Below are 122108 nucleotides of genomic sequence, written 5' to 3'. Positions count from 1 at the left end.
TTTAAGAAGCCCTCCTGTTCTCCACTCATTACCTGTATTAACTGCACCTGTTTGAACTCGTTACCTGTATAAAAGACACCTGTCCACACACTCAATCAAACAAACTCCAACCTCTCCACAATGGCCAAGACCAGAGAACTGTGTAAGAACATCAGGGATAAAATTGTAGACCTGCACAAGCCTGGGATGGGCTACAGGACAATAGGCAAGCAGCTTGGTGAGAGGCAACAACTGTTGGTGCAATTATTAGAAAGTGTAAGAAGTTCATGATGACGGTCAATCACCTTCGGTCTGGGACTCCATGCAAGTTCTCACCTCGTGGGGCATCAATGATTATCAGGAAGGTGAGGGATCAGTCCAGAACTACACGGCAGGACCTGGTCAATGACCTGAAGAGAGCTGGGACCACAGTCTCAAAGAAAACCATTAGTAACACACTACACCGTCATGGATTAAAATCCTGCAGCGCACGCAAGGTCCCCCTGTTCAAGCCAGTGCATGTCCATGCCCGTCTGAAGTTTGCCAATGACCATCTGGATGATCCAGAGGAGGAATGGGAGAAAGTCATGTGGTCTGATGAGACAAAAATAGAGCTTTTTGGTCTAAACTCCACTCACCGTGTTTGGAGGAAGAAGAAGGATGAGTACAACCCCAAGAACACCATCCCAACCATGTAGCATGGAGGTGGAAGCATCATTCTTTGGGGATGCTTTTCTGCAAAGGGGTCAGGACGACTGCACCGTACTGAGGGGAGGATGGATGGGGCCATGTATCGCGAGATCTTGACCAACAACCTCCTTCCCTCAGTAAGAGTATTGAAGATGGGTCGTGGCTGGGTCTTCCAGCATGACAATGACCCGAAACACACAGCCAGGGCAACTAAGGAGTGGCTCTGTAAGAAGCATCTCAAGATCCTGGAGTGGCCTAGCCAGTCTCCAGACCTGAACCCAATAGAATATCTTTGGAGGGACCTGAAAGTCCGTATTGCCCAGCGACAGCCCCAAAACCTGAAGGATCTGGAGAAGGTCTGTATGGAGGAGTGGGCCAAAATCCCTGTTGCAGTGTGTGCAAACCTGGTTAAGAACTACAGGAAATGTATGTTCTCTGTAATTGCAAACAAAGGTTTCTGTACCAAATATTAAGTTCTGCTTTTCTGATGTATCACATACTTATGTCATGCAATAAAATGCAAATTAATTACTTAAAAATCATACAATGTGATTTTCTGGATTTTTGTTTTAGATTCCGTCTCTCACAGTTGAAATGTACCTATGATAAAAATTACAGACCTCTACATGCTTTGTAAGTAGGAAAACCTGCAACATCTGCCAGTGTATCAAATACTTGTTCTCCCCACTGTATATGTAAACAACAGCTGGTGCATGATATCTAAGGAAGTGTCAAGGTTTTGCTTGCCTGAGGTAGTGTATCTCATGATAAGCTGTAGACCACACTATCTACCAAGAGAGTTTTCATCTGTATTTTTCGTTGCTGTCTACAAACCACCACAGACCAATGCTGGCACTAAAACCGAACTCAATGAGCTGTTTACCGCCATAAGCAAACAGGAAAACGCTCATCCAGAGGCGGCACTCCTAGTGGCCGGGGAACTTAATGCAGGGGAACAAATCAGGTTTACCTCATTTCGATCAGCATGTTAAATGTGCAAAAAATTCTAGACCACCTTTAATCCACAAACAGAGATGAGTACAAAGCTGTCCCTCACCTTCCATTTGGCAAATCTGACCATAATTCTATCCCCCTGATTCCTGCTTACAAGCTAAATTTAAAGCAGGAAGCACCTGTGACTGTCTTTTAAAAAATGGTTAGATGAAGCAGATGCAAAGCTACAGGACTGTTTTGCTAGCACAGACTGGAATATGTTCTGGGATTCTTTCGATGGCATTGAGGACTACACCACATCAGTCACTGGATTTAAAAAGTGCAACGAGGAGGTTGTCCCCACAGTGATCGTACATACATACTCCAACCAGAAGCAATGAATTACAGGCAACATACGTACTGAGCTAAAGGTAGAGCTGCTGCTTTCAAGGAGCGGGACTCTAACCCGGAAGCTAATAGGAAATCCTGCAATGCCCTCCGACAAACCATCAAACAGGCAAAGCATCAATACAAGACTAAGATCGAATCGTACTACACCATCTCCAACGCTCGTCAGACGTGGCAGGACTTGCAAACTATTACAGACTACAAAGGGAAGCACAGCCGAGAGCTGACCAGTGACACAAGCCTACCAGACGAGCTAAATAACTTCTATGCTCGCTTCGAGGCAAGTAACACTGAAACATGTATGAGAGCATCAGCTGTTCCGGATGACTGTGTGATCACGCTCTCCGCAGCCGATGTGAGTAAGACCTTTAAACAGGTCAACATTCACAAGGCCGGAGGGCCAGATGGATTACCAGGACGTGTACTCAGAGCATGCGATGACCAACTGGTAAGTGTCTTCACTGACATTTTCAACCTTTCCCTGTCTGAGTCTGTAAAACCAACATGTTTCAAGCAGACCACCATAGTCCCTGTGCCCAAGAATACTAAGGTAACCTGCCTAAATGGCTACCGACTCGTAGCACTCATGTCTGTAGCCATGAAACGCTTTGAAAGGCTGGTCATGACTCACATCAACACCATTATCCCAAAAACCCTAGACCCACTCCAATTTGCATTCCGCACCAACAGATCCACAGATATAGCAATCGCTATTGCACTCCACACAGCCCTTTCACACCTGGAAAAAAGAAACACCTATGTCAATGCTATTCATTGACTACAGCTCAACATTCAACACCATAGTGCCCTCAAAACTCATCATTACGTTTTGGGAAAGGCGTGCCGCTAGCGGGACACCTCGACAACATCTGGGGAAATTGCAGTGCCCGAAATTCAAACTACAGTATTATACATATTTAACTTTCATAAAATCACAAGTGTAATACATCAAAAATAAAGCTTAACTTCTTGTTAATCAAGCCACTGTGTCAGATTTCAAAAAGGCTTTACGGCGAAAGCAAACCATGGCTAATTTTTTCCAAAAACCAGCCTGAAACTCTTTCTAAAGACTGTTGACATCTAGTGGAAGCCCTAGGAATTGCAATCTAGGAGGACTTCGCCTTATAATAAAAGTGATAGCCATTGAAAATAGTGGTAAGCTGAATTATTATTTTTTTGGTATGGTTTTTCCTTGGGGTTTCGCCCCGTATCGCCCCTCTGTTATACTCACAGACATAATTGTAACAGTTTTAGAAACGTTAGTGTTTTCTATCCAAATCTACCAAGTATATGCATATCCTAGCTTCTGGGCCTGAGTAACAGGCAGTTTACTTTGGGCACGCTTTTCAGCCGGACGTGAAAATACTGTCCCCTATCCCAAACAAGTTAAGGACCCTGGGACTAAACACCTCCCTCTGCAACTTCCTGACTGGCCACCCCCAGGTGGTAAGGGTAGGGTAACAACACATCTGCTACGCTGATCCTCAACACGGGGGCCCCTCAGGAGTGCGTGCTCAGTCCCCTCCTGTACTCTCTGTTCACTCCTGACTGCACGGCCAGGCACGACTCCAACACCATCATTAAGTTTGCTGATGACACAACAGTGGTAGAGTATTTGATCACTGAAAACAACGAGAACGCCTATAGGGAGGAGGTCAGAGACCTGACCATGTGATGCAAGGACAAGAACCTTTCCCTCAATGTGATTAAGACAAAGGAGATGATCGGGGACTACAGGAAACGGAGGAAAGAGCACCTTTCTCATCAACTGGGCTGTAGTGGAGCAGGTTGAGAGTTCCTTGGCGTCCACCTCACAAACAAACTAACATGGTCCAAGCACACCAAGACAGTCATAAAGAGGGCATGACAAACCATATTCCCCCTCAGGAGACTGGAAAGATTTTGCATGGGTCCTCAGATCCTCAAAAGGTTTTACAGCTGCACCATCGAGATCATCTTGACAGGTTGCATCACTGCCTGGTATGGCAACTGCTCGACCTCCGACCGCAAGGCACTACAGAGGGTAGTGCGTACAGCTCAGTACATCCCTGGGGTCAAGCTTCCTGCCATCCAGGACCTCTATACCAAGCAGTGTCAGAGGAAGGCCCTAAAAATTGTCAGACTCCAGCCGCACTAGTCAAAGACTGTTCACCCTGCTACCGCATGGCAAGTGGTACCAGAGTGCCAAGTCTAGGTCCTAGAGGTTTCTAAACAGCTTCTACCCCCAAGCCATAAGACTCCTGAACAGCAAATCAAATGGCAACCTGGACTACTTGCATCCCCCCCACCCTCTTCTACGCTGCTGCTACACTCTACCTACATGTACATTTACCTCAATTACCTCGACACCGGTTCCCCCTCACATTGACTCTGTACTGGTACCCCCTGTATATAGCCCCGCTATTGTTATTTACTGCTGCTCTTTAATTATTTGTCATTCTTTTCTCTTAGTTTTTAACATTTTATTTAGGTATTTTCTTAAAACTGCATTGTTAACGGCTTGTAAGTAAGCATTTCACTGTAAGGTCTACACCTGTTGTATTCAGCGCATGTGACAAATCAAATTTTATTTAGTTTCATCAGACCAGAGAATCTTGTTTCTCATGGTCTGAGAGTCCTTTAGGTGGCTTTTGGCAAACTCCAAACTGGCTGTCATGTGCCTTTAACTGAGGAATGGCTTCTGTCTGGTCACTCCACCATAAAGGCCTGATTGGTGGTGTGCTGCAGAGATGGTTCCAATCTCAACAGAGGAACTGGAGCTCTGTCAGAGTGACCATTGGGATATTGGTCACCTCCCTGAACAAGGCCATTCTTCCCCAAATGCTAAGTTTGGCCTGGTGGCCAGCTCTAGGAAGAGTCTTGGTGGTTCCAAACTTCTTCCTTTAAAAATGATGGAGGCCACTGTGTACTTGGTGTCAATTAATGCTGCAGAAATGTTTTGGTAGCCTTCCCCAGATCTGTGACTCGACACAATCCTGTCTCGGAACTGTATGGACAATTCCTTCAACCTCATGGCTTGGTTTTTGCTCTGACATGCACTGCCAACTGTGGGACCTTATATAGACAGGATTGTGCATTTCCGAATCATGTCCAATCAATTGAATTTACCACAGGCGGACTCCAATCAAGTTGTAGAAACATCTCAAGGATGATCAATGGATGCAGGATACACCTGATCTCAATTTCGAGTATCATAGCAAAGGGTTTGAATACATATTTAATATGGTATTTCTGTTTTTTCTGTTTAATAGATTTGCCAAAATGTCTAAAAACCTGTTTTCACTTTGTCATTATGGGATATTGTGTGTAGATTGATGAGGTAAAAAATTCATTTATTCCATTTTAGAATTAGGCTCTAATGTAACAAAATGTGGGAAAAGACAAGGGGTCTGACTACTTTCAAATGCACTGTATACTGTCCCTAAGAAAGTAATACTTTCATTGTGTAGTAAGCTGTTAGAAGTTAGTGGTGCACATGTAGCCTATAGCCTGTTTTAGAGAAATGTAATCATTGAATATTGTAAGAGATTTCATTGTCTGCCTATATGCTCCCTTTATTTATCCTACAGTTATGACTTGGTGTACAGGGAGAATACTGTAAAAATGGCCCATGGTCTGAATTCTGTTGCTGTCCATTTCAAAAGTGCTGAACAAATAGCTATATTGACTACTTCCGTCCTAGCTCCCTCATTAATGTTTCAATCAAATTTTTGGATGGCCTCTTATCCATCCGCTCATCGTCCAATTATGCCATAGTTTGTATATCTCAATTGTCAGTAGAAACTACATTTGTTTAAGCAAGTCAGCCGTCTCAGCTATGTTTTTTTTAAAGGCAGAAATTGAGGCTGAATTAACTGTTTTGCTGCAAGACAAGGCTCCGCTGATAGCCAGGTGTAGCAGTGGTAAGGATTCACTCCTTGCTGAAAAGAAGGCAAGGCTCTGATGTTGGGACAGCTTTATGTCAGCCCTAACAGTTTGTGGGCACTGTTATAGTGCAATTTTTATTTTACCTTTATTTAACCAGGCAAGCCATCATGATTGGAAGATGCAAGTGTAACCGATGTGAAATGGCTAGCTAATTAGCGGGGTGCGCGCTTAATAGCGTTTCAATATGTGACGTCACTCGCTCTGAGACCTTGAAGTAGTTGTTCCCCGCGGCTTTTGTGGCGCGATGTGTAACGATGTCTATGTGTGCAAAGGGTCCCTGGTTCGAGCCCAGGTGGGGGAAAAGAGGAGAGGGCTGGAAGCTATACTGTTACGGAGGAAGAAGAAATATAAAACCACTAGATCTTTACAGAATTGAGACCAGGAATAAAACAAATGCGTGTTAAACTACACGGTCAAAGAGTAAAACCGAGGGACTCATGACCGAAAAATGAGGTTTTCGTGTGGTTTTATGGTAAGCAAAGTAGTAGAATACAACCAATCACAAGAAGGTTCACATCAACGGTAACTAAATGTGCCCAATGGTGTTTGCAGTATGTAGCTCTCAGACAAACTAGAACGGCACTCCTTGTTTGACAGCTGGAGGACCAATGGAAATATCCATCGACCCAGCTGCACTATGGTGCAGCCAATGAAAAATAGAATGTTACGGGTCCAATTATTTTGGCTGTTGTAGCAGGCGACCAGCGCTAAACTTCACCAAATAATAGCTGTTTGTATTTTGGCTGCTGCAGTAGCCATTTTAGGTAAGTAGGTATTTTAACTGTTTTTAATCTGTGTTGCATTGCAGGGTCCTGTGTTGTGGTGCGGTGGTTGGTGAGTCTCAAACTTGTGCATCCCTCATGAATGAACTCATCTGCTCGTGTGCTTTATGAGGATTAAGAAATTGCACGGAGGCCCCCTCCCCATCTCACACCCCGTCTAATTTTTTTTAATGCATTTTTCTAAACTGTCATGGCGTTTTTGTGTCCTTGGAAATAAATGCAGGGAGAAAGCCCAGTGTTCGGCAACTGATGCTCTGACCCGTGAGTGTTGCCCAGGTAGGTGAAGTCATATTGAGGGGTAGCGACGATGTCTCTGCGATGATTTTAAGGGGGTGTTCACACGTGTAAGGACTGGAATATATAACATCATTGCAGTGACATTAGTTAGCAGGCTGGCTAGCTCGATACCTTGCTAATATAAATAGGACACGGCGCCGCCGACGTAACGGTTAGTGTTGTTTTTGGTAGATGAATTGATAACGCTTTCTTAATCATATAAGTTAGCTAAGAACTTCAATTTGCCAGGAAACTTGTAGCAGTTAAGTTCTACAGTCTACTAGCTACTTCATGATAGCCAGCTCAAGTCTTTGCCATGAAACTAAGACACGTTCCCGCAGGTAGGTCGATTATTCCTGTGGAATTTTGGTGGAGCCAATATGCCGCACAACTACACCAGGTCTAACAGAAAACAAAGCCCCTGGTCGCACAGGTAAAGTAGGCAGCTCCCCTAGCCACCTGCAGTTTATTTGGATCCATATTAGCTGTTGCATAAGTCACAGCTATTCTTCCTGGGGTCCGAAAAAATAAAAGCACAAATGATATACTACAAAATAAACATAAACAATTACATGTCACACATTATACAAAACTAAAACCACTTGAGGTTCGTTTGTAAACAACATATGTGTCCCAAATGACGTTTGCTATGAAAGAACACCGTTGTGTCTGATTTTGTTGGCTAAACAATGGTGCATTCGGGGGTGAGTTTAGTCTGTATCCAGTAGACACAGGAAGGAGTAGGCTAGTTTGGCTCATCACTTTCAAGGTAACTTGCAAATGTCAAACTTTTAGTGGCACATTTTTTTTTTCTCACATGTAACTGAGACTAGTTGTCACCTGACAATCATAAGTGCTGTAGCTACATTGGAATTGCTCATGGTGCCTAATCATGTAGGCCTAGATGGAATGTGTCGTAAAAGAGCCTTGGTTTATTGTAACAATTCTATCAATGGAGAAGGGTGACTAACCAATTATCTCCTGTTTTTTAATTTTTTAACTATGAACTCTTTCCGCCCTTTCAAATAATTTGACCAGGTCCTGCTGAGGTTAGTGTATTTTTTTTATTTTTCTTACTTCAATAAAGATATTTATTTCTGTGTCATAGATGCAGTGAAGGTGAAGAGAAATATGAAAATACAAAAGAAGGACAAACAGGTTTGTATCTTTTTGACTTGCATGCTTGTCTACGTGTACATGCACTACTGTTTAAAAGTTTGGGGTCACTTAGAAATGTCCTTGTTTTTGAAAGAAAACACTTTTTTTTGTACATTTAAAATGACATCAAATTGATCAGAAATACAGTGTAGCCATTGTTAACCTGTTGCTTCTACTCGGGACGCTTGCGTCCCAACTAGAGCTCTGGAAATGCAAATGCGCTACGCTAAATGCTAATAGTATTAGTTAAAACTCAAAAGTTCATTAAAATACACATGCAGGGTATCGAATTAAAGCTACACTCGTTGTGAATCCAGGCAACAAGTCAGATTTTTAAAATGCTTTGCGGCGAAAGCATGAGAAGCTATTATCTGATAGCATGCAACACCCCCAAAGACCCACAGGGGACGTAAACAAAATAATTAGCATTTCTGCGTTACACAAACCGCACAATAAAATAGAAAACATTCATTACCTTTCACCATCTTCTTTGTTGGCACTCCTAGATGTCCCATAAACACTATTTGGGTCTTTATTTCGATTAAATCGGTCCATATAAAGCCTAGATATCGTTATATGTAGACTGTGTGATAAACGAAAAAAACATCGTTTCAAAACGTAACGTCATTTTTTAAAATTCAAAAAGTCGACGATAAACTTTCACAAAACACTTCGAAATACGTTTGTAATGCAACTTTAGGTATTAGTAAACGTTAATAAGCAATAAAATTCATCAGGAGGCGATGTAAAGATCATTAGCTGTCCGTCTGGAAAAATGTCCGGCTAGAAACTCAACGAAAATATCCGGTCCTAGACCGGAGGAGATACGGTGTCCTGCATGTGTTTGACCAAGAAAAAACTCGAAGGGAAATGACAAGACTCTAGACACCGTGTGGAAGCTGTAGGTACTGCAACCTCAGTCAATTAATTGTGGTTCACGTTTATCAATGGGTTCAAGTAGCGCATGGATATATTTTCCCATTTTCAGTGATCAGTTTTTCCTGTGCTTTTCGATGTAAATGCCGTTCTGGTAAAGCCACAGCAGTGATTTAACCAGTTTTTTAAACGTCTGAGTGTTTTCTATCCATACAGACTAAGCAAATGCATATACTATATTCCTAGCATGAGTAGCAGGGCGCTGAAATGTTGCGCGATTTTTAACAGAATGTTCAAAAAAGTAGAGGGTCGACTTAAGAGGTTAATGTTGTAATGACTTGTAGCTGGAAACAGCTTTTTTAAAAACCGAATATCTACATAGGTGTACAGAGGCCCATTATCAACAACCATCACTTGTGTTCCAATGGCATGTTGTGTTAGCTAATCCAAGTTAACCATTTTAAAAGGCTAATTGGTCATTAGAAAACCCTTTTGCAATTATGTTAGCACAGATGAAAATGGTTGATTAGTGCTGATTTAAAGAAGCAATAAAACTGGCATTCTTTAGACTAGTTGAGTATCTGGAGCATCAGCATTTGTGGGTTCGATTAGAGGCTGCGAGAAATTGCCAAGAAACTGAAGTTCTCGTACAACGCTGTGTACTACTCCCTTCACAGAACAGTGCAAACTGGCTCTAACCAAAATAGAAAGAGGAGTGGGAGGCCCCGGTGCACAAGAGAACAAGTACATTAGTGTCTAGTTTGAGAAACAGACGCCTCACAAGTCATCACCTGGCAGTTTCATTAAATAGTACCTGCAAAACACCAGTCTCAACGTCAACAGTGAAGAGGTGACTCCGGGATGCTGGCCTTCTAGGTCAGTTTCATTGCTTCTTTAATCAAACAGTTTTCAGCTGTGCTAACATTTGCAAAGGGTTTTCTAATGATCAATTAGTATTTTATAATGATCATCTTTGATTAGCTAACACAATGTGCCATTGGAACACAGGAGTGATGTTTGCTGATAATGGGCCTCTGTACGCCTATGTAGATATTCCATAAATCAGCCGTTTCCAGCTACAATAGTCATTTACAACATTAACAATGTCTACACTATATTTCTGACCAATTTATTTTAATGGACAAAAAACAAGGGAATTTAAGTGACCCCAAACTTTTGAACGGTTATATACATACATACATACATACATACATACATACATACATACATATTAGAACATAATACATTGTTGACAAATGTCTTCAGCAACCTTGAAATATAAAAGTAGATATGTAAATCAAGAGTAACACTGTCACTCAGCCTTGAGTTGCCGAAGTGGCTTGTTATTTATGATCCTAAGTTCCATCGCAAATGGAATTGAATGATGAGTCAGACCTACGATTCTGTCTCATCACACGTTACCCATACAATAAGAGCACAGTCTCTCTGCTCATCTTTTGTTGAGTTGATGTTGAACGCAGGCCATACACATCACTCTGTTCGTTAGTCTTGGAGTCCTCTTGGAGTGCTCGTTCGTGAGATTCTTGTTAATGGCAGTATTTCATTCTAAACCACTGATAGGCTTAATTTTGAAGGCTCATTCTGTAATGACTAAAATAATTTGTTTAAAAGACATTGTTTGCAGGATTTACTGTTCAATGGTCATTGTAATTAATGATATACACACCGTTTCTTAACTCTTACTCCTACCCAAAAATGTTGCATTCAGTTACAAACCTGATTGCGCTCCTTTTTTTTGGTAATTTGAGCCTTTCTAAACCAACTTTGAATATCTTTAATTTATGCTTAAAGGAAAGTTATTCAATGTTTGTTTAGACTCAAAGGACAAAAAAAAACAAGCAATGGAGTGCAATCAGGTTAGAGAAGGCTTTAGAGCTCTTTGGCCACACACACACACCAGTGGTGGTTTTGGTGTAGATTAAAAACATACACAAGTTTAATTTTCTAATTTTGTGCACAAATTGTTTCCATTGCTTAATGAGCATTTTTCCTTTGCCAAAATATGCCACACCTGTTAGATGGCTGGATTATCAAGAAGCGGATTTAAACTGGATGATCATTACATGGGTGCACCTTGTGTTGGGGACAATGAAGGCCTCTCTAAAATGTGCAGTTTTGTCACAAATGTCAAGTTTTGAAGAGGTGTGCAATTGGCGTGCCGACATCAGGAATGTCCACCAGAGCTGTTGGTGGAGAAATTAACATTCAATTTTCAGGCAATGTCGTTTTATGTCAACTGGCCTCGCAACTGCAGACCACGTGTAACCACGCTAGCCCAGGACCTCCATATCCGGCTTCTTCCCCTGTGGGATCATCTGATACCAGCCACCTGGACAGCTGAAACTGTGTTTGCACAACCAAAGACCTTATGCACAAACTGTCAGAAACACTGGAGAAGTGTGCTCTTCACAGATTAATCCCGGTTTCAACTGTACTGGGAAGATTGCAGACAGTGTGTGTGGGCGAGTGGTTTGCTGTTGTGAAGACTGAACCGTGGGGTTATGGTATGGACAACTAACATAAATGCATTTTATCGTTGGCAATTTGAATGCACAGCAATACCGTGATGAGATCCTGAGTCCCATTGTTGTGGCATTCATACACTTCCACATCATGTTTCAACATGATAATGCACGGCACAAGGATCTGTACTCGATTGCATGGCCTGCATACTCACCAGACATGTTACCCATTGAGCATGTTTGGGATGATCTAGATCGCCGTGTACAACAGCGTGTTCCAGTTCCCGCCAATATCCAGAAACTTCGCGCAGCCATTGAAGAGTGGGACAACATTCCACAGGCCCCAATCAACAGCCCGATCAAGGAAATATTGAAGGCGATGTCGCACTGTATGAGGCAGATTGTGGTTTCCAGATACTGACTGGTTTTCTGGATGTCATTTTTATTTTCATAAGGTATCTGTGACTGTGTGTGTAAAGTCTTTGAATTTGTTGCATGTTTCCTTTTTTAAATATTTTTGTTCAGTGTAGCATAAAATATAATTTCCCAACATTTGAGCATGCAGTACAGCTCAGTATTTTAATTATACATTTTTGCTAATCTCTTTCAAGGGTGTCAATTTTAGTACGTGCTGTATGTGTACTTATACTTTTTGTAATATTAGCTGGATATATTGGCTATTGGCTGGAGTGTATTTCCACTATTGTAAAAATCCTTGCCAGAAAGACCCAATCCCAAATGGGCTTGTAAACCATACGCCATATGCGCTTGTGGAGATCTGAGAGGATTTGATAGGTGTAAGCAATAGTGGTAATGGTAATAGTGCCACCCTGCCCACTCAGGCTAGGTGGAAGTTTCTCCATATTGCTTATACCTGTCAAATCCTCTCAGATCTCCGCAAGGGTAGGGTTTCCTAAACTCTGTCCTCGGGACCCCAAGGGGTGCCTGTTTTGGTTTTTGCCCTAGCATTGCACAGCTGATTCAAATAATCAACTAATTGTCTAGCTTTGAAAACTTGACTCAGCCGTGTAGTGTTAGGACAAAAACAAAAATGTGCACACCTTGTGGTCCCGAGGATCAGTTTGGATAACCCTTGCTTAGTGCTCAATTTGGGATTGGGCAGAAGTCTGCAAGTACACACTTTTAGTGAAGTGTGGAGAATTGGGACTTATCCTTAGATACCCCAAACCCTCCAAGGTGTATTTTAGGGCCTCATTCATACAGAAAATGTGTATGACAACATTATAAATACCAAAAGCTAGGGGTGCATGATATATTGGAATCAGCCGATATTAGCTAAAAACGGCAACATCGGTATCGGCCCAATGTCTAGTTTAACACAGATGTGAAAAACCGATGTCATAGCTGAAGTGCATACCTAATATGACACCACGTAACATTTTGCGCTATATGATCAACACAGCATTCCTAACCTAGCCCACAATGTCTGCTGTGTGGATCGAGCAGTCATTTGAAAGCGTAAGAACATTTCAGCGGGACAACTCAAAAGGCAAAATCCATTAACGGCAATATAATGGAATTCATTGCCCTTGACAATCAACCGTTCTCTGTCGTGGGTGATGTTGGCTTTTGCGACTGGTCGTGCACCGGCACACACTAACGTAACCAAATGCACCATTCAGATGTTGCCCTATGTTGCACAGTAATAGCTTCACGACATACTATGGAATGCCTTTTGGGTCTTTGCGTGTCAAAGATGCACGTCAAATAACACTATTTGACACGTTAAATAAGCTTTTATTTTGACACGTCAAATAACACTGTTTTATTATAGAATGTTGTGTGTTCTGAATTTGCACGTGCAAGCCAAGCTCCACCTACTATCAGTAGCACTGTCAAAGCTGTACAAAAGAATTTGCAAACACCAGCCACGAACGATGCGTTTACAATTCCGCGTTGGTAATAAAGCATTTTGTTCAACTGCATCTTCTGGGGTAGCTAGCTAGCTTTAGCTTGGTGCCAAGATACCACCAATACGACCAGTAGAAACTGCAGTCATTTTCACTATTAGTAATGATTTAGGAATCCTTGTGAGTAAGTATTAGTTAGTTAGCCACTTGTTGTTCGCCTATTGAAATTGAACATCAGTTCATGAAAATAAATAGCTAGCCAGCTACTTAATCCTGTTGCCCAAAGCTAATGTTTATAAGCAGCCAGCTAGCTTCATCTGGCTAGTGAGGCTCAACCTGACCGGGTTATGTGTTGTGTAGCTAACCACAATAAGTATTAGGCACAATAGTGGAATTTGCGGTTTTCCTTCAAAATAAAAGTACCACTTTGAAAGTGATGCAGAAGGTTACAATTGGTGGAATCATGCCATATTTAGACTAGATAATGTTAAACAAGGTTGGAATGTGAAGCAATGAAATGGGGCATCAGTCTACTCGGTGACACCCACAGAACACAACTGTGAAGAGTTTACGCTAATATTAGCGTTGTAGCTCTTATCGCGGGACTGACTGTGAAATCACCTCCCCAGTCAGCGTATTGACATTCATATTGCACTTTACAGCTTTACCTAAGGATTGGGAATCAATGAAATGGGGTAACGGTCTACTCATTACCAGTATTTTTTTTCCCAACGTCCTCAGACTTATCAAACTACAAAACATCCACAGAGTATTTTTTTTTCTTCCTATGGAATAGTGTTTAATTCAGTTGTTTGAGTCCTGCAATACGAGCTACGATGCTAATGTTCTCTGGGTGTCACTGAGTAGACTGCTGCCCCATGTCATTGATCCACAAGCCATAGGTAAGGCTGTACAGTGAAATAAGTATGTCCCCAATGTAATTCTAAAGTATAATACATCCAGTATGATTTCAACAGATTTTTGTCAAATTAACAATGTCTTTTGTTGATAAAAAAAAAAAATCTAAATCAAATTTTATTTGTCACATACATTGTTAGCAGATGTTAATGCGAGTGTAGCGAAATGCTTGTGTTTCTAGTTCCGTTCATGCAGTAATATCTAACAAGTAATATAACCTAACAATTTCACAACTACCTTGTACACACAAGTGAAAAGGAATGAATAAGAATATGTACATAAAAATATATGAATGAGTGATTGCCGAACGGCATAGGCAAGATGTAGTAGATGGTATAGAGTACATTATATACAGTGGGGAGAACAAGTATTTGATACACTGCCGATTTTGCAGGTTTTCCTACTTACAAAGCATGTAGAGGCCTGTAATTTTTGTCAAAGGTACACTTCAACTGTGAGACGGAAATGAAAACAAAAATCCAGAAAATCACTGCATGATTTAAGTAATTAATATGCATTTTATTGCATGACATAAGTATTTGATCACCTACCAACCAGTAAGAATTCCGTCTCTCACAGACCTGTTAGTTTTTCTTTAAGAAGCCCTCCTGTTCTCCACTCATTACCTGTATTAACTGCACCTGTTTGAACTCGTTACCTGTATAGAAGACCCCTGTCCACACACTCAATCAAACAGACTACAACCTCTCCACAATGGCCAAGACCAGAGAACTGTGTAAGGACATCAGGGATAAAATTGTAGACCTGCACAAGGCTGGGATGGGTTACAGGACAATAGGCAAGCAGCTTGGTGAGAAGGCAACAATTGTTGGCACAATTATTAGAAAATGGAAGAAGTTCAAGATGACTGTCAATCACCTTCGGTCTGGGACTCCATGCAAGATCTCACCTCGTGGGGCATCAATGATCATGAGGAAGGTGAGGGATCAGCCCAGAACTACACGGCAGGACCTGGTCAATGACCTGAAGAGAGCTGGGACCACAGTCTCAAAGAAAACCATTAGTAACACACTACACCGTCATGGATTACAATCCTGCAGCGCACGCAAGGTCCCCCTGCTCAAGCCAATGCATATCCAGGGCCGTCTGAAGTTTGCCAATGACCATCTGGATGATCCAGAGGAGGAATGGGAGAAGGTCATGTGGTCTGATGAGACAAAAATAGAGCTTTTTGGTCTAAACTCCACTCGCTGTGTTTGGAGGAAGAAGAAGGATGAGTACAACCCCTAAGAACACCATCCCAACCGTGAAGCATGGAGGTGGAAACATAATTCTTTGGGGATGCTTTTCTGCAAAGGGGAGAGGACTACTGCACCGTATTGAGGGGAGGATGGATGGGGCCATGTATCGCAAGATCTTGGCCAACAACCTCCTTCCCTAAGTAAGAGCATTGAAGATGTGTCGTGGCTGGGTCTTCCAGCATGACAACGACCCGAAACACACAGCCAGGACAACTGAGTGTCTCCGTAAGAAGCATCTCAAGGTCCTGGAGTGGCCTAGCTAGTCTCCAGACCTGAACCCAATAGAACATCTTTGGAGGGAGCTGAAAGTCCGTATTGCCCAGCGACAGCCCCGAAAACTGAAGGATCTGGAGAAGTTTTGTATGCAGGAGTGGGCCAAAATCCCTGCTGCAGTGTGTGCAAACCTGACCAAGTACTACAGGAAACGTATGATCTCTGTAATTGCAAACAAAGGTTTCTGTACCAAATATTAAGTTCTGCTTTTCTGATGTATCAAAAACTTATGTCATGCAATAAAATGCAAATTAATTACTTAAAAGTCATACAATGTGATTTTCTGGATTTTTGTTTTAGATTCCGTCTCTCACAGTTGAAGTGTACCTATGATAAAAATTACAGACCTCTACATGCTTTGTAAGTAGGAAAATCGTTAGTGTATCAAATACCTGTTCTCCCCACTGTACATATGAGATGAGTAATGTAGGTTATGTAAACATTATATAAAGTGGCATTGTTTTAATGTGACTAGTGATACATTTATTACATCCATTTTTCAATTATTAAGTGGCTAGAGTTGAGTCAGTATGTTGGCAGCAGCCTCTGTGTTAGTGATTGCTGTTTAACAGTCTGATGGCCTTGAGATAGAAGCTGTTTTTCAGTCTCTCGGTCCCAGCTTTGATGCACCTGTACTGACCTCGCCTTCTGAATGATAGCGGGGTGAACAGGCAGTGGCTCGGGTGGTTGTTGTCCTTGATGATCTTTTTGGCCTTCCTGTGTCATTGGGTGGTGTAGGTGTCCTGGAGGGCAGGTAGTTTGCCCCCTGTGATGCGTTGTGCAGACCTCACTACCTTATGGAGAGCCTTACGGTTGTGGGCGGAGCAGTCGCCGTACCAGGTGGTGATACAGCCCGACAGGATGCTCTCGATTGTGCATCTGTAAAAGTTTGTTTTTGGTTACAAGCCGAATTTCTTCAGCCTCCGGAGATTGAAGAGGCACTGCTGCTCCTTCTTCATCATGCTGTCTGTGTGGGTGGACCATTTCAGTTTGTCTGTGATGTTTATGCAGAGGAACTTAACTTTCCACCTTCTCCACTACTGTCCCGTCGACGTGGATAGGGGGCTGCTCCCTCTGCTGTTTCGTGAAGTCATTGAGTGTAAGGTTATTTTCCTGACACCACACTCCGAGGGCCCTCACCTCCTCCCTGTAGGCCGTCTCCTCGTTTTTGGTAATCAAGCCTACCACTGTAGTCTCATCTGCAAACTTGATGATTGAGTTGGAGGCGTGCATAGCCACGCAGTCATGGGTGAACAGTGAGTACAGGAGAGGGCTGAGAATGCACCCTTGTGGGGCCCCAGTGTTGAGGATCAGCGGGGTGGAGATGTTGTTTCCTACCTTCACCACCTGGGGGCGGCCCGTCAAAGTCTTGGACCCAGTTGCACAGGGCGGGGCCGAGACCCAGGGTCTGGAGCTTAATGACGAGGGTACTATGGTGTTAAATGCTGATCTGTAGTCGATGAACAGCATTCTTACATAAGTTTTCCTCTTGTCTAGATGGGTTAGGGCAGTGTGATTGCGATTGCGTCGTCTGTGGACCTATTGGGGCGGTAAGCAAATTGGAGTGGGTCTAGGGTGTTACCTCCCTCTGAAGTGTATCAGATGCATTGGAGGTGATATGGTCCTTGACTAGTCTCTCAAAAGCACCTCATGATGACGGAAGTGAGTGCTACGGGGCGTTAGTCTTTTAGCTCAGTTACCTTAGCTTTCTTGGGAACAGGAACAATGGTGGCCCTCTTGAAGCATGTGGGAACAGCAGACTGGGATATGTCCGTAAACATATATAACGTTCCAACCTCGTTTAGCATGATCTATTAGATTATTTCTATTCATTTGCTTCATTGTCAATGACATACTTTTTATTTTGAAGGCTAACTGCAAAGTCTGCTATTGTGGCTAATCCTTGTGGCTTGCTTCACATAGATTGGTCCTCCCACCATTAATCAAAGAAGAACTGTCTTATAATTTAGGGTTATTTTAGATGACACCTAGCTTTATAGTTAGCTAGCTAATGGTCGTTTTGCTATGATTTTGGGGAAGAACATTGTTTGCATCCATGAGCTAGCACTGTTGGTGCATGAGACAATTTTACCAGCATCATAGCATATGTATTGCTAAAATCATTGTGACATATGAAATACGAGTGACCGTCTAATCAATGTATAATAACTATGTAAATTAATGAACGTGTAAAATTGTGACGTGCATTCATATTCAGGTCCTGATTGGTCAACAAGCTTATTTGACACGTCTCCATAGAAATCCTAGTTGAGAATGAAACGACTGAACAACGAAACATTACAGTAAGTGAAAGAAATACGTTTTGACTGTTTTACTGGTAATGGGGACATGCATAGATACACACACACCAACAAAATAACTTTTTGGTTTGTAACCTTAATTTAGCAAGTCAATTAAGAACAAATTCTTATTCACGTTAACCGCCTACATGCACGACACTGGGCCAGTTGTGCGCCGCCCTATGGGACTGACGTGTCGGTATCGTTTTTATTTTTTGCAAGAAAAATATCGTTATCGGCCAAGAATGTCATTGGTGCTTCACTACCTGAAGCGAAATATATCCAAAAACTGTCAGTAAGTGACTACAGCCAAGTTTAAGTGCAAAAATCATGTCAAGTTGTATCCCTTTTTTAATACACATAAGCTTTACCTCGGGGCCAAAGGCGGTCCCCTAAATGGACAAATGACCTCCCTCTGAAGTGTATCAGATGCATTGGTATTGTTAGCCTGTGTATGAACCATACAGGCAACACTCAAGCTTTGTGTACATGGAACAACTGCAGTTTCAACTGTTTCACTTGTCCATCTCACTTAGTCTCTTTTGTTTCTCATTTATTTCTTGCTCAGAAACTGCCTCAACCCATGCCCACCACTTTATGCCCTCCCCTTTCACATGGGAAGAAAGATGTTGCTCTCCCATGAGCTTGCATTCCTTCTGGCACTCCTCTCTGGATTTCCCTACCCAAACCACCCTGCAGCCCCATGCTTCTCCTGAGAGGTTACATTTGAATGATGCCCAGTCCTCAAGCGTCCTGTGGCAGCAGCCTTACCATTTCTGCTGGATAGGTGTCAGTGTTTTTAGGGAGAAGGCACAGGGAAGCATTGACTTTACTGCATCTGTGGTGTTCAGCAGCTCGGAAGACTGTATTGATTCATAGGGAATTTGATTGCAGGCAGCTTGTTTGTGGTTGACCGAGTTGGCTGGTAAGCGTGTACACTGCAGCACGTCACTGGGCGCTGTGCGTGCAGTCGCAAATTAAGGTGCATGGGAAATGTAGAGCCATGAAGCCTCAGGACAATGTGCCAGCAGCTCTGTGGTTCTGGAGATGGGAACCTGGATGAGGGTTACACTGTGGACTACTACACTAGGATTTGACAGGGATCGTGACAGACAGAAGGCATGAAAGGAGGCGGTATGGAGCAAGGTGAGAAGGAATGTTCCTGTGATTTTGGAGTAAGACATGTCCATGGCTTTTCTGTCTTATTCAATCTTTGCGCTACCAGTTTGTCTGTTTGCAGCCTTGTCCTGTCCATTGTTTGCAAGCTCGTGAACGTTGTATGAGTGTTAGGTCGGTTCACTTGGAGAGGTGTCATTTACATCATGGTCTGTTTTTATGTTCTCTTCATGTAAAAAAAGAAGCATTCTTTCTAATAGGCAAGATGAATGCAGAACTTGTTTTCAATGTCACAAAACTCATTAAGAGCTCTATTTCTGAGAGACTGACTCATATTTTGTGGATGACTTTCTCCCTTTTGATTGTTCAGCCTGAAGACTGGGGAAAGCAGCTGTTAACCAAAGCAGGGGGGCAGGCTATAGGTAGTATCTGTCGAAGTGCAAAATGGATGAAATGTCAAATAGTCCTGTCAGCTGGCAACAAAAGGGTTACCATAGAGACGGCATGTTTACGTTGCTGCTTGATACAGAGCCTGTTTCCAGGGCGACGGCCCTGATTCCCGGCACTGGGAGTCTGATTCATTGACATTATTATCCTCCTGTGCATGAGTTGTCCCATATGCCCCTCCACATGTCCTCAACCTTGGTTTATAAATAACATGTTGCTCAAAATGGGACTGCACCAATATAGCCCTTATCACATGAAGTGTTCCATATCTGCTTTTACACAAACTTCTCTACTGGGATGTGATATGCTGCTAATTCTCATGAATACAATTAGTGTTGCTATATTAAATCAATGATTTTTCTCGAACAGTAGGTGTTTAAAAAAAATATATATAAAAAAATAATGCTTTCTGGGACTAATTTTGTATTTGTTACTGTGTACATCTTAGCATTACTCTTGATTATAGTTACATGATGTGCTTAACTTTTTGTAGCACAATATGAACACAAAAGCATAGAGGAACAGATTGGGTCAGACTAAGACATCCTGGTGATGAATGCCGAGCTTTTCTGTGTATGACCTTCACTAATGGCTTGATTTAGCTCTTGTTTATACTTGTGTAAAAATGTCATGGCTCAAATAATGTTCCACCCATCAGAATTAAAATATTAATCTGGCCCCCCCCCCAAAAAAACTGGGGACATCGGGTACCCCAAACCTTTACCACAATACATACCTTGACAGTTTTCAACAAACCTGGTCCTTGTCACGGACTATAAGTATCTGCGAGCACAAGTTCTACTACTACACATTAATTCATGCCGGTCAATTTGATAATCCAGACATTCAAATGATTAGCCGACACAACTCATTACAGTATAATTCCAGTATAGTTGCCAATTGAGTTTAGCCAGCATTCCCTCAATATCAAGTCTATAGTCCAGTGGTTCCCAAACTTTTTATAGTCCCATACCCCTTCAAACATTTAACCTCCAGCTGCGTACCACCTCTAGCACCAGGGTCAGCGCACACTCAAAGTTATTTTTGCTATTGTAAGCCTGCCACACACACTATACAATACATTTCTTAGTTTGTCACAACAGGGCACAAATAATAATCACAAATTTTACTCTTTATTTAGCCATCTTAAATATAAATCTTTATTTGTTCATTGAAAATTGTGAATAACTCACCACAAAGAAGGGTGTGCTTGAAAGGATGCACATAACTCTGCAATGTTGTATTTTTCATTTCCCACACAGTCTGTGCCTGTATTTAGTTTTCATGCTAGTGAGAGCCGAGAATCCACTCTCACATAGGTACGTGGTTGCAAAGGGCATCAGTGTCTTAACAGCGCGATTTGCCAAGGCAAGAAACTGAGCGCAGCCCAATCCAGAAATCTTGCCGTGTCTTCTGATATATAAATACATTTTTCCCAGAACCGCTTATTGCAATTTCGATGAGTCTCTCTTGTTCAGATATCGATAAGTGAATTGAATTGAATTATTTTAGTCAATAAGATTCCTGCTACGTAAGCTTAACTTTCTGAACATTCGAGACGTGTAGTCCATTTGTCATTCCAATCTCCTTTGCATTAGCGTAGCCTCTTCTGTAGCCTGTCAACTATGTGTCTGTCTATCCCTGTTCTCTCCTCTCTGCACAGACCATACAAACGCTCCACACCGCGTGGCCGCGGCCACTCTAATCTGGTGGTCCCAGCGCGCACGACCCACGTGGAGTTCCAGGTCTCCGGTAGCCTCTGGAACTGCCGATCTGCGGCCAACAAGGCAGAGTTCATCTCAGCCTATGCCTCCCTCCAGTCCCTCGACTTCTTGGCACTGACGGAAACATGGATCACCACAGATAACACTGCTACTCCTACTGCTCTCTCTTCGTCCGCCCACGTGTTCTCGCACACCCCGAGAGCTTCTGGTCAGCGGGGTGGTGGCACCGGGATCCTCATCTCTCCCAAGTGGTCATTCTCTCTTTCTCCCCTTACCCATCTGTCTATCGCCTCCTTTGAATTCCATGCTGTCACAGTTACCAGCCCTTTCAAGCTTAACATCCTTATCATTTATCGCCCTCCAGGTTCCCTCGGAGAGTTCATCAATGAGCTTGATGCCTTGATAAGCTCCTTTCCTGAGGATGGCTCACCTCTCACAGTTCTGGGCGATTTTAATAACCTCCCCACGTCTACCTTTGACTCATTCTTCTCTGCCTCCTTCTTTCCACTCCTCTCCTCTTTTGACCTCACCCTCTCACCTTCCCCCTCTACTCACAAGGCAGGCAATACGCTCGACCTCATCTTTACTAGATGCTGTTCTTCCACTAACCTCACTGCAACTCCCCTCCAAGTCTCCGACCACTACCTTGTATCCTTTTCCCTCTTGCTCTCATCCAACACTTCCCACACTGCCCCTACTCGGATGGTATCGCGCCGTCCCAATCTTCGCTCTCTCTCCCCCGCTACTCTCTCCTCTTCCATCCTATCATCTCTTCCCTCTGCTCAAACCTTCTCCAACCTATCTCCTGATTCTGCCTCCTCAACCCTCCTCTCCTCCCTTTCTGCATCCCTTGATTCTCTATGTCCCCTATCCTCCAGGCCGGCTCGGTCCTCCCCTCCTGCTCCGTGGCTCGACGACTCATTGCGAGCTCACAGAACAGGGCTCTGGGCAGCCGAGCGGAAATGGAGGAAAACTCGCCTCCCTGCGGACCTGGCATCCTTTCACTCCCTCCTCTCTACATTTTCCTCTTCTGTCTCTGCTGCTAAAGCCACTTTCTACCACTCTAAAGTCCAAGCATCTGCCTCTAACCCTAGGAAGCTCTTTGCCACCTTCTCCTCCCTCCTGAATCCTCCCCCCTCCTCCCTCTCTGCAGATGACTTCGTCAACCATTTTGAAAAGAAGGTCGACGACATCCGATCCTCGTTTGCTAAGTCAAACGACACCGCTGGTTCTGCTCACACTGCCCTACCCTGTGCTCTGACCTCTTTCTCTCTCTCTCTCCAGATGAAATCTCGCGTCTTGTGACGGCCGGCCGCCCAACAACCTGCCCGCTTGACCCTATTCCCTCCTCTCTTCTCCAGACCATTTCCGGAGACCTTCTCCCTTACCTCACCTCGCTCATCAACTCATCCCTGACCGCTGGCTACGTCCCTTCTGTCTTCAAGAGAGCGAGAGTTGCACCCCTTCTGAAAAAACCTACACTCGATCCCTCCGATGTCAACAACTACAGACCAGTATCCCTTCTTTCTTTTCTCTCCAAAACTCTTGAACGTGCCGTCCTTGGCCAGCTCTCCCGCTATCTCTCTCAGAATGACCTTCTTGATCCAAATCAGTCAGGTTTCAAGACTAGTCATTCAACTGAGACTGCTCTTCTCTGTATCACGGAGGCCCTCCGCACTGCTAAAGCTAACTCTCTCTCCTCTGCTCTCATCCTTCTAGACCTATCGGCTGCCTTCGATACTGTGAACCATCAGATCCTCCTCTCCACCCTCTCCGAGTTGGGCATCTCCGGCGCGGCCCACGCTTGGATTGCGTCCTACCTGACAGGTCGCTCCTACCAGGTGGCGTGGCGAGAATCTGTCTCCTCACCACGTGCTCTCACCACTGGTGTCCCCCAGGGCTCTGTTCTAGGCCCTCTCCTATTCTCGCTATACACCAAGTCACTTGGCTCTGTCATAACCTCACATGGTCTCTCCTATCATTGCTATGCAGACGACACACAATTAATCTTCTCCTTTCCCCTTCTGATGACCAGGTGGCGAATCGCATCTCTGCATGTCTGGCAGACATATCAGTGTGGATGACGGATCACCACCTCAAGCTGAACCTCGGCAAGACGGAGCTGCTCTTCCTCCCGGGAAGGACTGCCCGTTCCATGATCTCGCCATCACGGTTGACAACTCCATTGTGTCCTCCTCCCAGAGCGCTAAGAACCTTGGCGTGATCCTGGACAACACCCTGTCGTTCTCAACTAACATCAAGGCGGTGGCCCGTTCTTGTAGGTTCATGCTCTACAACATCCGCAGAGTACGACCCTGCCTCACACAGGAAGCAGCGCAGGTCCTAATCCAGGCACTTGTCATCTCCCGTCTGGATTACTGCAACTCGCTGTTGGCTGGGCTCCCTGCCTGTGCCATTAAACCCCTACAACTCATCCAGAACGCCGCAGCCCATCTGGTGTTCAACCTTCCCAAGTTCTCTCACGTCACCCCGCTCCTCCGCTCTCTCCACTGGCTTCCAGTTGAAGCTCGCATCCGCTACAAGACCATGGTGCTTGCCTACGGAGCTGTGAGGGGAACGGCACCTCAGTACCTCCAGGCTCTGATCAGGCCCTACACCCAAACAAGGGCACTGCGTTCATCCACCTCTGGCCTGCTCGCCTCCCTACCACTGAGGAAGTACAGTTCCCGCGCAGCCCAGTCAAAACTGTTCGCTGCTCTCGCCCCCCAATGGTGGAACAAACTCCCTCACGACGCCAGGACAGCGGAGTCAATCACCACCTTCCGGAGACACCTGAAACCCCACCTCTTTCAGGAATACCTAGGATAGGATAAAGTAATCCTTCTCACCCCCCCCCCCCCCTTAAAAGATTTAGATGCACTATTGTAAAGTGGCTGTTCCACTGGATGTCTTAAGGTGAACGCATCAATTTGTAAGTCGCTCTGGATAAGAGCGTCTGCTAAATGACTTAAATGTAAATGTAAATGTAAGTGGATTGGAGGCAGGGCATGAAAAGGATAACGATTCCAGTTGTTTGTGTCATCCGTTTTGGAAAGTAACTGCGTAATTCACCACCACAACTCACTCAGGTGCTTCGCTTTATCACGTTTGACATTGTCCGTAAGCTAGAGTTAATTTGCAAACAAAAAAATCATACAATGATGGAAAGACCTGTGTTGTCCTTGTTAATGCAGACAGAGAAGAGCTCCAACTTAATCAATTTTGTCCTGCACATTGAATGTAGTTGCGGAGAGTCCCTGTAATCCTAGATTCATTGATTTAATATGGGTAAAAAGTATAGAAAATGTCCTGAACTTTCATATTGCTCAGATATAGGACTGAGACTTCCTTATGATACATCTTTAAAAAAAAAAACACTCTTTTTCCATGAATGAATCAGTTTATTCAATGCATTTCTATGGGCTAATAGCAGTAAGGACAAATTCAATGTTTCATCAAATATATATATATTTTTTTACCTAAAAGGGATCTTAAAATTCTAAATCAAAAAGCTAAATGATCCTTTGTATGACTCTTAAACAATTCCATATGTTAGCTTAGTAGAGCCCCCAGCCCTTTTTCTACTTTACTCATGGATACCATTTTTACGTCTGCATGCGGTTTGAAGTGCAATTGCTTACTGCCGTTAGCGCAATGACTGGAAGTCTATGGGAACAGCTAGCAAGTCTATTGGAACAGCTACATGGCCTTTTTCCAGTTTATTTTGCATTGTTGGAGTCTTGTTCCTCAAGTGATCACATGAAAGAATAATGCAGTAGACCAATTAGACACTTTCAAATGTCTCTGCCAACTTGTTTTCAGCTTAGAGATCTCTCATTTTGCACTGATTTGATGTAACATGCTCCACAGTGTGGATCGGGAATTACTATTCCATTGTAACTATTGGGCTGGTCCCCTCCCCCGCTCTGCATCTTAGGCCACTCCCAGATAGTCCTGGCAAAATGCTTGCTTGAGAAATTGGAGGGGCGGGCAATTGTTTTTTGGTACTTTGTTTTTACCATTTGGCTCTATTTATTTTTATTTATCGTTACCCAGAAATGATTTATGGATTTCAAAACAGCTCTACGGGGCCTTTTATTTCATATTTCTTCACTCTAATCTTCATTCATACCCAGTTTGCAATGCCATGCTAATAAAATTGGTTTCACAGACTTTCATCCTCCACCTAACTGCGTCTTTTTTTTAAAACCAAACTGCACTCACTTGATTACAAAATATATCCGATGGAGACTTTCTGTTCAAATGATGCATCCTCACCTAAATCTATAATTTTGTGGTCACTGTTGGGAGAGGTCTATACCTATTGCACTGCTCTCATCAGGTGTAGAGAGAGTACACTTGTCCAAAGGTTCTGGGGTCCTATGAATCTGCGTTGGCTTATTAGTATTGTGCACAACTTTGCTGTATCGGTAAACCAGCACATGCGCTCTGACTGCTTGTATTTCAAGGAGTAGTCATAATGCGTCATGGGGAAGTTTTCTTGTGGAGTTTGTTTATCCATAGAATTTAACTGCATTATGACAGCCCAGATGTGTGTTTTGAGGAAGGGATCGAGGAACATGGAGACCCTTAATGGAATTCTGAGCATGCCGTTAAATATCGGGGGATTTGCAGACTTTGGGTTTACCCTCTAATTTAACACGGAAAGATTTGTCACTATATTAGGGTCTCTGAATATGTGGAGAATTTGATTGAGACTTTACTCAAAGAAAGCCCAAGTTTTGTTGATTTTTGTTGCCATTGTGTAATGTGATTCTGAACACTGGCAAACATTGTTTACATTTGCAGATGTACGCCCTGTGACGACCATTCACTCTCATTATGACTGCAAGATAGAGGCATGACCTGCATTTTTTTCCTAGCCCTTTATCTTTCTGTATCTTCATTGCACCATTCTTGTTCTTTTCCAGATGTCCACCACCCACTTACAAAAGTACACTCCAGCTACAGCAGCCTCTAATGCAACTGCCCAAAATGCACAAACTCCATTTCCCAGGGGTACCTTGGGCTCTAAGGACCAGATCAGGGACCTTGGTGGTGGTCAGACCAATCACTGCATGGCCAACTCCAAGCACCCCAGGATGGGCGAGGCGAGCACTAGCTCGGTCAGCCCCTGCGCCCCCTCGTCACCCCTCAACAGCGAGGAGGACTATGGAGGGGGCGGGCGGTGGGCGAAGAAGAAACAAAAGAAAAAAGACAAGTGGGGCGAGCCTGGCAGTGCCTGGCAGCACAAGGGCTTGGAGAGAGACATGAAACCAAATAAAAAGAGGGAGCAGAAAGAAGGGAAGGAGCTGCTGCTGCTGCGCAATTTCAAGGAGCCCAGGAAGGTGAAGGCACCAAAAGAGGTGAAGAGAGGGAGAAAACCCAAGGTGCAGGCCCTGCCCCATCCTCCTTCAGAATGCAAGAGCGCCCCCTCTCCTCCCAGACAGAGGGGCCGCAAACCCAGGTGAGGGGCTTTTGATCACTAGTGCATTCACTGTTTTTCCAATGGTGTGTCGCAACCAGGTTCTCTTGGGTGGTTAGCCGGTAAAATCTTGGTTGTATTTAGAGACATGGTTGTGTTTGTCCAGTGCGGAATAATCCCATTAAAATAATTTAGGTGGGTTACAAGTCAGAACCCCTGCTTTTACTCTGCTTTAACTCTAACTCCTAACAAAGTTGACTTGACTGTTTAATGGCTCCCCGCTTCACATTTCTCCCCAACATTTCTAATAAAAAATACATAATCGATGATTCATATGAAACTATTTTTGACAAAATTGCCGATTTCATTGTAGTAGTTGGAATTTGGTTCAATCATGATGAATAGAATCATGTGGCTCAAAAAAATCATTTGTAAATCTCAAATTTAAAGTTAGATTTTTTTCTGTACCTTTTTGGATTATGTAGCTGCAAAACTTGTTTTGTAGATATTTCAAGTTGATTTCGGTTTTGAATTTGTGGGACATTGCAACTCCATATGACTAAAACTAGGAACAGTACATTTCCTGAAGAAAATGTGTATGCTTGCTTAATCTGTCTAAAAATATTTTTATTTAACTAGGCAAGTCAGTTAAGAACAAATTCTTATTTACAATGGCGGCCAAACCCGGACGACGCTGGGCCAATTGTGCGCCGCCCTATGGGACTCCCAATCACGGCCGGATGTGATGCAGTCTGGATTCGAACCAGGTACTGCAGTGACTCCTCTTGCACTGAGATGCAGTGTCTTAGACCACTGTGCCACTTTACCAACAAAACAGATGCGTGCGCAACTATGGGGAAAAACAGACTGTTTGTAGTTTACATGTCAACAATGTTTATTAAAAACATATACATTTTATACAATGAGCACTTGTCTCTCAAATACATTGTTGGTTAACTAGCTAGCGAATTTGAGCCATATTAGCATTGACATGAAATCTGCCAAAACACAAAACAAGACATGGTATCAAGAACAAGATGAAACTAGCTTAAATGAGTCATTTACGATTCCTCACATGGCAGTTTCTTGTCATTGTTGGCAACTATCGGGCTATCCAGAATCACAACTCATTTACTTCTGCCCCAGTGACACGTGCATATCGTTTCCGTGATGTTGTCAGCTAACTCATCTATAGTAGTGGGAGATGTTAACCCTTTGACATGTACGAGTACACAGGTGTGATGATTTTACAGTGGTCCCTACTGCGTATGCTCAAACCGGTCTGATTAGAATGTCTAGTTATGATCGACGCAACAGTCAGTTGTACGCAGTTTATTTTTGGATGCAGATGTTAAGACTTTCACCGAAGTAGCAGCAGTATAATGCCATTCTAAATCCAAATCGGAAACTGTAGGCTACGTTAGTCCTGACAGAAACCATAATATGAATTGGATAATAGCAATTACTATAGGAAACAAAAATATAAATGCAACATGCAACTATTTCAACAATTTTCATATAAGGAAATCAGTCAATTAAAATTCATTAGGCCCTAATGGGGAGCCAGGCCCAGCCAGACAGAATTATTTTCTTTCCCCACAGAAGGGCTTCATTACAGACAAATACTCCTCCGTTTCATCAGCTGCACCAGTGGCTGGTCTCAGATGATCCCGCAGGTGAAGAAGCCAGGTGTGGATGTCCTGGGCTGGAGTGGTTACACTGGGTCTCCGGTTCTGAGACCGGTTGGACGTACTGCCAAATTCTCTAAAATGACTTGTGGCTGCTTATGAACACAATCTTCTAGCAACAGCTCTGGTGGATATTCATACAGTCAGCATGCCAATTGCACGCTCCTTCAACTTGAGACATGTGGCATTGTGTTGTGACAACTGCACATTTAAGAGTGGCCTTTTTAGGGCCCCCAGCACAAGGTGCACCTCTAATGATCATGCTGTTTAATCAGCTTCTTGATATGCCTCACCTGTCTGGTGATTGGATTTTCTTGGCAAAGGAGAAATACTCACTAACCGGGATGTGAAAAATGTGTAGATGGCGCCGACAGAGGGCTGTCTCGCTTCTAGTTCTTAGGAAACTTTGCAGTATTTCGTTTTTGTATGTGTTTCTTACATTGTTAGCCCAGAAAATTGTACAGTGGTTCCTCCTTTAAAAGTTGCGAGCTTACACCGCAGGACTTAGAGGTGGGGCGGCAGGTAGCCGAGTGGTTAGAGCGTTGGGCTAGTAACCGAAAGGTTGCAAGATCGAATCCCTGAGCTGACAGGGTAAAAATCTGTCGTTCTGCCCCTGAACAGGCCATAATTGAAAATAAGAATTTGTTCTGAACTGACTTGCCTAGTTAAATAAAGGTAAAATAAAAATAAATACCCAGCTTCATTGCTCCAGACCACCACAAGGGGTGGAGTTGGGTTGGAGTACTCATTATGCATTTTGGTCCCAAGATTGTTATATGACCAATCATATTGAGTGGTTCCCATGACGTTCTTCAGCAAAGATGGCTGACAACATTACGGGGGAAGCAAATGTTCAGCTGGGCCTGCTATCTATCCTTTCACCCTCCTCCAAAAAATACAAGTGTTTGCCATTATCAACAGTGGCACTGAGGCTAAAACAATATCCTACATAGTGTGGGATGACCGCACCTAAAAAGGCTGGAGACTCATAACTAATCAAAGAGCACGTATATGTCCTGACCAAAATATGATTCAGTGGTAGGGTTCACTTGTTGTTGCAGCACAGCAGACTCTCAGTAGACAGGGGGCATGGGATGTCAGATTCCAGATTTTCCTCCTGATAAAGCAGGTCCTCCACCTGCTGAATCTGGAATGTTCAGAATAAACAAATCTGTATTAGTGACGATACATTTGGCAGCGACAGTTGCTTTATAGTCATGTGAAAATGGCTGAGTGTTTTGTTGTGTAAATCTTTAAATTGGCAGCTGACATTTTAATGTTTTTTTAATTTAATAATTAAGACAGGTTCATGTACAACAAGATAGGAAGAGAGAAAAAGAACACCGAACAATTGAGTTACCTCTGGTTATGGACACTATTGCTCCTATTGTTCCTCGGACAGTGAACATACAGCTGGCAATATCTACATTTTTGACCCCTTGATCAGCTCACACTCAAAGTAAATAAAGAGCTTATTTTTTGTAGATATTAAAACAATAACAGAGATATGACCGTTCAATCTAAAGCAGCAGATGTAATTTTCAGCATATGTCAATACAGCACAGAAAGTTTAACAGCAGACTGGTATTGTGGTTGTTCATTGTGTGATGGGAAATATGCAATATGCATACAAAATAATATACAGTGGGAGCAGGTAGAGTATTTTTGCTGAGCAATGCAACACAGCTGGATCATTCTGGCAATGATACCTGCACCATATATACGCAGCAAAGACTCCCTAACACTTCGCCATTGTACACGATGGCCCATTGCTTGGAGACTTCCTTTGACCCTTCTAAAGCCCGGATGGGACTTCCTTGCCTTAATGGCCCCGACTTTCTGGTCTAACTCTTCATCTGACACATCAGAATAGCATTCTCTGGCAGACATATTGTATTCTTTCATCCTTCTGTAAGAAAATATCAACTTTGAAACAAATAGGACATGGCCTGCTTATGAGTTGCTGTGAAAGGTTAGATGAATTCAACTGAAAATGGCGAGCACAGGCGTTCGTAGCTAAATGTTTTTGGTTAGCTTGAGAATAATAATTGCATGATTTATCATTCTACAGTATGTATGTGTAATATAGTAGAATGTTATGAACCGACACTGAATCGTAGGAGCTAACTACTATCTCCTAAAGCGCCTTACGGCCAGATGACGCGCAGTTGCCATACCAGGCGGTGATGCAACCAGTGTCTCTGGTGCAGCTGTAGAACTTTTTGATGATCTGGGGACCCATGCCAAATCCTTTGTAAGTGTCTGCTATGACTTCCTTTGTGTCGGAAAGAAAGGCCGAACAGTATTGTTTGTAGCCAAACTAACACTCCAAAAATTGCCAAAATGGAGGGTGGTTAATAGCGAAATTAAAGTTTTGTTTTCAAATACATTTTTTTTTCCAATATTTTTATGGTATTAAAATGCATAAAGTTTTGTGCTATATTACAAATGATTTGATTGCAACATTATTTTTTACTTAAGCCTTTTTTTTGCTTTCAGAACAATTATTTTTGTTTGAAAATAAAGTTTTAGTCTCTACAAAAATACATACATTTGTTGCAAGTTGGGGAGGGGGGCTAATAGCTGAACAATAGAGTATTCAATCTTTACTAAAGAATAGTCTAATAGCTGAGCTAGGTGTGAAAAACCCCTGTCCTATCACAGACCAGATTTGCCCAAACGACCAAGTGGGAGTTAGAGCACTGATGATGCTTTTGGGTCCCAATGCACTACTGTGTCTCTAACTGACAATGAATGGGCAATATAAACCAAATAATAAACTGATAATTGTGCACGACTTCGAACCCTAAACCTTCTTGCCCGAAGTCCAGAGCAATATTGACTGTGCACCAAAATCGGGCTCAAGCCGCAGTTGATAGCACGCCTCCAAATAATACTATTCAAATAAGTTACCTTACATTTCATGGTTTGTTAGCTATGCTGTCCTTACGAACCACATAGCTAACATACCGGTACATACTGCTGCAATATGCTGTCTACCTAACGTTAGTAGTTATACATCAAACTTGCCAGTATTTTAACTATAGGCTATCTAACTACCCAATGTTTATTGACTCGATTATTCCCGTCATTCTTATCTTAGCTAAGTGGTATAGTTGTTGTGCATTCTCAATGGACATTCAGGTGCTTTCGGAAAGTCGCTCTGGCTATCTACTCTAATTTTAGAGCACTCTCGTCTGAGTGTACCAGAGCGCAAAATAATGAATTTACGATCGCTCAACACACATTGAATATGGCCGGTGTCAGTAAATGTCGTCAAAAAAGCGTAATTAAATTGTTTCCAGCAGCACAGTTAGTCACCACGCATAGGAACACAGAGGTTTCAAAATAAGAGGCTCTTCCTGATTGGATTATCCTCAGGCTTTCGCCTGCAATATCAGTTCTGTTATACCCACAGACAATATTTTTACAGTTTTGTAAACTTTAGTGTTTTCTATCCTAATCTGTCAATTATATGCATATTCTAGCATCTGGTCAAGAGAAATAGGCCGTTTACTTTGGGAACGTTATTTTTCCAAACATAAAAATAGTGCCCCCTAGCTTCAAGAGGTTAAATGTGTTAACGCTCGCAAGGCTGCCGACCCAGATGGCATAAAGTCCCCCCTTATCTCAGCTCGCTGGTCACCATAGGATCTCCCACCTGTAGCACACGCTCCAGCAGGTATATCTCTCTAGTCACCCCCAAAACCAATTCTTTCTTTGGCCGCCTCTCCTTCCAGTTCTCTGCTGCCAATGACTGGAACGAACTACAAAAATCTCTTAAATTGGAAACACTTATCTCCCTCACTAGCTTTAAGCACCAACTGTCAGAGCATCTTACAGATTACTGCACCTGTACATAGCCCACCTATAATTTAGCCCAAACAACTACCTCTTTCCCAACTGTATTTAATTTATTTATTTATTTTGCTCCTTTGCACCCCATTATTTTTATTTCTACTTTGCACATTCTTCCATTGCAAAACTACCATTCCAGTGTTTTACTTGCTATATTGTATTTACTTTGCCACCATGGCCTTTTTTGCCTTTACCTCCCTTCTCACCTAATTTGCTCACATTGTATATAGACTTTTTAAATTGTTTGTTTTACTGTATTATTGACTATGTTTGTTTTACTCCATGTGTAACTCTGTGTCGTTGTATGTGTCGAACTGCTTTGCTTTATCTTGGCCAAGTCGCAATTGTAAATGAGAACTTGTTCTCAACTTGCTTACCTGGTTAAATAAAGGTGAAATAAAAAAAATAAAAAAATCCCTAGCTGTGTCCTCAGAACATGTGCAGACCAGCTGGCTGGTGTGTTTACAGACATATTCAATCGCTGCCTATCCCAGTCTGCTGTCCCAAAAATGCTTCAAGATTGCCCCCATTGTTACTGCACCCAAGAATGCAAAGGTAACGGAACTAAATGACTGTTGCCTTGTAGCACTCATCTCTGTCATCATGAAGTGCTTAGAGACTAGTCAAGGATCATATCACCGTCACCTTACCGGTCATCCTAGATCCACTTCAATTTGCTTACCGCTCCGATAGGTCCACAGACGATGCAGTCGCCATCACACTGCCCTATGTAAGAATGCTGTTCATTAACTACAGCTCAGCATTCGACACCATTGTACCCTCAACTCATCATTAAGCTTGAGTCCCTGGGTCTTGACCCTGGACTTCCTGACGGGCCGCCCCCAGGTGGTGAAGGTAGGAAACATCTCCACTCTGCTGATCCTCAGCACTGGGGCCCCACAAGGGTGCGTTGTCAGCCCCCTCTACTCCCTGTTCACCCACGACTGCATGGGCCATGCATTCCTCCAACTCAATCAGTTTGCAGACGACACAACAGTGTTAGGCTTGATTACCAACAACGATGAGACTGCCTACAGGGAGGAGTTGAGGGCCCTCGAGTGTTGTGTCAGGAAAATAACCTCCCACTCAATGTCAGCAAAACAGAGATGATCGTGGACTTCAGGAACCGCAAAGGGAGCACCCCCCAATCCACATCAACGGGACAGAAGTGGAGAAGGTGACGTTTTTATAATAAATAAAAAAAGTTCCTCGGTGTACACATCACCGACAAACTCAAATGGTCCACCTACATAGACGGAGTGCTGAAGGCACAACAGTGCCTCTTCAACCTCAGGAGGCTGAAAAAATGTGGCTTGTCACCGAAAACCCTCACTAACTTTTACAGGTATACAATCAAGTGCATCCTATCGGGCTATATCACCGCCTGGTACGGCAACTGCACCGCCCACAACCGCAGGGCTCTCCAGTTGGTGGTGCGGTCTGCACAACGCATCACCGGGGGCAAACTACCTGCCCTTCAGGATACCTACACCACCCGATGTCACAGGAAGGCCAAAAAGATCATCAAGGACAACAACCAACCGAGCCATTGCCTGTTCACCCCGCTATCATCCAGAAGGCGAGGTCAGTACAGGTGCATCAAAGCTGGGACCGAGAGACTGAAAAACAGCTTCTATCTCAAGGCCATCAGATTTGATCAACAGCCATCACTAGCACAGAGGCGACTGCCTACCTACAGACGTGATATCATTGACCACTTTAATAAATGGAACACTAGTCACTTTAATGTTTACATGTCTCGCATGACTCATGTATATACTGTATCCTATCTATTGCGTCTTTGCCGCTCTGTCACTGCTCATCCATGTATTTATATATTCTTATTCCTTTACTAGATTGTGTGTGTGTTACGTATTGTTGAATTGTTAGATACTGCTCCACTGTTGAATCTAGAAGCATAAGCATTTCGCTACACTCGCAATAACCTCTGCTAACCATGTGTATGTGACCAATAAAATTTGATTTGAAGACCTGGTACAGGTGCATCAAAGCTGGGAAAAAGACAGAGGTTTCGTCTCAAGGCCATCACTGTTAAATAGCCATCACTAGCACGAGAGGCTGCTGCCTATATACAGACTTGAAATCATTGGCCACTTAAATGTTTACATGTCTTTCATTACTCAGCTCATGTGTAAATACTATTCTACTATATCTTAGTCTATGTCGCTCTGACATTGCTCGTCTATATATTTATATATTATTAATTCCATTCCTTACTTAGATTTGTTTTATTGGGTGTATGTGAAATTGTTAGATATTGCTGCACTGTCGGAACTAGAAGCACAAGCATTTTGCTACACCTGCAATAACATCTGCTGAACACGTTTTTTGTGCCGAGTATTTTCTGGGTCTTTTTATTCCAGCTCATGAAACATGGGATCAACATTTTACATGTTGCATTTTTGTTCAGTGTAGATAATTAGCAAGTAGCGTTCCTTGGTTTGAGGGCAGCGCTGGTTAACAGTCCTAACAGTTGCACAGATAAAATTTAAAAAAAAACTCTTGCTGGGTTACATATTTGAAACTCATACTTGAGAAGGTTAAATGTAGAATTCAAGCTAAATAGAATATATATACTACTATATGTAGACTACAATCAATTAGAAAAAATGGCAGATCTATGTCTCTGATTTAATGAACTGTGCCTAAAAGTCAGCTGGGACAGGCTATCAAAGGTGCTAGCCAACTCCTGACACTAATGACCCTGACCAGGACTTATACTGTGGTCCCTGTGACTGTCATTCTAAAATGTATTGGTCAAGTCAGTACAAAACCTTGTAAGGTTGGGGTTAAAAAAAAAAAAAATTAAAAACATTGCTCACTTGCCTCACAAAATGAAATCTGTTGAACAAGTAAATCAACTTTGTATGGCTTTAGTTAGAGATGTTTAGGTTTTTTCCCCAAAGGTGAGATTTCCCAAGTTGCACCATGTCATTGAACCTTTGTTATGGGATCTAGGGAGATATTCTTTCGGTGCTAATATCTAGACCACAGAATTTTGCTATTTGGCATTTCAGTAACGGAGTGGGAGGCATTTTCTTAATCGCTCTGCAGAACGGGTGGATTTGAGATGAAAACTGTGGGGAACCTTTTTAAACCTCTGCGTTCCCAAAAAAAGGACGTTAGAAAATAAACATTGCCATGAAAAAAACATTGCCCACTTATTCAGAAAGTATTCAGACCTTGACTTTTTCCACATTTTGTTATGTTACAGCCTTATTCTAAAATGGGTTAAATCATTTTTTCCCTCAATCTACACAAAGCACCACTTTTGCAAATCTATAAAATAAACCTTATTTACAAAAGTATTCAGACCCTTTGTTATGAGACTCAATTGCGATCAGGTGCATCCTGTTTCCATTGATCATCCTTGGTTTCTACAACTTGATTGGAGTTCACCTCTGGTAAATTCAATTGATTGGACATGATTTAGAAAGGCACACACCTCTCTATATAAGGGCCCATTCATGTCAGAGCAAAAGCCAAGCCAAGAGATCGAAGGAATTTTCCGTAGTCCTCCAAGACCGGATTGTTTTGCGGCACAGATCTGGGGACGTTTACAAAAACATTTCTGTGGTATTGACTGTCCCCTAAAACAGTGGCCTCCATCATTCTTAAGTGGAAGTTTGGAACCACCAAGACTCTTCCTAGAGCTTGCTGCCCAATGGTCACTCTGACAGAGCTCCAGAGTTCCTTTGTGGAGATGGTTGTCCTTCTGGAAGTTTCTCCCATCTCTGCGGCACTCCACCAATCAGGCCTTGATGGTAGTGGCCAGACGGAAGCCACTCTTCAGTAAAAGGCACATGACAGCCCACTTGAAGTTTTTCAAAAGGCACCTAAAGGACTCCCAGACCATGAGAAATAAGATTATCTGGTCTGATGAAACCAAGCTTGAACGCTTTGGCCTGAATGTCGTGTCACGTCTGGAGGAAACCTGGCACCATCCTTATGGTGAAGCATGATGGTGGCAGCATCATGCTGTGGGGATGTTCTTCAGGGACTGGGAGACCAGTCAGGATCGGGGAAAGATGAACAAAGCAAAGTACAGAGAGATCAGTGATAACCTGCCCCAGAGCGCTCTGAACCTCAGACTAGGGCGAAGGTTCACCTTCCAACAGGGCAACCCTAAGCACACAGCCACTACAATGCAGGAGTGGCTTCGGGTCAAGTCTCTGAATGTCCTTGAGTGGCCCAGCCCGGATACTTAGCACATTTACATAAGTATTCTGACTAAGTTTATTTTTAATACATTTGCAAAAATTTCAACCAGTTTTTGCTTTGTCATTATAGGGTATTGTGTGTAGCTGGGGGAAAAAAAAAATAATAATACATTTTATTTATATAGCTGTAACGTAACTGTGGAAAAAGTCAAGGTGTCTGAATACTTTCCGAATGTACTGTATCTAGCTTTTGTATTCTCTGCTAGTATACCTGCTGAGATGTGAGGTGGCAAGGTGATAAACGCACAATGCCGCCATGTGACCCCTCTGGTCAGTTGAGTGCAGATTACGAACACTCCCTGGTGGACTTCTGTTTCTATGGTGCCAACCCTGCTGTGTCTCTACAGAGAGCAAGTCTTCCAAGGGCCGGTCCCAGCGGAGAAGAAGAAAAAGGGCAAGCGGAAAAGCGAGGCAGTTGTCCAGGAGGCTGGGGAGAGAGATAATGTGGCCTTCCTGTCCGCGCTGGCCATCAGGGGAGAGGAGAGCATCGATCCCCTCGACAACACGGTGAGGAACAGACTGACAGGTTGGGGCAAGAGCAGACTGAGTGACACTTGCTTCTCTAAAGCCTCCTTGCAGTCTTTTGATTAAATTTTTTATCACGGTGTCTAATAAATCACTGTTTATTTCATGAAACTAACTCTATTTTTCTCACTTATTTCCCTGAGCTTCTTTTTGCCATTGAAACGCTCAGTCTAATCTTGTGGGCGTGTTGATACAAATTTGAAATATATTTCCATACACAGCCCTGATTGGCAGATAGGATTGTCTAGACTCTAGCATATCAAAGTATTAGCCATCCCAGCCCATGGTTTTTTGACAAATACATATTTTTTGCCTATTTTTGTTTAGTGTATTTTTGTTAGTATTGCCATTTTCTGTATTTATATGTAAATTGTTCACACAATTCCGCATGTTGCTTCCATTTGTACAATGTTCTGTAAAAAACAAACAAAAAACAAACAGTCTCACTCTCAAAGTGGAGGCGGCAGGTAGCCTAGTGGTTAGAGCGTTGGACTAGTAAGGTTGCAAGATCGAATCCCCGAGCTGACAAGGTAAAAATCTGTCGTTCTGCAACCTGAACAAGGCAGTTAACCCACTGTTCTAAGGCCGTCATTGAAAATAAGATTTGTTGTTAACTGACTTGCCTAGTTAAATAAAGGTAAAAAAAAATGGATACACATGCAAGAAAAATGACTGGTTATTGGTCAGAATAATCAGATTGTGATGTCATGCTCTGGGCCAGGCAAAGAACAAAAAAAAAAAAAGGAATGTTTATAATTTTCACAATTCCAGTGTTGGTTCGAGCTCCTAGTGTGGAAACACCATTACAAAACAGGAAATCAAGATTTTGACCACACTAATCAGGGGTTCAGCGGTGACGCTGGTGAAACCCTATTTGTTGCCGTTCATTATTACTCCAGTTCTGCCAATTTGGTTAACAAAAATGCATGTTTGTGTGCGCAGTACCAGTCAAAAGTTTGGACACCTGCTCATTCAAAGGTTTTTCTTTATTTTTTACTATTTTCTACATTGTAGAATAATAGTGAAGACATCAACTATGAACTAACACACAAAGTCTTAAACATCAATATGTTTTCTTCAAAGTAGCCACCCTTTGCCTTGATGACAGCTTTTGTACACTCATGGCATTCTCTCAACCAGCTTCACATGGAATGCTTTTCCATAAGTCTTGAAGGAGTTCCCACATATGCTGAACATTTGTTGGCTGCTTTTCCTTCCGTCTGCGGTCCAACTCATCCAAAACCATCTCAATTGCGTTGAGGTCAGGTGATTGTGGAGGCCAGGTCATTTGATGCAGCACTCCATCACTCTCCTTCCTGGTCAAATAGCTCTTACACTGCCTGGAGGTGAGTTGGGTCATTGTCCTGTGGAAAAACAAATGATAGTCCCACTAAGCGCAAACCAGATTGGATGGCATATCGCTGCAGAATGCTGTGGTAGCCATGCTGGGTAAGCACCACACATGCGGAGACCATCCGTTCACCTACTCTGCGTCTCACAAAGACATGTTGGTTGGAACCAAAAATCTCACATTTGGACTCATCAGACCAAAAGACAATTTCCACCAGTTTAATGTCCGTTTGCTCGTGTTTCTTGGCCCAAGTAAGTCTCTTCTTCTTATTGGTGTCCATTTGTAGAGGTTTCTTTACAACAATTTCACACAGTCTCCTCTGAACAGTTGATGTTGAGATGTATGTTACTTGATCTCTGTAGCATTTATTTGGGCTGCAATTTCTGAGGCTGGGAACTCTAATGAGCTTATCGTCTGCAGCAGAGGTAACACTGGGTCTTCCTTTCCTGTGGTTGTTCTCATGAAAGCCAGTTTAACCATAGCGCTTGATGTTTTTTTTGCGACTGCACTTAAAGAAACTTTCAAAGTTCTTGACATTTTCCACATTGACTGACCTTCATGCCTTAAAGCAATGATGGACTGTCATTTCTCTCCTCTTAGTTGAGCTGTTCTTGCCATAATATGGACTTGATATTTTACCAAATAGGGCTATATTCTGATTGGCTCAAAGAGAAAACCCTTCAAGTGCAGTCGCAAAAAACATTGAGCGCTATATGATGAAACTGGCTCTCATGAAGACCACCACAGGAAAGGAAAACTGTTTTTTTTGGTTACTACATGGTTCCATATGTGTTATTTCATAGTTTTTATTTCTTCACTGTTATTCTACAATGTAGAAAATAAAGAAAAACCCTTGAATGAGTAGGTGTCAACTTTTGACTGGTACTCTATGTGCAGTAGCTAATGCTTGACATGAAGGCACTTAGTGTAAACTCTCTCTCATAGAAGCGTCGCTCGGGGCGACAGGTGAAGCGCAGGAAGTACAATGAGGACCTGGACTTCAAGGTGGTGGATGACGACGGGGAGACTATTGCCGTGCTGGGGACGGGCCGTATCCCTGCCCTCAACGCTGCCACTCTCACTTGGCAGGCTGAGGTAACCATCTCGTTCTTTATCTTTGGCCATGTCCGAATATTCATACTAATAGCTAGAATGTTTTATTTGGAGGCTTCCGGGTATTATGTATTGGCTTCCGGATTAATATGTGGGAGTAACGTGAGGTAGCTCCTGTACTTTTCACTACTAGTAGGATTTACTTTTTCTAACGTCGAACGCAACTTCTTACTCAAATGGCTCACACCTCACAAAGACCGTCTGAACGAGAAATCTCTGCTGGAGATGACTAAGATTGCGCCACCTATGGCGGAGATGACTAAGATGTCTGACAACCCTGCACCAGGCCTACCTGCCGACTTGGGCAAACTACACATCATGATGGTCTCAGAACTCAAAGGGACAATAGACAATGTTTTGGTCCTGATATCAGCTACTCTAGATGGCGTTCGCAAGACCATCGATGGCCATGGCCAACGGATCATGAATGGCGAACAGCGTCTGTCGGGCTACAATGACAGAAGTATTGCCCTCGAGGAAAGGTACACGTTGCTGGAGAACAAAAACAAGTTTCTCACCGACACCATAGACAAGTCTCGCTGTTCAAATATTTACAGTTCATAAATATTGAAGACAGATCTAATGTCGTTAAATTCATGTCTGAAAGTTTCAGAGGTCCTGAGGCAAGAAGTTGTCCTCTCACGAGTTTTGGACCGGGTACATTGAATTGGCAAAGTATGTAATAGGTTGACGGCTAAGCCAAGGTTGACGATTGTTAATTTCCACTACTATCAAGAATGTTTATATAATGACTAAATCAGTCAGCTGTTATTATTTTTTAAAGATTTTTACCCCCATGTCCCGCCAAACCGTGCTTCTTAACATCTGCTCGCTTAACCCGGAAGCCAGCTGCACTGTGTCGGAAGAAGCACCGTTCAACTGACAACCGAAGTGAGCTTGCATGCGCCCGCCCCGCCACAAGGAGTTGTTAGAGCGTGTGGAGCCAAGTAAACCCTCCCCTTATCTGGACGACGCTGGGAGAATTGTGCGACACCCTATGGGACTGGGATCGAACCCCAGGCTGTAGTGACACTGCAACACTGAGATGCAGTGCCTTAGACCGCTGCACCACTCTGGAAGCTTTTTTAAGGCCGTACTTTCAATTAAGATTACATTAGAGGACCTTAAACATCAAGTAATTCTTACATTCGAATAGGTGATCACTTCAACGTATTTTTTTAATCGATTGCGCTATCATGTTGATTCTCTACACATTCTAATATTCCTCTTCCTACAGTGCATTTGGAAAGTATTCAGACCCCTTGGCTTTTTCCACATTTTGTTACGTTACAGCCTTAATCTAAAAATGGATTAAATAAAACATTTTCCTCATCAGTCTACACACAATGCCCCATAATATCAAAGCGAACAGGTTTAGATTTTTTTGCAAATGTATTTAAAAATAGAAAAAATAAATACCTTATTTACATAAGTATTCAGACCCTTTGTTATGAGACTCGAAATTGAGCTCAGATGCATCCTGTTTCCCATGATCATTTTTGATGTTTCTTCAACTTGATTGGAGTCCACCTGTGGTAAATTAATTTGACTGGACATGAGTTGGAAAAGGCACACACCTGTCTATAAGGTCCCACAGTTGATGGTGCATGTCAGAGAAAAACATCAGGCCATGAGGTCGAAGGAATTGTACAAAGCTCCGAGACGACAAGATTGTCGAGGCACAGATCTGGGGAAAGGTACCAAAACATTTCTGTAGCGTTGAAGGTCCCCAAAAACACATTGACCTCCATCATTCTTAAATGGAAGAAGTTTGGAACCACCAAGACTGTTCCTAGAGCTGGCCACCCGGCCAAACAGAGCAATCGGGGAGAAGGGCCTTGATCAGGGAGGAGACCAAGAACCCAATGGTCACTCTGACTGAGCTTCAGAGTTCCTCTGTGGAGATGGGAGAACCGTCCAAAAGGACTACCATCTCTGCAGCACTCCACCAATCAGGCCTTTATGGTAGAGTGGCTAGACGGAAGTCACTCCTCAGTAAAAGGCAGGACAGCCCGCTTGGAGTTTGCCAAAAGACCTGAAAACAACTGTGCAGCAACGCTCCCCATCCAACCTGACAGAGCTTGAGAGGATCTGCAGAGAAGAATGGGAGAAACTCCCCAAATACAGGTGTGCCATGCTTGTAGCGTCATACCCAAGAAGACTCGATGCTGTAATCCCTGCCAAAGGTTCTTCAACAATGCACTGTGTAAAGCATCTGAATACGTATGTGTTTTAGTTTTTTTTCTACATTTGCAATATCTAAAAACTTCGTCATTATGGAGTATTGCGTGTAGATTCAAATATCAAATAAATAACATTTATTTATATAGCCCTTCATACAGTGCCTTGCGAAAGTATTCGGCCCCCTTGAACTTTGCGACCTTTTGCCACATTTCAGGCTTCAAACATAAAGATATAAAACTGTATTTTTTTGTGAAGAATCAACAACAAGTGGGACACAATCATGAAGTGACATTTATTGGATATTTCAAACTTTTTTAACAAATCAAAAACTGAAAAATTGGGCGTGCAAAATTATTCAGCCCCCTTAAGTTAATACTTTGTAGCGCCACCTTTTGCTGCGATTACAGATGTAAGTCGCTTGGGGTATGTCTCTATCAGTTTTGCACATCGAGAGACTGAATTTTTTTTCCCATTGCTCCTTGCAAAACAGCTCGAGCTCAGTGAGGTTGGATGGAGAGCATTTGTGAACAGCAGTTTTCAGTTCTTTCCACAGATTCTCGATTGGATTCAGGTCTGGACTTTGACTTGGCCATTCTAACACCTGGATATGTTTATTTTTGAACCATTCCATTGTAGATTTTGCTTTATGTTTTGGATCATTGTCTTGTTGGAAGACAAATAAATCTCCGTCCCAGTCTCAGGTCTTTTGCAGACTCCATCAGGTTTTCTTCCAGAATGGTCCTGTATTTGGCTCCATCCATCTTCCCATCAATTTTAACCATCTTCCCTGTCCCTGCTGAAGAAAAGCAGGCCCAAACCATGATGCTGCCACCACCATGTTTGACAGTGGGGATGGTGTGTTCAGGGTGATGAGCTGTGTTGCTTTTACGCCAAACATAACGTTTTGCATTGTTGCCAAAAAGTTCAATTTTGGTTTCATCTGACCAGAGCACCTTCTTCCACATGTTTGGTGTGTCTCCCAGGTGGCTTGTGGCAAACTTTAAACAACACTTTTTATGGATATCTTTAATAAATGGCTTTCTTCTTGCCACTCTTCCATAAAGGCCAGATTTGTGCAATATACGACTGATTGTTGTCCTATGGACAGAGTGTCCCTCCTCAGCTGTAGATCTCTGCAGTTCATCCAGAGTGATCATGGGCCTCTTGGCTGCATCTCTGATCAGTCTTCTCCTTGTATGAGCTGAAAGTTTAGAGGGACGGCCAGGTCTTGGTAGATTTGCAGTGGTCTGATACTCCTTCCATTTCAATATTATCGCTTGCACAGTGCTCCTTGGGATGTTTAAAGCTTGGGAAATCTTTTTCCATCCAAATCCGGCTTTAAACTTCTTCACAACAGTATCTCGGACCTGCCTGGTGTGTTCCTTGTTCTTCATGATGCTCTCTGCGCTTTTAACGGACCTCTGAGACTATCACAGTGCAGGTGCATTTATACGGAGACTTGATTACACACAGGTGGATTGTATTTATCATCCTTAGTCATTTAGGTCAACATTGGATCATTCAGAGATCCTCACTGAACTTCTGGAGAGAGTTTGCTGCACTGAAAGTAAAGGGGCTGAATAATTTTGCACGCCCAATTTTTCAGTTTTTGATTTGTTAAAAAAGTTTGAAATATCCAATAAATGTCGTTCCACTTCATGATTGTGTCCCACTTGTTGTTGATTCTTCACAAAAAAATACAGTTTTATATCTTTGTTTGAAGCCTGAAATGTGGCAAAAGGTCGCAAAGTTCAAGGGGGCCGAATACTTTCGCAAGGCACTGTACATCAGCTGATATCTCAAAGTGCTGTACAGAAACCCAGCCTAAAACCCCAAACAGCAAGCAATGCAGGTGTAGAAGCACAGAGGCTAGGAAAAACTCCCTAGAAAGGCCAAAACCTAGGAAGAAACCTAGAGAGGAACCAGGCTATGTGGGGTGGCCAGTCCTCTTCTGGCTGTGCCGGGTAGAGATTATAACAGAACATGGCCAAGATGTTCAAATGTTCATAAATGACCAGCATGGTCAAATAATAATAATCACAGGCAGAACAGTTGAAACTGGAGGTGGACTGGGGACAGCAAGGAGTCATCATGTCAGGTAGTCCCGAGGCATGGTCCTAGGGCTCAGGTCCTCCGAGAGAGAGAAAGAAAGAGAGAATTAGAGAGAGCATACTTAAATTCACACAGGACACTGGATAGGACAGGAGAAGTACTCCAGATATAACAAACTGACCCCAGCCCCCCGACACAAACTACTGCAGCATAAATACTGGAGGCTGAGACAGGAGGGGTCAGGAGACACTGTGGCCCCATCCGATGACACCCCCGGACAAGGCCAAACAGGAAGGATATAACCCCACCCACTTTGCCAAAGCACAGCCCCCACACCACTAGATGGATTTCTTCAACCACCAACTTACCATCCTGAGACAAGTCAGAGTATAGCCCACAAAGATCTCCACCACGGCACAACCCAAGGGGGGGCGTCAACCCAGACAGGAAAATCATATCAGTGACTCAACCCACTCAAGTGACGCACCCCTCCTAGGGACGGTATGAAAGAGCCCTCGTAAGCCAGTGACTCAGCCCCTGTAATAGGGTTAGAGGCAGAGAATCCCAGTGGAAAGAGGGGAACCGGCCAGGCAGAGACAGCAAGGGTGGTTCGTTGCTCCAGAGCCTTTCCGTTCACCTTTACACTCCTGGGCCAGACTACACTCAATCATATGACCCACTGAAGAGATGAGTCTTCAGTAAAGACGTAAAGGTTGAGACCAAGTTTGCGTCTCTCACATGGGTAGGCAGACCATTCCATAAAAATTGAGCTCTATAGGAGAAAGCCCTGCCTCCAGCTGTTTGCTTAGAAATTCTAGGGACAATTAGGAGGCCTGCGTCTTGTGGCCATAGCGTACGTGTAGGTATGTACGGCAGAACCAAATCAGAGATTGAGGGAAACAAATATTTTAATTCTACAGGCGAATGACTGGCCATCCATCAGTGAGCTGAAGCGCAGCTGGGTCATTCAGCAAGAAAATTATCCAAAACACAAAACTGAATCTACATGAAAGTGGTTAAAAATAAATACAATTGAAGTTTTGGAATGGAATGGAAACAAGCGGTTCATACTTGAAAACACACATTTTGCTGAGTTAAAGCATTTCTGCATGCAAGAGGGAGGCAAAAATCCTCAATGGTGATGTGAGAGACTGATAAACAACTACAGGAATCGTTTGGTTGCAGTCATTGCAGCTCAAGGTGGCACAACGAGTTATTGAGTGTAAGGGGGCAATTACTTTTTCACAAAGGGGAATTGGGTGTTGTGTAACCTTTTGTTAATTAATAAAATAAGTATCCTTTTTTTATTTGTAAATCCCGGTTCTTTAACTAATATTAGGATTTGATTGAAGATCTGTAACATACAGGATAAAAAATATGCAAAAATTGAGAATCAACAAATACTTTTTCACGGTACTGAATATAACATGATTCATTCTAATCATATTAACATCAATATTAATTATATAGCTGATAACTGATAATAATGGTAATAATCTCAACAATATAATACATTTGTAATAAAACAAATTAAGATGTGACTCACCACCTGGATTCAGTTTTATGTAGCAACATTTGAAATTGTTTTTTTTACATTGGTAAAAAGTACTCAGCTACAAAATGGTATATCATACACTGCATTTTTGAAGAACAATGGGAAAGTAAATCTGCTTGAAGTTGATACACTTGTAAACTCACTTTTGAGAAAAAGGTCTTTTGAATGTTTTGGTACCTATTGGAGAGCTCTATATTTGTCCTCACTCATTCAGCATTGTTCATCCCCTCTTAGCCAGCCCCACCATATTTTTAAGGATTCACATGTGAGGTCATGTGCTAAACAGTGAGAAGTGTAGGAAAGATTAAAGACTAAAAGTAGTAAAAGTACTAGCCTAGAATAAGGAAAAATTCCAGGTTAACAGAAAATTCCCAGATATAAAGATACTTCAGTAATTTTCTATTAAGGTAAAAGTCACCCAGTATAATACTAATTGAGTAAAAGTATTTGGTTTTAAAAATACTTAAGTAAATGGAATTGCTAAAATGTACTTGAGCATCAAAAGTATAAATCATTTCAAATTCCTGAAACCAGATGGACCCATTTATTTTTATTTTTTTTGATGGATAGCCAGGGACACACACCAACAATCAGAAATAATTTACAAACAAAGCATTTGTGATTAGTGAGTCTGGTATGTTACGACCACACAGATCAATATTAATTTTATATACAGTTGAAGTCGGAAGTTTACATACACCTTAGCCAAATACATTTAAAATCAGTTTTTCACAATTCTGGACATTTAATCCCAGTAAAAATTCCCTGTATTAGGTCAGTGAGGATCACCACTTTATTTTAAGAATGTAAAATATCAGAATAATAGCAGAGAATGATTTATTTCAGCTTTTATTTCTTTCATCACATTCCCAGTGGGTCAGAAGTTTACATGCGCTCAATTAGTATTTGGTAGCATTGCCTTTAAATTGCTTTAACTTAGGTCAAACATTTTGGGTCGCCTTCCACAAGCTTGCTACAACAAGTTGGGTGAATTTTGGCCCTTTCCTCCTGACAGAGCTGGTGTAACTGAGTCAGGTTTGTCGGCCTCCTTGCTCACAGATGCTTTTTCAGTTTTACCCACAAATATTTTATAGGATTGAGGTCAGGGCTTTGTGATGGCCATTCCAATACCTTGACTTTGTTGTCCTTAAGTAATTTTGTCATAACTTTGGAAGTATGCTTGTCCATTTGGAAGAACAATTTGCGACCTAGCTTTAACTTCCTGACTGATGGCTTGAGATGTTGCTTCAATATATCCACATAATTGTCCTCCCTCATGATGCCATCTATTTTGTGAAGTGCACCAGTCTGTCCTGCAGCAAAGCATCCTCGCAACATGATGCTGCCTCCCCGTGATTCACGGTTGGGATGGTGTTCTTTGGCTTGCAAGCGCCCCCTTTTTCCTCCAAACATAACGATGGTCATTATTGCCCAACAGTTCTATTTTTGTTTTATCAGACCAGAGGACATTTCTTCAAAAAGTACAATCTTTGTCCCCATGTGCAGCTGCATACCGTAGTCTGGCTTTTTTTATGGCAGTTTTGGAGCAGTGGCTTCTTCCTTGCTGAGCGGCCTTTCAGGTTATGTCGATATAGGACTCGTTTTACTGTGTATTTGGATACTTTTGTACCTGTTTCCTCCAGCATCTTCACAAGGTCCTTTGCTGCTTTTCTGGGATTGATTTACACTTTTCGCATCAAAGTATGTTCATCTCTAGAAGACAACGCGTCTCCTTCCTGAGCAGTATGATGACTGCTTGGTCCCATAATGTTTGTACTTGCGTACTATTGTTTGTACAGATGAACATGGTACCTTCAGGCGTTTGGAAATTGTTCCCAAGGATGAACCAGACTTGTGGAGGTCTACAATTTTATTTTCTGAAGTCTTGGCTGATTTCTTTTGATTTTCCCATGATGTCAAGCAAAGAGGCACTGAGTTTTAAGGTAGGCCTTGAAATGCATTCACAGGTACACCTCCAATTGACTCAAATTATGTCAATTAGCCTATCAGTAGCTTCTAAAGCTATGACCTCATTTTCTGGAATTTTCCAAGCTGTTTAAAGGTACAGGCAACTTAGTGTATGTAAACTTCTGACCCACTGGAATTGTGATACAGTGCATTTTAAGTGAAATAATCTGTAAACAATTGGTGGAAATATTACTTCTCATGCACAAAGTAGATATCCTAACCGACTTACCAAAACCTATAGTTTGTTAACAAGAAATGCGTGGAGTGGTTGAAAAACAAGTTTAATGACTCCAACCTAAGCGTATGTAATCTTCCCGACTTCAACTGTATCAATATTTTGTTAAGTCTTGCTAAGTGATTGGGTCTCTACAGAAGGTGTAAACAGTACAGCCAAATATGTTACTTGCATAGTAGCAATATCAGATATGGTGTCAATATAAATAAAATATACAGTATGTACACTATCAATAACGATATTGAAAGACGTCGTAGTTGTATACATACAGACAATAATACAGTATGTTTGTTTATTCCATGTGTTTTTTGTGTGTTTTTTTTCACCTTTATTCAACCAGGTTGGCTAGTTGAGAACAAGTTCTCATTTGCAACTGCGACCTGGCCAAGATAAAGCATAGCAGTGTGAACAGACAACACAGAGTTACACATGGAGTAAACAATTAACAAGTCAATAACACAGTAGAAAAAAAGAGTCTATATACATTGTGTGTAAAAGGCATGAGGAGGTAGGCGAATAATTACAATTTTGCAGATTAACACTGGAGTGATAAATGATCAGATGGTCATGTACAGGTAGAGATATTGGTGTGCAAAAGAGCAGAAAAGTAAATAAATATAAACAGTATGGGGATGAGGTAGGTAAAATTGGGTGGGCTATTTACCGATAGACTATGTACAGCTGCAGCGATCGGTTAGCTGCTCAGATAGCAGATGTTTGAAGTTGGTGAGAGAGATAAGTCTCCAACTTCAGCGATTTTTGCAATTCGTTCCAGTCACAGGCAGCAGAGAACGTGAACGAAAGGCAGCCAAATTAGGTGTTGGCTTTAGGGATGATCAGTGAGATACACCTGCTGGAGTGCGTGCTACGGGTGGGTGTTGCCATCGTGACCAGTGAACTGAGATAAGGCGGAGCGTTACCTAGCATGGACTTGTAGATGACCTGGAGCCAGTGGGTCTGGCGACGAATATGTAGCGAGGGCCAGCCGACTAAAGCATACAGGTCGCAGTGGTGGGTGGTATAAGGTGCTTTAGTAACAAAACGGATGGCACTGTGATAAACTGCATCCAGTTTGCTGAGTAGAGTATTGGAAGCTATTTTGTAGATGACATCGCCGAAGTCGAGGATCGGTAGGATAGTCAGTTTTACTAGGGTGAGTTTGGCGGCGTGAGTGAAGGAGGCTTTGTTGCGGAATAGAAAGCCGAGTCTAGATATGATTTTAGATTGGTGATGTTTAATATGAATCTGGAAGGAGAGTTTACCGTCTAGCCAGACACCTAGGTACTTATAGATGTGTAACTCTGTGTTGTTGTATGTGTCTAACTGCTTTGCTTTATTTTGGCCAGGTCGCAGTTGTAAATGAGAACTTGTTCTCAACTAGCCTACCTGGTAAACCTCTCTTGGGTAGGGGGCAGTATTTTGAAATCCGAAAAGCGAGCTAAAAGTAAAAGCTAGGATATGCATATAATTGGTAGATTTGGATAGAAAACACTCTAAAGTTTCTAAAAATGTGGTCTGTGAGTATAACATAACTGATATGGCAGGCGAAACTCCGAGGACCAACCATCCCAAAAACAAGAATTTCATCCTACCACTATTTTCAATGGCTATCACTTTTATTAAGTCCTCCCAGATTGCAGTTCCTAGGGCTTCCACTAGATGTCAACAGTCCTTAGAAAGAGTTTCAGGCTGTTTTTTGGAAAAATGAGCCAGAAATTTTAGTTTTTCTAGTTGGCTCAAAATATATATATTATTTATATATATATATTATTTATATATTATTTATATTTATATATTATTTATATATATATATTATTTATATATTATTTATATTTATATATTATTTATATATATATATTATTTATATATATATTATATATATATTATTTATATATATATATATTATTTATATATATATATATATATATATATATATATTTTGTTGTGTGTGTATATAAACTTTTTTCAGGACCCTGTCTTTCAAAGATCATTCGTAAAAATCCATGTAACTTCACAGATCTTCATTGTGAAAGGGTTTAAACACTGTTACCCATGCTTGTTAAATTAACCATCAACAAATCATGAACATGCACCCGTGGAACGGTCGTTAAGACACTAACAGCTTACAGACGGTAGGCAATTAAGGTCATAGTTATGAAAACTTAAGGCACTAAAGAGGCCTTTCTACTGACTCTGGAAAAATACGAAAAGAAGATACCCAGATCCCTGCTCATCTGCGTGAATGTGCCTTAGGCATGCTGCAAGGAGATATGAGGACTGCAGATGTGGCCAGAGCAATAAATTGCAATGTCCGTACTGTGAGACGCCTAAGACAGCGCCTAAGACAGTTGATCGTCCTCACAGTGGCAGACCACGTGTAACACCTACACAGGATCGATACATCTGAACATCACACCTGCGGGACAGGTACAGGATGGCAACAACTGCCTGAGATACACCATGAACACACAATCCCTCCATCAGTGCTCAGACTGTTTGCAATAGGCTGAGAGAGGCTGGACTGAAGGTTTGTAGGCCTGTTGTAAGGCAGGTCCACACCAGACATCACCGGGCACAAACCCACAATCGCTGGACCAGACAGGACTGGCAAAAAGTGCTCTTCACTAACGAGTCGCGGTTTTGTCTCACCAGAGGTGATGGTCAGATTCACGTTTATCGTCAAAGGAATGAGCGCTACACCGAGGCCTGTACTCTGGAGCGTCATGGTCTGGAGCGGTTTGTCATAGCATCATCGGACTCAGCTTGTTGTCATTGCAGGCAATCTCAATGCTGTGCGTTACAGGGAAGACATCCTCCTCCCTTATGTGGTACCCTTCCTGCAGGCTCATCCTGACATAACCTTCCAGCATGACAATGACACCAGCCATACTGCTCGTTCTGTGCTTGATTTCCTGCAAGACAGGAATGTCAGTGTTCTGCCATGGACAGCGAAGAGCCCAGATCTCAATCCCATTGAGCACATCTGGGACCTGTTGGATCGGAGGGTGGGGGCTAGGCCATTCCCCCCAGAAACGTCCGGGAACTTGCAGGTGCCTTGGTGGAAGAGTGGAGTAACATCTCACAGCAAGAACTGGCAAATCTGGTGCAGTCTATGAGGAGGAGATGCACTGAAGTACTTAATGCAGCTGGTGGCCACACCAGATACTGACTGTTACTTTTGATTTTGACCCCCCCCCTTTGTTCAGGGACACATTATTCCATTTCTGTTAGTCACATGTCTGTGGAACTTGTTCAGTTTGTCTCAGTTGTTGAATCTTCTTATGTTCATACAAATATTTACACATGTTTGCTGAAAATCAATCCAGTTGAGAGGATGTTTCTTTTTTTGCTGAGTTTATATCTGTCCATCTGTCTATGTCCATCAGTATAAAGGAGGAGATGTTGCTGACTTGTTGAGCAAAATCAAAGCTGCAATGCATCCTGATGTCTTTGCTTGCTGTTTCAGTGTCCCCCTCAGTAAGCCCAAGCACACACTTTTATTTTTTTAACCTTGTGTGAGTAATGCCCCCTCTCCCCCGTCGCAGGAGCCCCCTGAAGATGAGGCAAACATTATTGAGAAAATCCTGTCTGTTCGAACTGTGAAGAAAGAGGTATGCCTGCCGCCTGACATTAACAAGCACACACACAGACACTAGCAACAAGGTGTGCGTGGATAAGATTATTTGATGTTTTTTTTCCTCTTCTTTTGAGGCGTCCCCTGAGGATACAACTGAGGAGTCGGAGGAGTTCTATGTCAAGTACAGAAATTTGTAAGTGTGCTTAACAGTAGCTAGGTGGAAGACCCCAATAGCATTGGTCTCTTTGATAACAGATGGTCGGTCTGTCAACAGACGGTCTGTTTTTTTGGTGTATGACACATGTTCGAGCACTCAAGGTTTTCATAGCTGCACCTTTCAAAGTGAGCTTTTTCTCATGTTTAGCTGTGTTCAATGTATTTCTATGTTCTTAAAGCCGCCACTTGATGTTTGTATACTGTGGGATTGCTTTTTAACCTCTAAGAGTCCACACTGTGGACAGGGGGGTCTACTAAGCTAACATATGGATTGTTTTAAGATAGTCATTCCATGGATCATTTTTCTATTTGATTTTGAAATGTAGGACCCATGTAGGTATAAAAAAAGACCTACAAATTATTTGAAGAAACATTGAATTTGGCCTTACTGCAATTAGCCCATATAAACACATTGAAGATTACATTCATACCTGGGAAAATGGATAGTAAAAAAAAAATCAAAAGGAAGTATGTTTTGAAGTGTCTGTCATACTGTATATCTGAGAGATATAAGAAAGCTCAGGAAATGTATACGGAAAGAAATTACACAAATTAACTTTTAACAAGGCACACCTGTTAATTGAAATGCATTCCAGGTGACTACCTCATGAAGCTGGTTGAGAGAATGCCAAGAGTGTGCAAAGCTGTCATCAAGGCAAAGTGTGGCTACTTTTGAAAAATCTTGTTTAACACATTAATCTACAATGTAGAAAATATTAAATATAAAGAAAAACCCTTGAATGAGTAGGTGTGCAAACTGCTTTTGCACCCTTTTGCCTAATTACTCTCATTTCAATAAAGTTGAAGGTCAATGTACTCCTTGCCCCCTTGAATATTTTAATTGAACCATCCTACCACTTTTGCTCATAGCTCCTACCTGCATTGTAAATGGGCGACATTGGAGGAGTTGGAGAAGGACCCTCGCATCCAGCAAAAAATCAAGCGCTTCAGGACTAAGCATGCCCAAATGAAGCACATATTTGTTGAGGTGGGGCTACTCTTATGTTCTTCTGACATAATTTCATGATTTTATGTATATAAAAACTATTTTTTTTAATGTCATATGAAAATGTACTGTATGGCTAAGCTGCAACAGTGGATTTTATTTGTAGTGGTATCTGTATTTAGCATCAAACATATATTTTGTTTTCTGCGAAGTACAAATGTACACCAATACAAATAAAAAAATCTGTCCCATCGTAGCCATTCAATACATTTTCATATGACATAAAATAATAAATGCATAGCTATGTAAAGAATCACATGAAAAGGATGATATTGATTGTCTACTCCTCCATGTAGCCGAATGAAGACCTCTTTAACCCTGACTACATAGAAGTGGATAGAGTTTTGGAGGTGGCCATCACTACAGACACAGAGACAGGAGAGGTGAGCCAGGGAAAGCCAGTTGCTCACCACAAGTGAGGGGTGTTTGTGTGTTCGGACACACGTGCTTCAGTCAGTGTATCTGACTGACTCACTGGCTAATTGTGTGTCTGTGTGTCTGACTCATTGACTGTCACTGTCTCGCTGTGTTCTCGTGCATGCATGTGTGTGTTTACAGGAGGTGACACACTACCTGGTGAAGTGGTGCTCCCTGTCCTATGAGGAGGCTACATGGGAGCTTCAGGAAGATGTGGACCCGGTGAAGATTCGGGAGTTTGAGGAGATCAAGAGAATCCCTGAATTCAAATTTGTGGTGAGTGGGAAAGAGTAACTCCTTCCCCTGTAATTTACAACATTTGTTCCTTTGTTTAAAAATTAAATTAACAATCAGCAATGTGTCTGAATTGGATGTTCTGTTTTTGAAGAGTAGCTTTTGATGTGTCTGTGTGTGACTATGAGAGTTGGTCAGGTATTCTGTGCATTTGTGGGCGTGCGCAGTACGTGTACCTGTCCAGTCGACCTCAATGTGTGTGTGATGCTGTTATTTGAGATTGCCAATCCGTGTGTGTGTGTGTGTGTGTGTGTGTGTGTGTGTGTGCACGTGTGCACTCTGAGTAGGAAAGACCTCAGCCAGACAAGTGGCAGAAGCTGGACAAATCCAAAGACTATCGAAACGGGAACCAGCTGAGAGAGTACCAGCTGGAGGGAATGAACTGGCTGCTCTTCAACTGGTACAACAGGTAAGAAAACTGAAACTCCTCCTCCCCCAAATATATACATAGTCCCCCCCATGAATAGTAGACTTACTGCTCAGGTAGTAATCCACCACTAAAAACTTCTCGTAGATAAACAATCTGAAACATGCATGAGCGCACCAGCTGTTCTGGAAGACTGTGATCACGCTCTCCGCAGCCGATGTGAATAAGACCTTTAAACAGGTCAACAGACGGATTCTCAGGATGTGTATTGCGAGCATGCGCTGACCAACTGGCAAGTGACATTTTCAACCTCTCCCTGTCCGAGTCTGTAATACCAACATGTTTTACGCAGACCACCATAGTGCCTGTGCCCAAGAACACTAAGGTAACCTGCTTAAATGACTACCGACCCGTAGCACTCACATCTAGCCATGAAGTGCTTTGAAAGGTTGGTCATGGCTCACAACACCATTTTCCCAGAAACCCTAGACCCACTCCAATTTGCATAGCGTCCCCAACAGATCCACAGATGCAATCTCTATTGCACTCCACACTGCCCTTTCTCACCTGGACAAAAGGAACACGTGGGAATGCTATTAATTGACTACAGCCCAGCGTTCAACACCATAGTGCCCTCAAAGCTCATCAATAAGCTAAGGACCCTGGGACTAAACACCTCCCTCTGCAACTGACTGACTTCCTGACGGGCCACTCCCAGGTGGTAAGGGTAGGTAACAACACATCCGCCACGCTGATCCTCAACACAGTGGCCCATCAGTGGCCCCCCACAGTTCCCTCCTGTACTCCCTGTTCACTCATGCCAGGACAACAACCTCTCCCTCAACGTGATCAAGACAAAGGAGATGATTGTGGACTACAGGAAAAAGCGGACCGAGCCCGCCCCCATTGTCATCGACGGGGCTGTAGTGGAGCAGGTTGAGAGCTTGTCCACATCACCAACAAACTAACATGGTCCAAGCACACCAAGACAGTTGTGAAGAGGGCACAACCAAACCTATTCCCCCTCAGGATTTGCCATGGGTCCTCAGATCCTCAAAAGGTTCTACAGCTGCACCATCGAGAGCATCCTGCTGACTGGTTGCATCCCTGACTGGTTGCATCACTGCCTGGAATGGCAACTGCTCGGCCTCCGACCACAAGGCACCACAGAGGGTAGTGCGAACGGCCCAGTACATCACTGGGGCCAAGCTTCCTTCCATCGAGGACCTCTATACCAGGCGGTGTCAGAGGAAGGCCCTAAAAATTGTCAAAGTCTCCAGCCACCCTAGTCATAGACTGTTCTCTCTACTACCGCACGGCAAGCTGTACCGATGCACCAAGTCTAGGTCCAAGAGGCTTCTAAACAGCTTCTACCCCCAAGCAAAAAGACTCCTGAACATCTAGTCAAATGGCTGCCCAGACTATTTGCATTGCCCCCCCTCTTTACACCACTGCTACTCTGTTGCAATCTATGCATAGTCACTTTAATAACTCTACCTACATGTACATACTACCTCAACTAACCGGGGCCGCCGTACATCGACTCTATCAGTATCCCCCAGTATATAGTCTCGCTTTTGTTATTTTACTGCTGCTCTTCAATTACATCTTACTTTTATCTCTTATTCTTATCCATATATATTTTTTAACTGCATTGTTGTTTAGGGGCTCTTAAGTAAGCATTTCACTATAAGGTCTTCACCTGTTGTATTTGTCGTGTGTGACTAATAAAATTTGATTTGATGTGTGAGGAAATACGTATTTCTAAGGTTTTGATCAGTCACCATGGTCAAATAGTTTGCCATGGTGTACTGTCAATTTGGGGCCAGATAGCACTGTAATTTTCTTTGTGCTTGTTTCCCAATAGGTAATGTAGTTTTGTTTTGACTTTGTTGTAATTTGGTTTATTCTGATTGATTGGCTGTTCTGGTCTTGAGGCTTCAGTGTGCTCGTTGAACAGGTTTGTGAACTCAACACCAGGACCAGCTGGATAAGTGGACTCTTGTCTTTGCTCAGATCTTGCATTGCAGGGTAATGCTATGAGAGTGGATCACTGTACTTTTATTTTATTTTTTATTACTAGTGGCTATTGGCCTAAATTTCCTCTGGACATGTAGGAGAATCTTATAGAACTCTGCATGCAGGGTTAAAGTGGGGTGTTTGTCCCATCGTGTGAAATCTTGTTTTGCAAGTGTACTCCACAACTCGCTGCCATAAAGTGCAATTGGTTCATTGACACATTCAATTTGTTTTGTCCAAATTTTAATTGGTATTTCAATTTTAATTCATTTTTAATTGTGTAGAATACCCTGTGTTCATTCACCTCATTTAGGTGTCCGGTTGAGTTTATTTTTAAACCAAAGTCATTGTAGTCTGTGCAATTCTTTATGTATTTGTACCTGGAGATCTGGATCTTCTCTGGAAAATCAATATTTTACTGCCAAGGCCCAGGTCTGGCAGTACTGCTCTAGCAGGTACAGGCTCTGCTATAGGCCATGTGCTGTGGCTGACAGCAGGCACAGGTTATCTGCAAAGAGCAGGCATTCCCTCTTCAATGAGAGCCCAAGCACCTCCCTATTGTTACCCCAGATCAAGTATGCAGAAATTTGCACAGTCTAGCACAAACTTTTTTCCCCCTGGCAGATTTTCTGGTTGGTGCTCACATTGCCTTGATTTCTTTTTTTCCTTACAAATAATAACATTGGACATGTGAGTTCCAATCAAAGTAAGTGCCTTATTTTCTCTATATTGTGTTGTCGTTTCTGTTGTAAGCATACCGTATGTATGGAGCATAATGCATTTACTGTTTTATTTACACATTTTCAAGTACTGGTGACAGATTATGCATTCCGATTCTTGCATAGTTTGTAATGGACACATGATGTGTGTAAAATTCTTTTTTGAATGTTGAAGTTTAGAACTCTTACATTATAATACTACCAAACTCTTATATTATAATACTACCGAACAGGTTACTGTTCACACAAATGCCTCTCACTCACTCACTCACTCGCTCGCTCGCTCACTCACTCACTCAAATCAAAGACCCAAAACATATGTTAACACATGGTGAATAGCACATGCTGCAAAAGCACGTGGTGAAATTCCTCTGTCATAAAACGCCATGCCCCCTTCATACATTTTTGGACAGTTAGCATCCTAGATAGACTACTAACATATTGAAACCAGGCATGATCAAAAGGGGGAGATCAGGTGTTAAAATTAACTCTTGTGACAGACTATTAACATTTCATCTGTCAAGTTTGAGATGGGGATGATATCTTCTGGTGCGGTGGTGGATTAACTTTGCACTACTAACCTGTGAAATATTTGCATCCAAAACATCAGATGCCTCCATGACATGTTGTCATTCTGTGCAGCCTGGATTGTAAACAGGTGGGCTTCTTGGGAAGGTGCTGGGGACTGGCTTTGGCAGAGGCTTCATGACAGTTGGTACTTATCTGTTACTTCCGTTCAGTACAGATTTGAAAACCTCAGCCCCCCAAAATCAAACTGAGTTGGCAGGCAGGCACTCATGAGATTTGGTTCTAGGTTCGGAGATTAGCTCTACTCTCCCTCAGCAGGCCACTGAATGTCACCCCTCACCCCTTTTAGTTTTCTTTGATGAAAATATTTTTGTGTGTTTGACATCACCATGTTTTCCCGACTCTTCCTATACAGGAAGAACTGCATCCTGGCTGACGAGATGGGCCTTGGGAAGACCATCCAGTCCATCACCTTCCTCTTTGAGATGTTCTCCATGGGCCTGCGGGGACCCTTCCTCATCATCGCCCCCCTTTCCACCATCACCAACTGGGAGAGGGAGTTCCGCACCTGGACTGAGATCAACGTCATTGTCTACCACGGCAGCCAGATCAGCCGCCAGATGATCCACCAGTATGAGATGTACCACAAGGACCAGCAGGTGAGCTAACATGGTCTGTGTGTGTGAGACAGTAGGCAGCTGTGAGATGTACCCAGCAGGCCCAGCAGGTGAGCTAACATGGTCTGTGTGTGTGAGACAGTAGGCAGCTGTGAGATGTACCCAGCAGGCCCAGCAGGTGAGCTAACATGGTCTGTGTGTGTGAGACAGTAGGCAGCTGTGAGATGTACCCAGCAGGCCCAGCAGGTGAGCTAACATGGTCTGTGTGTGTGAGACAGTAGGCAGCTGTGAGATGTACTCAGCAGGCCCAGCAGGTGAGCTAACATGGTCTGTGTGTGTGAGACAGTAGGCAGCTGCGAGATGTACCCAGCAGGTGAGCTAACATGGTCTGTGTGTGTGAGACAGTAGGCAGCTGTGAGATGTACTCAGCAGGCCCAGCAGGTGAGCTAACATGGTCTTTGTGTGTGAGACAGTAGGCAGCTGCGAGATGTACCCAGCAGGCCCAGCAGGTGAGATAACATGGTCTGTGTGTGTGAGACAGTAGGCAGCTGCGAGATGTACCTAGCAGGCCCAGCAGGTGAGACAATGGTGTATGCATGTGTGAGGGTATGTGTGGATGTGAGACTATGCTGGGCAGATGCAGTGTGCATGCATACTAAAATGCAAAGGTTCCTGAGGTGAGCCATTGAATGTGTATGCATGAAATTGCACCACTGTGTACGTGTGTTTGAATCTACACAAGATATGCAGATGTAATGTGTTTTTTCCCTATGGGTCGAACAGAAGCTGTGTATATGTATGAATCTTCAGAAGACAAAAGGGTGAGCCTTTGCTTGTCTGCTGGATGTACAGTGCCTTTGGAAAGTATTCATACCCCTTGACTTTTTGCAAATGTTGTTACGTTACAGCCTTATTCTAGAATGGACCATTTTCTTTAATATATATTTTTTCCTCACCAGTTCTACACACAATACCCCACAATGACAAAGCAAAAACATTTTTATAAAAATGTATTACAAATAAACATAAATATCACATTTACATAAGTATTTAGACCCTTTACTCAGTACTTTGGCTGCGATTACAGCCTAGAGTCTTGGGTATGACGCTACAAGCTTGGCACACCTGTATTTGGGGAGTTTATCCCATTCTTCTCTGCAGATCCTCTCAAGCTCTGTCAGGTTGGATGGGGAGCGTCTCTGCACAACTATTTTCAGGTGTCTCTGGAGATGTTCGATTGGGCCACTCAAGGACATTCAGAGATTTGTCCAGAAGCTAGGGTCGTAGTCCTGTTAAAGGTGAACCTTCACCCCAGTCTGAGGTCCTTGGCGCTCTGGAGCAGGTTTTCATCAAAGATCTCTGTATTTTGCTCTTTGATCTTTCCCTCGGTCCTGACTAGTTTCCCAGTCCCGCCGCCAAAAAACTTCCCCACAACATGATGCTGCCACTACCATGCTTCACCGTAGGGATGATGCCAGGTTTAATCCAGACATGACGCTTGGCATCAGGCCAAAGAGTCTTGTTTCTCATGGTCTGACAGTCCTTTAGGTGCCTTTCGGCAAACTCCAAGCGGGCCGTCATGTACCTTTTTACTGAGGAGTGGCTTCAGTCTGGCCACTCTAAAGGCCTGATAGCTGGAATGCTGCAGAGATGGTTGTCGTTCTGGAAGGATCTCCCATCTCCACAGAGGAACTCTGGAGCTCTGTCAGTGACCATAGGGTTCTTCGTCACCTCCCTGACCAATGCCCTCCCCTGATTGCTCAGTTTGGCTAGAACTGTGTTCTTGGGGACCTAGAATGCTGCATACATTTTTTTTAGTACCCTTCCCCAGATCTGTGCCTCGACACAATTCTGTCTCGGTGTTCTACGGACGATTCCTTCGACGTCATGGCTTGGTTTTTGCTCTGACATGCACTGTCAAGCTGTGGGACCTTGTTCAATCAATTGAATTTACCACAAGTGGACTCCAATCAAGTTGTAGAAATATCTCAACGATGATCAATGGAAACAGGAGGCACCTGAGCTCAGTTTTGAGTCTCATAGCAAAGGGTCTGAATATTTATGCAACGCTTTGTCGTTATGGGGTATTTTGTGTAGATTGAGGGGGGGGGGATTTATTTTATCCATTTTAGAATGTAATTTTTATTTTACCTTTATTTAACTAGGCAAGTCAGTTAAGAACCAATTCTTATTTTCAATGACAGCCTAGGAACAGTGGGTTAACTTCCTTGTTCAGGGGCAGAATGACAGATTTTTACTTTGTCAGCTCGGGGATTCGATCTTGCAACCTTTCGTTACTCGTCCACCGCTCTAACGCTCTAAACAAAATTAGGGAAAAGTCGAGGTGTCTGAATACTTTCCGAATGCGCTGGGCCCGCGGAAATCGACTAGGGGTTTAAACCCAGACTTGGACCACACACACTCTCTCTACCGAATACAGCAGTCAGGGGAAGTCAAATATTGATTGCTTTGCAACTCTCGCAGTTAGTAACTGATTCCTTCCATACCACTCATTCGTCTTGTTGTATAATGTTAATTTCCAATGACCGAAGAACACGTTTGTTTGATCTATAATTTCCCTTCATATGACAAGGATTGCAAAGGATTTTCTAGTAGATTGTCGACATGAATTGTAGGGTTGCACATTATGGGGATTATTCAGAGGTGGACACTTTCTGTGGGAATATATGGGAATTAACGGGCATACAGTGGGGCAAAAATGTATTTAGTCAGCCACCAATTGTGCAAGTTCTCCCACTTAAAAAGATGAGAGGCCTGTAATTTTTATCATAGGTACACTTCAACTATGACAGACAAAATTAGGAAAAAAATCCAGAATATCACATTGTAGGATTTTTTAATGAATTTATTTGCAAATTATGGTGGAAAATAAGTATTTGGTCACCTACAAACAAGCAAGATTTCTGGCTCTCACAGACCTGTAACTTCTTCTTTAGGAGGCTCCTCTGTCCTCCACTCGTTACCTGTATTAATGGCACCTGTTTGAACTTGTTATCAGTATAAAAGACACCTGTCCACAACCTCAAACAGTCACACTCCAAACTCTACTATGGCCAAGACCAAAGAGCTGTCAAAGGACACCAGAAACACAATTGTAGACCTGCACCAGGCTGGGAAGACTGAATCTGCAATAGGTAAGCAGCTTGGTTTGAAGAAATCAACTGTGGGAACAATTATTAGGAAATGGAGGACATACAAGACCACTGATAATCTCCCTCGATCTGGGGCTCCACGCAAGATCTCACCCCGTGGGGTCAAAATGATCACAAGAACGGTGAGCAAAAATCCCAGAACCACATGGGGGGACCTAGTGAATGACCTGCAGAGAGCTGGGACCAAAGTAACAAAGCCTACCATCAGTAACACACTACGCCGCCAGGGACCAGACGTGTCCCCCTGCTTAAGCCAGTACATCTGCAGGCCCATCTGAAGTTGAAGTTTCCTAGAGAGCATTTGTATGATCCAGAAGAAGATTGGGAGAATGTCATGTGGTCAGATGAAACCAAAATATACATTTTTGGTAAAAACTCAACTCGTCGTGTTTGGAGGACAAAGAATGCTGAGTTGCATCCAAAGAACACCATACCTACTGTGAAGCATGAGGGTGGAAACATCATGCTTTGGGGCTGTTTTTCTGCAAAGGGACCAGGACGACTGATCCGTGTAAAGGAAATAATGAATGGGCCATGTATCGTGAGATTTTGAGTGAAAACCTCCTTCCATCAGCAAGGGCATTGAAGATGAAACGTGGCTGGGTCTTTCAGCATGACAATGATCCCAAACACACCGCCCGGGCAACGAAGGAGTGGCTTCGTAAGAAGCATTTCAAGGTCCTGGAGTGGCCTAGCCAGTCTCCAGATCTCAACCCCATAGAAAATCTTTGGAGGGAGTTGAAAGTCCGTGTTGCCCAGCAACAGCCGCAAAACATCACTGCTCTAGAGGAGATCTACATGGAGGAATGGGCCAAAATACCAGCAACAGTGTGTGAAACCCTTGTGAAGACTTACAGAAAACGGTTGACCTCTGTCATTGCAAACAAAGGGTATATAACAAAGTACTGAGATAAACTTTTGTTATTGACCAAATACTTATTTTCCACCATAATTTGCAAATAAATTCATTAAAAATCCTACAATGTGATTTTCTGGATTCTCATTTTGTCTGTCATAGTTGAAGTGTACCTATGATGAAAATTACAGGCCTCTCTCATCTTTTTAAGTGGGAGAACTTGCACAATTGGTGGCTGACTAAATACTTTTTTGCCCCACTGTATATGCAATTAATATTAATACCATTTAAATGTAGATGTTTTTTGCATTGGATATATTTACCATATCATATTGAGACATAAACCTTTTACCTTATCATAAGTAGACATAATTGCAAATGATTAAATCCTTCCAATATTTAGTTACGAATTGAACTTTAAATGAGTTGACTCTTCACATGGGATGATTTCACTGAACAACAAAAGGGTATATTAAATGATCCCCAATGATCCATCACATCGCCCAAAAACATTTTCAACATACATTTTTAAAACAATAGTCTCGAAACTAAGGCTTAGGTTGTCTTTCTCTCAGGCTTCCATGTCTGCTCCCTGGACCTCCTCAATGTCCACCTCTTGAACATCAGCCTCTGAGGCCTCATCTTCACTGTTACTTTCCGACCTCGTTGAGGATGGCTCATTGTCAGGCTCAAATTTGCCCGGATGGCCACCAATTTTTCAACCCTTGTATTGGTCAGCCTGTTGCGTGCTTTGGTGTGTGTGTGTGTGTGTTCCCAAACAAGGACTAGTTGCGCTCTGAGGTGGCTGATGTTGGTGGGATTTGGAGGATGATGGAGGCAACCGGGGAAAGAGCCTCAGATCCACAAAGTCCCTTCCACCAGGTGGCTGATGAGATATGTTGGCACGACTGCCATATTGCATCTCCATCCCAAAGCCCTTGCTTGGAAGTGTACTTCGCCAGACTGCCGAGAACCTTGCCCTCATCCAGGCAAAGGTGGCGAGACACGGTATTGATGACACCATAGGCCTTGTTGATCTCTGAACCAGACAGGTTGCTCTTGCCAGTATGGGCTTCAAGGCAGAAGTCTTCACGCTTTTTGATATATTTCAGAACGGCTGTTTCCCTGCTTGGAGCAACAGTGAAGTAGGCAGGGCAGTACGGATTTCAAATCAAAATGTATTGGTCACATACACATGGTTAGCAGATGTTAATGCGAGTGTAGCGAAATGCTTGTGTTTTTAGTTCTCTTACATCTGCAAGCAGAGTCTGAAAATCAGACAGGATGGCATTGTCTCCCTCAATCAATCCAGGCAATGGCTACTGCTATAGGTTTCAGGCATCTTACCACTCTCTCCCAAAATACATAATCCAGGAGGATCCTCTTGATGGGGCTGTCCATATCGGCAGACACTGATATGGCCATTTCTTGAAGAGACTCCTTTCCCTCCAGGAGACTGTCAAACATGATGACAACACCACCCCAACGGGTGTTGCTGGGCAGATTCAATGTGGTGCTCTTATTCTTCTCACTGCTATATCTTCATTACCTTTCGCATACCTAACCATTTCCTTGGCTCTCTTGTAGATTGTATCCATTGTTTTCAGTGCCATGATGTCCTTGAGGAGCAGATTCAATGCATGAGCAGCACAGCCAATGGGTGTGATGTGAGGGAAGGAGTCCTCCACTTTAGACCAAGCAGCCTTCATGTTCGCAGCATTGTCTGTCACCAGTGCAAATACCTTCTGTGGTCCAAGGTCATTGCAGATGAGCTGAAGGCAGTCATCAATGTAGAGACTGGTGTGTCTGTCCCGTGTCTGTGCTCTTGTAGAATACTGGTTGAGGGTTGGACATGATGTAGTTAATCTTTCCTTGCCCATGAACATTCGACCACCCATCAGAGATGATTGCAATGGTCTGCTTTCTCTATGATTTACTTGACCCTCACTTGAACTTTGTTGAACTCTAAAGCATGTCTAGTTGCAGGGGTGTATGCTGGGCGAAGAACATTCAGAAATCTCTTCCAATACACAATGTCTGTGAACATCAGAGGTGAAACAGTTGCATACACAGCTCGAGCAAGACATTCATCAGCATTTCTCTGACTAGGTATTTCCAATAAGTAAAAAAAACAACTTCTGATTCCAGGAGGGCCATGAGCTGTTGCTATCAATAAGGTGTCTGATTCATCATTTTCACCTCGAATAGAAGTAGAGGAACTTTTGTGAGAGGTTTCTTGTTGTGAGCGCTGAGGGAACTTTATGCACTTGGCCAGATGATTCTGCATCTTTGTTGTATTCTTCACAAATTATTTGGCACAGTATTTGCAAATGTACACAGCTTTTTCTTCTACATTAGCTGCTGTGAAATGTTTCCACACATCAGATAGTGACCGTGGCATTTTCCTGTAGAGATTAGAATGTGTATTTAAAAAAAAAAAAAAATACAGTTCCATGTAGAGTTAAATAGTTAAGTAGTTAGATTAAGCAACTCCTTTGTAATATAAATGTTTTAAAATGAAACATGTATGGAAACAGGTGAATTACCACTCCACAGTTAGCAGGCTCAATCAAGCTAAAACCCACATGGTAGCAAAAACTACCTAGCAGAAATTGTTAACAAATTACAAATGATTTAAACACACTTTGCTGTAGGCTACTATTTACTAGTTAACAAAAATCATGTATGTCATATAAAATATATTTACCCCACCCAGTATTGTAATCAAAACTTACCAGAAAGCATGTAGTCCTTGGCTCAGACAGTGTTGTAGTGTAGGCTCAATATCATCTCATTAGTTAGCTGTACATGTGATGGAAGAGTGCACTGCACATGTGATGGAACAATGCAATGTGCATGCAGAGGGTTGCAATTCCATTGAATTAGGGCTAGTTTAACCAAAATATGCCACAAGACCTATAACTGCCTTGTGTATCCCACAAAAAAGGTTCAAATCAAGTTTTATTGGTCACATACACATGGTTAGCAGATGTTAATGCGAGTGTAGCGAAATGCTTGTGATTCTCGTTCCAACAGTGGAGTAATATCTAACAAGTAATCTAACAATTCCCAATAACTACCTAATGCACATAAATCTAAAGGGGTGAATGAGAATATGTACATATAAGTATATGGATGAGCGATGGCTGAGCGGCATAAGCAAGGTGCAGTAGATGGTATAAAATACAGGATATACATGTGATATGAGTAATGTAAGATATGTAAACAATATTAAAGTGGCATTGTTTAAAGTCACTAGTGATCCATTTATTAAAGTGTCCATGTTTAAAGTCACTAGTGATCCATTTATTAAAGTGTCCAGTGATTGGGTCTCAATACAGTATTTATATGTGATTTGAGTAATGTAAGATATGTAGACATTTATTAAAGTGACATTATTTAGAGCGGCATTGTTTAAAGTGACTAGTGATCCATTTATTAAAGTGTCCAGTGATTTAGGTCTCAATGTAGGGAGCGGCCTCTGAGTTAGTGATTTCTGTTTAGCAATCTGATGGCCTTGAGATAGAAGCTGTTTCTCAATCTTTAGATGTCATGGAGGGCAGGTAGTTTGCCCCCGGTGATGCGTTGGGCAGACCGCACCACCCTCTAGAGAGCCTTGCGGTTGAGGGCGGTGCAGTTGCCGTATCAGGCTGTGATACAGGATTCTCTTGATTGTGCATCTGTAAAAAGTTTGTCAGGGTTTTGGGTGACAAGCCAAATTTCTTCAGCCTCCTGAGGTTGAAGAAGCGCTGTTGTGCCTTCTTCACCACACTGTCTGTGTAGGTGGACCATTTCAGCTTGTCTGTGATGTGTACGCCCAGGAACTTAAAACATTCCACCTTCTCCACTGCTGTCCCTTCGGTGTGGATAAGGGGGTGCTCCACTGTTATTAGCTAACTTTTTTTGCTGAATTTAAGAAAAATTACCGGGCTTAACTTTACATGGAAAATTTCCGACCCTTTGCAACCCTAATGATTTGTAATGATGGCTGCTTGTCTAGCTAGCTAAGATTTTGAAAGTATGATGTTGACATGCTCAGCACAATCGAAGATACGGTAGATATAATGTGATTTGATGTCATTTATCTGTGGCCAATGACCTTGAGCCTTCTTGGACGGGCATTTCTACTGTAAATCTATGGCAGCACCCAAAGGGGCTTGAACTGCTTAGCTCTCGCTATAAATTCTACAGTGATGTAGTGTCCCAATGAGTGACAGAAAGCACTGAGCTAGGCTGAAACACCTGCTTTTTGGAGCTGCCTTACTCAGAGACAATGTTTGTATGTGGCTTCATTATTAAGGATGAATTTTTTTACTACATTGTTTGCAAACAGATGTGACACGAATTAATGCCAGAATAACATGGAAAAATGGCTATTTATTTGTATAACAAAAAATATATATATATTTTTAAAAATGTTTTAGCTAAACAGGTGTGCCCTGAATGATTGGTCGCCGCTGGTCAAATTGACATTTACATTTACATTTAAGTCATTTAGCAGACGCTCTTATCCAGAGCGACTTACAAATTGGTGCGTTCACCTTAAGACATCCAGTGGAACAGCCACTTTACAATAGTGCATCTAAATCTTTTAAGGGGGGTGAGAAGGATTACTTTATCCTATCCTAGGTATTCCTGAAAGAGGTGGGGTTTCAGGTGTCTCCGGAAGGTGGTGATTGACTCCGCTGTCCTGGCGTCGTGAGGGAGTTTGTTCCACCATTGGGGGGCCAGAGCAGCGAACAGTTTTGACTGGGCTGCGCAGGAACTGTACTTCCTCAGTGGTAGGGAGGCGAGCAGGCCAGAGGTGGATGAACGCAGTGCCCTTGTTTGGGTGTAGGGCCTGATCAGAGCCTGGAGGTACTGAGGTGCCGTTCCCCTCACAGCTCCGTAGGCAAGCACCATGGTCTTGTAGCGGATGCGAGCTTCAACTGGAAGCCAGTGGAGAGAGCGGAGGAGCGGGGTGACGTGAGAGAACTTGGGAAGGTTGAACACCAGACGGGCTGCGGCATTCTGGATGAGTTGTAGGGGTTTAATGGCACAGGCAGGGAGCCCAGCCAACAGCGAGTTGCAGTAATCCAGACGGGAGATGACAAGTGCCTGGATTAGGACCTGCGCTGCTTCCTGTGTGAGGCAGGGTCGTACTCTGCGGATGTTGTAGAGCATGAACCTACAAGAACGGGCCACCGCCTTGATGTTAGTTGAGAACGACAGGGTGTTGTCCAGGATCACGCCAAGGTTCTTAGCGCTCTGGGAGGAGGACACAATGGAGTTGTCAACCGTGATGGCGAGATCATGGAATGGGCAGTCCTTCCCGGGAGGAAGAGCAGCTCCGTCTTGCCGAGGTTCAGCTTGAGGTGGTGATCCGTCATCCACACTGATATGTCTGCCAGACATGCAGAGATGCGATTCGCCACCTGGTCATCAGAAGGGGAAAGGAGAAGATTAATTGTGTGTCGTCTGCATAGCAATGATAGGAGAGACCATGTGAGGTTATGACAGAGCCAAGTGACTTGGTGTATAGCGAGAATAGGAGAGGGCCTAGAACAGAGCCCTGGGGACGCCAGTGGTGAGAGCGCGTGGTGAGGAGACAGATTCTCGCCACGCCACCTGGTAGGAGCGACCTGTCAGGTAGGACGCAATCCAAGCGTGGGCCGCGCCGGAGATGCCCAACTCGGAGAGGGTGGAGAGGAGGATCTGATGGTTCACAGTATCGAAGGCAGCCGATAGGTCTAGAAGGATGAGAGCAGAGGAGAGAGAGTTAGCTTTAGCAGTGCGGAGTGCCTCCGTGATACAGAGAAGAGCAGTCTCAGTTGAATGACTAGTCTTGAAACCTGACTGATTTGGATCAAGAAGGTCATTCTGAGAGAGATAGCGGGAGAGCTGGCCAAGGACGGCACGTTCAAGAGTTTTGGAGAGAAAAGAAAGTTGTTGACATCGGAGGGATCGAGTGTAGGTTTTTTCAGAAGGGGTGCAACTCTCGCTCTCTTGAAGACAGAAGGGACGTAGCCAGCGGTCAGGGATGAGTTGATGAGCGAGGTGAGGTAAGGGAGAAGGTCTCCGGAAATGGTCTGGAGAAGAGAGGAGGGAATAGGGTCAAGCGGGCAGGTTGTTGGGCGGCCGGCCGTCACAAGACGCGAGATTTCATCTGGAGAGAGAGGGGAGAAAGAGGTCAGAGCACAGGGTAGGGCAGTGTGAGCAGAACCAGCGGTGTCGTTTGACTTAGAAACGAGGATCGGATGTCGTCGACCTTCTTTTCAAAATGGTTGACGAAGTCATCTGCAGAGGGGGGAGGAGGATTCAGGAGGGAGGAGAAGGTGGCAAAGAGCTTCCTAGGGTTAGAGGCAGATGCTTGGAATTTAGATTGGTAGAAAGTGGCTTTAGCAGCAGAGACAGAAGAGGAAAATGTAGAGAGGAGGGAGTGAAAGGATGCCAGGTCCGCAGGGAGGCGAGTTTTCCTCCATTTCCGCTCGGCTGCCCGGAGCCCTGTTCTGTGAGCTCGCAATGAGTCGTCGAGCCACGGAGCAGGAGGGGAGGACCGAGCCGGCCTGGAGGATAGGGGACATAGAGAATCAAGGGATGCAGAAAGGGAGGAGAGGAGGGTTGAGGAGGCAGAATCAGGAGATAGGTTGGAGAAGGTTTGAGCAGAGGGAAGAGATGATAGGATGGAAGAGGAGAGAGTAGCGGGGGAGAGAGAGCGAAGATTGGGACGGCGCGATACCATCCGAGTAGGGGCAGTGTGGGAAGTGTTGGATGAGAGCAAGAGGGAAAAGGATACAAGGTAGTGGTCGGAGACTTGGAGGGGAGATGCAGTGAGGTTAGTGGAAGAACAGCATCTAGTAAAGATGAGGTTGAGCGTATTGCCTGCCTTGTGAGTAGAGGGGGAAGGTGAGAGGGTGAGGTCAAAAGAGGAGAGGAGTGGAAAGAAGGAGGCAGAGAGGAATGAGTCAAAGGTAGACGTGGACAAACGTAGACAATAAAGGCAACTATAGTGGGACTTTGTCCTCGTGTTTCTTTCAATGTTCGTTTGAGTTTGCTGCAACTGTCTGCTGCTTGGAAAACATCACAGTTGGAGATTTTCTTCATCATAGACCAGCGAGTGCCCAAGTTACCACGGTAATGGCCCATCCCTTAAAGGGGCAACCGAAATATTCTCACCTAATGATTGTGCTTGATTTGAGCATGGATCACTCCTAAAAACGTATATTCATTAACCTTTAGTAATTTATTATCATTTAAACACTCATACTTAAGTTCTTCTCTGTATTTGTGTGCTTCATTTCTACTTGTAATCCGTGTAGAAAAAATGTCAGAGTAGAGCCCTGAACTATAATAAATAAGCCATATCACTCAGCCTTTTGTGGCAGGGTAGGCATTTAGTTGATTCTTGATGTTCAGTTGTAGAACTGTTTCTGTTTTTACTACTGTATCTAAATGATTTATTTTAACATACATTGGTTAAAAGACTCAGGTCACAAAAATGAAATTAAATGAAGCAATTACTTCTTGTTTTAGAAAAACAAAACATGCTCATCCGTATTTGTTTTTTGGGAGGTGTAATTATGTCGCAAAAATATTTGGGCTGGTAAAGAAATCTGAATGGCTGGTAGATTTTCTAAATCTACCTGCCACAGTGGCCGGAGGACCGAAAAGTGAATTTTCCACCCTCATTAGAGAACGTAGCAGAACCTTGCTACTAGTATCTCGGTAAATGTGTTTCCATGGTACTGACAATATCTGCACTCCATGCTTCTCGAGTGGTTTTAACAAACTCATGTTAAGGAAGTAGTCTCCAGATAAGGTGTTTGAAGTAATGGAGGAGAGCTTTAATGGATGAGCAATGTCCGTGACCCACTTCCAGCTCAGGCCCGTAGAAATCTTAACTGAATGATTGCTGTGGTGAAGGGGACACAGAGTGCCGTGTGGCAGCAAACACAATTGCAGGTTTGATTATTGTATTCTAGCGTTCCAAGATGGAACAACTTCACAGAGAACGCCTGGCATTATGGAATGCACATCGGAATGACGAATATTATGCATTTGGTTATTTGATCAGGGAGGACCGCAATGTGTTGCCACTGAAATTGTCTTGATTTTACCATGGTAGGATTACACTTATTTACGGCCAGAACTGTTTTTGCTTCTGCCTTCCTGTAGGGAAAATTCACGGCATTCATCGGTTTTAAAGCAGTGTAAATAATTGATCAAATGTTTTATTTCCCCCCCAATCTTTCCTTTTCTTCCTCCTTTGTCTTTCTCTGTGTATAGGGAAATGTAGTGTTGGGCGGGTACAAGTTCCACGGAGTGATCACCACCTTTGAGATGATCATGGCCGACTGTCCGGAGCTGAAGAAGATCCACTGGCGCTGCGTGGTCATCGATGAGGCCCACCGCCTCAAGAACCGCAACTGTAAACTCCTGGAGGGCCTCAAGCTCATGAACCTGGTGAGGGGGTAGCTAGCTAACTCTTGACCATCTGCATTGTTCTTTGTAGTCAATTCAGTTCAGCACCAGCCAAGGCTGATAGTAGCATGGATGCCCCCCCTTGGTCAAGAGGGAAGTACAGCAGAAAAATAAAAATTGTAATCAGCCAGAGTAGGATCTCTGAGTCGGATGATGCATACCAAGTTGTCTTTGAGTGTCATGAACAAAAACTATAAACCCTAACTCCTGTAGGAACACAAGGTCCTCCTGACAGGCACCCCCCTGCAGAACTCAGTGGAGGAGCTCTTTAGTCTGCTCAACTTCCTGGAGCCCCTACAGTTCCCCTCAGAGAGCCTCTTCTTGGAGGAGTTTGGAGATCTGAAGACTGAGGAACAGGTGATTTTCTCAGGGGTACCCTTTTAGGGTGGAAAAACTGGGGAAAAGTGGGTAACTTTCCTTGGGAATTTACAGGAATATATAGGAAACTTGCAATGGGAATATACAGGAATCCATGGGAATGTTGATTCTTACTCATAGATACCCTTCAGCAATTTCCTTTTAAACGTTGTATCATACACTTAATGACTACTACTACTACTAATGCTACTGAACAAAACAAAGTCTGCACTTTACATCATCAAGCAGTTGTTGAATCCATGTTATCAAATTGTTTCTTCTGCAGATAATTTAAACATATTGTTATGAGTTGCGCCACTGTAAGTTATTGTTGTGTCTACGGCAATTTTATACATTCATTCTAATAATTTAGCAGACTGCCTTATCCAAAGGGACTTACAGGAGCATTTAAGGTTAAGTGCCTTGCTCAACGGCATATCGACAGATTTTTCACCTAGTTGGCTCTGGAATTCAAACCAGCAAGCTTTCGGTTACTGGCCCAACGCTCTTAACTGCTAGGCTACTTGCCTCTTGGTTGTCCAGCCCAGACTAAACAAACAATTGTTTTGTCTGAGTCTAAACTTAACATATTGCTAAGTATCATTACTGCAGACCATCAGATCCTGACCTCCTCTGTCCTCTTCCCCCAGGGTCGGGGTCAATTTTAATTTAATTCAGTCAATTTATGTACATCCAGAATTGACTGAATTGGAAATGGAATTTACACCAACCCTGATCTCCTCTTCCTCCAGGTGAAGAAGCTTCAGGCCATCCTAAAGCCCATGATGCTGCGGCGGCTGAAGGATGACGTGGAGAAGAACCTGGCGCCCAAGGAGGAGACCATCATCGAGGTGGAGCTCACCAACATGCAGAAGAAGTACTACCGGGCCATCCTGGAAAAGAACTTCACCTTCCTGGCCAAGGGGGCCAACCAGCACAACATGCCCAACCTCATCAACACCATGATGGAGCTGCGCAAGTGCTGCAACCACCCCTACCTGATCAAAGGTGACGTGTGGACACACAAATGAAAGCACGTATCACACGTACACACACACGCTCTACAAATGTTCATAGTTCATAATAAAATGTTAACCTCTCTGGGGTAGGCGGGAAGCTTGCGTCCCACATGGCCAATAGCCAGGGAAAATGCAGAGCGCCAAATACATTTCTATAAAAATCTAACTTTAATTAAATTACACATGCAAGATAGCAAATTAAAGCTACACTCGTTGTGAATCCAGCCAACATGTCAGATTTCAAAAAGGCTTTTCGGGGGAAAGCATAAGATGCTATTATCTGACGATAGTACAACCGTAAACAATGAGAGTAGCATATTTCAACTCTGCAGGCGCGACACAAAACGCAGAAATAATTTATAAATCATGCCTCACCTTTGACAAACTTCTTTTGTTGGCACTCCTATATGTCCCATAACCATCACAAATGGTCCTTTTGTTCGATTAATTTTGTCGATATATATCCAAAATGTCCATTTATTTGGCGCGTTTGATCCAGAAAAACACTGCTTCCAACTTACGCAACGTCACTACAAAATATCTCAAAAGATACCTGTAAACTTTGCCAAAACATTTCAAACTACTTTTGTAATACAACTTTTAAGTATTTCTAAACGTATATAATCCTTAAATTGAAGACGGAATGATCTGTGTTCAATACAGGAGCAAAACGAACTGACGCTACTTTTCTGGTTACCTCTATCAAAAGGTACACATGAACTGACGTTCGTTCTGAGCTATGGTACTTCTTCATTACACAAAGGAAAAACCTCAACAAATGTCTACTAACTGGTGACATCCAGTGGAAGCGGTAGGAACTGCAGGAAAGTCGATTAGAATTCTGGATTCCCCATGAAAACGTATTGAAAAGACAGTGACTTTAAAAAAATTTAAAGAATCTGAATGGTTTGTCCTCTGGGTTTCGCCTGCTAAATAAATTCTGTTATACTCACAGACATGATTCAAACAGTTTTAGAAACTTCAAAGTGTTTTCTATCCAATACTAATAATAATATAAATATATTAGGATCTGTGACAGAGTAGGAGGCAGTTCAGTTTGGGTAGAAATGTTGCCCCCTACCACAAACAGGTTAATTATAAAACGAGTTGACGGCTCGTGACCTGACCTGTAATTCCTTCTAGCATCCATAGTCCTGTAGAGTCCTTTATATATGGACTCAGTTTTATTCCACCCTGACTTTATGGAAATGGCTTCATACCGATTTTCTCTGACCTTCACAAGGTTCTCTACAATGCATTTTAAGTAGACCTTTTTTCTCCCTTATCTTCTCCTCCTCTAGGTGCGGAGGAGAAGATCCTGGATAGCTTCAGGAAAACGCACAGCCCTGATGCTTGGGACTTCCAGCTCCAGGCCATGATTCAGGCAGCGGGGAAGCTGGTGCTTATTGACAAGCTGCTGCCAAAGCTGATTGCTGGCGGCCACAAGGTGCTGGTCTTCTCCCAGATGGTGCGCTGCCTGGACATCCTGGAGGACTACCTCATCCAGAGGAGGTTAGGTTGGGGCTGAGGATAGAGTTGAGAGCGTGGCTGGGGATGGGTCTGGGGTTGCTGGACTGGGCTCAAGCTCTGCTCTGTGTGCGCACATCACAATCCCCCTCAGCCTCAGCTCTAGTCTAAAAAGAGTCGGACCAAGACTGCAATTGTGTTGAGTTTATCAAGTTGGGAAAAATATATGATTTTGCTGGACAGTTCCAAGAACAACAGGAAAGGCACATGTGTATATCAATATTAATGGCTGTGATTTTATAACATAATGATAAATCTGTGTTAGACACACATTTTTACAGGATATCTATGATCCGTAGGAGATTTTAACTGGAATATACAGTGTAAGAGGTGACCAAGCATTTTAATTGGAGATACAATGTGAATATTGCAACAACAAAAAAATCTAAATGAAAACACAGTATGAATGAATATGTTTGAATACATAATATGTACTGTATGTATTGTAGCGAATTCGGGGGTAGCCCGACCAGTACTCAAACCTGGTTCCAGCGACTGTCAGCCCAACACCTTCACCGTTACGCCAAGAGATCCGAACCTCTTGACGAGGTCGTTCGGTTGAGGTTGCTACAGTATGTTCATAAGTTATATGTGTGGTTCTAGGTACACCTATGAGCGCATCGACGGCAGAGTGCGGGGTAACCTGCGCCAGGCAGCGATCGACAGATTCTGTAAGGTGGACTCGGACCGCTTTGTGTTCCTGCTGTGTACCCGTGCTGGGGGCCTGGGCATCAACCTGACCGCTGCAGACACCTGCATCATCTTCGACTCGGACTGGAACCCCCAGAACGACCTACAGGTTAGACAACACAAAGTTCAGCACCACTTTCCGGACCTTGACTAAACCTAGTCCTGGACTAAAAACCTAGTACTGGACTAAAGTGTTATACTCATTTCCTGATTTCATGCTTTCATGTTGTCCTGTGTGGCTCAGTTGATAGTGAATGGTGCTTGCAATGTCAGGATTGTTGGTTTGATTCCCTCTGGGTACACCACTGTATGTGAAGGCACTCACTACTGTAAGTCGCTTTGGATACAATTTCATACGGTATGAAATGGTATAATAGCTATTTCATGTGGGCATGCAGTATGAAATGGTATAAAGGAAAAAGATTACTCACACAATGTTCATATTTTTATTCTACGTTTTTTTGTTGTACTACATTGATATTGATTACTGCGTTGATGTATTTAGTGCTTGCAAGAAAGGCATTTCAGTGTACTTTAAACTTTGAATGCCAGTGTAAAATAACTGTTTCAAGCCGTGTGTGTGAAACTGCTCTGTTTGTGTCCCTGCCAGGCCCAAGCTCGCTGCCACCGCATCGGCCAGAGTAAAGCAGTGAAAGTGTACAGGCTGATCACCAGGAACTCCTATGAGAGGGAGATGTTTGATAAAGCCAGTCTGAAGCTGGGTCTAGACAAGGCTGTGCTGCAGGACATTAATCGAAAGGGCAGCCTCAATGGGGTGAGTGACTGCTATGATCGCCTGGTCCCATATGTTTGTGCTGTCTTGCCAACTCCTATTTTCATCGTCCCATCGTCATGCCAGCACAAACAGATCTAGGACTAGGTTATACTATGAAGGATGATTTCTGGATTGTCTTTGTATACAGTGAGCTCCAAAGGTATTGGGACAGCGACATATTTTTTGTTGTTGCTTTGGCTCATCGGATTTGAAATGATTCATTTTTTAATTTGAGGGTGAACCGTTGAGAAATTACAGAACTTTTTGTACATAGTCTACCCAAATTAGGGGACCAAAAGTATTGCAACAAATTCACGTACATTGCATTTACTTTTTCCACATTTTGTTACGTTACAGCCTTGTTTGAAAATTGATTAAGAAAATTCCCCCCTCATTAATCTACATGACAAAGCAAAAACAGGTTTTTAGAAACCTGCTCAAAAAAATAAAGGGAACACTAAAATAACACATCCTAGATCTGAATAAATGAAATATTCTTATTAAATACTTATTTCTTTACATAGTTGAATGTGCTGACAACAAAATCACACACAAATTATCAATGGAGATCAAATTTATCAACCCATGGAGGTCTGGATTTGGAGTCACACTCAAAATTAAAGTGGAAAACTACACTACAGGCTGATCCAACTTTGATGTTATGTACTTAAAACAAGTCAAAATGAGGCTCAGTAGTGTGTGTGGCCTCCTTGTGCCTGTATGACCTCCCTACAACGCCTGGGCATGCTCCTGATGAGGTGGCAGATGGTCTCCTGAGGGATCTCCTCCCAGACCTGGACTAAAGCATCCGCCAACTCCTGGACAGTCTGTGGTGCAACGTGGCGTTGGTGGATGGAGCGAGACATGATGTCCCAGATGTGCTCAATTGAATTCAGGTCTGGGGAACGGGCGGGCCAGTCCATAGCATCAATGCCTTCCTCTTGCAGGAACTGCTGACACACTCCAGCCACATGAGGTCTAGCATTGTCTTGCATTAGGAGGAACCCAGGGCCAACCGCACCAGCATATGGTCTCACAAGGGGTCTGAGGATCTCATCTCGGGAACCTAATGGCAGTCAGGCTACCTCTGGCGAGCCCATGGAGGGCTGTGCGGCTCCCCAAAGAAATGCCACCCCACATCATGACTGACCCACCGCCAAACCGGTCATGCTGGAGGATGTTGCTGGCAGCAGAACGTTCTCCACGGCGTCTCCAGACTGTCACGTCTGTCACATGTGCTCAGTGTGAACCTGCTTTCATCTGTGAAGAGCACAGGGCGCCAGTGGCGAATTTGCCAATCTTGGTGTTCTCTGGCAAATGCCAAACGTCCTGCACGGTGTTGGGCTGTAAGCACAACCCCCACCTCTGGACGTCGGGCCCTCATACCACCCTCATGGAGTCTGTTTCTGACCGTTTGAGCAGACACATGCACATTTGTGGCCTGCTGGAGGTCATTTTGCAGGGCTTTGGCAGTGCTCCTCCTGCTCGTCCTTGTACAAAGGTGGAGGTAACGGTCCTGCTGCTGGGTTGTTTCCCTCCTACGGCCTCCTCCACGTCTCCTGATGTACTGGCCTGTCTCCTGGTAGTGCCTCCATGCTCTGGATACTACGCTGACAGACACAGCAAACCCTCTTGCCCCACCTCGCATTGATGTCCCATCCTGGATGAGCTGCACTACCTGAGCCACTTGTGTAGGTTGTCTCATGCTACCACTAGAGTGAAAGCACCGCCAGCATTCAAAAGTGACCAAAACATCAGCCAGGAAGCATAGGAACTGAGAAGTGGTCTGTGGTTATCACCTGCAGAACCACTCCTTTATTGGGGGTGTCTTGCTTAATTGCCTATAATTTCCACCTGTTGTCTATTCCATTTGCACAACAGCATGTGAAATGTATTGTCAATCAGTCTTGCTTCCTAAGTGGACAGTTTGATTTCACAGAAGTGTGATTGACTTGGAGTTACATTGTGTTGTTTAAGTGTTCCCTTTATTTTTTTGAGCACTGTATTAAAAATGTCACCGAAATATCACATTTACATAAGGACTCTGTACTTTGTTAAAGCACCTTTGACAGTGATTACAGCCTTGAATCTTCTTGGATATGACTCTACAAGTTTGGCATACCTGTATTTGGGGAGTTTCTCCCATTCTTTTCTACAGACCCTCCAAAGCTCTGTCAGGCTGGATGGGGGGCGTCGCCGCACAGCTATTTTCAAGTCTCCAGAGATGTTCGATCTGGTTCAAGTCCGGGATCTGGCTGGGCCACTCAAGACCATTCCGAGACTTGTCTCGAAGCCACTCCTGCGTTGTCTTGGCTGTGTGCTTGGAGTCGTTGTCCTGTTGGAAGGTGAACCTTCGCCCCAGTCTGAGGTCCTGAGCGCTCTGGAGTTGGTTTTCATCAAGGAACTCTCTGTACTTTGCTCCGTTCATCTTTCCCTTGATCCTGACTAGTCTCCCAGTCCCTGCCACTGAAAAACATCCCCAACGCATGATGTTGCAATCACCATCCTTCACCATAGAGATGGTGCCAGGTTTCCTCCAGATGTGACGCTTGGCATTCAGGCCAAAGAGTTGAACCTTGGTTTCATCAGACCAGAGAATCTTGTTTGTCATGGTCTGAGTCTCTTTAGGTGCCTTTTGGCAAACTCTAGCGGGCTGTCATGTGCCTTTTACTGAGGAGTGGCTTCCGCCTGGCCACTCCACCACAAAGGCCTGATTGGCGGCGTTCTGCAAAGATTGTTGTCCTCCTGGAAGGTTCTCCCATCTCCACAGAGAAACTCTGGAGCTCTGCCAGAGTGACTATCGGTTTCTCGGTCACCTCTCTGACCAAGGCCCTTCTCCCCCGATTGCTCAGTTTGGCCGGGTGGCCAGCTCTAGGAAGAGTCTTGGTGGTTCCAAACTTCTTCCATTTTGAAAATGATGGAGGCCACTGTGTTCTTGGGGACCGTCAATGCTGCAGAAATGTTTTGGTACCCTTCCCCAGATCTGTGCCTTGACACAATCCTGTCTCGGTGCTCAACGGACAATTCCTTCAACCTCATGGCTTGATATTTGCTCTGACATGCATAGTCAACTGTGGGACCTTGTATAGACAGGTGTGTGCCTTTCCAAATCATGTCCAATCAATTGAATTTACTAGGTAGACTCCAATCAAGTTGTAGAAGCATCTCAAGGATGGTCAATGAAAACAGGATGCATCTGAGCTCAATTTCGAGGTGGGGTATTGTGTGTAGATTGCTGAGGAAAATTTGATTTAGAACAAGGCTGTAATGTAACAAACAGGGATGCAAACTAATATTTTATTTCTTCAGTCACTTGCTGCATTCTGTTGTTATTTGAACAGAGGTAATTCCTGCTTCCGAACCGGCCTGTCACAGAGTAGAGACTGGGCGTGGTTTAGACTCAGCCAGCCTATCGTTGATTGTTGGCGTACGAGCTGGTACCAGCCCCCGGGCTATCCAGTTGATAGATGTATCTGTTGCTGTGTAGAGTATCTATGTGCTTGATAGATGTATCTGTTGCTGTGTAGAGTATCTATGTGCTCATTCCCTAGATCACATATCTGGTTTCTCTTATTGTTAAGTTTGAGTTCTAACAAAAAACAGTCTGTGGTTTGCTACACTATGTTCTGTATGTGTCCGTTTTTATGTTATTCTGTATTTTTCCATCACGAGAAAGGCCCATGGCCCTGAAACTGTTAACAATGTCTCAAGTCAGCTATGTTGCATAACACATACACCCACACAAGCCAACAGAAAATAATATTCAATCACATATGATATGGTAACGGACTATAGTGCATAACACAGAACCTCACAATCCCCGACTCAGTTTGAGTGTGAATGTATCGGCCTAGTGACAGTGGAAAATAAACCCATAGCTCCATCACCCAATGGCATGTAGGGGTAATGTATTACAATGTAAAATATTTATATCCTATAGCACCGCGTGTGTATTCTCATTTACAATTAAAATTCATCCGTTAAATAAATAATACGAGCACATTAACCTCTTCCCTCTACTCGGGACGCTTGCGTCCCAACTAGAGCTCTGGAAATGCAAATGTACTACGCTAAATGCTAATAGTATTAGTTAAAACTCAAAAGTTCATAAAATACACATGCAGGGTATCGAATTAAAGCTACACTCGTTGTGAATCCAGGCAACAAGTCAGATTTTTAAAATGCTTTTCGGCGACAGCATGAGAAGCTGTTATCTGATAGCATGCACCAATACACTACAACACAAAAGCACAGCAGGGGACGTAAACAAAATAATTAGCATTTCGGCGTTACACAAACCGCACAATAAAATAGAAAACAGTCATTACCTTTCACCATCTTCTTTGTTGGCACTCCTAGATGTCCCATAAACACTATTGGGTCTTTATTTCGATTAAATCGGGCCATATAAAGCCAAGATATCGTTATATGTAGACTGTGTGATAAACGAAAAAAACAGCGATTTCACAACGTAACGTCATTTTTTTAAAATCAAAAAGTAGACGATAAACTTTCACAAAACACTTCGAAATACGTTTGTAATGCTACTTTAGGTATTAGTAAACGTTAATAAGCGATAAAAATCATCATGAGGCGATGTAAAAATCATTAGCTGTCGTCTTGGAAAAAATTTCACGAGAGAGCTCTTCAAAATGATCTGGGCGGAGACTGGAGGTAAGTGGTTCCCCTGTTTCGGTTCAACCAAGAATCAAAGATGATTCAATTCACAAGACTCTAGACAACATGGGGATGCTGTGGGAGTTGAATGCTCGGTCTTATCTAATTCGGCTCACTGTGAACAATTGCTGGAAGTGGCGCAAGGATATTTATTTCCATTTTCTGTGATCAGGTTTTCCTGCGCTTTCCGATGTAACGCACGTTATGTTATAGCCACAGTCGTGATTTAACCAGTTTTAAAAACGTCCGAGTGTTTCCTATCCACACATTCTAACCATATGAACGTACTATATTCCTGGCATGAGTAGCAGGGCGCTGAAATGTTGCGCGATTTTTAACAAAATGTTCAAAAAAGTAGAGGGTAGGAGCAAGAAGTTAAATTACGTTATTGTACACTTGCCTACTCCGCTATCTACACAGTAAATAATATTGCCTACGTACTTTCGACAATACGTTATCAGCTCATTATGAACAAATAAACCAAATGTGCCTTAACACAGTAGGCCTAAATATTTCCTTACCATATCACAACTTAAATATAGCCTACTTACTCCTCAATTGGATCAAGGACATCTTGGTAATTATTTTAATCGCCTCTAAGGAAACTATCTGGGCAGACATGCGAAAATCGCTTCTGCAGCTTGTAAAAAAAAATATATAAAATGAATGTCTGTGTCTCCGCCGAGCTCTCAAATACCGTGCTACTCTCTCACTCTATGAATGGTCACTGCGATCCGGAATCCTTGGGATGTCCTTACCCTAAACTGACACTAAACGTAACCATTTTACATTTATACTTGAGGTATGGACATCCCAAGGTTCCCAAATAGCACATATGAACTGCGGAAAAAGAACAAATTCGATATTTACAATTTTAGCGGCCTATTCTGCCCTTGAGTTGCGTTCCCATGCAAAACTAGACAGATAGCTAACAACTAAGTCCTCAATAAAACTCCCAAGGCATGACTTTTCTTTAATGAATATATTGAAAATGTTTATGTTGTGAAACTGCAAAATACAGAAAATAATATACTTTAGTATTCAATTCACACCGACATACTGTAGCTGTACATTAAACATTTGAAGTTGCATAAATACAAAGCTTGCGCTAAGGTACCATGCATCTGGCATGATGCCAAAACATATAGCTAGTTGTTACTCATATGGTAATTGGCTCCTTTCATTACTCTAATAATGTATAACCATCTATGTAGAATAACAAAGCATATTACACTAGAAACAGTAACAAAACTACAGTATTGTATATTTTACAATTCGTTTGCATGACGCATGAGCAAAGTAATACAGATAACGACATACATTAAAGGCATTGCAATTTGTGAGTAAATGCAACCAACATTGATATGTAAGCAACTCTATCAATAACAAGATTATCATCATTAGCTAAATGCTTGAATCGAACTTACAAACAAATATTTTTCCAAGGCTGAAGCGTGACAAGAAATAACTACATTGAAAGACCTGCACCGTAGCGTTGTTTGTAGCTGCTTCTATGCGTGCAAAACAAATTCTGTACTTCCTGTTTGCGTTGTCTTTCTAAGTACCAGAAAGCGCCACTAGGGGGCAAATAACACCATTGAACACAATGAAAATCCAATTTAACCATTGTAATAAAATAATCTGTTACCTTCTAACAGGATGGCAGCACACAGCCTTTTTAAGCATTCTAGTACAGTTAAATAGTTAACACACACACATGGACGCAACGGTCTAAGGCACTGCATCTCGGTGTAAGATGCGTCACTACATTCCCTGGTTCGAATCCAGGCTGTACCAATCACAGCCGGATGTGAGAGTTCTATAGGGCGGCACACATTTGGCCCTGCGTTGTCCGGGCCGTCATTGTAAATAAAAACGGACTTGCCTAGTTAAATAAAGGTTACACACACACCACACTAACCAAAAAGTTATTTTGTTTGCATTTACGTATGTCCCCATTACCAGTAAACATAATCAAAACCTATTTCTTTCACTTAATTGCTGTGCTGTTTCATTGTTCATTTGTTCAGTTTCATTCTCAACCAGGATTTCATCATACATGTCACACAGTGAAGTTTCAGCTCTGTGTGTCCGTGGCCTCTCTTCCTCGGTGCTCACTATCACTGTGTATGTTTCCATCTTGTCCAGCTGTGTATGTTATATTTCAAGTAAACTCTGTTTCTTGTCTGCATCGAAGTAGCGGTCCTTGTACATAGCATCGAGGTGACACAGTAAAGAGAGAATGCCACCGATTCGCTTGTTCACAGCCTGTGTCGGCAGTTTTGTTCAGCAGACGTTTCAATGCCATGACCGAGGGTATCACGTCTGCTGCAGGCGCAGTTGATGAGCTTATTTCTCAAGTCAGTTGTTTGAATGGAGCTAGCTAGTGTGTTCATGTTTCCAAGTTTCAAACATGTTCTCAAATGCCATTGAAATGGCAGTAGCTGTATGACAACCAGCACATTCATGAGCCTGCAATATGACTTTCTTCAGTATGAAATCCTCGACAACCCACTGTGCTGTCAGAATCAGCATGCTCATGGGGCTGATATCGCTGGTCCAAATGTCAGTCGTGAAGCTAATAGCAGTGACGCTATTACTGTGTAACTCCGGTAGGGCAACATCTGAAAAATAGAGCACTTGGTATTGTGTACCGGTGCTTGACCAATCGGTGAAAGCCAACATCACCAACAACAGAGAACGGTTGATTGTCAAGGGCAATGAATTCCATTATCTTGGCGTTTGTCACGTAGAGTAGGCCAGAAGGCTAAACTGGATAACCTAACCTCTATCAAAATAAAAAGATGGCGGAGCCGCAAAAGTTCTTCTGTGCAAAGGTGTTTATTTACAAGTGATTCCGGAACAAAAAACAACAGTACTGCCATCAACGTCTACCTTATGGGACAGCTTAAAAACAATGCTGCCCCATCCACTGCTCAATCCAAAATGCCCCTCTCTAACTGAAAGAGAGGCTCCTTTTGTAGGGCTAGCCCCTCCCCTCAGAACAATTAACCCTAATTAATTAATCAATTAACAATACAAACCTACATTTTCCATGAACTAAACATACTAAAGGATATACATTGCAACACGGTTTTAAACAATATCACAACATAACATTTACAACATTACATCACTACTGACAATATCTTTCAATATGCCCATATGCATTAATGAGCCATTTGGGACAGGCACTATAAAGCCAACCCAATTCCCTTAGCTCGGGTCCTTTTCCAGCATACCCGGAAGCTACAGAGATGGAGAGAGAGGAACAGAACAAACAAACAATGCGCTCATCCACAACATTGATAAGTATAATAATTATTGTATCGCTCAAATATGAACATTGACAAGTGTGAAATGCATGCACCAAGACAGAAGTTAATTTGTGTGTCGACCCACATTGTTAACTTATCTTATAATGGCGCAGGGAGGAGTGATGAATATGTGTGTGCGTTAAAGAACCAAATGCTGCCCGCGGCCAGTGACGGACTTCTACGTCACAGCGTTAATGGATTTCGCCTTTGAGTTGTCTCGCTGAAATGTTCTTACTCTTTCAAATGACTGCTCGATCCACACAGCAGACATTGTGGGCTAGGTTAGGAATGCTGTGTTTCACGTGTTGCTCAAAATTGTATATGGCGTCATTACGTCATGTACCAACATTATATAGGTATGCACGTCAGCTTTGACTCCGGTTTTGCACATCGTCGTTAAACTATCGGGCCGATGTTGGCATTTTTAGCTAATGTCGTCCGATTCCGATATGTTCACCGATATTGTGCATCTCTCATTGTTAGCATTGTTAAGTGTCTTGCTAGCTGGATGGAATTATCCGTTAGCTAGCCAGAGAAATGTTGATCAACATTAGCCAACTTAACTGATCAAATAATTGTGTTTATGGTGTGAAGATTAGCTGGCTAATAAAGTCAGACCTCTGTTAGCTAACGTTAGTAACCTAACCAATTCGCTATAATATTAACTGTTAATATTACACGACTCCTTGCTGTTCCTCAAGTTATAACACATTAGTTGCTTACTGTACCCTGGCAATCTGTTTGAAATGTTAACTAGTTAGAAGTTAGTTCGTCAGCTGGTTATCTGTGAACTAATATTTTCCCTCTACAGTATGTGGTTAATTTTCAGAATTAGAGAATTAGGTGAAAATGAGGCATTGCTTATTAAATATTTAAATGTCGCTGGAGCCGGGCCTGGCTTAAGCTGGATGCCAAAAGGAACACCACACACTTCCCCCCTTCTTGCTTTTTCAATACAGTGGATAAAAAGGGGTATGCCAGGTGTACTCTGCCCGAAAGAGATCAATTATGCCAACAAAGGGTATCATGGTCTGCTGGCACATTGAACAGATGTCCACAGGCAGAAAGTGTGCAGTGTAGCTCAAAGATAATGCTTTTGTTGTGTTGAACTTGACAGTAACACTTGTGTGATTGAGGGGGGGGTTATTACATTTCTTTACTCAGTGAACTTTATTTTTGCACACATGTAGCCTTGTGCACTTGATCAATGTCTACTATAGTGACCACTATAATAGAGCAAAAATAGGATGCTTGTTTGTTTCATTCTATTTCTACTTAAGAGAGTTTATTTCCCTAAGTGCAATTTTTAGGTGTGTGTGTGGCCACACGCGTTCTATTATAAAGGCTGTTATGGCTAACTGCAATATTAGTGTATTGTTTTTTTTCTCAAGACCTGAGTGTCATTTGCAGTAAAGTCTAGGCAACAAATAACATTGGATCACTTTCTTTACATTTTTTAGCTGTGTGTTAGGTTCACATTAACCACTTTATTTTACACACAGAGACTGACCATGTACAGTCGTGGCCAAAAGTTTTGAGAATGGCACAAATATAAATTTTCACAAAGTTTGCTGCTTCAGTGTCTTTCGATATTTATGTCAGATGTTACTATGGAATACTGAAGTATAATTACAAGCATTTCTTAAGTGTCAAAGGCTTTTATTGACAATTACATGAAGTTGATGTAAAGAGTCAATATTTGCTGTGTTGACCCTTCTTTTTCAAGACCTCTGCAATCCACCCTGGCATACTGTCAATTAACTTCTGGGCCACATCCTGTTTGAAGGCAGCCCATTCTTGCATAATCAATGCTTGGTGTTTGTCAGAATTTGTGGGTTTTTGTTTGGCCACCCGCCTCTTGAGAATTGACCACAAGTTCTCAATGGGATTAAGATCTGGGGAGTTTCCTGGCCATGGAACAAAATATCGATGTTTTGTTCCCTAAGCCACTTAGTTATAACTTTTGCCTTATGGCAGTCGCTGGAAAATGCATTGTTCGTCACCAAACTGTTCCTGGATGGTTAGGAGAAGTTGCTCTCAGAGGATGTGTTGGTACCATTCTTTATTCATGGCTGTGTGCTTAGGTAAATTTGTGAGTGAGCCCACTCCCTTGGCTGAGAAGCAACCCCACACATGAATGGTCTCAGGATGCTTTACTGTTGGCATGACACAGGACTAATGGTAGCGCTCACCTTGTCTTCTCTGGACAAGTTTTTTTCCGGATACCCCAAACAATCGGAAAGGGGATTCATCAGAGAAAATGACTTTACCCCATTCCTCAGCAGTCCAATCCCTGTACCTTTTGCAGAATATCTGAGAGTCTGTCCCTGATGTTTTTCCTGGAGAGAAGTGGCTTCTTTGCTGCCCCTCTTGACACCAGGGCATCCTCCAAAATTCTTCACCTCACTGTGCGTGCAGATGTACTCACATCTGCCTGCTGCCATTCCTGAGCAAGCTCTGTACTGGTGGTGCCCCATACCGCAGCTGATTCAACTTTAGGAGATGGTCCTGACGCTTGCTGGACTTTCTTGGGCGCCCTGAAGCCTTCTTCACAACAATTGAACTGCTCTCCTTGAAGATCTTGATGATCCGATAAATGGTTGATTTAGGTGCAATCTTACTGGCAACAATATCCTTGCCTGTGAAGCCCTTTTTGTGCATAGCAATGATGACGGCATGTGTTTCCTTGCAGGTAACCATGATTTACAGAGGAAAAACAATGATTCCAAGCACCCTCCTTTTGAAGCTTCAAGTCTGTTATTCAAACTCAATCAGCATGACAGAGTGATCTTGTCCCCGTCAACACTCACACCTGTGTTAACGAGAGAATCACTGACATGTCAGCTGGTTCTTTTGTGGCAGGGCTGAAATGCAGTGGCAATGTTTTTGGGGGATTCAGTTCATTTGCATAGTAAAGAGGGACTTTTCAATTAATTACAATTCATCTGATCACTCTTCATAACATTCTGGAGTATATGCAAATTGCCACCATACAAACTGAGGCAGCAGACTGAAAAGTAATATTTGTGTCAGTCTCAAAACTTTTGGCCACGACTGTAGATCATATTCTTTGTTGTTTAATTAGTTAACCTGCATTTCCCCCTAGCAGAGATTTTTTGCATATTTCAGTGCAACATCAAAAAAGTATCAACTTTTTTGCGCCCTCACCAGTTTTCATCCCTGAACAAAATGTGGAAATAGTTAGTATCTGTACTTTACTATTTATATTTTTGACTACTTTTATTTCACTACATTGCTAAATGTAATGTACTCTTTACTCCATACGTTTTCCCTGACACCCAAAAGTACTCGATACATTTCGAATGCTTTGCAGGACAGGAAAATGGTCCAATTCACACACATCGAAAACATCCCGTGGTCATACCTACTGCCTCTTATCTGGCACAAATGCTTAGTTTGTAAATTATGTCTGAGTGTTGGAGTGTGCCCCTGGCTATCCGTAAATTTAAAAAACAAGAAAATCGTGCTGTCTGGTTTGTTTAACATAAGGAATGTGATATTATTAATTAATACTTTAAAACTTTTTCTCAAGTAGTATTTTTCTGGGTGACTTTTACTTTTCTATTAAGTTATTTTTTACTTTTACTCAAGTATGACAATTGGGTACTTTTTCCACCACTGGTATTAAAGTAGTACAAAGTTAGCTTTTTGTTTTGTTTCAGGTTATTTTGTGCCCAATATAGAGTAATGGTAAATAATTTGTCATTTTGGAGTCACTTTTATTGTCAATAAAATTACAATGTTTCTAAATACTTCTACATTCATATGGATGCTAACATGATTACGGATAATCATGACTGAATCGTGAATAATGATGAGTGAGAAAGTTAGATGCACAAATATCATACCCCCAAGCCATGTTAACCTCTCACTATTACAATAAGACTTTTTTTTTTTCAGGGGGGTGATTTTTGTGGGCCTAACTTTTTCACTCATCATTATTCACGATGTATTCAGGATTATGTGTAATCATGGTAGCATCCACATTCATGTAGAAGTGTATAGAGATTATATTATAATTTATAAATAAAAATGTGTAGCTCACTTGTGTATCACCTTCACAGAAAATCTTTGAGATTTCTATGGCCATCCACACTCCCTCTCAATGCTTTTGTTGCCGGTTTAGCAGTACAGCACAAACAGTTGTCAGTGGTCATGCTAAACATGTCCCTTTGGACTATCCTGGTTTTGTACACCTACACACTTTTTTATAAAGCTTTTAACCATCTAATTCAGGAAATAAATGAAGTATTCTATTCAGGGACTAAACTGAAAGTACCAGTTCCTATTCCACTTTTTGTAATTGAAAAGCATTAAGGAGTATTTGAGTTTAGCTCAGTTAAATGACTGAATTGAAATGGAATTGACCCCAAACCTGATCTGTAATTGGGTCCAGCTGATCTGAGAGCTGTTGCTATTGGCTGCCAACTAACGGGGGTGGGGCATGGTGTCCTAAAGGCGCAGCAGATGACCAAGATTGAGGTGGAGGACCTGCTGAGGAAGGGGGCGTATGGCGCACTGATGGATGAGGAGGACGAGGGCTCCAAGTTTTGTGAGGAGGACATCGACCAGATCTTGCAGCGCCGCACCCAAACTATCACCATCGAGACAGAGGGCAAGGGCTCCACCTTCGCCAAGGTTAACACTGATCCTTATATCCCTGACCTCTTAACCCCTGACCCTAATATCCAGACTGTCAATATCAAGACGGTAGGCAACCCCAACCTTTATACCTCTGACCTCTAACCCCTGACTAATACCCAGAACATCACCATCCAGACAGAGGACAAGGGCTCCATCTTCGCCAAGGTAAACCCTTATACCTCAGACCATTAACCCCTGACCCATATCTTGACCATCACCATCCTGACAGAGCTCCACATTTGACAAGGGTAACTCAATTATAAACCTTACCCTTCAACCTTAGTCTTTTACTTTGCTGGATGGTCATGGTTTGAGATTTGATTACATTGTGCTCAACTACAATGAGGAAATTTAAGTTTGAGTGTCAAGGGTTTTACCTTTGCCAAGGTAAACTCTATACCCCTCCCTTATAGATTAAACCTTAATCCTAAAACTATCACAATCCAGGTAGTCTGTAACTATCGGAAGAATGACATGTTAGCCAGTCACCACAAGTTTCAGTTTCCCCTGAGTGGGTGGTGAAAGGGAGATGCAACTCTCACCAACGTCTGATTTCACGCCTTAACAGCTTTCTCAGCACATCTGTGTATGTTAGTCGCATAGATCCAGCCAGGTTGATGTGTGTGCACGCTTTTGTTTTCCTTGTCATTTCCAGGCCAGCTTTGTGTCTTCTGGAAACAGAACTGACATTTCCCTGGACGATCCCAACTTCTGGCAGAAATGGGCCAAAATAACCGAGCTGGAGATTGACTCCAAAGCAGAGAAGGTAAGGGGAAAGGAGGGGAACTAGGGAAGGGCTCTATGGGGCTACCGGTTATCCCTGACCAGGGAATATCCGGTCCCGCATGTCCCTGCAGATAACTTCGAATGCGGGCTAGAAAAGAAGGGGGAAGAGGCCTTGCGAAACAGTTTAAATATCTGGCACTCGTCACTCTGTCGAAGAGATGTGTTGCATTAATGAGTGAGGAAAAAGCAGCATGCGAAGCAGAGGGAGGAGGAGAGGCTGCAGTTTAATTAATTCTGTGTGGTGTGTATTACAGCTTGCTGTGTGTTTGTGTGTGTGTGTGTTAGTGTGCTGCGTATGTATTTTGTACCCCAGAGAGGGCTGTGTGTACAGTTGACGTCGGAAGTTTACGTACACCTTAGCCAAATACATTTAAACTGTTTTTCACAATTCCTGATATTTAATCCTAGTAAAAATTCCCTGTTTTAGGTCAGTTAGGATCACCACTTCATTTTAAGAATGTGAAATGTCAGAATAATAATAGAGAATTATTATTATTTATTTTTTCTTTCATCACATTCCCAGTGGGTCAGAAGTTTAGATACACTCAATTATTATTTGGTAGCATTTCCTTTAAATTGTTTAACTTGTGTCAAATGTTTTGGGTATCCTTCCACAAGCTTCCCACAATAAGTTGGCCCATTCCTCCCGACAGAGCTGGTGTAACTGAGTCAGGTTTGTAGGCCGCCTTGCTCGCATCCGCTTTTTCAATTCTGCCCAAAAATGTTCTATATGATTGAGGTCAAGGCTTTGTGATGGCCACTCCATACCTTGAGTTTGTTGTCCTTAAGCCATTTTGCCACAACGTTGGAAGTATGCTTGGGGTCATAGTCCATTTGGAAGACCCATTTGCGACCAAGTTTTAACTTCCTGACTGATTTCTTGAGATGTTGCTTCAATTATATCCACATAATTTTCTATTTTGTGAAGTGCACCAGTCCCTCCTGCAGCAAAGCACCCCCACAATATGATGCTGCCACCCCCATTCTTCGGTTTGCAAGCATCTCCCTTTTTCCCTTTTCTTCCAGATGGTCATTATGGCCAAACAGTTCTATTTTTGTTTTATCAGACCAGAGGACATTTCTCCAAAAACTACGATCTTTGTCCCCATGTGCAGTTGCAAACCATAGTATGGCTTTTTTTATGGCAGTTTTGGAACAGTTGCTTCTTCCTTGCTGAGCTGCCTTTCAGGTTATGTCGATATAGGATTGGTTTTACTGTGGATATAGATACTTTTGTACCTGTTTCCTCCAGCATCTTCACAAGGTCCTTTGCTGTTGTTCTGGGATTGATTTGCACTTTTTGCACCAAAGTATGTTCATCTCTAGGAGACAGAATACGTCTCCTTCCAGAGCGGTATGACGGCTGTGTGGTCCCATGGTGTTTATACGTGCTCACTATTGTTTGTACAGATGAACTTGGTACCTTCAGGTGTTTGGAATTTGCTCCCATGGATGAACCAGACTTGTGGAGGTCTACAATCTTTTTTATGAGGTCTTGGCTGATTTCTTTTGATTTCCCCATGATGTCAAGCAAGGAGGCACTGAGTTTGAAGGTAGGCCTTGAAACACGTCCACAGGTACACCTCCAATAGGCTAATTGACATCATTTGAGTCAATCAGAAGCTTCTAAAGCCATGACATCATTTTCCAGAAAATTCCAAGCTGTATAAATGCACTGTCAGCTTAATGTATGTAAAATTCTGACCGACTGAAATTGTGATACAGTGAATGATAAGTGAAATAATCTGTCTGTAAACAATTGTTGGAAAAATGACTTGTCATACACAAAGCTGATGTCTTAACCGACTTGCCAAAACTATAGTTTTTTAACAAGACATTTATGGAGTGGTTGAAAAACGAGTTTTAATGACTCCAACCTAAGTGTATGTAATCTTCCGACTTCAACTGTATGTTAGTAATGTACGTTTTTTGGGGCCTGAGTATGTGGTTTTAGCAGTTTGTGTACACTTATGTATAGGCCTACATCTTGACCTTTCTGCGCATGGATTTGTTTGGCATCCGTACACAGTATGGCATGTGTTTGGGGTGTGTGTACTGTGCTGTGCATGGGTTCATATAATGTCTGTATGGCTAGATGAACTGTGTCCATAAAACCTGCAGTAAAACCTGAATATGAACTACCTCTCCCTCACAGGAGAGCCTGGTGATTGATACACCTCGTGTGAGGAAGCAAACTCGTCACTACAACTCGTTCGAAGACGACGAGCTGATGGAGTTCTCTGAGCTGGACAGCGACTCAGAAGAGAGGCCCTGTCGCACCCGCCGCTTCAGCGAGAGGAACAGACGCTACCTCCGCGCCGAATGCTTCCGCGTCGAGAAGAACCTGCTAATATTCGGGTTATTTTATCACATCTAACATTCCCCAGTCACACTTTCATTGTGCCATACTGTAATAATAATAATTATTATTATTATTGTGAAATGTAAGTGCTCTCTCACTGGCTTAAGTACCCTCAAATTGTACCTTAGTCAGCACTCTTACTGGCTACTGTGGAGTTAGTGGGCCAGTGTTGAGTAACCCCCAGTCAGTACCATTTATTTGACATATTCCGGGACTAGCACAACTGATTCAATTGGTCAACTAATCACCAAGCCCTTCATTCGTCGAATCAGGTGTGCTAGTTGTGGAATACATCAAATACAGTCCCTGCCAAATATATTGGCACCCCTGCACTTATTTTTAAAGGCCCAGTGCAGTCCAAAATGTGATTTTTTTGGTGTTTTATCTGTTTTGTCCAGCTCTTTTATTGTAAGAGCTGTTAGAAAAGAACACCTGGAATTTCAGCCTGTTTTGGTGGGATGGAGTTTTGACCCATAGAAAAGAGGGTTCCAAACCACTGCCAATAACGGGTCGTTTTCAGTTTTCCCCTCCCCGCTCAGTACTTAATTGTTACCCCGAAATGATTTGATATGGAGATCAAAAAGGCTACATTGGACCTTTTTTAAAGAATATCCTATTTCTTCTAAAATAAGTTGAAAAAACCCGTTTGGTCTCCACACCTTGTTAGGGGATTTTAAACATTTGCAGAAACAATTATATTTTATTTTACCTTAAGTTAGAAAAATAAAGAAATTGGAAAAATTATTGGCACCCTGAAGCTTGTACACAGCCTTTGCCAAAGATATTTGCAGACAAACACTTCTTGTAGCCATCACTGATTGTGCTGCAATTTGGCCCACTCTTCAGCAGCAAACTGCTGTAATTCTTCAATGTTTGAGGGGTTCCCTCCACCAACTGCTGTTTTCAGATCTGTCCATAGCATTGGTAGTCGGTGCCGTTTAAGATGAGGGAAGACGATTATTATTTTGAATGAGAATGGCCTTATTTCTATTACAGCATATTGGATGACTGTCATTCATATTCCATTCACCAAGCTCAATGTAACATCAATAGGTTTAGGCTACTACATGATACTCAAATTTTCCTTATACTCATTATGAGGTTGCTACAACCTAGCCTATGAATGAAAGTTTAGAACATAGGTGCAAATGTCGAAATGTGTGAAATTAAGTTGACAGAAAGTGACACATTCAATAACGCCTTGCACACTCTTGCCTGCATATAGCTGATCTAGGGCGTAATCATTAGTCCAATAGTTGCAAATGAGTTTCTATTGGATTAAATTCAGGTATGTTTATCCCTGCTTCGTTCCGTTTGCTTCTGTTTTAAGAAACATTCTTAAACAGATTCGGTGGAATGAATATACCTCGGATCACACGCAAACTTTCAGAGCAGTCATACAAACAGCATGATCACTTTGATCGTTGTAGCTATAATTCCTTCTCGCGTCTGAGCTTTCCGCTCACCTTTTCCCTTCACTTGCGGACTTCAGTGCACACCAACGGTCTGTGACCAGGCAAAAATAGCTTTCCAAGCCAAACCTTCATATCATAACCGCTAACCACTACACACAGCCTACATAGTTGTCACCATTATTAGTTAACATCATAGTCTACATAGCTACTAGAACTAACGCGTTAGTAAACCCACTACAATCTTGCAGTACAGTCAGCAAGCAGTTTAGCAGTTACACCTGCAGGCCCCTAAGTTTACCTTGGAAGAGTTCCTGTGTTGGATAGCCAGCTAGCTAACATCCCTCTATGTTTGAGCCGGGTGCTTGAGTAGACTAAACTAGCTGCTTTTGCTAGCTAAGTGAAAGTAAAATAAGAAATACAACGAAATATAGCTGCCGCCCTCTTGCTTCATTTTTTAAGAAATTAATTTGTTCAAAACTGTTCAACTATTGTCTTTCTTTCTTTTCAGTCAACTCCTCACCACTCACCAGCATTATCAAACTTCCTCATATTTGATTGTAGGGAGGGTGTTATTTTCATTGAATGCTTCATTTGGTCATCGGCAGCTGATCTGTATTGCCAAAGAGCTCTAATTATGTTTTATTGGTCCACAACATTTTTTCCCAGGATTTAGGCTTGTTTAGGTGGGTTTTGAGAAGTTCAATCAGGATATATCTTCTCCTTCATTTGTGGGTTCTTCCTATAACCAACAACCAAATTTAAGCTTTCAAAGAAATTAACACCCTCCCTACAATCAAACATGGGGAAGTGCGATAATGCTGTGGGGTTGCTTTGCTGCCTCTCGTACTGGGGGCCTTGAAAGTCTACAAGACCTCATGATATCTGCAGATTATAAATGTTTTTTGGAGTGCAATGTTCAGCCCAGTGTCCAAAAACTAGGTCTCTGTTGAAGGTTGATCTTCTAGCAGGACAAAACAAACTAAACACACATCAGAAGCACACTTGAATGGTTCAAGAAAAAGCACTGGACTGTTCTTGAGTGACCAGCAAAGAGTCCAGATCTGAATCACATCCATAACCTATGGCAAGAGCTGAAAACAGCAGTTGGTGGAGGGAACCTCTCAAACATTGATGAATTAGAGTTTGCTGCTTAAAAGTGGGCCAGAAATGCAGGCTCTGCAGCCAGGTACTAGCTCCGGGGTGCCAGTAATTTTGTCCATTTGTCTTAATTTTTTAAAACTTTTTTTTAGAAGAAATATGGAATTCTTTAAGAAAAGTGCAAGGGTGCCAATATGTTTGGCTGCAACTGTATGTGGCACTGGCTGGGGGTATTCAAGGAGAGGTGGGGCGTCGATCAGAGCCTACTGCAGTAGGCTACATTGGAGTACAGATTTATTTATTGTATCCCAGCGACTCTTGACACTTTTTTGTGGTGTATCTGTGCTCATGCCACCCGCTCCATCTCTCTGCGTGTGTCCACACAGCTGGGGTCGCTGGAAGGACATCCTAACCCACGGGCGCTTCAAGTGGCAACTGGCTGAGCATGACATGGAGGTGCTTTGCCGGGCACTGCTGGTCTACTGTGTGCGTCACTACATGGGCGATGACAAGATCAAGAGCTTTATCTGGGACCTCATCACACCTGCCAAGGATGGCCATAAACAAGACCTGCAGAACCATTCTGGTGAGAGATTCACTTAAATCCCCTCCAAACAAGCTGCCATTCACTCATATGGCCGTGTGGAGGAAAGAGGACTGGCAAAATGGCTAGTTATGTTGACAACACTCAAATGCCAGAGTTTCTCATTGTGGTCTATAAAGCAGATTCCTGACTGAATGGCCCCTAGGGGCTTGAACCCTTGCTCAGCATCTTGTACTACATCTTGTATCGACTCCATCTATCCCTTAACAATGAAGTAATAACAACAACAAAAAAGCAATCCTCACCTTTTGTTAATTTGAGTGCTTTGATGACTCCAAATAACTGTAGCCATAGCTCCAACGCTGATCCCCAAATATGTGCTTTAATGTGGACTGGTGTGCTACTGATGATTGCTTGATGTTCGATGATTGCTTGGTATTGCTCAAACAATATCTTTCCACAAGCAGGCCTGTCCGCCCCAGTGCCCAGGGGACGCAAGGGTAAGAAGCTAAAGAACCAGCTGAGCGTGCCCGAGATGAAGCATGCAGACTGGCTTGTCAACTGCAACCCAGAGGTAGTGCTACAGGACGACAGCTACAAGAAACACCTCAAGCAGCACTGCAACAAGTGAGTCCCCATTACTCACAATTCACCTTCAGCTGTTGGTGAACCTCGTCATGTTCTCCTCTGACTAATAGGATTCCTAAGGTTGTTAAATCTACAAAGTCGAGCTTGAAAAGAAACGTACAAAATCTAGATTGTTTGAAATTATGATTTGAAGTGCTGAAGCCAAGGGAGTTTTATGCTAGATTTACTTTGCATTTGCTCTTTTTTAAAAGTTTTATGTTTTAGCTTCCTGAAAAAACTGGTGCAAACTTTGCACCTGGTAAAACAGTTGATGTGTCCAATAACAGAACGACGAGTGTGTTGTGTTGTGCCAAGGGTACTTCTGAGGGTGAGGATGCTGTACTACCTCAAGGCGGAGGTCCTGGGAGAAACTGCTGCTCAGTCCCTGGAGGGCATCCATGCCAGGTACAGAGTGGGCACCATGAGGGCACCCATTAATCATGCCACTTCCTATATACACTGATGAACTTGTTGATACATGAAGGGCTAGTTCCTTGAACCCAGATGATGCCTATTCCTGTACTCAAAAGCACTTTCATTGCAGATTCTCCATTGAGCATGCTTTTTAATCCAGAAGTAGGAGAATATTGTGTGGGAAACCAGCCCAAAGTAAATGGCTGATTTGTTTGTGTGTGTAATCTGTGCAGTAAACTGGAGGTGGCACTCCCTGATATTGACTACATCGAGATCCCAGCAGGCTGGTGGGATGCAGAGGCGGATAAGTCTCTCCTCTTAGGAGTGCACAAACACGGTAATCATTTAGTCTGGGGTCTCCTGCTTATCAAGGCCCTCATTTGATCAATTCCAAAGGATCTTACATCAACCTTGGTCCTAGAGAATTTCAGGGTGTGCAAGTTTGGTTCCAGCACTAAAACACCTGAATCAACTAACCCAAGTCCTGCTGATCAGTCGATTAGCCGAGTCAGGTTTTAAGCCTGTAGCTCGCTCTGTAAATCTTGGATCAGGATTGGTAATTAATGGCCTACCATATATCAGTTATTGGTCATTGATTAATTGATCATACATTTTAGTCTAAAGCCACTCTTCCATCATCACCATCTGCGCTCGGTAACCCTGGCTCCTGGTGTGTGTCCTCAGGGTATGAGCGATACAATGCCATGCGGGCCGACTCAGAGCTATGCTTCTTGGAGCGGGTGGGCATGCCTGACGTCACGGCGCTCTCAGCCGAGCAGAGTGGAGGAGAGGTGGTGGCTGACCTCACTGACAGGCAAGAAACCACCCCCCGCCTTACCGTAGGGCACAAGTCTCATTTTAAAGGATTGACCCCAAAAAAACAGCATACAGTAATATCCACAGTACCAAATCTCAGGTGCTGTGTACAAATGTGAATGTCAACCAATGGCTTTAAGCCCCAAAATTGAATGTATCAGCAATACCTAGATCTAGTTCCCCTAAATATATTAATAAATCCTGAGTGGTCATGCTGAGTCTGGTGATGGAGAAAGTGATTTAAATTTGTGGTCTTTATCTTGATTGTTAATGTTTAGTGCTTGCAAAAGTGATGATGTGAAAGATGATCCTGAATGCAATCAGGAGGAGGGAGGAGTGGAAAAGGTTGATAATAAGGTATGGACTCTCGAGTGACTCGGCTAAATGAAAATTAAGTATTCAATTATTAAATATCTAAAAAGGGTGAGTTGTGATGTATCGTCTATTTTTTCTCCAAAAGGATGAAACCAGCTCCAGTAATGATGCAATGGACAAGCATGACAGTGTTGGTCAAGGTGAGTGTTCATCTACCTTTCAGCTTGCATTTTTGCATAAAACACCTTACAAACTGGAGAATCTGTGAGTGCATAAGATTATAGTGGTTTTGCCAACTCCAAGTTCCACCTAGTTCATTTTCTGCAAGTGTTCCTGTGGGTTATTCTACGAGGAAGGTAATGTAATTTTGTCAAAAATATATTTTTCACCTAATTGTAAGAATTTGTCATAAAAAGCATATTATTAACAAGCATAGATCTGATGCTGTTACTTTGCAGACACACTCTCAGTGGAGATGGTCCAGGAGACCTTTGGCCAGGAGGGCATGGAGCTAAAGGGTCGCCCTCTGTGGCCGGCCGGCCCTGCCCTTACGGCCAGGCTACGTCGCCTCATCACGGCCTACCAGCGCTTCATGCGGCGCGAGCCCCTGCGCCACGACTTCCTGCTACCTGAAGGGCTGGGGGCAGGCCTGGGGACGATGTCCTGGCAGCTGGGGGAGGAGATTAGGCGTTGCACGGTGGCCGCCGCCGAACCTGACCCTCTCTTCCTGGAGTGGCAGAGAAGGTGGGTGATGATGTCAGAGCAAAGGTGGGTGATGCCATTGATCCCCTACGTTATGTGCTGCTCGGTCCCGTTCCCTTTCGGTTCCGAGCTCCTTCCCCCCCTCTATGTTCACCGATATGTAAGGCATGGTTATATCAATACGAGGATGTCTCCTGCTAGCTCTCCAATAAGCTAGGTGGAACTATCACTATTTACCTTTCACAAAACATATCCTTCAAGAGGCTAGAGGAGGAATTGGACTGGTTCATTGTCTATGCCCGTAAAAGATGGTGCATGTCAAAGACCTAATGTAACATTATTTGGATTAAGATATTTGACTTCAAATGATTTACTGGAACCATACTGCTTTTGTGTATGATACCCACAACTGACTTGTGGCTTCCGTGTACTGCAGTCACATGTCAGTGCATGCCCCCCTGATCAAAGGTTAATGGTAGGCCTGTGTTTTTGTGAGCAGGTGGACACGGCGTGAGCAAGCAGATTTCTACCGCACCGTGTCGTCGTTCGGTGTGGTGTACGACCCGGAGAAGAAAGCATTCGACTGGAGTCCTTTCCGCTCCTTTGCCCGGTTGGAGAGGAAGACCGACGAGAGCCTGGAGAGATACTTCAGTAGCTTTGTGTCCATGTGCCGTACCGCCTGCAGATTGCCCCCCAGGAAGGACGAAGGTAACGACGCAACAGGAGGCAAAGCAAGAGAGCTTGCCCTTAAAGGTGCAATAAGAAGGGAATAACCGGAAATTAGGAATCCTCCAACCAGGATTTCTGGATAACCTCAGAATTTTTGGAAAGTTACCAGAATTTGTCACTCTAGGGAATGCCATAATGTACACTGAACAAAAATATAAATGCAACATGTAAAGTGCTGAGGAGTATTTCTGTTTGTAATAAATGTATTTTGTGGGAAAAACTCAATTCTGGTTGGCTGGGACTGGTTCCCCAGTGGGTGGGCCTGCCTCCCAAGTGTATGATCACATATATTATAAACAAATCATCTGAACTAAAAACTCCACACTTTGGAATTTCTGTGCGTCCTTGACCATCGCTAATCAATATCCAGAAACTACACACACTCTCTCTTTTGTGGCATCAATGTGAGGGTTTATGTTGTTGCAGTAGTCTAGTGGTGTGGGGATAATGACAAGTGTACCTGGTCTCAGTTGGGTTCGCACTGCACAAAAAATTAAGCAAACTGGAAATGGACTTTTTTAAAACTTTTATTTAACTAGGCAAGCCAGTTAATTAAGAACAAATATTTATTTTACAATGACTGCCTATCCTGGCCAAACCCAAACCGGAAGACGCAGGGCTAATTGTGCACCGCCCTATGGGACTCCCAATCACGGCCGGTAGTGATACAGCCTGGAATTGAACCAGGGTCTGTAGTGACCCCTCTAGCACTGAGATGCAATGCCTTAGACCACTGCACCACTCGGGCTGAAAGGGACCAATTTTCACGCTAATTGTTCGTCCCAAATCTAGCATGGAGTCATTGGATTTGTAGTGCTATGCTGACGTGTACTCCCTTCCGTGGCACGTGTTTCTTGGCAACCACCCTGCACTTGCCACTCTGACTAAAGCCAGTGAGAAACTTGCTTGCGTACTTTTGTTTTATGAAACTAAATAAATACTGCACTCTGAACCACAAAACGTATTTACTATATTCAAGATAGTGTAGTTAGACAAAGCAAGGAAAGTAATTACGTGATGTATTTTTATTGGGATTTGCAACGGTTGTTGGTTAGTAATGCGTCCTGCAACCTTCTAAAACGACTTACTCAGCCTTTAACAATCGTCTCTGCCAAAGGAATGTGTCTTAAAGGGATAGTTCACTATTTAGCTTATTTTAGCTGTGCTTTGAAAAGCATGGTGGTAGATTTGACATGATTAGTATTATTTATACTGTAGTAGTGACATTGCAATGGTGTGATTTTAATTATACTGTTTATACGAAAGTAAGCCGTCCATCTGTCTGTCAGGGCCTCTGGACCACAACCTGTTTGTGGAGCCCATCACAGAGGAGCGAGCAGCACGTACCCTCTACCGCATCGAGCTGCTGCGCAAGGTCAGGGAGCAGGTGCTGCGCCACCCACTGCTGGGCCCGCGGCTGCAGCTGTGTCGGCCCAGCCTCTACCTGCCTGTGTGGTGGGAGTGTGGCAAGCACGACCGCGACCTCCTGATTGGAGCGGCCCGCCACGGCCTCAGCCGCACTGACTACTACATCCTTAACGACCCGCAGCTATCTTTCCTGGAGGCCCACCGCAACTACGTCCAGAAGGAGAATCACCAGGGCTACCAACCCAGTGTGCACCACGCAGGCATGGCCCCCTCACCGCACCACCACCCCTGCTGCATCTATGAGACAGGCCTCTGCCAATGCCACTCTCCCCAGCCGCCGGAGTACGGTCACCAAGCCATCCCCTCTTCAATCCACTTCCATTCTCACCCGAACGTCCACGGTCACCCGCCAGAGATAGTGGGCACGGGCCCCGGTGGCAGCCTAGGTATGGTGTCTGGGCCAAGGGAGGGCTTCCTGGTTTGCCCCCCTCTGGATGAGTCATTGGAACTGGCATCACTGCAGCATGAGGGCCTGGCCTCAGATTCCCTCCATGGTAAGTCTACCAAGGAGGCCTTCAACGGGTTCCCCTTCAACTCAGCGCAGGGCGGCCAGAGCATGCTCAACTCGTATGGTGTGCAGGGGGAGCTGACCAGCGAGCAGTCAGCCGACATGGACCCGATCATCTCAGGCAAGCTGCGCAGCGACGTGCTGGTGGGCTCCTCGGAAGAGAATGGCCTTATGGCCCCCTTGCTGGAGCTGGAACAGGAGCTGCAGGTGCCCTGGGAGAGCACTGACCACACAGGCACAGCAGATGTCGTGGGCATGTTCAACGAGGCTGACCCCATCCTGGGGGCACCAGACCTTGATACAGAGTTCCTGGACACAGAGGAGCAGCCAGGAGACGGGGGAAGGGAGGACGGAGCAGGGGGAGTGCTTGACGACTGCCTAGGTATACCCTCATCCCGGAGCGACCCAGGGGAGCCGCTGCCCTCCAGTTTCATGCTGTTCAAGAACATTGACGTGAGCGAGGAGGAGCCTGCTGCAGAGCACACAAACCTCTCCGCCAGCCCCCTTCCTTCCTACACCACCCCTCCGCACCTGTCGCTGTCCCATATGACCTTGCACCCCCACCACCACAACCAGGGTGATGTCGAGCAGACAGAGGAGAAGTTGAGTGACTCTGACACTGTCGCCCACGTGCCCAGCCCCGACGAGAGGGAGGCAGAGAGGGATGTGTCCTTTGAGTTTGACAAAGAGGAGATGTCTGTGGACAGTCCTAGTCTGGTGGGGCTGGAGCAGGGCCTGGACACCTCATGTATACCATGCGAGGACACTCTCCAAGAGGAGCCCTGCTATGGGATGGGAATGGGCTCTCCAGTGGAGTCATGTCAGGTGGCTCTAGAGAGGCCAGGAGAAGAGACTTTAGAAAGGGACACACCCTTAGGGCTAGTGGAGGAGGGGCTTCTAGAGGGACAGGCTGAAGAACCCTTGGAGATATCGCCCATGGATTCCCAGGAGAAGGACCCAGTGGATGGTCCTCTGGAAGACTTCGGTAAAGACAAAGCACCAGAAGGACCATTCACAGGGCCGTTGGAGCAGTACGACGTAGATCCAGAAGCGGCCTTCGAGGGGCCTGCCGAAGCAGAGAGCACTTTAAGCGAACACACACTCCCCACTGTTGACGCTACATATACTCTGCCCCCATCCTCCTCAGTCCCCAGGCCCCAGCCTGAGCCACCACTGTCCCCACGTGTGGCTGGAGTGTCACAGATCAAACTTGAGTTCCCTCTGGACCCAGAGAGCTCTGAGAGCAAGTCAGACATACTGGAGCCTGACAGCACTGTCCTCACGCCCAAACTGGAGCAGACAGAGGTGCTGCTGGAGGTAAAGGACAAGATCAAGGAGGAGAGGCCCCAAACTCCAGGTAATGAAGGTAGTTTTACATGCATCCAAAATAGTGATATGAACTGGACAAAAATAAGGTAACCAAAAAAGTTGTCTGTACGTCTGTCTGTACGTCTGTCTGTATGTACGTACGCGCACAGTACCAATCAAAGGTTTGGACGCACCTTCTCATTCAAGGGTTTTTCTTTATTTAAAAAAAACTATTTTCTACATTGTAGAATAGTGTTGAAGACATCAAAACTATGAAATAACACCTATGGAATCATGTAGTAACCAAAAAAGTGTTAAACAAATCAAATGTATTTTAGATTCCTCAAAGTAGCTACCCTTCGCCTTGATGACAGCTTTGCACACTCTTGGCATTCTCTCAACCAGCTTCACTTGGAATGCTTTTCCAACAGTCTTGAAGGAGTTCCCACATATGCTGTGTACTTGTTGGCTGCTTTTCCTTCACTCTGTGGTCCAACTCATCCCAAACCATCTCAATTGGTTTGAGGTCGGGTGATTGTGGAGGCCAGGTCATCTGCTGCAGCAGTTCATCACTCTCCTTCTTGGTCAAATAGCCCTTACACAGCCCGGAGGTGTGTCGGGTCATTGTCCTGAAAACAAATGATAGACCCACTAAGCCCAAACCAGATGGGATGGCGTACCGCTGCAGAATGCTGTGGTAGCCATGCTGGTTAAGTGTGCCTTGAATTCTAAACAAATCACTGACATTCACCAGCAAAGCACCATCACACCTTCACGGTGGGAACCCCATGTGCGTCTCACAAAGACACAGCAGTTGGAACAAAAAATATCAAATTTGGACTCATCATACCAAAGGACAGATTTCCACTTGTCTAATGTCCTTTGCTCGTGTATCTTGGCCGCAAGTCTCTTCTTATTGTTGTTGTTTAGTAGCGATTTCTTTGCAGCAAATCGACCACGGAGGCCTAATTGGGCTGCAATCTGAGGTGCTGTTATTCTAATGAACATATCCTGTCCTGTGGCGGTCTTCCTGAGAGCCAGTTTCATCATAGCGCTTTTTGGTTTTTGGGACTGCACTTGAAGAAACTTTGAAAGTTCTTGAAATGTTTGCGCATTGACTGACCTTCATGTCTTAAAGTAATGACGGACTGTTTCTCTTTGGTTATTTGAGCTGTTCTTGCCAAAATATGGACTTAGTCTTTGTATACCTTCTGTATACCACCCCTACCTTGTCACAACACAAATGACGCTCAAACACATGAAGAAGGAAAGAAATTCCACAAATTAACTTTTAAGAAGACACACCTGTTAATTGAAATGCATTCCAGGTGACTACCTCATGAAGCTGGTTGAGAGAATGCCAAGAGTATTCATCAAGGCAAAGGGTGGCTGCTTTGAAGAATCTCAAATATATTTTTATTTGTTTAACTTTTTTGGTTACTACATGATTCCATATGTGTTATTTCATAGTTGATGTCTGCGATGTAGAAAATAGCAAAAATAAAGAGAACCCTTTGAATGAGTAGGTGTGTCCAGACTTTTGATGGGTACTGTATGTATATGGAAAAAACTCTAGGTAGCCTACAGACAGCTGTTAAGATGGACTCATATAACAGAAGAAAAATATGAAAAAAAATTGCTGTGGCTTTTGGTTTTAGCGGGCTTCAAACATGTAGCATTGAAAATGACCTTTCTACCACCTTCTCCAGATGCCCTGTAGTTGATCTTGTGTTGTGCACTGTGTCACTGTCTCTCTCCACAGTCTCTGTAGTGGACAGCTATGTGGAGGTGACACAGTTTGCCGTCCCCATGTCCATGTGTGAGATGCCTGACAGTCTGCAGGACGCGCGGGAGCCCACCATCGCCCAGCTGCTGCAGGAAAAAGCCCTCTACTCCTTCTCCGAGTGGCCAAAGGTATGGTACATGGCGAGTTGACATGCCAACTGCCTTGAAAAGTTTCCATTTCATGTTAGCCCAGAGGAATTGGTTGACACTATCTGATTAGGGTATAACAATTTCTCCCAAAATCAGATTTTCAAACTGATCCTTAGACATATTTCCATAACCTTATGTTTAATTAAGACCAAAAGCTGACACCCCTTCAAATTCGTAGATTTGGCTATTTCGGCCACACCGTTGCTGACAAGTGTATAAAATCGAGCACACAGCCATGCAATCTCCATTGACAAACATTGGCAGTAGAATGGCCTTACAGAAGAATGGCACAGTCATCGGAAGCCACCTTTCCAACGAGTCAGTTTGTCAAATGTCTTCCCTGCTAGAGCCACACAAGCTCACAGAACCGGGCCGCCGAGTGCTGCAGTGCGTAGCGTGTAAAAATGGTCTGTCCTGGGTTGCAACACTCACTACCGAGTTCCTAGCGGCCTCTGGAAGCAACATCAGCACAAGAACTGTTCGTCGGGTGCTTCATGAAATGGTTTTCCATGGCCGAGCGCAATTCCATGCGTCGGCTGGAGCAGTGGAAAGCATTCTCTGGAGTGATGTCTCTTACTTCACCATCTGGCAGTTTGATGGATGAATCTAGGTTTGTGGGATGCCTGGAGAACGCAACCTGCCCAAATGTATAGTGCCAACTGTAAAGTTTGGTGGATGAAGAATCATGGTCTGGGTGTCAAGCATAGGTGTAATAGGTGGCAGGGAAGTCAGGCGCAGGAGAGTCAAATGGAGTGTAAAATGGAGTCTTTTAATAAAGTCCACGGAGTATGCTCCATAACACTAAATGTACATAAACACACAAACATGGGCACGAGGACCCGACACGCACCTATACAACAAATCACACTACACTGACAATAAAACAATCTCTGACAAAGACATGAGGGGAAACAGAGGGTTAAATACACAACTGGTAATGAATGGGATTGAAAACAGGTGTGTGGGAAGACAAGACAAAACCAATGGAAAATGAAAAAAGGATCAATGATGGCTAGAAGACCGGTGACGTCGAACGCCGAGCACCGCCCGAACAAGGAGAGGCAACGACTTCGGCAGAAGTCGTGACACTGGGGCTGTTATTCATGGTTTGGGCTAGGCCCCTTCGTTCCAGTGAAGGGAAGTGTTAACGCTACAGCATGCAATGACATTCTAGACAATTCTGTGCATCCAGCTTTGTGGCAACAGTTTAGGGAAGGCACTTTCCTGTTTCAGCATGACAATGCCCCCGTGCCCAAACCAAGGTCCATACATAAATGGTTTGTCGAGATCGGTGTGGAATAACTTGACTGGCCTGTACAGAGCCCTGACCTCAACCCCATCGAACACCTTTGGGATGAATTCGAACGCCGACTGAGCCAGGCCTAATCGCCCAAAATCAGTTCCCGACCTAACTAATGCTTCCATTCAGCCACAAGAGCCTTCCCAGAGGAATGGAGGATGTTCTAGCAGCAAAGTGGGGACCACCTCCATGTTAATGCCCAGGGTTTTGGAATGAGACGTTCAACGAGCACGTGTCCACATACCTATTATAATGTAGTGTACATTTTCACGATATAGCCAATTTTGACTTTGCAGCTAAGCCATATACTGGGATCCAGGGGAATAATGCGTGGTACTTTTTTGTGCTCCTTTGCGTTGCAGGATCGGGTGATCATCAACCGCCTGGACAGCATCTGTCACGCCATCTTGAAGGGGAAGTGGCCCTCCTCCAGCCAGCAGTATGACTCCCCTAGCTCTCTGGCAAACACCTGTGTGCCTAACATTGTGCACCAGAGGGCTGGCTTCATTTCAGCCAGGGTACAGCCATCCCAGAGCCTTAACTTCAACATCCCAGCCCCTCCTGTAACCCGCCTTCCCAAGGTGACTAGCCCATGTTCATCTTCTGTCCCTTCATAACCATCGGTGTTGAAATCCTTCTTTTGTGACGTTTTTGTGGATATTCGCCAGTCTATTGTCGGTATTCATTAATATTTTTCCACTCTTCCATTTCCATCCTGTTCAGTACAAGTCAAGAGATGCCGGAGAATGCAGCCAGGGAGGCTGGAGGTTGACATCCTTGCCTCTCTTGCAGGAGAGGCTGGTGGCGCCGCCCTATTTGCCTGAACTAAAGCGGGGTAGGCGTGCGTTTGAATACAAGGCAGAGGTGCTCAGTAAGCAGTGCCACACAGGGGAGAATATGCCTGTAACCGTGTCGAACAGTGGTGGGGCGCTGCTGCTCAACGGCTGGCAGGAGGCGGCCATGGACCTCTCCAAGGCCGGGGATCTGGGCATTGGAGGCGACGCGGCAGCCACTGTAGACCACATGAGTCACCAGGTCCACCCCGTTGCCCGAAAACTGCCCGCCATGAGCGCCATGCAGGGTTCAGTGGGGAAGGACATGGCCGGGATCCTGCAGGCAGGTCTCATCCACCCCGTCACCGGCCAAATTGTCAATGGCAACCTGAGGTGTGACGACGCAATCATGCGCCGGAGGAGAGGCAGACGGAGAAACGTGGAGGCGGTTGACATCGGGTTTGTCAAGAGCAGAGGAATGCATGTGCAGGAAAAACAGGTTTGTCAAGTCAAAACTTATTTTGGTTTTGTGAACAGAAAAAGAGCCAGCTTAATGGTACTAGTTTTCTGCACCACCTGGTTTTGATGATAATTACTGTGGACTTGTCCCCCTACCAAGTTCAGGGGGAAGGACAATACAGTTGACTCTTGTGGTTTGGTGCTTGGAGGCAATTAATTTGCAATAAAGGTTGTACTATAGCGTATCACTAGTAGTGTTGTCACGATACCAGTTTTAGTATCACAAACTCAATACCGTCACAATACTTGATACCAAAACGATACCATGGCAGAAAAGGCGTATTAGCCATAGTCACAGAATGGCATTTAATCCAGACAGATAACCTCAGCGATTGCTCTGTTCAATCGTTGGGCATCTTTTGAGTTTCGAAGTTTCACTTCTGACACCAATGTAATGAAACAGGCAGGGAATCTGGCAAAGAACCCTCAACATTCTTGCCATTAGCCCTGCGGAAATCGACTGTGCTACAAAAGCACAGCTTATAAGTCAGGGTTGCTACAGTATCTTTGGACGTGAGTGTGAGATTGTTGTGAGTTCATTACGTTTTTGTTGTCAAGTTTTGAAATCAGCATATTTTGTGTTTTTATATTTTTTATATCCCATAGTATTAGGATTGTGAATGGTTGTCAGTTCAGCTGTGACTTGCATAGAAAGTTATTCTACAAAGCTGGAAGCTACCGGTATCTTTAGTTTCAAAATGTGTGTTAACTTCTGTGCAGCTTGAGTGGAGAGCTAACATGGTGCTGCCTAGACACTCTGCTCTAGCAATGAGTAAGTGGTGCAGGCATGAGGTACGGGACATCAGCTGCAATGATAGACAGACTTGGTCCTCTCAATCAGTACACGACGTGAGACACATTTGACAGAAGTACTGAAAGTAACAAGCAGTTTTTCATGTTCTAGTGTTGTTCTAGTATTGAGTTTCGTTATACTGTGCAACACTAATCACAAGCACTTCATACTAGTGTTGAGTTGGGAATCAAATACATCTATTTGTTTCCCTGTGTTTTTTTCCTCTACAGGGCAGGGTAGAAGTCACCAGCCATTCTGCAGTGTCGTCTACCTCCTCCCCACCTGAGCGCCCCCCGGGAACCTCTACCCCCACCCTGTCAGAGGTGGTGGCCATCGACAGAGAGGCTGCCAACAATGGCTTGATGGAATGGCTGCGACAGAATCCCAACTGTAGCATGGAGGTGCCCACTTTCGCACCGGTGAGTTGATCCTCCATGCACATTCATCTTATCCATTCTTCAAATTCCCTTTACTTTAGTGAAATCCCAGTTTGATGATTCCTGGATTCAAAAGGGAATAAGCAGGAGGAAACTGGGATTTCTGAAAAACTTGTGAACTTTGAGAACGTTTCTGTTACGAATGGTTCAACTCACCAGCTGGTTTTATAGTTTGGTTTTATAGTACGTTTTAAAGTAAGTGAATATCATTTGGAGTAGTGTGCTTTTCTTGCCAAATCTGGGGTTTCAGTCTCCTGGCTCAGCGATTCTGCACAGCTTTGTGGAGCGGCCCAAGCAGAGGCGGCATCGCTGTAAAGACCCCACCAAGTTGGATGTCAACTCCCTAACAGGGGAGGAGAGGGTGCCAGTGGTCCACAGGAGCACTGGCCGCAGGGTAACTATTTTAACTCAAACGCACACACCGAACACTGATGCACAAGCACACATAACATCACTGACATTAACCATGTTTCCATCCCACCATTTTTTTGATGCAGCACTCCATCACTTGGTCAAATAGCCCTTACACAGCCTGGAGGTGTGTAGGGACATTGTCCTGTTGAAAAACAAATGATAGTCCCACTAAGCGCAAACTAGATGAGATGGTGTATTGCTGCAGAATGCTGTGGTAGCCATGCTGGTTAACTGTGCCTTGAATTCTAAACTAATCACTGATGGTGTTACCAGCAAAGCACCCCCACATCATCACACCTCCTCCTCCATGCTTCACGGTGGGAACCACACATGAGGAGTTCACCTACTCTACGTCAGAAAGACACTGCGGTTGGAACCAAAAATCTCAAATTTGGACTCATCAGACCAAATGACATTTCCACCGATGTACATTGCTCGTGTTTCTTGGCCCAAGCAAGTCTCTTCTTATTATTGGTGTCTTTTAGTAGTGGTTTCTTTGCAGCAATTTGACCATGAATGCCAGTTGACAAATAAATGTTGTTCTTATCAATAATCTCACCTACTGTACGCTGTCTGTGAGTTGTTGGCTACACCATGCCCGAGTGGGTATTTGCTGTTTAACCCAATCATTTTTGTGACAAAAGCATCGACAGAGGTAAAAATGGGATGGAACTAACACTACAGATAGCAATACTGGGTGATTTGAAAAGCCATAGTCAATCAATTAATAATTATTTTAGTTAAAAAATATATTTTTATATTACAATCTGTAGAAGCAATGAGAATAGGAAGGTTCAATTATTTTGTGAAGCATCACAGCACAGTTGAAAAATATATGGCAAGTAGAAATCCGAAATGGATGATGTTGAGAGACAGATGGGAGGTGTTGAATGGAGCTGAAGGGTGGGACTAATAACAAGATAAACAATGTAAAGCATACGGGATCTGTAGAATATATATAGGTTCGGAACTTTTGTGAAATAGCATAGTTACAAATAGAAATCAAACTGGATGGACATCAGAAATAGAGGAAGGACTAAGAACAAACAAGAGAGAACTATTGTAAAGTAGACTGTGTCTGTAGAATGTGTATGGATTGAAGGTAGAAGCAGAAGTGTTTATTAGTTTACTTCAATTGGGGGATCGGCGGTAGGGTTTGCGGGGAATAATAATAAAGGTATATTCTTTTAAAAAGTATGTATGTCTATATAGGTATGTGTATATATATATATATATATATATATATATATATATATATATATATATATATATATATATATATATATATATATATATATATATATATGCATCCGTGTATATATATGCATCCGTGTATGGATATATATATTTACCCAAAAAATATGGGGGATTGGAAATGATGCAGACCATTACATTGGAAGCAACATTCTTTCTGCAATATATAAAAAATAAATAAAAAATTGGTAAATGAAAAGTTATTATACGACAAAGGGCTTTTTATTTGTACTTACAATTACAATATTCGCTTAATTATTTCGCCAAATGTTTAAAAGCCTAGCTACTGGCATTTCTTTGCCCGTGGTTAACAGGTGAATGAAGATGCTTCTCCCCACCCAACTGCTCCTTCACATTGATTGAATACACTTCTTTAAGACATAGCCTAACAAAATTTGCATTACATGTAATGTTTGCCTGAATTATACACAAATGCATAATTTATATTTATGCTATGTGTGTGTGTGTGTACAAGAACTCATTGAGGGCTGTATTCTTCTGTGCTGTAGCTTGGGGGTGCTATGGCTCCAGTAATCAAGGAGCTTTCACGATGGCTGGATGCAAATACTGAGTACTGCGTGGCACCTGACTGGGCAGATGTAGTGAAACACTCTGTGAGTAGCATGGCATTTTCACTCTCTCATATCCACATAAATGCCCCATCAAATAGTTTAATTAGAATTTTTCCATTTTTAATTAGACATTTACTCATCTTGAATAGTGCAGTTGTCAGAACCTACTGCCTCACAGATTACAGATGTCCTTCAAAACCATCCCTGCATTTTCCTTAAGCTAATGCCTTGTTTTTCCAGGGTTTTCTTCCTGAGGGCAAGTTCACCCGCATCCTCACTGAGCCCGTGTGCCGCGACCAGGGGCCCCGCCGCCGGGGCCGTCGTCCCCGCAGCGAGATGCCCAAGCCCCTCCTCTCCGAGTCTCCCATGGGCCCGCTCTGTATGAACGGCGGCCTGATCGGCAGCATGGACCTGGTCAGCCTCCAGAACCTCCGCAATGTCCAGGGCATCCCACTCACAGGCTTGATGGGATTCCCCCATGGCTTTGCTGTGTCCGCCGGTGAAGACGCAAAGAATGGTTTGAGCATGCTGCCTATGATGCTCCACGGCGTACATGGCGCCCCCCACATGTTCAGCGTTCAGGGGCTGATGGGTTTGCCGCCCACCTGCTCCGCTTCCACCTCCTCCTCCACGGCTGCAGTTACCACCACTGCGGTCTCCTCCTCAGCGGCCAGTAGCCCCTCTCGAGGCCCCGGCCAGGCATCTTCGAGCACAGGGGCCGAGGGCTCCGGCATTCAGTCTGGCACAGAGAGAAAGAGGGAGGAAAAGCAGCAAGGCGCGATGGGCAGCCACAGCATTGCGGCCATCACCACCACCACAGCGACCAGCAGTGGCAGCCACCAGGCCTTCAACCCTTTCCTCATTCCGGGGATGTCACATGGACTGCTGTACCCTCACATGTTCCTCCCGCACGGGGGCGTCATGGCGCTGCCAGGCATGCCGCCTGCAGACTCCTCCAGCAGCCCAAAGATGAAGAAGAAAAGAACAAGGGAGGAAGGGGTGGTGGTGGTGGTGGTGGAGGCAGGCAGCCACAGCCACTTACAGACGGACAGTGGGCCTCCGAAAAAACACAGTGATGGCCAGACTGGGGAGAGAACGGCTGACCAGGCTGGGCCAGAGGACAGGGAGCAGACGGAGGACAGCATTCAGGAGGAGGGCACAGGACACGACTCCCATGATCCTCCAGAGGTAAACCCCAAGAAGAGCGTTGAAGAGGAGAGAGGAACGATGGAGATTAGCTTGATGGAGGAGGAAAAACTGCCTGAGGAGGAGAGCGTGTCAAGGGGGGCAGAGTAGACTTCACAAAATACTTCTTCTCCAACCGCTTTCTTACTGTGCAACAGTTTTAAGTTTGTGATGTGTAAGTACCTTCATTTGTATGTAAATACTTTTATTATCCACTTATTTTTTATGGATCTGCCCTGTAGCAAATTTGTGATTATCTTATACTATATATGCCCACACATGCTCCATTCAAGAACTTCATGAAAGAGATGCAAACACACACTTGCGAAGGGAGGAATTACTCAATGTTGTTACATGGTTATAACAATTCAAGCATCCTTGACGGTCTGCTACATCATTTAGAAGCCTGGTATGTCCTGGTTGCAAAAAGGTAAAGCCGGGAGCCTGTTTGACTGAGGAGGATAAAGATTGTGGGTTGTGTTCATTAGGGCATGCAATGGAGAACATTGTCAAACGGTTTCAATGGTAAATGAAAATGTGTTTCTTATCAAGTAGTCCCACCCTTTTTCAGTCCGTTTTTTTATCCATTTGGTGCCTAATGATCACAACCAAGAACGATGTAGCCGTTTAGTGATTACTGTCCCCTCAGTTTCCTTGATGGTGTTAATTAAGGAATGTGAATATCCCATTAAAGTTGTTTAATGTCCCGAAAGCCTAAAACTAATAGCAATTTTATTTGAAGGTCCTTTAAAATGTGTTGAATATAGTACTTGTTATATCAATTCATGCAAGGTAACTTGCAGTCCCAAGTTTGATTAGTAGCATAACTGCTGCTAAGAAGTTCTGAATAGGACAGCTTTTGTCCATCCCTATTTTGTTTGTCTTGTTACTGCTATGTAAAACATTTTTAAAGGGAAAATAGACAAACAACACTGCGTATAACAGATTTAGAGAAACAATGATGCTAGTATAACCAATCGAGAGAACACATATTCAGTACGACAGCCACTCAAAAAAAAAAAAGGCAACGACTAATCCTGAGTTTTGATAATGCTTTAAAATATATAATCTCACAAAGTCACTTTGGGATGTGATCATCTGTGTCAGTGTGGGAGAAGTGAAGAGGTACCATAGACAGTCTGTCACAGAGGGCTCTGTTGAGAGCGCCAGTGCCTCACTGGTGAGGGACAAGCACACAGAGGGTACTTCATTAAGAGAAAGGGGTGGTGGGGGATGTGCAAAATATAAATATAATATGTCCATTCCCATCCGCCTTTCCAGTGTTAGGGAAAAGTTAGTTGTTTGATCACAGATACTGTATGTAAAGCAGTGGCAGAGTGCCTCGTTGTTTTAAAGGCTTCGTGGTCTCCTTTTCTTCCCTTATAAGCATTTAAAACTCCTGTAGAGTAGGTCATACTCAGAATGTAAAAAAAAAGGTCAATCTATTTAGCTATATGTTGCTGTTCCTTTTGTTTACATGCACACCACATGTTTAGTTTTCTCCATTATGTCCCTTGACATTGGGGGGAAATGGCAAAATCAGTACCAGTGTTTATTGTATTTAACATAATGTACTACACTAAATGGATGCAAAAGCTGATTTTATTCTCCATTTTACAACAGGGTCTGTTTTTTGGGGTATATGTTTTAGACTTGGCTTCTAAGTGTAACAACTTGACTTCTCTTTTTGTTTGTGAAAAAAAAAATCATATTAGAAAAGTGTCCTTTTGGTGAATGTTTACCTGTATTCTGTCTATTAAGCTTTTATTTGTGTATGTGTACAAGCATGCGCACACTTGCACAACCTGTCCCATGGGTGACGTTTTGTTCTAGAGCTGTATTTCTATCTCTTGCTCTAGCGTCATCTTTCTTTGTTGGAAGACATGTTATTGTTGCCTTGTCACAACTTGTGACTATAACATTCATTTGTTTTGCCAAACTTTCACCAAATATGACATTTTTCTTTAAACTTAGTTGATTATATTAAAAGTAAAATGCCTTATTTAGCTAGTGTTATATATAGATATATATATATTTATAGATATATATATACATATATATTTATATAGATATATAGATGTTTTGTTACATCTCCATATTGGAAGTTATATATCAAAATAATTTTGTTTAGTTTGTTTTAAATGCCCCTTCAGTTGTATGCGTACATACTTTGGTAATGTGCAAAACCAGCATTTGGACATTTGCTGGTATCAGTCACTGCAGTGATTGAAAGATTTTCTTCAAAGTTATCTTTATGGTCCAATTCACTTACTCCATGAAGTGACTCAAACAATCTTCCAAAGCACAATGGAGAACAATGAATTATTACTGTTTTCTCATCAGTGCCTCTGAGATTTGGTTTGATTTACATAATTTATTACATCTAGGCTGAAGTACTAGTGCAGAAACATCCCTGAACCTATTCCAATCATATCTAATGTAATCAATGTGAAGGGTGCCATGCAATTCCTGATTGGTCATGTCTGAGGGTCCCCTTGTTTCACTCAAACAACAAGCTTTTCACATGCTTATATTCACTTAACAGGCTTTCAGTTTTCGTACACACATCAATGGTGCATGGTATGTATACAACTGAAGTGGATGTGATGTTAAAACCAACGCTCATCCAATTGTAGACCTATTCTGCATGTTGGATCCAATATTCCACTACCATTGGCTGAGTAATATAAAGTAGATTATTAGATCTCAAGACACCAGCCCACACCAATTTTCTATTACTTTGCTTGTATGTGAAAACTTGAAAAACAACTAATTGGTGCAGTATGTGACTACAGTTGAAGGTCAATTAATATTTATTCAGTCTTCATTTCATGAAATCATTTTACTGTGTTTTCTTTTCATTTAGTCTTTGGTAATTTATGGAACGGTCAGATTGATTTCAAGTCATGTATCTCATATGTATTTATTGTACAAGTCTTGTCTAAGCATTTTCATGTTTATGCCTGGTGTGTAACGTTAAAGGGTTCAGAGGGACGACAGTCACGCTTCTAAGGCTTGCTGGCCCTTTTCACATTTTAGAATGTTTGTTGTATCTTTTTTTGCCATCACCTGTGGCAAGAATAGTTTAAAATACATAAATGTTATAACTTTTCCTGAAAAGGTATAACGCACTTAACATGTGCCATAGATTGTGGGTCATTGGGATGGGGTCAATTGTTTCTTTGAACTTTGGACTGAATTGTACTATAACCTATTTCTGCAGTCAGGTCAGACACTAGGCGCCAGGCCCTATTCATCAATTCTGTTATGTATTTGCATGTCAGAGGAAAGATGCAGGCTCTGGCTTTCCAATGCCATGCTATGTGTGTTGTGATTGCATGCCTGGACATGCTGGTTATATAGGCCCTGAAAATTACCACAATCCAAGTTGCAGAGATGGCAGACCACTCTGTGTGTGTCTGCATGCATGCTTCAAGTTTCTGTTCAACAGCTGCTTGCATAAGGACCATTGACAGATTAGGACCTTCGTTTTCAGCTCATACAGTCAAAGCCAGTGTTCACTAAATGGGTTTACTGTAAAGCTACATTGAACAAAGTGCACCGTGGGTGGGAACATCATGCTTCAAAAGAAAAGTACTGGCTGATGTAAGCCACATTAACAGAGTTGTGGATAAAAAAATAATTGTTGAACTAGCTCCAATATTCCCTTGTGGACCAATCACATAACTCAGAACATGGTATGTGATCTTTTATTGTACAATAAAAGATTACTTTCAACTTTCATCAAGTGAAGGGGTATTCATTTCTCAACATACTGCTAGCAGCAGCTAGTTTAAGCGAGAAGCTCGGGAGTAGGCATCGCCCATATGATCAACCATCTGCTAGCTACTAGTTAAACCAGAGAGGAAAAGGCGATGCAAGAGGTTTTACTCAGTCCAAAATCTGTCCACGAAAATAAGCTGACGTGAAGAATTTTTCTATGGAGGTCGGTGTTGAATTTGGTCATAAAAAAATGTAATGGCTTATTTTATCAAATGGAAGTTTCATAATGGTTAGGTTACGAATGCACTGCATTTAATTGAAAACAATCACAGTAAACTACTTAATTTACCCTTTGCTAATCTCCGCTCCTGAACAGTGATTGTCCAATCAAAGCTCAGCAACCGTAACCCAACACTCGGACACTTCACAAAAAATTCTCACAGACGACAGGCAGAGATACTTTTCCTTTGTCTGCTACAAGTGAACAGGAAATGGTAAAACAGTGTTCCGAGGACACGTAACTGACAGTCTGTACCTGGAGAAATTAGCAAACCTGTTCCCGAGCTATGGATCGCGGCAATATGTGAGTCACAGGAGAATTTCCAAAATCCTCAAAATAAATGTATACAAAAATATATAATATTGGCTTTATCTCAATCGTTATGTGGTTAACCTTAAAAATCGAAATGATAGTTATTCAAATCTGAAAGATGAATTTCAACCAGACATTCCCTTAGATCAGGGGAAAAGGAGTCACTTGACCATTGCACTGGAATCATTCCCACGGTGAATGGCTAGGCCCACTACGCTATGAAACCACACTATAGCAGAGATCGATATTACCAGCTGTAATTGATATGGTGAAAACAGTGTGTGGGGAGGCAGAGGCACAGAAACTCACATCATCAATAACTTTTGTCAGATAACTGTTAAAATAATTTATGCTATTGCTAGCAATCAAAAGGAAACTGACTGAAGAACTTAAACTTCCTAGCTTATGCTCTCCACATGGACCTTAGCTGTGAGGGCCGAGATGCCCGTGCATTGACCCTTTGTTTGCTACACAGTGCATTCGGAAAGTATTCAGACCCCTTCCCTTTATACACATGCTGATACATTACAGCCTTATTCTCAAATTGATTAAATAAAAAACACAACACTCCATAATGACGAGACGAAAACTGAAAAGAAAAACATACCTTATTTACATACAGTACCAGTCAAAAGTTTGGACACATACAGTTGAAGTCAGAAGTTAACATACACTTAGGTTGGAGTCATCAAAACTCGTTTTTCAACCACTCCACACATTTCTAGTTAACAAACTATAGTCGGTTAGGACATCTACTTTGTGCATGACACAAGTAATATTTCCAACAATTGTTTACAGACAGATTATTTCACTTATCATTCACTGTATCACAATTCCAGTCGGTCAGAAGTTTACATACACTAAATTGACTGTGCCTTTAAACAGCTTGCAAAATTCCAGAAGATTATGTCATTGGCTTTAGAAGCTTCTGATAGGCTAATTGACATAATTTGAGTCAATTGGAGGTTTACCTGTGGATGTAATTCAAGGCATACCTTCAAACTCAGTTCCTCTTTGCTTGACATCATGGGAAATCAAAATAAATCAGCCAAGACATCTGGTTCATGCTTGGGAGGAATTTCCAAACGCCTGAAGGTTCATCTGTACAAACAATAGTACGTAAGTATAAACACCATGGGACCACGCAGCCGTCATATCGCTCAGGAAGGAGACGCGTTCTGTCTCCTAGAGATGAACGTACTTTGGTGCGAAAAGTGCAAATCTATCCCAGAACAGCATCAAAGGACCTTGTGAAGATGTTGGAGGAAACGGTACAAAAAGATCTATATCGACAGTAAAACGAGTCCTATATCGACATAACCTGAAAGGCCGCTCAACAAGGAAGAAGCCACTGCTCCAAAACCGCCATAAAAAGCCAGACTGGTTTGCAACTGCACATGGGGACAAATATCGTACTTTTTGGAGAAATGTCCTCTGGTCTGATGAAACAGAAATAGAACTGTTTGGCCATAATGACCATCGTTATGTTTGGAGGATAAAGGGGGATGCTTGCAAGCCGAAGAACACCATCCCAACCGTGAAGCTTGGGGATGCTTTGCTGCAGGAGGGACTGGTGCACTTCACAAACTAGATGGCATCATGAGGATGGAAAATTATGTGGATATATTGAAGTGACATCTCAAGACATCAATCAGGAAGTGAAAGCTTGGTCGCAAATGGGTCTTCCAAATGGACAATGACCCCAAGCATATGTCATGATGTTGGCCTGTGGGCAAGGTTTATGACCCCCCCCATAAATACCTTTCTCCCTTTCCTCTCTTGACTCTACTGAAGGCCTCTTGAAAAGCCTTTGTTAAACATAGCGAGCTGGGGAACATCAAAAGGTGGGGAGAAAGGAACCATATTTCGGTAATCCAACCAGTTGAAAATATGTGTTGGTACTTAATGAATATGATGTCAGTTCGGTTGTCATCTGAGACATTCTTATTAATGATACGATGACAAACTGTATCCTGGAAAGTCTACACATTATAGTTATCAGATTCACATGGAATTGTTGTGCAATATAAATGTATAAATATGAAACTATTTGTGAAAAGATTAAATGTAATTTTAGCTTCCAAATGAAATAATTGGGTTTTCATAAGGTTAAAGCTCTGCTCAATCAGTGGCCCGCCCCTGTGAAGAGACATTGGTTATAAACTATGAAACACACCCTTCTTTCCCTCCACTATATAAGCCCTTTACAAAAATATAACTTTTTGTTCCGGGTACATTAGAGCGACGGTCCAATGTCAGAAGGATTCAGATAATAACCTGTTCTGAGGACGACGGTCCCACCTTAAAAGTACTAACATGTCAACTACAGAGGTAAGCCAACCCCAGCGTGAACTTTGGTTGCGAATGGTATGAACTTTGAACTCTTATTCACTACAGAAGTGATACCTCCTAGCTGTTGAGTTAGCAACGGCTGCTCTAAACGTAGGCTAGGAAAGGACGGACGACGGGTCCAGTCTAACACACAACGACGATACTGCAACGTATTCAGTTTACTACCAGAGACATTCTTCCGAGGACAGGAAGATCTCTGTTTGGCAGCACGACCAGCATCTACGACCAACCTACCGAAGCGTAAATATTGCATTTTCCTTTTCCAAATGGGCTGTAATTTAGAATGCATAAGATACTATATTTACGATAGCATAGCTTCTCCCTTTGTTCCTCAGTCTTCCCGCTCTTTCACTCAAACGCAACCCCCTTTCCTTTGTGTAACCAGCCGTCATGTCGGCTCCGTCCACCAGGAACGTTTTCTGTATGACATAATTTGCATTCTGTGTATATGTAATTCTGTGTGATTATTTAGGTATTTAGTAAATAAATAATTAAACCAAAGTTTGTATTGCTGATTCAACTTGTTAGCCAAGGTTCATGAAGATAACCAAGAATTTACAACTTTCAGGTGAGACTGAAATAAGGTGATGATTAATATTGACTGATATTGATGTAAGATATTACTAGGTCTTTAAGAGTTTATTCGGAAGATAACAGCTCTATAAATATTATTTTGTGGTGCCCCGACTTCTTAGTTAATTACAGTTACATGATTAGCTTAATCAGGTAATATTAATTACAGAGAAATGACATGCTATTCTATAAAATCATATCACTTAATCCGGCATAGCCAAAGACACAACACATATTTCCAAAGTTGTGGCAAAATGGCCCAAGGACAACAAAGTCAAGGTATTGGAGTGGCCATCACAAAGCCCTGACCTCAATCCTATAGAAAATTTGTGAGCAGAACTGAAAAAGCGTGTGCGAGCAAGGAGGCTCTGTCAGTAGGAAAGGGCCAAAATTCACCCAACTTATTTTTGGAAGCTTGTGGAAGGCTTCCCAACACGTTTGACCCATGTTAAACAATTTAGGCAATGCTACCAAATACTAATTGAGTGTATGTAAACTTCTGACGCACTGGGAATATGATGAAAGAAATAGTGTTAAAGAAACAAATATAGTTTAGATTTTTCAAAGTAGCCACCCTTTGCCTTGATGACAGCTTTACACACTTGGTATTCTCTCTACCAGCTTCATAAGGTAGTCACCTGGAATGCATTTCAATTAAGTGTGCCTTGTTAGTTTGGAATTTCCTTCCTTCCTTAATGCATTTGAGCCAATCAGTTGTGGTGTGACAAGGTAGGGGTGGTATATTTTATTTAACGAGGGAAGTCAGTTAAAGGTTGAGACCGAGTTTGCGTCTCTTACATGGGTAGGCAGACCATTCCATAAAAAATGACCTCCCATGGAGGTCTGGATTTGGAGTCACACTCAAAATTAATGTGGAAAACCACACTACAGGCGGATCCAACTTTGATGTAATATCCTTAATTAAAACTAGTCAAAATGAGGCTCAGTAGTGTGTGTGGCCTCCACGTGCCTGTATGACCTCCCTACAACGCCTGGGCATGCTCCTGATGAGGTGGCGGATGGTTTCCTGAGGGATCTCTTCCCAGACCTGGACTAAAGCATCCGCCAACTCCTGGAGAGTCTGTGGTGCAATGTGGCGTTGGTGGATGGAGCGAGACATGATGTCCCAGATGTGCTCAATTGGATACAGGTCTGGGGAACGGGCGGGCCAGTCCATAGCATCAATGCCTTCCTCTTGCAGGAACTGCTGACACACTCCAGCCACATGAGGTCTAGCATTTGTCTTGCATTAGGAGGAACCAGGGGCCAACCGCACCAGCATATGGTCTCACAAGGGGTCTGAGGATCTCATCTCGGTACCTAATGGCAGTCAGGCTACCTCTGGCGAGCACATGGAGTGCTGTGCGGCCCCCCAAAGAAATGCCACCCCACACCATGACTGACCCACCGCCAAACCGGTCATGCTGGAGGATGTTGCAGGCAGCAGAACGTTCTCCACGGCGTCTCCACACTCTTTCACGTCTGTCACGTGCTCAGTGTGAACCTGCTTTCAAACGTAAGCCCAACCCCCACCTGTGGACGTCGGACCCTCATGGAGTCTGTTTCTGACCGTTTGAGCAGACACATGCACATTTGTGGCCTGCTGGAGGTCATTTTGCAGGGCTCTGGCAGTGCTCCTCCTTGCACAAAGGTGGAGGTAGCGGTCCTGCTGCTGGGTTAAACACAAATGCTTTGTTTGTAAATGATGTCTGTGCTGTAGTGAGTGTTGGAGTGTCCCACCTGGCTATCCGTCAATCATTTAAAAAATATATACTTTTAGACTTTAACCTCTTCAGTCGACCCTCTACTTTTTTGAACATTCTGTTAAAAATCGCGCAACATTTCAGCGCCCTGCTACTCATGCCAGGAATATAGTATATCCATTTGCTTAGTCTGTGTGGATAGAAAACACTCAGACGTTTAAAAAACTGGTTAACCTGTTGCTTCTACTCGGGACGCTTGCGTCCCAACTAGAGCTCTGGAAATGCAAATGCGCTACGCTAAATGCTAATAACTCAAAAGTTCATTAAAATACACATGCAGGGTATCGAATTAAAGCTACACTCGTTGTGAATCCAGGCAATAAGTCAGATTTTTAAAATGCTTTTCGGCGAAAGCATGAGAAGCTATTATCTGATAGCATGCAACACCCCAAAAGACCCACAGGGGGACGTAAACAAAATAATTAGCATTTCGGCGTTACACAAACCGCACAATAAAATAGAAAACATTCATTACCTTTCACCATCTTCTTTGTTGGCACTCCTAGATGTCCCATAAACACTATTTGGGTCTTTATTTCGATTAAATCGGTCCATATAAAGCCTAGATATCGTTATATGTAGACTGTGTGATAAACGAAAAAAACATCGTTTCAAAACGTAACGTCATTTTTTAAAATTCAAAAAGTCGACGATAAACTTTCACAAAACACTTCGAAATACGTTTGTAATGCAACTTTAGGTATTAGTAAACGTTAATAAGCGATAAAATCCATCAGGAGGCGATGTAAAGATCATTAGCTGTCCGTCTGGAAAAATGTCTGGCTAGAAACTCAACGAAAATATCCGGTCCTAGACCGGATTAGATCTGATGTCCTGTATGTGTTTGACCAAGAAAAAACTCGAAGGGAAATGACAAGACTCTAGACACCCTGTGGAAGCTGTAGGTACTGCAACCTCAGTCAATTAATTGTGGTTCACGTTTATCAATGGGTTCAAGTAGCGCATGGATATATTTTCCCCATTTTCAGTGATCAGTTTTTCCTGTGCTTTTCGATGTAAATGCCGTTCTGGTAAAGCCACAGCAGTGATTTAACCAGTTTTTTAAACGTCTGAGTGTTTTCTATCCACACAGACTAAGCAAATGCATATACTATATTCCTGGCATGAGTAGCAGGGCGCTGAAATGTTGCGCGATTTTTAACAGAATGTTCAAAAAAGTAGAGGGTCGACTGAAGAGGTTAAATCACTGCTGTGGCTTTACCAGAACGGCATTTACATCGAAAAGCACAGGAAAAACTGATCACTGAAAATGGGAAAATATATCCATGCGTTACTTGATCCCATTGATAAAGGTGAACCACAATTAATTGACTGAGGTTGCAGTACCTACAGCTTCCACACGGTGTCTAGAGTCTTGTCATTTCCCTTCGAGTTTTTTCCTGGTCAAACACATGCAGGACACCGTATCTAATCCGGTCTAGGACCGGATATTTTCGTTGAGTTTCTAGCCGGACATTTTTCCAGACGGACAGCTAATGATCTTTACATCGCCTCCTGATGAATTTTATCGCTTATTAACGTTTACTAATACCTAAAGTTGCATTACAAACGTATTTCGAAGTGTTTTGTGAAAGTTTATCGTCGACTTTTTGAATTTTAAAAAAATGACGTTACGTTTTGAAACGATGTTTTTTTCGTTTATCACACAGTCTACATATAACGATATCTAGGCTTTATATGGACCGATTTAATCGAAATAAAGACCCAAATAGTGTTTATGGGACATCTAGGAGTGCCAACAAAGAAGATGGTGAAAGGTAATGAATGTTTTCTATTTTATTGTGCGGTTTGTGTAACGCCGAAATGCTAATTATTTTGTTTACGTCCCCTGTGGGTCTTTTGGGGTGTTGCATGCTATCAGATAATAGCTTCTCATGCTTTCGCCGAAAAGCATTTTAAAAATCTGACTTGTTGCCTGGATTCACAACGAGTGTAGCTTTAATTCGATACCCTGCATGTGTATTTTAATGAACTTTTGAGTTTTAACTAATACTATTAGCATTTAGCGTAGCGCATTTGCATTTCCAGAGCTCTAGTTGGGACGCAAGCGTCCCGAGTAGAAGCAACAGGTTAACTCAAGTATTATTTTACTGTGTGCCTTTTTACTTCAGTCATTTTCTATTCAGGTGTCTTTATATTTACTCAAGTATGACTATTTAGTACTTTTTCCACCACTGGATGTGGCTGGGGGTTATAGCATTTCTTTCACATGACGCATCAATTTAGACACAATTTAGTGTGTCTGTGTAAACATCAAGTAATATTTATAAAATATTTTTATCTGGACACTTCCCTGGATTTTTTTCCTTATTGTAGGCTATTACCACTTTTAGTCTTACTACACTACTCACTGTTTAGCACATGACCTCACATGTGAATCCTTAAAGAGCTGGGTGGGGCTGGCTTAAGAGGGTGGGAACAATGCTGAATGGGTGTAGACAAAGGAGAGCTCAACAGTAGGTACCAAAAATTCTAAGGCCCTTTTCTCAAAAGTCAGTTTACAAGACAAACAACTTTCAAAGCAGAATTACTTTCCCATTGTTCCTCAAAAATGCAGTGCAAGATATACCAATTTGTTGCTCTGAGTCTCTACTTTTAACCAACGTAAAAAAAAAAAAAATTGCTACATAAGACCGAATCCAGGTTGTGAGTCACAAGTTTGCTTTGTTAAAATCCCCAGCTACAATAAATGTCGCCTCAGGTTTAAATGTGGTTTCCAGTTTGCTCAAAATTCCAGTGTAGTTCCTTGAGGGCCGTCGTGGTATCGGCTTGAGGGGGAATATACACAAGTTTGACTATAACCGAAGAAAATTATCTTGGGAGGTAATACGGTCGGCATTTGATTGTGAGATATTCTAGGAAAAAGGAAACCGCTCACTGATCTTTAATCATTTTACTTATTGTTCTCATGGCCTTCGTCAGAGCTTTTGTGAGTTATTTTTTTTAGCAACCTTATGTTGACCTATACGTAAGCTTATTAAAGATCAGTGATACTACCAAGAGCCGTGTGCGTTTTCCTTTTTCCTTAATTTTGTTCAACTGTTACCATGCACCTGCAAAAAAGATTGCGCAGATGTGTGAGTGCCTTTTGAATTTTGAATTGTGAGGTATTCTAGGTTGGGTGAACAAAAGGACTTGAGTTTCTGTACATTATCACAATCACACCATGAGTAGTTAATCATGAAACATACACCACCGCCTTTCTTCTTCCCGGAGAGGTCTTTATTCCTGTCTGTGCAATGTACTGAGAACCCAGCTGGCTGTATGGACGGAGACATTATATTCGGAGAGAGCCATGATTCCGTGAAACAGAGTATGTTACAGTCCCTGATGTCTCTCTAAGGAGATCCTCGTCCTGAGCTCATCTACTTTATTATCCAGAGACTCAACATTAGCGAGAATATACTCGGTGGATGATGTGCACTTCTCCTGAGTTGGACTACAAGTCCACTGTGAATATCTTTTTGCCACCGGTGGCGTCTTGAAGCAGCCTCTGGAATAAGTTCAATTGCCCAAGGGAACAAAGGATAATAATCGGGAAAGTTGTATTCCTGTTCGTAATGCTGGTAAGTTAACCTCTAGCGACGAGCAATCCCGTATCCGGGAGCGTAATCATAGCCTCAAGTGCATTAGCATAACGCAACTTTTTCTATTCATGAAAATCGCAAATTAAATGAAATAAATATATTCAAACACAAGCTTAGCCTTTTGTTAACAACACTGTCATCTCAGATTTTCAAAATATTTTTTAAACTGCCTCATGCCAATGACTCCTTATATGGCTGTGAAGGAGCTAGGAGTCAGCTTACGTTTTCCACGTTTTCCCCAAGGTGTCTGCAGCATTGTGTCATCTTTTTCTAGCTAACGCTAGACAAGCATTTGTGTAAGTTTAGCATGGCATAATGCTATGCTAGGCTGTGCTGGCAGCAGGCAACATTTTCACAAAAATAAGAAAA

At 43.0% G+C, this 122108-nt stretch overlaps 1 protein-coding gene across 5 annotated transcripts; it reads left to right on the top strand.

The window, feature by feature from the left end:
• Nucleotides 1-6597: 6597 nt before the first annotated feature.
• LOC115135026 (chromodomain-helicase-DNA-binding protein 6-like) lies at nucleotides 6598-112872 on the top strand. 5 transcript variants are annotated; one of them, XM_029669238.2, is made up of 38 exons: nucleotides 6598-6701; nucleotides 8104-8153; nucleotides 26355-26890; nucleotides 36983-37142; nucleotides 39457-39606; nucleotides 51164-51229; nucleotides 51330-51388; nucleotides 52282-52399; nucleotides 52714-52800; nucleotides 52976-53110; nucleotides 53416-53537; nucleotides 57177-57420; nucleotides 69673-69849; nucleotides 70081-70224; nucleotides 70977-71232; nucleotides 72545-72755; nucleotides 73374-73569; nucleotides 74071-74235; nucleotides 86709-86888; nucleotides 87550-87660; nucleotides 89836-90038; nucleotides 92942-93141; nucleotides 93567-93726; nucleotides 94042-94131; nucleotides 94374-94477; nucleotides 94825-94954; nucleotides 95235-95313; nucleotides 95417-95471; nucleotides 95730-96039; nucleotides 96473-96681; nucleotides 97992-99995; nucleotides 101709-101860; nucleotides 103544-103762; nucleotides 103905-104453; nucleotides 105497-105685; nucleotides 105954-106097; nucleotides 107881-107985; nucleotides 108184-112872. In XM_029669238.2, exons 2-38 carry the CDS (start codon nucleotides 8127-8129, stop codon nucleotides 109237-109239), a joined length of 9102 nt encoding a protein of 3033 aa, XP_029525098.2. In that variant the 5' UTR covers nucleotides 6598-6701; nucleotides 8104-8126; the 3' UTR covers nucleotides 109240-112872. The 5 variants fall into 5 exon arrangements, with proteins under 5 accessions (XP_029525098.2, XP_064882339.1, XP_064882344.1 ...); XM_029669229.2 differs by lacking the exon at nucleotides 6598-6701 and adding an exon at nucleotides 6741-6995 and having other exon boundaries at nucleotides 95730-96015; XM_029669221.2 differs by lacking the exon at nucleotides 6598-6701 and adding an exon at nucleotides 6741-6995.
• Nucleotides 112873-122108: the final 9236 nt, after the last annotated feature.

This window comes from Oncorhynchus nerka, linkage group LG2 (genome assembly GCF_034236695.1).
Source record: "Oncorhynchus nerka isolate Pitt River linkage group LG2, Oner_Uvic_2.0, whole genome shotgun sequence".
Taxonomy (NCBI): Eukaryota; Metazoa; Chordata; class Actinopteri; order Salmoniformes; family Salmonidae; genus Oncorhynchus; species Oncorhynchus nerka.
This window is presented reverse-complemented; position numbering and strand designations above follow the sequence as displayed.

What these genes read in the sequence shown, in the direction of transcription:
- LOC115135026 (XM_029669221.2), top strand. Translation starts at nt 6,890, where the DNA reads ATGCATTTTTCTAAACTGTCATGGCGTTTTTGTGTCCTTGGAAATAAA. An exon ending in CAGAGGGGCCGCAAACCCAG is followed by an intron (nt 26,891 to 36,982) that starts GTGAGGGGCTTT and finishes GTGTCTCTACAG; the next exon opens with AGAGCAAGTCTTCCAAGGGC. An exon ending in CCTTCTCCGAGTGGCCAAAG is followed by an intron (nt 101,861 to 103,543) that starts GTATGGTACATG and finishes TTTGCGTTGCAG; the next exon opens with GATCGGGTGATCATCAACCG.